The following is a 144,179-nucleotide window of genomic DNA, read 5'->3' on the forward strand; positions in this document are numbered from 1 at the left end:
CTGTATCGCTGAGGCACGCAATCCTCCCCACCAACAGCAAGGTCCATGGTTCATGGGGGACTGTCTACATCCGCTCTCATTTGCAGAGACGACAGTTTAGCATAGCCTTCAGCTACGTCATTTGCTACGACCTAGCAAGGCACGCAATCATCCCCACCAACAGCAAGGTCCATGGTTCATGGGGGACTGTCTACATCCGCTCTCATTTGCAGAGACGACAGTTTAGCATAGCCTTCAGCTACGTCATTTGCTACGACCTAGCAAGGCGCCATGTTCAGTTGCTATGAATGTATTCTGAACAGATAATATTGTGAATCATGTACCATCAAGAGCGACGTTCACCAATAATGGATTAAAGTTAAGTATCAAACTAATTACGTCCGCTTCCTGGATTCTAATTCCTTGTCATGTTACAGACCTCACATCAGTATAGTTCTTCCCTCCTCATGCCAGCCTGCATGAGCTAAAATGGGTGCATTTCAGCCTCCACTAGTAACATGGTGTTGGCCCTTCTGCCAACACAACACCATGTGTAAATTTCGACAGTATCTCTATGGAAGGCCATTCACTGTTGTTACAGACCATCATTCACTTTGTTGGTTGACAGGTCGTAAGGATCCAACAGGACGACTCGACAGGTGAGCACTATGTCATCAAGAGTGTGACATTACCATAGTGTACAAAAGTGGAAGAAGACACAAAGATGCTGATTGTCTCTCAAGAAACCCTGCGCAAGGCCATCAAGGCTTTGATGAAGATAGTGACTGTCTCGATGCACTTCAGGATCTCTCTGCTGAATAGAAGAGGGACGCCAAGATATCTCAAATTATGCTTGCCTTAAATAGGTCAGAGGATGTGGAAGGACAATTTAAGGTAGTTTATGGACTGTTTTGCAACAAAAACTTTGATTCGTTTGGGAAAAGGTGGCTACCAGTGATTCCTAAACACATGTACTTAGATGTTCTACAGAAATTCCATGACACACCAGAGGCTGGACATTTAAGATTTATTAATACGATAGAATCCGCAAGAGATTTCTCTGGTCAGATTCAGTTCCTCATTAACCACCTGGCCGACTCAAACCAATTCCACTAGCCGAAACGCCTTTTCAGTGTATTGACCTTCTCGGACGATTTAGTGGCAATAGATGGATTATTGTTTGCATTGATTATCAGACACGCTATGCCATTACAAAACCCGTGAAAACAGTCGAAGCATCCGAGGTAGCCAAACTCATTGTGGAAGACATTGTATTAAAACACGCTGCCCCAAGGTTGTTCCCATCGGGGGAAAGTTTTTCAATCGAATCTTGTGACAGAGATAACGCACTGGTGCAACATTACTCATGACATGAACACTGCCTACCATCCGCAAACTAACATGCTTACTGAACGCCTTAATAAGACCTTGGCAGACATGCTATCAATGTTCGTCGAGGTTGAGAAGAGCAACTGGGATGAGGTGCTACCTTTCGTGACATTTGCCTACAAAACCGCCATTTTTCCTGGTGCATGAGCGTGAGGCGACTATGACGGTGGACATTGTGTTTCTGTTTTATCCTGATGACGTGGATGGCGACTACATCGGCCAGGTGTTAATCAGGGCTGAGGAAACTTGGCACTTAGCTCGACTCCGCATGCTGCAGACTCAAGGAAATGATCCCCGATGGTATGACGTGAGCCACAGCCCTGTTGTCTACCAGCCTGGTAACCTCATCTGGGTCTTCACTCCTGTTCGGAGTTGGTGTCTCTGAGAAGCTCCTCAGGCGCTACTTTGGACCTTATAAGATTGTAAGACAGTTGTCTGATGTTATGTATGAAGTTGAAGATTTCGACCCTGACACAAGACAATGAAAGATCAGAGATACGGTCCACGTTCTTCGAATGAAGCACTGCAAGGATACTGCAACCCAAGGTAAATTCGAAGCTCCAGCGGTAGGCAACAAGCGGAAAAGTAACGAAGAGCGTAGCGGCAAAGGAAGTTCTAAGAAGATCACCACCAGGGCGAGCATCAGTCATCGGTAGTTGGAGTATGCAGGACAGATGACTTGTTCCCGAACTAGGAGGATGTAACACTGAGACGCTGTTCGCTTAAGGAGGTAGCAAAGTCGCATAAGAAGCAGATTAGTACAATGGTGTAGTTGTTACGATACTAAACTGTTGCATGGAGGGCCGTGAGTTCAAAACTCAACTGGACTGCTGGACTGTGCAATTCTAATTTCTATCTTTGGTTTGAGTACATTCTGGAAGTATCCACAAATGACAAGAAACATTGTACTAGAATGTTCAGGAGCTGTATATATACTGTATGTGTTCTGGTCGGAGGCATTTTGCTCTGTGCTCTTGTACCTGCAAGTGCTGAATAAACCTTTGTTAACTGAAGTTAGTGTTCGTCATTCAGCTATGTACACCTTCTTCTACGTGATACTAAACAGCACCTATTACATTTTTTTCTTTTTTTCTCTACAAAGGTCTTCTAGCATAATTTGCAGCTTAGATAAGAACAGTTCTGTTGTTGAAGTCCCTGGAATTCTGTATGTTGGGATTATTATAACATCTGCTAGTGAGTCCAATATTTCTACACCACAGCTCTCAAACACACATTCTTCATATAAATAATTAAAACAGTTTCTGGTCTTATAATTTATGTCACTATGTAGAAGTATACATGAGCCTTCGCATGATTTGTTTCTTCTGCTAAAGCTACTTGCCAATCTGAAGTTCCCTATTTTGTTTACAATTTTAATGGTGTCCTTAGTAAACCACTGCTCATTTAAACAAACAACTCTAATATTTGCACATTCTGACAGAATGATTTCCAATTCGTCTATTTAGGAGCTTTTATTGTTTGAAGCATCAGTTTTTAAACCATTTATATTCCAGTCGGTAACATATTACCTTTGACTATTAGTTATGGGCTCTAGAACATTTTTTACCAGATAATGGTTTGATTTTGCCTTTCTTAATGCTACACAAGTTTTTCCACCCTATCACTACTTATCAATTTCCCTTATATTTTATGACCTGGCAATTATCTATGAGCGTTTTACACATTTCACAAACACTAAGGTTCATTTTAAATAGAATTTTAATGTTAGACCGTTATATGTAAGGCCGACACTGCCCTTTGTAAAATTATGAAACGCTTTGTATGAAGTGTGAGAGAAAAACAGTACTTGAATAAAAAAAACTATTTCTACGTTTCAGAAACATTAGTTCCTTCCTCCGCGAATATGGATATGCTTTGCAAGATTGGTAATGATGGGATGATCACATAGACCACCCATGTAGAACACTTGTGTGACCCATTCATTAGTACTGCTCCAGTGTTTGAGATTCCCACCAGGTCAGATTAAAGCAACATGTTGAAGCGACTCAGAGGCAGGTTGCTAGACAGGTTACCATTAATTCCTGCAAGGTGTGAGTATTATGAAGATGCCTGGCAAACTCATATGGGAATCCCTGGAGGGAAGACAACATTATTTTTGTGGAACACTATTGAGAAAATTTAGAAGATATGAGAAATCAGGGCTCATATGGAGCTATATAGATAGCCTTTCTTCCCTCAATGTATTTGTGAGTGTAACAGGAAGCAAAATGATTTGTTGTGGTACAAGGTACCCTCCGCCATCCACCATTTGGTTGCTTGTGTAGTATGTCTATATATGAAAAAACGAAAGAAAATTTTGACTGCCTAGTACATAAAAATATATTAGTTGAAACAACCTAAAGCTTCGTGATTTATTTCAAATGTTATGTTGCACATTTATCTGTTCCTGATACACTCTGACAATCAGTGACTTGCATCTATAACAGTCTTACAATTTGGAGATCACAGTATTGCTTAGATCTATTAATAATCCCTCATTCAACTCTCTTTATCAAAAGATCACATAAAAAAGTGGATTTTTGAGAAACTACGTATAGGAAGATGTGATTGACATACAGCTGATCTTTTACAGAACAACAACGATCAAAATTTAAGCATATAGGTAACACAGATTGGGCAAGAGCACATATATGGGCTAAAGTACTACATTGGATTTGGCTCCCCTCATTTTACCTACAAACCTTGGCTGGAGTAACAAGTTTATTTGTAGCATGGTCTGAGATCTACATTAGGTCGAATAGCGATAATTTAGTTGACATTTGTGGAACTCAGCGAATGAGAAACAAAGGTTGTAGTAACAGACAGACTTGTGGCTTTGCCTAAAATTTTGTTTGCCCCATATTTAAATGACTTACCCATAAGTAAAGCATTTTTCATAATAAAAAAATAAAACTGCTAGATCATGCGCAAAAACATATATTAGAAAATGAACAAGCATCCGACGTAGGTTTTGATGCATATTACGTACAGATATTGTACACAAACTGGGAAAGTGCAAGGGACGTTCCACTACTCATCTTTTACAACGTTTGATCCGTTTTTCCGCATTTGCTACTGCTGGTATGATTGCAAAGAAAAATTCGTATTGCAAACGTCTGAGTGGTAGTTACATTAGTAAGCTGCACTTAATACACTGAAAAGCATTTAGTGACGTTGTTCTGAATGAGTAATATATATTATGCTATAAATCACTCTGCCATTCAGCAAATAATTCGTAACCAACTGGCTTCAGTCAATCGCACAAGACCCTAATCTGTAACTCTGACTAAGCTGAGGATTAGTATGTCACAATAATTGAGATTATTCGCATTCGAACCTTGTTTCTACATTTAATTCTCATAACTGAAGCTTACTCAAGCAATCTGTATTGACTTCACGTTCAAAATGACAGCTAGGGGCAAGTCTGTATAAGGCTGTGGCCAACACTTCTCACTTCTGTCAACAGAACCGCGTATAAATCTAGTCACCAGATAGCACTATCGCGCTTTCAGATTTTCTGATGACGTTATGAAGCGATTCCTCGGGGCCTGCGAGACGCACGTTCCAGTTGAAGGCGTTGTGAGTATTAGCTTTGAAAAAGAAACTTTTAGCGTGCAGGAAGATCTGTGTTTGTTACTTTTTGGTAAAGGTAGTAGATGCTGCATTGAACTGTAGTACTAACTCAGCAATAGGCTTTGCGCTATTCTGATTTCTAAGAGACGAAAATCGAAACGCAAAATTGTTGGAGAGATTTTTTTTTTTCTTTATTGTTATTTTAAACCTGTAGAACAGGCAGGCTGTCAGCAGCATTCTACGCCGCTCTTCAGCCAGAGGATACACAAGGAGAAGAAACACTGAGAAGACACATTAGTTACAGAACGGTGGGCAATACAACAGTAGACATAGAAAGACAAACACGGAGTCGTTCACACTCGATGATAATCCACACTGCGAACTGCTGATACGACACACAAACACTGAAGAAGACGATGGCACTGGTGAACGATGGAGTGTGACGGTGAACACTGAACACTAAACATGACGGCACACACGAACCACTGATGGTGGTGATCTCCGGCGCCCGAATGTCCACTTAGCGTGTGCAAGTCCGGGGACCTGCCAAGAGGGGAACAGGGGTGAGGTGGGGGAGAGTGGAGAAGAAGGATGCCAATGGCTGAGGAGACGGGGGCAGGAGGAGAGGGACAGGGGAGGGAAGGCCCGGGGGAGGAGGGGGGAGAAATGGAGGAGGGAGGGATAGGGGAGAGAAGGGAGGGAGGGTGCCCAGAGGAGCAAGCACAGGAGGAGGGCGGGAGGATCAAAGTTGGTAGGAGGGGTAGATGGAGGGGAGGAGGGCATCATCAGGGAGGGGGAGCTGGCGGAAGCCACCTTGGGAGAGGGTAAGGAGGGTGGAGAGATGGAGACCGGGTGGGATGTGCGAATACAGGCGCGGCAGCGGGCGGGGATGGGAGAGGATCGGGGAGACGAGCGGGTGAGGAGGATCGAGTTTGCGGGAGGTGTACAGGATCCGTATCCTTTCAAGGAAAAGGAGGAGGTGGGGGAAGGGGATGAGATCGTACAGGATCCGTGTGGGGGAGGGGAGACGGATGCGATAGGCAAGGCGGAGAGCATGGCGTTCAAGGATTTGGAGGGATTTATAAAAGGTAGGGGGGGCGGAGACCCAAGCCGGATGGGCATAACAAAGGATAGGGCGGATGAGGGATTTATAGGTGTGGAGGATAGTGGAGGGGTCCAGACCCCATGTACGGCCAGAGAGGAGCTTGAGGAGACTGAGTCGGGAGCGTGCCTTGGCTTGGATTGTCCGGAGGTGGGGAGTCCAGGAGAGGCGACGATCGAGGGAGACGCCAATGTACTTAAGTGTGGGAGTGAGGGCGATAGGACGGCCATAGATGGTGAGATAGAAATCAAGGAGGCGGAAGGAAGGGGTGGTTTTGCCTACAATGATCGCCTGGGTTTTGGAGGGATTGACCTTGAGCAACCACTGGTTGCACCAAGCGGTGAACCGGTCAAGATGGGATTGGAGAAGGTGTTGGGAGCGCTGTAGGGTGGGGGCAATGGCAAGGAAGGCAGTGTCATCGGCAAACTGGAGAAGGTGGACAGGGGTTGACGGCGGCGGCATGTCCGCCGTGTACAAAAGGTACAGAAGGGGGGAGGACGGAGCCTTGGGGCACACCGGCAGAGGGGAAAAAGGTGTAGGAATCTGTGTTATGGATGGTGACATAGGAAGGACGGTGGGAGAGAAAGGAGCCGATCAGACAGACGTAGTTAATGGGAAGGGCGAAGGTTTGGAGCTTGAAGATGAGACCGGAATGCCATACGCGGTCATAAGCACATTCAAGGTCCAGGGAGAGGAAGATTGCGGAGCGACGGGAATCAAGCTGTTCGCAAAGGAGATGAGTGAGGTGAAGGAGAAGTTCGTAGGAAGAGAAGGACGGCCGAAAGCCACACTGGGTTATGGGAAGGAGGCGGTGCTGGTGGAGATGCCGGTGGATGCGTCGGGTGAGGATAGATTCCAGAACCTTGCTGAAGACCGAGGTAAGGCTGATGGGACGGTAGGAGGAGACAGCGGACGGCGGTTTGGCAGGTTTAAGGAACATGAGGAAATGGGAGGTTTTCCACAGGTCGGGGTAGTAACCGGTGGACAGGACTAAATTGTAGAGCCTGGCCAGGGTGGAAAGGAAAGAGACAGGAGCTTCACGAAGGTGACGGTAGGTGACACGATCGTTACCAGGAGTGGTGTTGCGTTTCATGCGGAGTGTATCAATGAGATCCTGTGTAGTGATGGGGGCATTGAGTTCCGTGTTTGTAATGTTGTCCAAGTACTGGAAACCAGGAGCGAGGGGAGGGACAGAGGTGTCAGTTCGATCGCGGATATCCGGGAAGAGGGAGTAATCGAACTGGGGATCATCGGGGATGGAAAAAACATCGGAGAGGTAGGAGGCAAAGTGATTGGCCTTACTAAGGGTGTCAGGGAAAGGGTGATCATCATGGAGAAGAGGATAATAGGGGGAGGGTTTAGTTCCGGTAAGGCAACGGAAGGCCGACCAGAACTTGGACGAGTTGATTGGTAGGGTAGCATTTAAACGGGTGCATGTCTGTCGCCATTCCCGGCGTTTCTTAGCCGCGAGCAAATTACGAATATGTTGCTGGAGTTGCTGGTGGCGTCGTAGTGTGTCCGGGTCACGCGTGCGAAGGAAGGCACAGTAGAGACGACGGGATTCACGGAGGAGGAGGATGGCCTGTGGGGGTAAGGTAGGATGGTGGGGATGGACGGCGACAGTAGGGATGTGGGCCTCCACGGCTTCAGACAAGGTCTGCTGGAGAAAGGAGGCGGCATGGGAGACATCGTCAGGGTGGTGGTAGGTGAAGGGGTGGCTATCGACCTGGGTGGAAAGGGTATCCCGGTAGGCATTCCAGTTGGCATGGCAATAGTCACGGACGTACTTAGGGGGAGGGTCATTACGAGGGTCGAGGCGGGGGCGACGACCGCTGAAACAGTGAGGAGGACAGGGAGATGGTCGCTACCAATAGGCTCCAGGACATCCACCGTTATGCGGCCACGGAGGTTGGGGGAGGAGAGGATAACATCAGGAGTGGAGTTGGATTCGGGACGGGTGTGCTGGGGGATGGGGATGAGGTCGCCTTGAAGGGAGGAGAGGAACCGATGCCACCGCCGTAACTGGGCAGCGGAACGACTATGGATGTTGAGGTCGGCGGCGATCACGTAGGAGGAGAAGGTACGGTCGATGTGGGAGAGGAAGTCGAAAGGAATAGGGGCGTTGGGGCGGACATAGATGGTGGCACAGGAAATGGTAAGGCCGGGGAAGAAGAGACTAAGGATCAGGTGTTCGGTGGGGTCGGGAAGGAGAGGTTGGAGCCGAACGGGGATCTGGCGGTGGTGACCAATGGCAACTCCGCCACGCGCAATTGAGAGGGGATTATCGGAGCGGTGGAGGAGATAGAGTGAGGTGTGGATGGAGTGGTGGGGTTGGAGGAAGGTTTCATTGAGGAGGAAGGCATCCACGCGGTGGGTGGCAAGGGTGTGCAGGAAGAGGTTCTTGTTGGCGGGAAGGGAGCGGATATTGTTGAAAAGGATACGTTGCTGTCGCGCCATGACAGGGATTTAGACAAGGGTGTCAAGACGGGAGAAGGTGAAATGGGCCTGGTTGTGGGAGTAGGTGGCGTACATTTTGAGTTGGAAAATGGAATGGGCGGCGAGGGAGATCTGTTGGAGGGTGTGGGGACGCTGAAAGGGATGGACATTCTGAAGGACGATGGTGATGAACCTGATGATGTCCTCAGCGGTGGGGGGGGGGGGGACGAAGGGAATTGCCAGGAGGGGTGGGGGCGTCCAGAAGACGGACAGGGACGGTGAGTTCAGGAGTGGTCGGAGGGGGTCGGGCTTTACACTTTTGGGAGTAGGTGGGATGGGGGAGATTGCAGGTATTGCAGGAGGGAGGGGATTGAAGGTTAGGGCACTGCCGGAGGAAGTGTGCTTGCCTACAATGCGGGCAGGTGGGGGCCTCGCAGCACTCACCTGTTGGGTGTGCATTATAGCGCAGACACCTCTGGCAGCGCAGGGATTGAGGAGGGGAATGGGAGGGGTCGACCTTGTAGCGCTGGTTGAAGAGGAGGGCACCCTCCTTCAGGAGACGGTTAATGGAGGGGGCATCCTTGGAGAAAACCCGCATAAGGCGAGTGGGGCCAGCCGAGTTGAAAATGCGGCAGACAGCCCGTACCTCCAGCGTGGGATGCGCCTTGAGCTCCGCCAACACCTCCTCCTCCGTGATCGACGGACTGAGCCGAGTGATCACGGTGGTGAGGGTCGGTGGGCGACACGGGGGTTGGGGCTGGCGGGTAGGAGACGGAGGAGGAGTAGGTGTGAGGGAGGCGTTGGGGCCAAAACGGGTGATGGGGAGGCGGGAGAGGATGTCAGTATGGAGGGTGGGGCTGGGGGAGGAGCTGAGAACAGAATCCCGTCTGGGAGTGAGGAGAGAGATGGGGGCACCAGGGAAGTGTTGGCGGAGGAGGAGGGAGAGATTCTGGGCCTCGAGAAGGGAAGGATCGGGACAGGAGAGGAGGTATTTGTATAAAGAGGGGGGGAGGAGGAGGAGGAGGAGGAGGAGGAGGAGGAGGAGGAGGAGGAGGAGGAGGAGGAGGAGGAGGAGGCGGAGGGAGCAGGGCCAGGTGGGGAGACATCCATGGCACCCTGGGGGGGGGGGGAAGGAGGACAGGGTGGGGCCTTTTTGGGAGCGGAGGAGGTGGTGGTGCCACTAGGGCGTTTTATGGCGGCAGAAGGGCGGGTGGTGATATGTGGGACGGGTGCGATAGGGAGGTGGTGGGAAGGGACAGGTCCCGGCGTGGACGCAGCAGTCGGATGGTGACGGTGAAGGCGACGGCGACGGTGGTGGCGGTGATGGCGAAGGCGATGGGGAGAGCTGGGCATGGACAGTGGCCCGACGGGCCACCACCCTAGCTGGAGCGGCAGTGACAGGCTGGGGGATTGGGGGGAAAGGATCAGATCGAGAGGAGCGGGAGGAAGAAGCTGGAGAGGGGGCGACAAAGAGCGAGGGTGAAGGGAGAGTAAGAAGAGGTGGGATGGAAGGAGGGGGGTGTGACTGGGCACACCATGTTATAGTGGTGGTGGCGGCGGAAGGGGAAGTATAAACAATGGCTGTGGTGGTAGTGGTGGCGGTGATGGGGGTGGGAGTGGGGGCGCACATGAGGACAGGGAGAAACAAAAACGCACAGGACGAAAAAGAAAGGACACAAACTGGGGACAGACGAAGACGGACGAAGACCAGGGACGGCGACGGCGACGGCGGGTGGCAGGAACGCCGCAGCTGCTGCTGCTGCTGCCGCGGACCGGGCCGGGGCTGCTGCTGCTGCTGCTGGCTGGCTGGCTGGCTGGCTGGCTGGCTGGCTGGCTGGCTGCCTGGACCGCTGCTGCTGCTGCTGCTGCTGCTGTTGGTGCTGCAGGAGGACTGGCTGGCTGCTGCCGGCTGGACTGCCGCTGCAGACCGGGACCGGGACCACTGCCGCTGCTGGCTGGCACCTGCAATACTCCTAACGCTTCGATTAGAACCGAAAGGTCAATCGAAGGGCAGTATCCTTCCGGATTACCGCCGAAGATGTGCATTTTTTGGAGAGAGAATGGGAAACATAATATATTCACAATCTGGAGAGCAACTAATGGTAACAACTTATTCAGCAGTGGATGTCGCGATTGTTATGTTAGACTGTGTTCCCTAACGTTTATCTCACATTATACGGCACTAGAGGTGGCAAAAAATAACGTAACTGATAGAAATAACCGGTTACTGAAAAGTAACGGTTACTGCGATAACCGTTCCTCTGATACAGGCAGTTATTTCAATAATTGTCTAATGTCAACAGTGCCTCGCGCCATCTGTTGATCGAAGATCGTACTACGCTTTCCCGTCAACTCATCCGAGATCTGGCTAGGAACTAAGGAGAGGGTAGACCATTTGGAAGGCGTTCTATAGGCCAACGGAATAACTGTGAGACTGCGCGCCATCTGTTGATAAGAACTGTGTACTATATCGTGCGCCTTCGTTCCCTTAAGCCACCGCCTCATAGGTCAATTTAGCTTGGACAGGTTGTATAAAAAGAGGTACCATAAGGAATTCGAGCGACTATGGAAATAACTGTCAGAGATCGGTATTTTCGTCTGGCAGTTATCGTTATTGGCTCACAGTTCTCGCTCTCTGGCAGTTATCGGGCTACCATTACAGGTAACCTGGAAGTTGGTAACGGAATAACTGTGTGTCGTGTTCCTGATACAGTGACTCCAGTCTTAGACCCCGGTGATATTACAGAAATGATAGCTACTGGAGCAAACAAATATTTACGTACTTCTTCGAAAATAGCCGCTGGCCATCGCGAATGACAAATAGCATGTCAGAAAGTGTAACATAATACAATTGAATATAATAATTATTATCCTCATCATTTGTCAGGAGATTGTCAAAATATGTGAATATATCACAGTAACTGCTAATATTTAGAGAATTGATACACTGTCAGAATAAAACACAGTTACGCACTTTTAATAAATTTATCATACACAGAATACCCGATCTTGACTGTTGCAACCAAGTGCTGTCAAAACTGAAATATAGCAGAATTTTTACCTAAGCTGGTCTATCAGTCTCTGTTACGATATTCATCTACAGAGTAGAAGGAGGGGTCAATGGAAGCGTCTGATTCCACCCGTCTGCTTCAACGTAAAGGTGGTGTTGTGTGTGAATGTCATTACAGCACGGTGTTTATGAGTTGGTTTTTGTGTGTATGTGGGGGGGGGGGGGGGGGGGAGGCTGCCGATCTAGTTTGCAGTGCCGGAATTTGCGGGTGGTAACTATTATTATTATTATTTTCCTAGCTGTGATGTTTTGTGTATTTATGGAGTACTGAATGTGATTTGATTTATGTAGGAATGATTGATTTGTGGACTTTTGGGATTGTGGTTTTATTTTTCGCAGTTGTAGGTGTTGTATTTTTGCATCATTAGCTGTGGTGGACCTATATAGGTCACCGGAAATGACTTATTCCCATTTTCATAGTTGTATGTGTTGATCTTTTAGTATTGTAATCTGTGGTCGACCTATGTAGGTCAAGGGAAATGTCCGATTCCAATTTTCGTACTTTTAGTTGTGGGTATTGGTGTTTTGGTATGGTCACCTATGGTTGACCTATATTGTTCAAGGGAAGTGTCTGATTCATACAGAATTTTGTTGGTGTAGCAGAATACTGCCTTTTTTTTGGGGGATCATGTTTTTTTTTTTTTTTTTACTAGCTTGTCCTCACCCTAAAACCCCCAACTTCCCGCAGTTGTCCCATTGGTTTGATTGTATTTTTGGTGGGAGATGTTATTGTATTATTTATATGTATTTTCGTGTTTGTTGCCATGTGTATGTAGTGACGTCATAGACACACTTAAAATAGCCATTTCCGGCATATTGATGACGGGTGGAATTAGACACTTCTGCATCAAATAGTCTTTCAAACACACTGTAAACCGTGCTTTATCTGAAACCAAGTTTTTAATGGTTGCTGACTTGCTGGCAGTTTATTGAAAATGTATGTTCCTGAATATTGGACCCCTTTTGGACCAAGGTAGTGATTTTAGGTCTTTATCTAGATTGCTGTTCCCATTTCTAGTTCTGATATTATGTATTGAGCTATTGGTTGGAAATACTTGTAACAAATTTCATTAAGGAATAAATATACTAGGTAGCAGTGGTTAGAATACAGAGTTCCTTGAACAGGTTCCTACATGATGTTCTTGAATTTATACCACAAACGATTTTTATTACACGCTTTTACATGCGAAAAACTTTTGCTACGTTTGATAAGTTACCACAGAATATGCTCCCTTATGAAATAATAGAGTGAAAAAATGTGGTATGACCTTCCCAACTGAATTTATTATCGAGTTGTAGTCCCAGAAATGTAACACTGTCAACCTTTTCGATCTGCATGTCTTCATATGTTATAAACATGCTGTAGCTGGAGAAATCGAGCAGTTTCCAAATCTGACATAAAACCTGGATTAGCGTACTCACACTTTCCCCAATAGGACTAGCTTTTACAGCACAGGAGTAAACGAATCTGTCACATTAGGTATATTTTTGTTGTGTTACAAGGCTGTACACTTTATTCTATTATGTGAGTGGCACAAGAAATTAATCTTCGAATTTAACCTACAGTACTCAGTTTACATATTACTTCATACTTAAAAACGCACGTTGTTAACATTTTACTTAAACAGTGCTGTGGCGAAGTTCCGCGTACTTTCTGTCGCAACTGCGAAGATAATATTTCTAATAGCGACCGATAACCTACAAACATATAATATGAAACACTAATAATCGTTCTAACATCAACTGAAATGTACCCGGAGTTAATAAGCTAAGGTTATGACACGATTCATACGACATTCCTGCCATTTCACACTACTCGCAGTTATACTGATAACTAAACTGATGGATTCGAACTATGTCGTTATTTAACTGTAGCCCCTCGGTGTATTCGGTATTCGCTAGCGAAAAATAACTTGGCAGTTATTAATAACCGTTAGCGATAACGGTTATCAAAGGAACTGTGATAACGGTTACTCCAGAATAACCGTTTGGCCCACCTCTATACCGCACAGTGTTCTGTCTTGCTGTAAGAACTTTGGTTCTGCTGATGCTTGATGAGTGATGATAATCTGTCGCCATCGCTGGGTTTTGAGGAAATTGGTGTGCTACAACCTTCAGGTAATAAATAATCGTTTAGAAGTCACAAACATCAATAAATTAAAAATGAAAATTTGTTTGGGGTGTAATTTACCGCAGTATTTCTTTTCTGTTACGATAACAGTTGATTTTGATGGTGTAGTCGCGAATATCTTGTGATGATACTGTGATAACTAATCCTGACACAATTTTTTTTTTTTTTTCAAATTTTTAATAGGCACGCATGAATGAGATTCGTTACGTTTGTCTTCGTAAAAGAAACGTCGAGATTCTGACGTGTTGTCAGAAGTTACTGGGGCAGTTTCTCCACGAAATGATCTCCATAGAAAGTGAATATAAGTTTAGTGTATTAGGTGACATGAGAAATGCGTACAGTGAAGTTTACACGTTCACCATGTTAGTATGATTATGTTGACTTGCTCAGCCGTAATAGTGTTTGCGAAGATAGTTTGCTGTTACCTGATACAGGGATATGGCTGCTCCAGATAGTAGAGCTACCGTTAAAGCAATTTTACAGGTGCCTGCACTTCCAACATTTCATGGTTTATGTTCGCATGAAAGGAAATGATTTAGAAGATATTGTGTTGCATTTTGCCCGCATCTCGTGGTCGTGCGGTAGCGTTCTCGCTTCCCACGCCCCGGTTCCCGGGTTCGATTCCCGGCGGGGTCAGGGATTTTCTCTGCCTCGTGATGGCTGGGTGTTGTGTGCTGTCCTTAGGTTAGTTAGGTTTAAGTAGTTCTAAGTTCTAGGGGACTTATGACCACAGCAGTTGAGTCCCATAGTGCTCAGAGCCATTTGAACCATTTTGTGTTGCATTTTCTGTTAATTTTCAGTGTGTTTTGATTATTTAACTATTTGATTTTTTTTTCTATTGTTTAGTAAATCGCGTGTAAATACTAGTTTTTTGTAGTGTGTTGGTTTTAATGTATTTTTGTGTAAGAATACCGTAACATTATTTAGGAAGTGGCAACAAATTTGGCCAGGACGAGGTACTAATTAACCGAAGTGTAATTTCACTAACAAAAACATTGCACATCATCAGAACTCGACAGAACATTCGTCATTGTTGTGGTTATTAGGAAATGGTTTCACTAAATCAGATTTTTAAGAAAAAACTAAGTGACATCAAAACTTGATGGTAATCAAGAATCAGAAGTTCCACAGTGCAGTGTGTAGATAGCAGTACAGGCATATGTTTTTCTTCAATGATCAGTAAAGATTTCGGAGTATCAGTGCTTACTCCAAATTGAGCGTACAACTGTGAATGAATGTAGATGAAGTAAGTTTCAAAGTAATACCTATGTTAAATATACATATTCAGTTGTTGGCGGACATTGCCTGTGTGTCAGACTGAAATTAAGTAACAACTTGTAGAATGAAATGTTTGGTTTTATTCTATAATTTCACTGTAATGTATGGGGTGCTTTAATTGATCATAATACTGAAGTTAGTGTAAAAAAAATAATAATAAATAAAAAAAGTCTTCCATAATTGTCAGTGGGACAGTATACCATAAGCCAGTGTTACAAAGAAGCAGTAGCGACAATCAATACACTTTCATTTCCTTTGAATGTGATTTTAAGATTGAATGTTGTGTCCCTTCAAAACCTAAGAAATGTAAATGAGTTAAAATCACTGAACAGTCTTTTCCTCATCCACTGTTCAGTGTGTTTCCTGCAACAACATTTTCTGCACCCAGTAGTGGAGTGAAAATGCTGCCTTTGAGTTGTACCGCATGGTAACAGTGGAAATTGAGTAAAACTGTCTTTATCTGATTGCTTGTTTTTCAGGCGTGTAGAACTGCAGCTATGGACCAGAAGCCACGTGTGTGGATGAAAAAAGAGGAAACAGATGAAGTACCAGCTGACTCAGGCTCCATGGTAAGTAGCTTACTTGTATTTCTTATGAAGGTTTCATTAATTTCTTAATTTCTTTGTGCAATGTCGTGTGTGAATAATACATACAGTTCATGTCATACTGATAGAACCATGAGTACTAAAAAAAAAAAAAAAAAATTTCAGTGTTAAATAGCCTGTGACATATTTCACATGTTGAAATGATCCTTGTATCAAATGCCACATGGAACTGAGGCAATGGCTAAAATGTAATGTTCCATAAACACGGAAAAATTTTAAATGCACCACCCAATACACTGGTAAGAGCATTGCTATAAATTGGGTATATTCTGCTCAGATATGCTTCTCGTAAATGACAACCTTAATGTGCACCTTAAGAAGAACTATGACTATAATGAATGTTAGCAGTGCCATTAAATTTAAAAATGGGGCTGGTGCAGTTAGTGCATTATTGGAGCAGACCATAGAATTGGATAAAAAATATAAATTCTTTATTGATGATTCAAAATAAATATTTAGTAAATAATTTTGAAGTGACATTTATGTAGTCACTAGTCTGAGAAGACAGTTTCATAGTTATATTTATGCTAAGTTTTGTTGTTGTGTATGCAAACAAAGTGTAAATAGGACTGACAGCAGTAAAGTTAAATTTCAGTCAGATGTCGTACAGAGACATAAATTGTTAAGCAGCATGCAGCTGCAGAATTGACTTGTATTTATGCAGCAAAGTTTTGACAAAGCCATGGTGTTACACGTGACATATTTCTTCATAACCTATTCCTACAGTCACTGCACATTGTTATACATATTGTTTGTAAAATTGCTAGGATGTTACAGTTACTGGTGTAAATGTTATGTACACATGTCACTTAAAATTTGATATGAAGGTTTGTCAGCTATCAGTAGGCAAACAGTTTCACTGGGCACCAGGAGTATTTTTAATCTGCCAAGTAGCCTTGAGGTTCCTGACCCTACCATACAAACTACTTGTGAAATATCTACACTGAAAAAATCTGTTTGCTCTGACATTCATCTTACGTGCAACTGCAGAAGTATTTTGATAGCATAAATGCAGCATTTTCTTTTGAATATAAATGAGTGCTATCCATCTTGGGCACTGGGCACAATTGCAGAAGTGTTGGATAGCACTGAAGCAGCATTTGCATTTGGATATATGAGAGTGCTTTATTATAGTTTGAACAAATGGATTGAAAAGCTTGTGATTAATTTGACCACCCATATCACAACACTAATCCTAAACCATCTCTGTGGGGAAATTATAGGAAAGTAATTAAGTATACTAAATTTTACTAAACACAGTAACAGGGTGGTTAGAACCAACATATACGGGCTTTGGCTTTGACCCTTGAAGTAATGATGGTTTGTCCAACAACACTTAACATGTTATTTATTTTGCAGTTATGTAACTTTTTGTGAAATGAAAATCATTGTGGTAGAGTGATACCTAGCACAAACCAAGGTGTAGACTGGGTTGTAAGGTGCACATTTTGCTTTTGATTTGGGAAACGTCAACAAATGAGAATAAGAATTCATAGTTGTGGTGACATAGTCATCTGTGGCAGAGCCTGACATGTAGGTTAATGTGAAACATGTCAGTTTATGACTTGTGAGAGCCAGAATCAGAATTACTACGTGTCATCAGAAATACAACAAAACCTGTGGCAGTATCTATTTTAGGCTTGTTTGATTTCTAGTCTGGTGATGATGACAACCATTTTGATAATGTCAGGGGTAAATCCAGATAGATGCTACTGGCAGGTCAAAATTTGCCAGAGTGTAAAGAAATTGTATATTAGAATTTGTCATTTTAAAACTGTAGTGTTTCCAAATTAACAGAGTATTTTAAGGTCTAGAATGAACAAAAATCAATTCAATACTCATTATTCTGGGCCTGAATCTCAAAGCTATTGAAAGGCCACATGAAGGTAAAATTGTGGTGTTAAAATCACCCCCTTGAGACCTATCGTGCAGCTCAAGGGCTGGGTTAGATTGAAAGATGAAAGTGTGGCTGTGACCTGACAAAGCGAACAAATGTGAAGGCTAAATTAAGTTTGGGGGTAACAAGTTGACCAGTAGCAGAGCCTAATATTTACCAAAAAATGTATAGGGGTGTCCAGAAGGTAACTTTCACCTATATGACGTCTTCTTACATTGCATCATGTCATGTTAGTTGATAGACTGAACTTTCCTATTACCTTTAGAGATGCCTGTAGACATAACATGAATTGAAAGCCACCTTCTTGCGAAACTAATTAAAACTTAATTTTCAGATGGTGTATGTTCTGGGAATGAGCACATGACAAAAAGTAATGCCTCAGAACTTTTATGTGAATATTATTAAAGCTTTTTAATTACAACAGACTTCATTACCATTCTACATCTTTATTCTTCATGTTAATATATTTATTTCTCAACATCGTCACCATGGTGACGAACACGTTACTGCCAATGAGATATCAGTTTGTTGGTACCATCACTGTAGAATGTGTGACTTTGTTGGAAGGCCCACCGCTTCTCACACCAATTCATCACTGTCAAAGTGAAGTCCTTGAAGGTGTTTTTTAAGATTTGGAAGCAGATGAAAATAGGTTGGGCTCAGGCTGGGGCTGTCTGCAGGGTGATCGATAATCTGGCATTGACATGTTGAAGAAGAGGGTGCTCCATGTGTGGATGAACTATTGAATTTGTGCTCTGTGTTTACTGAGGGTTTTGTCATGTGCCAACATGGTTAATTCGCACACACACTGCAATTTGGAGACCTCTAGCAGAGGGTTACATAATTTGTCAGTAAAGTGGGAGAGTTGACAGAGTAATGTGCATGACAAGTAATACAAAAACTGATATTGAGAACAGAATAAAAATTTTGGAGGCATTACTTCCCAGTACACCCTTTTAATAAATAGATACCTTTGACCATTCCCTCCAAAGTTGTGGCATGGCTACCTTTGCTTTGGCGGCATTCTTTTGGAAACCATAATACTGAATGCATATTCATTGATCAGCCAGAACATTATGACCACTGACCTAGAGTCAGTGTAAACCTGTCCAATCAATAGCAGCGTCCCCTGATGAGGAATGATTGCTAGTCGCACACACATGTTGCATCTAGTATCAGTGAGCATGTCATCTGTGTGTATAATAGGGAAGGTTCATGATGAATCTGAGTTTGACCTAGGGCAGATTGTGATTGTCTGGAGGCTCGGCATGAATGTTTGAGAAACTGTGCAGCTTGTTGAGTGTTTGAGAAGTGCTGTGGTGAAACTAAGGTGAAACCACATCTAGACATTGTGGGGTTGGGCAGTCACTCCTCATGACAGATATTGGACATTGATGGCTGGGCAGATTGGTGAAATACAATGCATCAAATACTTCTAACGATGTATCTGAGCATCAGTGACACCTGCTTGCACCAGTGTTAATGCCATGACGCCGAGAACTATGACTGAAATAGGCATGTGACTATTGGTACTGGAGGTTGGCACAGTGCCAGAGCATTGCATGGTCTGATGCATGCCGATTCCTTCCTCATCAAATCAGTGAGAGGGTGCATATCCATTATCTTCCAGGGGAACAGCTCCTTGACTCCTGTGCTGCAGTGAGGAGACAAGTTGGTGGCAGCTCTGGGGAACATTGACACGGGCATTCACAAGTCGAGTGGAGCACGTGCAAGGCACTATCAGCCAAGGAGTATTGTAAACTGGCTGCAGACCGTGTACCCTCCTTCATGATGATCCTATTTTCCGATGGCAGTGGCATTTTTCAACAACATAATGCACTGTGTTACAAGGTCAGGAGTGAATAATGGTTCGAGGAACACAGTGGCGATTTGAAATTGATGTACTGGTTCCCCAACACACCAGATCTGGGCTGAATCGATGTGGGATGTCATAGAACATGGCATCAGAGCTCATTGGTGACCTGTTGGTGCAGATGTGGTACCAACTACCCTCCAGTGGCTTACCAAGGCCACATTGCTTCCACACCACAATGTGTTCCCACCATTCTGTGCAAAAGTTGGACATACCGGCTTTTAGGAAGGTGGTCATGATGTTCTAGCAAATCAGAGTTTGGCAGTTCCCATTACTGAAAGAAGAACGTTTTGTGGTTGTGGTGGTGGTGATGATACTATCATTGTTATCATTATTTGTATTAGTATATTCAAATTATTATATGCAGTTAATTAATAGGAAGATCAATTAATGACACCATTTTTGCTGTATTCTTGGCATCTCCTGCCAACCATCTCTCTCCAGTGCATCCTCCTTGCATACACCATGCCGCCTTATTATTTCATTGATACAGTCTTTCCAAAACTTAAGTGGTCTACTGTGTTTCTGTCAGCAAGCTAGTTTCCAATCAAAAACTATTCTTTGGCCACCAATTATCTAATATTTTCAACAAATGTCCATATCAGTTTAATGATTTTCTTTGTATGCTATTGCTGTTTCATTTGTCCTCATTTCAGCACTTACGTCAACATGACTGGCTTTTTTCAGTCTTGATACACTGGTGCTTCTTCATTAATAATACAACCATGACTTCATCTTCTTTTGAGGCCAACGTGTAAAACCCATAGTTCTGGTCGATAGCATAGGACTGGTTTAATCTTTAGCTCCTGCAATCATTTCTTTCTGTTAGAAATGTTTTTGTCCCACCAAAAAGAATTAATGGTGTTGGAATAGTAGTAAATGGTGTGCCAAGGTGTTCATTTTTTAATAATCTTATCAGAAATAAGTGTTCAGTGAAATAAATATTTTGATGTTGCAGTTGTCTTCTAAAAGTTGTATGATTCGAATATTAGAAGTGGTAATGAGTGAAGTGATGCAAGACATTTCAGTAGCATAGATGCCTTATAAATGGCAAAAGTGACAGGATTATGTTGGATGAGGGGGAAAATGCAGGAGAGGCTAAACTGAAGTTGCTTTGTTAAAATTAAGTGACAGGGAAGATTTTATCATTATATTCTGATAGTAAGTTGGCAGAGTACACATTATTGAACGAGTAGGAGCCAGTGTAGTAAAACACATGAACAGACTGAAACTTTAAAGGAACTGTGAGGTGATAAACTGAAATATATTTAAATGTTCAATAATTACAGGTGTCACAAGAACACCGTGGAATCATTTTCAGGATTGCAGAACACAGTAGCTACTCCCCATCAGTTCAAGATAACAAAAGCAATGTTGTAATTTTACTCAGCATTGTTGCAGTAGAATTTTTATGAGTAATATTGTTTTTGATTGAAGTATTGTGTGAAGATTTGAAGTAATGGTGTTGGAAATATATGTTAGTTATTAACTGAAGTTGAGTGATGATTGTTAATCTTGAAATGGGAAAAATAAATTACCAGGATAGTGGCAAAATGAAACAAAGGAACAAATTTGATTTGGGCTTGTGGGGCAGCTGTGAAATTGGAGTGGAAGATATTACATACAGTACTACACCTTGCTCAGGTTTGTGCAAAGTTCATGAAAAGTCAAAAGTGTCTAGTATTAAACTGAAACTATAAAATTAAAATATTATGGCAGGGAATAGAAGATCCAAGGAGAAAGAAGAATTGCAGGTTTATCAGGTAAGAAGATTGAAGATCGCAAGGTACAGTGGCTAAAGGAGAAGGAAGAATGGCAGGCTCATCAGATAAGAGGAAGATTGAAAGGTACAATGGCTAAAGGAGAAGGAAGAACTTTGAGAATTTATGAAAAGCAGACAAGAGAGATTAAGAAAATTGTCAATTGTCGATAAGCCAGAACAATGTGCACCAAAAACGAACAGTGGAACAAACAGCAAGGTAAGAATTTCTGAATTTGGAGCAGCACTACAAAACTACATTGAAACAGTTGGAGATACAATGAGAGAAAGCCAGGTGAGCACATATTTAGGTAAGAAATAAAATGTGCTAGCTGCAGTGCATTGTGATTTCGCCAAAATCAAGAAGACTGTGGTGGAAACACAGGAAATATGATGTAGTCTTTAGAAGTGGAAACTATGAAGTGTGAAATCATAAAGAAAAGAAAGATTGAAGAAATCATACAGGAATGTGTTGAACAGAGAGTTTGACTGCTGTGGAGCAGGCACAGTGGAACTATAGTCATAAGGTATCAGGACTCTCAAGAATGCCAAGTTTTATCCAAAAGACTCAATCCATATTGTCAAACTTTCAGCAAAGTTTAGATGTGGTTAATGGGGTTGATTGAACAGTAGAGGAGCTCAGTTTTGTTACAAGGTAACAGAAGACATGGTTGCAAGGTGCACTCATGTAGGAATGATAGAAGAAAGTTACACAGATTTTGAGATTAGATTCCCAAAACAGTGAAATAATTTTGACTTTAGTGAGTGGACCAAAATACTAGAGATAATGCATGTTGATGAAAGAAGATTGAAACAGGAACAAAATGGGGAAGCAGGTGAAAGAAGATTGAACCAGGAACAAAATTGGGAAGCAGAAAGCAACAAAAGGTCCCTGACCATCTCAAGAACATTAGATGTGTAATGAAGAAGAAAAGATGCAATGGAAAGTGATGCATCAGAAGGAAGAAAAATAATGAACACTTGGTGCAGGTGTGAAACAGGGCTACCCCGTCCTTCAGTGCAACAAGCTGATCTAAGGGTTATACATAAACTCTGTTCGAACATGGGATGAGTCTATTGTTTCCCCACAGATGCCGCAGACTACAAGCAGCACCACCAGACGTGGCTCAACACATGAACGGGGTGAGGTAATCGCACAATAAGCCATGCTGCCAGCACTGGCTGACATATGGGAATGTTGACCTCCATCCACTTGCGGGAAGGCAGCTGGCTATGGATGAAGAAACTTGTCTTCATGCAAATAAACAGAATGATTCTGTGTGTGTGAAGCAAATTTTAAGGTTATTTTCAGATTTTGTTTCATGTTGTATCTGGCCACTCACCTGGGCAATACCGTCATGTCCACCATGTTGCCATTCCCCTAGGCATCATTCGTAAAGTACAGACAAGTGCTTACCAACAGTAGCAGACAACAGCAGTAACATATCATTGTGTGTACATGTCAGACTCCACGTGAGATGCCATTGTCATTCGCCAATATACCATGCACCCAATGATGGTGCCATGAACATGGTGCAACATTTTATCTGCATACCATATGAAACCTGTTCACATGTTACATGACACCTCACAGAAACCCTTTCACCAGATTACGTAAGATACTGCTGACAACTAGCTGATAGTGCTCACACTTTGGGGTCAATGTTAGCCACTCTCTGTAGCTCATCTGTGCCCCGTGCATTTCCTTCCCCCCCCCCCCCCCCCTCCACTTGGATTGTGCCTAAACCACAGATTACCAGGTCACCAGCATTGTGAAGCCTAGTGCAGGGTTGGCTCAGGTGACTGAAAGCATAGGGGAGTTATGTAAGAATTTTACAAACGACGATCAGGTAGTGATAGTGGGTGGAGCAGGGAACAGTCTCTATAGGGATGGGGAATATGTCAGTGGTGACTTGGTTAAGATAGCTACTCAAACTGGTGGCACTAATGTGCATTTCGTGCAACTGTTTCAGCGTCATGATCGGCCTCACCTTAATGCGGCTGTTAGGCGCGTTAACGTGGGGATGGGGAGGGCACTGATGGCGGAGGGCATGGATCACATCTCAGGGGTGCCAGTTGGGTCTATCAGTAGATGGGGTTTCACTAGGCATGGCCTAAGCTTATAGGTCACAGTGTAGTGGATGGTGGTAGTGGTGTCACTCATGGAAAAAATCCTGTAGTAGTTGGTGTTAGAGCTGCACCTTTTTTAGATTGAAGTCAGCTGATAGGTATACCTGCTTAAAGGAAGCCCCTCTAACTAAGGGCTCACCTTCAGAGGATGAAATTTTTCCAAGTAGAGAAGGAATTAGCATATTTCATCAAAATGTAAGAGGTATTAGAGATAAAGTTAGTGAACTGCTAATAGATGTTAACTCTGAAATTATTGGTATATCAGAACACCACTTAAATTATTTGATAATTCAGAGGCTTCCTTTACCAGGCTACAGATTAGCTGGCTGTTTCTCGAGGAGTTCCTTGGCTCTGTACGTAAAAAACAGCATTTCATTTGAGTCCATAGATGTATCACAACACTGCACTGAACAGATATTTGAAAGTGGTGCAGCATTAGTTGAATTTAGTGAAACTAAACTTCTGATTATTGTTGTTTATAGGTCCCCTAACTCAGACTTCAGAGCATTTTTGCTTAAGCTAGAGAGGTTTCTTCATCACTTTGCAGGAAATACCGGAAAGTAGTTATATGTGGTGACTTCAATATTAATTTTGTATATGATTGTGCAAGAAAAAGGTTGTTGGTAGATCTCCTAAATTCATATGATCGGCTGCAAACTGTGTTTTTTTTTTTTTCCAACTAGGGTGCAGGGGAACAGTAGCACAGTCATAGACAATATTTTTATTCATTCTTCATTACTAGATAGTCATTCTGTTAGTAAAAGGGTGAATGGCCTTTCAGACCATGATGCACAAATTTTAACACTAAAAGACTTGTACTCAAACCAATGTCATATTTAATTACAAACTATGTAGGAAAGTTAATCCAACAGCAATAGAAGTTTTTAAAACTTGTCAAGGAACAAGAGTGGCAAGATGTTTATAGTGCCGATAATATAGATGATAAATACAATGCTTTCCATCACACATTTCTCATGCTCTTTGAGAGTTGCTTTCCATTAGAACATTCTAAACGGGGTGCTGGCTGTAATGGACAGCCCGGGTGGCTGACTAGTGGGATAAGGATATCATGTAGAACAAAGTGGGAATTATATCAAAATGTTAGAAGTAGTCACAATCAAGCTACAGTAGCCCATTATAAACAGTATTGTAAGGTGCTTAAAAATGTTATTAGCAAGGCAAAGAGTATGTGGTATGCAAATAGAGTAGCTAATTCACAGGATAAAATTAAAGCCATATGGTCAGTTGTGAAGAAAGTGTCTGGTCAGCAGAACAAGGTCGATGATATAAAGTCAGTTCGCAGTAATAATGTTTCTGTTACTGATAAATCAGATATATGTACGGTATTTAACAATCATTTTCTGAGCATCGCTGGTGAATTAAATAAAAATTTAGTTTCTACAGGAAATCCTATAAATTTCTTAGCAAATGCCTTTCCAAGATTGATGTCTGAAATACTCCTCTGTGATACAGACAAGAGGGAGGTTGAGTCAATAATTAAATTACTGAAGACTAAGGACTCTCATGGTTATGTTGGAGTGTCTAGCAGAATACTAAAGTACTGTGCTGCACATGTTAGCCCTGTATTTAGCCATATTTGTAATTTTTCCTTTAGGAATGTTCAGTTTCCTGAGCGATTAAAGTACTCAGTAGTAAAGCCGCTTCATAAAACGGGAGAAAGGGATAATGTAGATAATTTTAGACCTATTTCTATGTCATCAGTGTTTGCAAAAGTTATCGAAAAGGCTGTGTATGTAAGGTTAATTGATCATTTTATATCACACGATTTGCTATCAAATGTACAGTTCAGCTTTAGAAGTCGTTTATCAACTGAAAATGCTATATTCTCTTTTCTGTGAGGTACTGTAGGTGCTAAACAAAAAGTTTCAAATGCTTGGCATATTTTTTGATTTAACTAAGGCATTGGACTGTGTTGATCACAAAATATAGCTCCAGAAGTTGGACCATTACAGAATAAGGGGAGTAGCTCCCAATTGGTTCACCTATTACTTTAGCAACAGGCAGCGGAAGGTCATTATTCACAATGTTGATAACGGCTGTGATGTGGGATCTGAGTGGGGTAGTGTCGGGGGGGGGGGGGGGGGGGGTCCCCAGGGATCAGTTTTGGGGCCACTCCTGTTCCTCATTTATATAAATGACTTATTTATATAAATGATATGCCCTGTAGTATTATGGGTAACTCTAAAATATTTCTGTTCGCTGATGGCACTAGCTTGGTAGTAAAGGATTTTGTGTGCAACATTGACTCTGTTTCAAATTGTGCAGTACATGACTTCAGTTCATTACTTGTAGAAAATAAACTAACGTTAAATCACAGTAAGACTCAGTTTATGCAGTTTCTTATACACAATTCAACAAGACCTAACGTTTTAATCCCACAGAACGGGCATATGATTAGTGAAATTGAAAAGTTCAAATTTCTAGGTGTTCAGATAGATAGTCAGCTGTCATGGAAAACCCACATTCAGGATCTTGTTCAAAGACTTAATACTGCCATTTTTACTATTCGAACAGTTTCAAAAGTGAGTGATACTTCGACACGTAAATTGGTCTACTTTGCTTATTTTCATTCACTTACGTCGTATGGTATTATATTTTGGGGGTTTCTCTTCCCATTCTAGAAGGATATTTTTGGCTCAGAAACGGGTGGTTCGGGTAATAAGTGGTGTGAGTTCACAAACATCTTGTCCACCTCTTTTCATGAGTCTGGGTATTTTGACATTGGCCTGTCAATAAGTATATTCCTTATTCTCATTTCTTGTTGCCAATATTAGTTTATTCCCAAGAATAAGCAGCTTTCACTCAGTTAATACTCGGCAAAAATCAAACCTCCATGTGGATCGGACTTCCTTAACTCTTGTGTAAAAAGGTGTGTAGTATACGGCTGCATCCATTTTCAATAAGCTGCCACTCGAATTCAAAAATTGTGGCAGTAATCCACGCAGTTTCAAATCAAAACTGAAGAGTTTCCTCATGGGTCCCTCATTATATTCTGTCGAGGAGTTCCTTGAAAAATTTAGCTGATTCTTATTGTATTGCTGATATCGTTTACTTAAACTTATGAACTGACTTTTTTTAGGATCATGAACATTTATTTTTATCTGTTATTACTTTTATGTTGTAAGTTCATGTACTGACATGTTCCATGACCCACTCCACCTCCCCCCTCGCTCCCCCCCGCTCTCCCCCCCGCTCTCCCCCCCCCTCGCTCTCCCCCCCTCGCTCTCCCCCCGCTCTCCCCCCCCGCTCTCCCCCCCGCTCTCCCCCCTCGCTCCCCCCCCGCTCTCCCCCCCCCCCCTCTCCCCCGCTCCCCCCACTCTCCTCTCCGCCCGCGCTCCTCCCACCCACTCTCCCCTCCCCCCACCCACTCTTCTCTCACCCCCGCCCTCCCCCCAGCCCCCGCCGCTCTCCCCCCGCTCTCCCGCCCCGCTCCCCCACCCCCCACCACCCTCTCTCTCTCTCTCTCTCTCTCTCTCTCTCTCTCTCTCTCTCTCTCTCTCTCTCTCCCTCCCCCCCTCTCCCCCCCCCTCTCCCTCCCCCCCCCTCCCCCCCACTCTGCCAAACTTGGTAGCATTAATATTGAGGGCATAGGAAAGATGAAAAGATGAGATAATGGAAAATCAATTCAGTTGAAACACTTTTGATACACTGTTACGGAACATCATGCCATTACATATGAGTACTACCACTAGTACTAAAGTGGAGGATTCATTCTGCACAGCAGAATGAGGCATGTTAGTAGGAATGCTGGCTACCTCTCTTGATATTTTGGGCTTCATTTCATCACATGTGTGAATGTTCTCTTGGCAAACTCTGTTCTTTTAGTAGTCCCACAACCAGAGATTACAGGAAGTGTGCTCAGGCTATGGTTTCAGAGAAGCAGGCGAACTTCACGAGTGATTTGCGTTGGGGCCCCATCTTGCACAAAATCTGTTGAGTTTAATGCATCTCTCCTGTAGGACAGGAATGACATGCTGGCAAAGCACGTCACAGTAATGTAGGCCAGTCCAACTGTACATGTTTACTATGTGGGTGCCAACCTTTATTAAAAAAAAAAGAAAAAAGGGGAGGGAGGGGGAGAGAGAGAGAGAATGGGCCAATGATGATTGTAGCCATGAAGCCATACCATATGGTGACATGTTCATCATACAGAGGAGCTTCTTGCGCAGTGACTGGAGGTGATAATAATCACACTCGGTGGTTATGTGTTCACCTCGCCTGTAAGAGAAAAATCTGTTCATAGCATGGTCCAGGGCCTGACCTCATAAATTTCAATCCTTGTGAGAAAGTGGAGAGTAAAGTCAAGACATTGTTCTGTGTCCTGTGGTGCAAAATGCCTTATGGTAGGGATTTTGTATAGATACCATTTGAGAATGGCTTAAAGCACCTTCTGTACAGTGAACCATGGGATGTCCAACTGTCTGAAGATCAGGAATTGCATGCAGCATTGTCTGCCATAGCAACGGTGATTTGATCAACCCGCTGTAGTGCAGTCAGTCATCAGCCTCTTCCTGGAGTGGTGCCCAGTTTTCTTATTGATTCCAACTGGTACTTCATGCTCTGCACAGCAGGTGGAGAAAGAGGACCCTTCCCAATCCTTTCAGCTGGCAATATGCTCAAAGTGCAGCTGCAGTGTTACTGTTGTTTTGATAATAGAGCTTCACCAATAATTTGCTGCTCCTTTTGTCCAAACTTACGTTAATACATTCTCAAGTGCACATAGGGAGGCTAAGAATCACAATGACTGATCACATCACCTGGTGGCCGTAGTTGGAACTGGATGGTGGTGCTGTGTTGCATGGAAATCATGCACCCCATACTTACAACCTTAATACTACCAAGTTCAGCACTTGTACAGTAATTAGGTCTTGTGTTATAATGTGTTACATAGAGAAAGTTCAATTATAACTACCCAGTACTAATTAGTTGTTAAGAAGGACCATAGCTGGACTTAATGTATGTGATGCATTTATATAATATGTGGGGATTGTGACTGCTTAAATGCACTCATTACAGTTTGTTATTGTTACCACAGGCTCAGGTTTACCATTCCAGCATGACTGTAAAAGAAAAGTTGGAGGAGGGTGTGAATATAGCAGTAATTTTAGAATTTATGTGACTGCATGGAATTAAGCATTGTTGAGTTGCGGTAAAAACAATGAGATGACTGACAAATGTGTGTACTTACATTAGCAGTCATGTTTTTACTTTAAGGTTAACATGGCAGACGCTTAGTACTGTTGTATGCCCATAGTTGGAAATGAGGAAATGCAAAATAGAATATTTTTTTACACTTTCTGCTGTATGGATTTAAGCATTACCTTTCAGCAGGTATAACAATTTAGCATGTATGCTTGTAGAATTGCTTCTTTACATTATAAACATAAATAAGAATTAGATGAGATTTTGTTGATGAAGCGACAAAAATTGGTGCCAAGTGCAAGACTCAGACCATAATGTACCGGGTGATCAAAAAGTCAGTATACATTTGAAAACTTAATAAACCATGGATTAATGTAGATAGAGACGTAAAAATTGACACACATGCTTGGAATGACATGGGGTTTTATTAGAACAACAAAAAACACCCCATATTGGTAGATGTGTGAAAGATCTCTTGCACTCGTCAATTCGTGATGATCGTGTCCTCACCCGCCACTTTCGTCATGCTTGGCCTCCCAGGTCCCCAGACCTCAGTCCGTGCGATTATTGGCTTTGGGGTTACCTGAAGTTGCAAGTGTATCGTGATCGACCGACATCTCTAGGGATGCTGAAAGACATCTGACGCCAATGCCTCACCATAACTCCGGACATGCTTTACAGTTCTGTTCCCAACATTATTCCTCAACTATAGCTATTGTTGAGGAATGATGGACGTATTGAGCATTTCTTGTTCAGAACATCATATTTGCTTTGCCTTACTTTGTTATGCTAATTATTGCTATTCTGATCAGATGAAGTGCCATCTGTCAGACATTTTTGAAAGTTTCTATTTTTTTTTGGTTCTAATAAAAACCCCTGTCATTCCAAGCATGTGTGTCAATTTGTACCTCTCTACATTATTCGGTGATTTATTCAGTTTTCAAATTTATACTGACTTTTTGATCACCCCGTATATTTATGTGAAATCATAAAAAAGGAATCTACACTCAGTGCTGGAATAACAGGTGATCTTAATCTACTGAGAGTAAGATGTCTGTACTTACATTGCATCTGATATTGACAGGCAGTCTTATGATGTTTGTTTGAACAGTTTTCTCACGAGCAGCTAGTTTGATACCCCACAAACAGTTGAAATATTTTAGACCTTGTTGCTATAAACGTGCTTATCTTTATAAATGGTATCAGTATAAAGATGGATTAGTGATCATGTAACACACTGATGATGGTTACTAAAGTTAATGAATCCTTCAAGAAGTTTAGAACAGCTTTGCAAGAAAGAGCAGGTAAACAGTTGTTAGCATCCCACGTAGACGAGTGGATGTGATTTACTTCCAACATGATGTACGTGAGGAATATTGGCAGACGTTGAATGGCTGTAAATCACCCATTGAGTAAGTATGTGCTGAGTAACTGGATTACGGACTGAAAGTATCCACTGTGATTTAATAACAAAATTCGGTAAATTCTGAGGAAGCAGACTGTTGCACTCGGTTTCAAACAGTTTGCACAGTGAAGACAGACAAAAAACCACGACCATCATACTTTAGCCACAGATTTTGCTGAGAACATGAGACATTTCTGGTTCTGCGTAAAATCACTAAGTTGGTGGAAGGCTTCTGTTCAGTCACTCATTGACCAGTCTGGCTGGTGTTGCTTTGGAGGATAGCAAAGGGAAAACCAACATTTGTTTCGCATAGGAGGATTGTGCAAACATATTGTCATTAGACCATTGTACAGACTGCTGTATTAGGGACATAGTAATGGGTTCCCAGATGTAGAGAAGCAACAGCAAGAGTTGAAAACAAAATAGTTGCCATTTCCGAATGGAATCACAAATCGTTTTTCCAGAGAGTACTCTACAGCATTGGCTCTGAACTTAGTTTGTATTTATTGCAAATATCTCACCTAGTGCCAAAGTCCCAAGCAACTGGAAAATGGTGTAGATGACTTCTGTATATAAAAATGGTAAAAGAATGTACCTGCAAAATTAGAGGCCCATATCCTTAACACTCATTTGCTCCAGAGTTCTTCAACATATTCTCAGTTCGAATAGAATAAATTTCTTTGAGACAGAAAAGTTTCTGTCTACAAATCAGCATTGATTTTGAAAGCATCACTTTTGCAATACTCATCTTGACCTTTTGTCACATTATATCCTGCAAAGCATGGATGATGGGGAAACAGGCAGATTTCATATCCCTAGATTTCCAGCAAGCAAAGGACACACTGCCCCACTGTATACTGTTCACTGAGGTACGAGCACGTGAAATGTGAATGGCACGTAGAAGTCTCAAAACAGCAAGTGTTCAGCAGATCATGATGCTGTGACTTACCAAACAAGAAAGCGCTGGTAGATACACAATAAAAAACACACAAACAAATTTCAAGCTTTTGCAACCCGAGGTTGCTTCATCAGGAAAGAGGGAAGGAGAGGGAAAGACGAAAGAATGTGGTTTTTAAGGGAGAGGGTAAGGAGTCATTCCAATCCCGGGAGGGGAAAGACTTACATTCGGGGGAAAAAAGGACAGGTATACTCTCACGCGCGCGCACACACACACACACACATACACACGCACACGCACGTACACAGACACAGGCAGACACATGTAAAGGCAAAGAGGTGTGTGTGTATATAGATCTGATGAACAATAGTCTGTGGCTGTTTGCTGATGATATTGTGGTGTATGAGAAGGTGTCATAATTGAGTGACTGTAGAAGCATCAGAGATGACTTGGACAAAATTTTTCTTTTCTGTGATGAATGGCAGCTGGCTTGAGACGTAGAAAAATGTAAGTGAATAGAGGTATGTAGAAAAAACAATCCTAAAATTTCAGAATACAGTATTGGTAGTGCGCAGATTGACAGTTAGGTCAATTAAATATCTCAGCATCACATTGCAAAGTCATAGTAAAGTGGAACAAGCACATAAGTATGGTAGTAGGAAGGGAAATGATGAACTTTTGTGAGTTGGGAAAACTGCAGTAAAGTGTGATTCATCTGTAAAGGGAACTGTGATAGAGCAGTACAGAAATGACTGGCAGTGGTACAAGGTACCATCCACGATTCACCATTCGACTGCTTGTGTAGTTTGTATGCAGGTGGAGAGGCACAGCACCCAGAAAGAAGCTAATCTTTTGCAGATTCCGTGTGGGATGCATTCTCATATGTTTTAGGTTTGGAAAGCCCCTTTGCAAAGCCAATAAGTAGTGAAATGGCTTATGTGCCAGAGCCAAGGATTGGTCATCTGTGTCACTGAGGGGAATATATATTGTGAAATATCAGCAAAAGTAAACATAAAACTAAACTAGAGGTAAAGCTGTCACCAGTGTGGAGGTTTTTGACACTGCAGTTCCCTACTATGGACAGTCCTACTGGCTGTGGTATGCCATTGTTCTCTTTCCACATGTGAACTGATTTATGCGAGTTACAATGTACTTACAGTTTAATGAATAAAGATCTTCGGATTTGTAATCTCGGACTTACCATTTAGCCACTTAATACTAGAAATGTGCAGAAGCATTTAGCAGTAAGGCCCAAAGTTACTCTCATTAGGTAATAGTAGCATTGGGCACATAATATTTGAAAAAAAGAAACTAGAATAAATTGCTACATAGTTTTAAGTTCCATATGGAATACTCACCAGAAGTAGATGCAGAACAGAGGGGAGGCCACATGATGTAAAAATTTAGCTACCACATTCAATAAAAAATGTTGAACTGACCCCTCTCTGGCACTGGAATTGGTCATTTATTGAACACTGGTTTGTCACGTGTATTGAAAAAGGCTAAGGTCATTCCAGTTCATAAGAAAAGCCAAAGGAAATATGTACAAACCTACACACATATCTAGTAGATGTAAAAATCCTGTTGAATGATTATGTGATTCTGTATGATGGCTCTTCTTGAAATATAAATAAATAAATAAATTCTTTTGCAAAAATAGAACTGGGTCCCATAACCGTTGGTGGTGTGGATTTGTTAACTCTGCTTATTCACAGTGCTGGCACATTGTAGTTAGCCTGTAAAAATCAGGGCATAGTTCTGAAATAGTATCTGTGGGAAGTGTAGGAAAGTTCTGTCTTGTTGATGTGCCATTCAATGACTCATCACCTCTACTATGCAATTGGTTGTTACCTTACACCTTAAATAACATGCAAGCAGTAATTTGTATTAGAACTGAATGAACCAAATGGATAGATGCAAAGTACCTACTATTGCCACAGGCAAGGTAAAGAAATACATTCTTTTGTAATGGGGAAATGTCAGTCACAGCTAGCATGCAAAACATATAGTATCTAAATGAATGTTTCCATAACTGTGTAGTTATAAGTGGCAAAAAGTATTTGAAGCATACTGACATGTTTACAACACAAAAATATTATTTTATCTGAGAATCATACTTCCAGTAGTTTTTGAAGGGGTTTATTACCACCAATAGCATCTGGTTCCATTTATTGCACAAAGTTAATTCATATTCATTCTTTCTCTTCCTCTCCCCCTACACTTTCCTGACACTACCCCTCCAGTGGGTGTCTAATCTGTCTTTTTTAGAATACATTCCATGCCTTGCTAAATATTTTAAGGGTTTCTTCTTTGAGTTGCAGCAGCTTTCAGTTCCAAGAGTAATTTGATCATGACAGCTTTCCTGGAGGTCATTAAATTCAGGAGCTATGAATACTTCAAGAATGTACTATTACAATTTTGGCAGCCAAATTGCCGTTACTTTGTATGCAGTTTGATTTCCGTCTCTTTGCATTACCTGAGTATCTGCATGCACCCCATGTGCGGCACAAGATCCCTTCACCACTTGTGCCAGCTGCCCTTATGAACTGAGGATGGCTGCGAAACCCAGCCAACAGACATCATTGGTGCCAACGTCAGCCAGAACTTGAAGACGGCTACACCCTGTAAGCTTTATAGCCACAGGCAGAGCATGATCTACATCTCTGATGAGGGCTCCCAGTAGACATATTCAGTGCACAATGGATTTATTTCCAGTCCTAGATATCATTTCTGCATGGAGATCCATAATGAATGTAACACTGGAGCTCCCAATTGACTAGCAAACCCCTTTCCCCTTATGCCTGTTTGCTACATGATGGAGCAGCCACCAGTCAACTCACAGGACGCCTGGCTGAGGCCAGCTTCTACATTCATTCTCTGCCTCAAATAGTACTAACAGATACTTCAACTCACTCACCTTCGTTGAGGGCAGCTCAGTCACATTGGGTACACTGTAAGGTGCCTTGACAGCAGAACCAGTGGGCAAAATAAGCAACACCTGAGGTGTCCCATGTGCTAACCCAGATTTTGCGACAAGAGGCAGCAGGCTGGAGACTGCTGAGCATGGCCGGATGCATTTCAGCTGCCTGCACAGCATGCACACATTATATCCATTCTATCACTGTTAATTCAAGAGTTAACCATACAAGTACACAGAGGAAGCAATATATCTAACTTAAATCCTTGTAATGTGTCACCAGTAGAGGCTGATGCATTACTGAACTGTGTCGCTGGTCATTCAAAAGAATTGACACCTTTGCTACTCTCTGCGCGGATATACTGTAAAGTCACAAAAACAGGAGATCACACCTTGAATAAAAACAGAGAAAGCTACAGATGTAATGTGCTGCTGAAACAACCCCGATGAAAGTATGGTATTCCTAGTGCTCAAATAATGTACCAGCTTAATCTCTATTTTAAATGGCTGTTACCTGATGGATAACTGCATGTCAGTTTTGACTGCTGTGGGTGTCGTTTGAATCAGAATCGGGCTGCTTAAGAATGCTACAGTCAAGGAAGAGAGATTTATGCATTAAACAAGGTCACGAAAATTAGCACAAAGTAAAATTATATATTGTCATTAAATGTAAATGGAAACAGTCACTGCCATTGCGAAATCATGTACATTCATGTCTAATCTGGACACAGGTCGAATATGTATGTGGTGACTGTTCTTCTGGATATGTCCAAGAGAAGAGAAACTATTTTGATCCTGCAGCCACAATGAATCTAGACAAAGGAATTTTGGGGCTCTGGAAAGTTTCAAAATCATGAAATGTTCAATTTTTACATTTTTGTATTTTAAAAATCTATCTACTTCCCCATTCAATTAAGATATAATTTATTCAGTTTAAAAGACTGCAACTATTTTAAAATATTTTTGAAATATGTTTTGCATGGGTGTGATCCACTGTGGTGCTGTTAAACTGTTGTCAAGTGTTGTACTAATGACCTGACATTCTCATCATGTACATTTTAGTGATGTGAGAGAAAATGTATTGTGGCTAACCTGTGATAGTTTGATATACACTCCTGGAATTTGAAATAAGAACACCGTGAATTCATTGTCCCAGGAAGGGGAAACTTTATTGACACATTCCTGGGGTCAGATACATCACATGATCACACTGACAGAACCACAGGCACATAGACACAGGCAACAGAGCATGCACAATGTCGGCACTAGTACAGTGTATATCCACCTTTCGCAGCAATGCAGGCTGCTATTCTCCCATGGAGACGATCGTAGAGATGCTGGATGTAGTCCTGTGGAACGGTTTGCCATGCCATTTCCACCTGGAGCCTCAGTTGGACCAGCGTTCGTGCTGGACGTGCAGACCGCGTGAGACGACGCTTCATCCAGTCCCAAACATGCTCAATGGGGGACAGATCCGGAGATCTTGCTGGCCAGGGTAGTTGACTTACACCTTCTAGAGCACGTTGGGTGGCACGGGATACATGCGGACGTGCATTGTCCTGTTGGAACAGCAAGTTCCCTTGCCGGTCTAGGAATGGTAGAACGATGGGTTTGATGACGGTTTGGATGTACCGTGCACTATTCAGTGTCCCCTCGACGTTCACCAGTGGTGTACGGCCAGTGTAGGAGATCGCTCCCCACACCATGATGCCGGGTGTTGGCCCTGTGTGCCTCGGTCGTATGCAGTCCTGATTGTGGCGCTCACCTGCACGGCGCCAAACACGCATACGACCATCATTGGCACCAAGGCAGAAGCGACTCTCATCGCTGAAGACGACACGTCTCCATTCGTCCCTCCATTCACGCCTGTCGCGACACCACTGGAGGCGGGCTGCACGATGTTGGGGCGTGAGCGGAAGACGGCCTGACGGTGTGCGGGACCGTAGCCCAGCTTCATGGAGACGGTTGCGAATGGTCCTCGCCGATACCCCAGGAGCAACAGTGTCCCTAATTTGCTGGGAAGTGGCGATGCGGTCCCCTACGGCACTGCGTAGGATCCTACGGTCTTGGCGTGCATCCGTGCGTCGCTGCGGTCCGGTCCCAGGTCGACGGGCACGTGCACCTTCCGCCGACCACTGGCGACAACATCGATGTACTGTGGAGACCTCACGCCCCAAGTGTTGAGCAATTCGGCGGTACGTCCACCCGGCCTCCCGCATGCCCACTATACGCCCTCGCTCAAAGTCCGTCAACTGCACATACGGTTCACGTCCACGCTGTCGCGGCATGCTACCAGTGTTAAAGACTGCGATGGAGCTCCGTATGTCACGGCAAACTGGCTGACACTGACGGCGGCGGTGCACAAATGCTGCGCAGCTAGTGCCATTCGACGGCCAACACCGCGGTTCCTGCTGTGTCCGCTGTGCCGTGCATGTGATCTTTGCTTGTACAGCCCTCTCGCAGTGTCCGGAGCAAGTATGGTGGGTCTGACACACCGGTGTCAATGTGTTCTTTTTTCCATTTCCAGGAGTGTATATTGCTCACTCAGTTGTTGTGTGTTTCATGTTTATTTAATCTTTTGTAATCCTGAAAATATTCGTAGTGAATTTGGTTCATTTAAGTCTCTGTTTTACTGAAGGATAATCATGGGTAAATGAAAATTGACTAGAAATCCTATGAAGGCTTTTAAGAAAACGAGAAATTTTGGAAAGCCAAAGGTAGATGTTATTACTGTAAACAATAAAGATAATCAAGTGTGTGAACCTAATCTTACTGGTACACCTGCCCATTGCAGTGAAAGTGGGAAAGAAAGTACTTCATAGAGGAAGCTTGGTTCAGTTAGTGAAAAGTATGAATGTTTTATGGGCAAATCAGATATGAATGAAATACTTGACATGTCAGTTCTCTACAGAATTTTTGTGTATTGTGTAAGTGTATTCAGTGTAGTGAAATCGGTCTGTAACTCTCTACAAAAAATCATGTAGGACTTGCCGGTGAAATGTAACAGGCGTGTGGTAAATGCTCATACATAATGATCTTTTGGAACAGTGTTGCAGTAACTCCAATGGTAGCAAAATCTTTTAACAAAAAATTAGTTTCATTTATGCCTTGCATACAGTTGGTAAGAGTGTTACTGCAGGTGCAGTTTTCTATGGCATGATGAATCATCCAAATCCCCAGCCAAGTTTACAACAATAATACATTTATAGGGTCTAAAGTAGAAAATACCTGTAGAGAATCTATGAAGAAAGCTGTGGAAGAGGCAGTAATATAATACAGTGGTAATAGAGACTTGACTGCAGCATTCAATGGTACCTAGCATAAATGGGGACACACATACCTTCATGGTGTAGTATCTGCCATCAGTACCTTTACAGGAAAAGTTAAAGATGTAGCAGTAATATATTTCAAGATTTTGTTGCATGTGGTAAAGTGTGATATGTGGATTACCTTGGCGACAGTGATCCTAAAAGTTTCAAACATATTTAACAACTGAAGCCCTATGGTGGTGATGTTGTTGTGCAGAAATTTGAGACATGTACAGAAACAAATGGGATCAAGACTTTGGTGACTGAAAACTTCCTACAACAAACAGAAACTCAGTGACGGTGAAGGGTTGGTTGGGACAAGAAGGTTAACTGGCAGTGTAATTGATAAAATACAAAACTGTTATGGAATGGCTACTAGTTAACACTAGTTAACTAGTTAACACACAGTGTCAATGAAATGGAGGAGGCTGTTTGGGCTCTTATTTTCATATTTTTTCAACTGATGAAAGTCCCCATTATTACTTGTGTCCCAAAGGAGAAACCAGTTGGTATAAGCACAACAAGGGACTGCTGACTGGTGAAGTGTACACTCATAAACAGTCTCCAGATGCTGTAATGGGCATGATAAAACCCATTTTTCAGAGACTTAGTAGCACCTGAACTTTTGAAAAAGTGTTTTCATGGAAAAACTCAAAACCCCAATGATAGTGTAAATAATATTATATGGTCAAGAATTCCTAAGACTGGGCTTGTTGGAATAGAAACACTTGACTTTGGTGTGTATGATGCTGTTGCTACTTTCAATGATTGCAACGTTGTAAGGTGCAAAGTATTTCGAAATATGGGAATCAAGATAGGTTTCAACATGGGAAGAATGATGCTTGCTTTAGATAAGGAAGTCTTTTGGCTGCTGATATGGCTATAAATCGCCTAGAAATACAAGCCAGAGCAAGCAGGAGGAAGACAAAGAGGATGCTTGGGGAGTATTTCACAGAAGATGGAGATAATCCATTCTATGGCCCTGGAATGCACTAAAAGGTAATCCAAACTTCGTCACTTGATTTCTGAAAGTTTTCTTTTTTCTTGCAAATTTGCAGAAGTTTGAGACATGTACAGAAACAAATGGGATCAAGACTTCCCAGGATCTACCAAACCAATTTGCTTCAAATTTTCAGGAAATGTTGCACAGTACCTTCTGCGTAACTTAACTCAGCCTTTTCGCAAAACTTGTGTATTGTTGAATCTGTGAATAAAAAATAGCACAAAAAGTAGTGAATTTTCATTAAAAAAGGAAACTTTATCTGTAACAACTGAATTGAAATTCCTAAAAATGTCAGTGTTAAGTTGGAGCCAATACTCCTATAATAACCTGTAAAACTTTCAACACCCTAGCTCAAATGCTTTCAGAGAAAACATAACTTATATGCTGTTTTAACATTGGAAGATACGGCCTTCTGGAGCCCCTTAAAGACATTAGCTGCCAGTGCACATTTATTTACGTCAATGAGGAAAGTTGAGAATTTGTGCTGGACCATGATTTGAACCCAGGTCTGTACTTCAGATGCTAAACTGTGTTCAAATTGACCCTGTGTCCATAATCATGTTGTATAAATGGAGATGTTGTCTTAACTGCTGACGACGCCTTTGGCACAATTGTTGTATTAAATTCCATTGCAAGATGTAATTTTAGATATTTTACTTCTGATAAAGGTATATTTATATATACCGAAACCTTGGTCAAGAATTTTAATAAACTTTTATTCTGCAACTGTTTTAGCTATCATCATTTACCGTGTCATCTAATTGAAGAGAAATGGCGATTGTTCTGACTAAGGCAAACTATATCTGCTGATTTCTAGGCACCGTAGTTAACTGGGTTAGCAAATCCGCTTCAGACAGCGAAAAGCGGTTTCCAAAATTAGGTTTTCGTCATGTGTCACATGTAAATGTAGTGATTCGGAACATAGGACACGTGATGTAGTCAGCATATAGCAACATCACTGTTCAGTAGTGCGAACACACAAGTAGGAAAAGTTAATGGTAGAGTTAATGTACATATTGTAGCTACAAGAAAAGTTAAGCTTTCACATATAATATTTGTCTTTTTTGTGCTTAGTACACTTAGATACATGACACAAATGTACCAGTAAAATTTTAAGTAATGACGTAAATGTCTGGTGTTGCTTGGCCCTCAGTTTATTAAGCCTTAAATGAGAATCAAACGCTCCGTGATTTAAGAAATTCAAAGCACATTCACACACGTAACATAATGCATATTGTGTAAAATGAAATGTACTTTGAAAGTAACGCTTTTCAAACCATCAATCGAATTATTTTCCCATGACCTATTAGAATTAGTTTCAGCAGATGTCAGAAAGCACCAGAAAATTGTGTTACTGTGCCTGTGCTGCTATGATGACGCAGGTAGTCCATCTGTTCATACGTATATAGCATTAAGAGACCTTACATTATACCATAAATGAAACAGGACATCAGAGGAACCTGAAGAGTCTCGGAATTTCGTAAACGATAATAAAATGCATAATTTGACATACATAGCACATTCATATGTCCAGATTCACAAAGACGTACGCCTCAAGCTGATGTTAAGCTTTCAGTGTTGTTTCCGTATGCAAATTTTCTTGGAGTACCAGTACCATATTATCTCATGTTTAGTTCTCTATTATATCATAATGCCATGTGTCCCAAAAGATAACAACGTGCACTTGAAATTCCGCAAACATTTTGACCCTAGCCAATAGTCTTTCCAATAAATTGACTGCCTCTGAGGAAAAGATTAATCAAAGCCATTTTTTTTAACAAATGTATAAAAATTACTTAAGTGTTCTGCAAGGGAACTAATGCCCAGTTGCCAAAAACATGGAAATCAAATCAAATCAGAGAACTGAAACTAGTACCATATTTTAGCCTTCCATTATTAAGTGAATGTTTTTTAATTCACTTTATAGCTCCTGCCCACAGAAATGCGTTTTCTTTTCATGTGACTTGAGAACTGTAAACCAAGAAGAAACAGCAAAATCACGAAACGTAAACATGGTTCACGTGGAGCCTACTCCTCATCCCACTACAAGCTCCTGCCCACAGAAATGCGTTTTCTTTTCATGTGACTTGAGAACTGTAAACCAAGAAGAAACAGCAAAATCACGAAACGTAAACATGGTTCACGTGGAGCCTACTCATCCCACTACAACTTGGAGTGCTTTGCGCATGTGCAAATCTGGCAGTTTGGGGTGCAAGAAAACTGTTTCTGGGTAGCATATGGCTGCTTGTTGCTACTGCTGGTACAACAACTCATGTCTAGTTACCTTGGATACAGCTAACAGCCACACTTCAAGTAGCCAGAAGCAGGAGAAGGTACTGCTCATATGCGATTCAACTGCGTATGCGCATAAGCCTGCTGGCAACTACTCAAATGAATCTAATGAAACCATTGTGACGTTATGCCCATTTGGAAGCAATTTGTTATGAATTATTGCATAGCCTTCATCCTAAAGCTTTTGACACATTTTGCTGTTGACAGACGCTTGTTTGTGCATTGTGTTTTGTTGTTTTAAATGGCGCATTTCCTTTGCAACAAATTTTTATTTTTTTCTTGTTTATGTTTTATTGCTGCAACTTTACATTGCAGTAGCAAGCTAAAGTAAAATTCTTTGTTAGAGTATCATTTCTTACCAGTCAAAACAAAAAAAAAGGAACTGAAAACTTTAACAGGGAGAAATTCCCAGAATTCTTAAAAGATCTGGTGTTTTCCCAGTTTTTTCCTGGGTGAAAAAATTCCTTGGTTTTTCCCAGATTTCCCTGTTGTCTTGGAGCATATACACCTTGTCTTAGTGGTCCAGCCTGATCTTCACCCTACCTGTTTTTTTTTTGTTTTTTTCACCCTCTCACATAGCCTGTGCGACTTGTTAATCTTTTCTCTCTCTGTGCTTATCTTCCTCTGTCCACGTTGATAGTCTGTCCTAGGCAGTTCCTAAGTGGAGTGCCTATGGTAAGTGGCAGGGGTTGGGGGATGAATGTTCCCACATTGCATCTGCTCTCAGGGGGCTTCTGGCTGCTCCCTTGATGGAGAACCTTGCCTGCCTTTCTACCTCTGTTGCTCTTCTTCTTTTTGTCCCTTAAGTCACTTTCATTGATGTTTTGTAGACCTTGGGGGATTTCTTTCTCTGGGTTTTGTGCAGTAGGGTCTCTTATCTTCAGTCATTTAGACCTGTGTGTTCAAGGAAAAAGGCACTGTTGGCGTGTCAGTCTGTTCAGTCAACCAACCAATCACTGAACCATCTCTGTCCATCTGCTACACTCTCACTGTCCATCTGTTCCAGTCCCCCTTCTCACTGTCTTTGTACCTCCCCCTCCTCTCTTCACATTCACACACCCATCTCCATAGGAGGTTGGTATTACTTACCTTTTTAGTATTTTTGTCTAGATAGTAAGTTACATGTATACCTAGCCTGATTGAAGTCGATCCAGTGGTATGGGACGAAATGTGGAACATATATCCACTTTAATAATATTTATGGATACTGCGTATACTGGTTGCTGCTTGGTGTGTGAGAATAATTTTGATTGATATTTGGTGAACAATCTCTTGCTTATGTGCCTGGCTTTCAGGGTAAACAAAGCTTTGATTTCAAATATTTGAATTGTAGCATCCACATTTTCTGGCTGCCTGGTGGTAACTGATGAATATGCATGATTATTAGTGTTTTGGGCTTGTCATCTTATACACAAGATCTGTTTGAGAGTATTCTCTCTCTCTCTCTCTCTCTCTCTCTCTCTCTCTCTCTCTCTGTGCTTCCGTACCCTCCTCTAAGAGAGGGCCATGTGTAAGGAAAGGGCATGAAAGCCTTAAATGCACTTTTTTTCCTTTTTTCAGTTTCCTGAAGACCCACTAAAGAATGAAGAGCCTAGTGTTCCGGTAAAGCAAGATTCAGAACTGAAACATCATGTGGATGGCTCTGATCTTAATGTAAGTTTCCACAGAAGCACCGTATTATCCGTTAAGTGTAGTAAAACTCATGAAATTAATATGGGACATTCAGATTAAATTGTCATGGATTGTGAGCAGCTGTAACCTATCGTACCAGCTCAAGTTAGCTGTGTTACATGTTGGTTATTGCCAATAGTATTCATATTTTTACTAACTATTACTTTTGTATTAATGTTTCATCATGCCCTTATGTAATGAATGCCTTAAATACATATTTGGTACCAATATAGCAAGGAAGACTTCCTCTTCAAAGTAATTGCTAATCTAGTTAACTGCCTCTGTGTCACAGTGCTATAATGGAAGACTTGCAAGTAACATATGTGGTGGGTGTATGTTTTAGACTTTGCAGTCACAATTCACTAAAGCATTTACATCATCATTGAAATCCTGCATTGACTGTGTGTAATTCCTTATAATTTTTCTCCAGAACATGACAGACATGTGCATTGTTTCCTAATAAGCACACTGGACTCGCATTCAGGAAGACGACGGTTCAATCCCGTCTTCGGCCATCCTGATTTAGGTTTTCCATGCTTTCCCTAAATCGCTTCAGGCAAATGCCGGGATGGTTCCTTTGAAAGGGCACGGCTGATTTCCTTCCCCATCCTTCCCTCACCCGAGCTTGCACTCCGCCTCTAATGACCTCGTTGTCGATGGGACGTTAAACACTAATCTCCTCCTCCTCCTCCTCCTCCTCCTCCTAATAAGCAGACAATGAAAATACATGGTGTCAGAGGAGGAAGCTATGTAAATATCATTAAATTTGGTAAATGTTGGATGTAATCTATGGAATGCCAAATTAATTTGATTAATAACCAAAAAGCATCCTTTTTTATGAATTAGCTGGCAGATTATTTCCATCTCTTGTATATGGGAGTGTGTGATCACCCAAGAGAGCAGACCCTAGTACCACTGAAATCAGAGTAGATTATATGACAGGAAAAGAAAGTGAAAGTATGCCAATATAACTCTTACACAATAGCAGATAGGAAAATCAGAGACATTAGAACCGATTTTGAACCATCCTGACACTCATTCTTCTGAAGCCATATGAATCTCTGTAAAGGTGAATGATACTAATAAAAAAGAATAATGATAGTTATGTCGTACATACAGAAGTTATTAAGCAGTTATAATTCTGAGGTTTGTTTACTTCTTTCAGTTTGTCGAATATCCATTGGGAATCTCTTGGTCCACTGATTTTATCAAGGAGGACCCTGAACTAAATGTGGAAGTCAGTGTAAGTGAGAATATTGTAAGTATTCACACCTCTGACACTGCATGCAGAGTCAGAAAAAAAGTCTTCTATTAATTGTGTAAAGTAAAGGATGCATTGCAGTGGATATGGCCCAGATTGTGAATTTCCTGGAGCCTATTTCCTTTCATAATTCTAGAGCATTCTTATTCTCTTCCAATTGACTTGCATATCACTTATCATTTGTTGAGTGTTGTGAACGGAAGCGGAAGAGCACTGGTGACTGGTATAATCCTATTTTCTGTAGCCGTTGTTGATAGCAAATGTGTTTTTTGATGGCTATGTGTGACGGATACATTAGATTCACATTTAGACAAAGTGTAAATTCTAATAGTGTAAGTCATTTGAGAAATATTCCTCTTTCCAAGAACTTCTTTGTAAACAATTCAAAAGAATATCAGTCTTTCTTATCTTACGTGTGAATCGTTGCTATTCATTAGTTAGTACCAAAAATTTTCAGGGTTTTGAAAAAAGAGAAAATTTGTACGTGTGAGATCACCCCCTGATACCTTGGCCACAACCTATACGTATTGTGGCTACTTCTATGGTACCTCTTGTATTAGTAATTATTCAGTCTTTTTAATGTAAAATGCTGGAGCTTAATAATGCAGAAAAATAGGGCTGGCCCTTTTGATACTGGCAGATGGACAGCAAGATTCTGTATCATTTGTGGAATTAGTAATTTTACTAGCTAATTGCACAAGAAGCTAGATCAATAAATTTAAAGTCATTGTTAATTGAACTCCTGGAGTGTGTGATTTTCTAAAAACCAGCGGAACTGGTTCCTACCTCAGATTTGCTCCTTCTGCATTAGACATTTGTTTGCCAGGCTTAATTTTGATGTGCATTCATGACATAGTCTCATTTGCCTGTGTGTTATGGTTTTCTAGATTGTATTTGCTGTTGTATGTGAAGGTGGCATTAGTGAAGAAGATAATAACCAAAGACACGCATCATCTAGGAAATGAAGTCAAGGGATTAGATGTTGGGATCAAGAAGTTGTATTAATTTTTGTCACTTACATGCTGTTGAACAGTAATTCTCAGTTGTTTTAGTTTTTCTGAGGTTTTGGTGATCTTGCAGACCAATACACATGTACTACTAGCTGAAAGCCCTTGTTCTGCAATAAGATTCCAGCAGCTAGATGTGATTATAGGCTGATGTGGCATTGCTTGAAAGATTGAACATGGAGGCTAATTTGTAATGGCATGGTTTAAGAAATGTAAGGCATTGTCTCATAAATATTTCGTATTTTGCAATGCTGGTTGTAGCTTCCCAAGTCTGTGCCATGCACTAGGTGCATGGTATGTTTAAGGCACTAGACTGCTGATGGTTGATATTTCTCATGTAGAAATCTTTTTAATCTATAGTGAAGATATGGAAAATTGAGGTTCCCAAATGGGTTTAATGAGATTGGGAAAATCATCTTTTGCAACCATCAAGTACCATAAGGGAAAATGAGTGGCAGAAATTTGTGTTGGAAGCAGCTATTTCTGGGAAAGAATTCAGTGAGTGGATTATGAATGCATTGGAGAAAAACAGTGCAAGGACTCTGCAGTGACTAATGAGACAACAAGTAAAGCGTCAGACTGTTGTATGTTCAGATTCATGGGAGAGTTAAGACCTACAGCCACTTCGTGTAGAACACAACTAATTTCACAATGAAGTGTAACACAGTGGAGTGATATTGGAAAGAAATAGTGGGTTAGGGGTGAGGTAAGAGAGAGCACAATGTTCTGCAGAGTCATCAGGATGGTTTCATATGGAATAAGCATGTAGTTAAGCATGGGTGTATTTTTCATTCTTTTATTCAGTGAGGTGGGTCCCTTCATGTTATATATGTAGAGTAGCATCGTGTGTCTTTGCTATTTTGATTGATTGTTGAGTGGCTGAACAGAAAAATTTAGTTTCCAGTAGATATAGTGTGTCCAAAACCATAGTTCAGTAGTACATTATTAGCCATATTTTGACTCTGGGGTGAAAGTTCCACTTTACTTTTTTGTTTATGTTGAATGGGTTTCAACTTTGGCAATAAGCAGACAGCTGATACAATTTCTGTGTAAAGGTGTATTAATCCTTTGTTGGAGAAGCAGTTCAGAGGCAGGTTGCTAGATTTGTTACTGGTAGATCTGAACTAAACACAAGTGTTATGGAGATGCTTCGGGAACTCTGATAGGAATCCCTGGAGGGGAGGCAATGTTTTTTTTTTTCAAGGAATGCTATTGAGAAGATTTAGATTAGTGGCATCTGAAGCTGACTGCCAAATGTTCTATTGGTGGCAACATACATTTCTCAAAAGGAGCACTAAGATAAAATATGAGATCAGGGTGCATATGCCGTCACTTTTCCCCTCTGTCTGTTTGTGAGTGGAATGGGAAAGGAAATGGATATTAGTGGTACGAGATATCCTCTGCCACATGCCATAAGGGGAATTGCAAAGTATCGCTGCAGATGCAGATGCTAGGTAAAATAAGTAGATGAGTGATGCTGCAGGAGCAACAGTGATATTTTTCACAGGAGATAATGTACATACACACATACATACGTACATACAAAATAATCTATTAGCAGTTCCCATAATGAGCATTGTGAGTAGATGAGCACTCGGCACAATTCCTGGTTGTCAGTATACTTCACAGGAGTAAATTGCTGTGGCAGCTTCTCCTTTAAATGTGTGTTGTGGCTCATTGTACATCCAACCACATCACCATTTAAGGAATCCAATGTGTAAATCAAAGAATGGACAAATGAGTAACCTTCACACACCATCGTTAGCAAGGTATAGGTTACAGTGTTGAAAGAAAATTTAATATTATGAAAAAAATTCTAAAATGTATAATAATAAATGCAACACATCAATACAAATTAAGGTTTTTGCATTTTACCAAAAGAAATTATACTTATATAAACAATTCCTCAGGATGTTTAAAATCATCAAATTTCACAAGACTATAACTGTGGCATAAATGAACATACAGGCTTGGGGCAGAGTTTTACTTTCACACATGCCTTATTTACAAAAGAACTATATGATTTTCCAGTTGTATGTGATTTACATGATACAACATTAAGGTACTTTCCATAAATGTGTTTACTGTTGTATCCGCGGGCCCAACCAAATAGCGCGCGCGCCCTGCCATCGCATCACTTGCCACAGTCTCCCATTGCGACCGCTGGCGGCGCATGGCGTTGCAGCCGACTGAAGATGTCGCACGATTGCTGAACTGGGGCCTACAGCACCGTCTTGCTACACCATATAACAGGAGTGCTGGCCCCGAGTCAGGCAGTCTTGCAGACAGCTTGTTGCAGTCATCAGTGCCATCGTTTGTTGTCTTGTTAACTAGCTCGCGATGTGATTCAGTATTGTATAACAACATAGGCCATGAATCAGGAATATTCTGTGGACACTAATTGGAACTGATCTACGGTACACTCTTCACTGTCAATAAAGCTAAGTAACTGTTTTATTCCAGCTGGCACTTATTTGTCACTAATCATTTTCCTGCCACCAGATTTTAGTCACAACCTGGTCACGTCCTACTCCATATCCAAATTATGGTTGCCACGCCCAGGCAGCCGTAAAATTTATGATCAAACTCTCCATTTACTGATCATGAATATTAATATTTTTTAACACACTTAATCATCAAGACAATAGCCTTGACCCATGCATTTGCAAGTGTGTCAAGAGTTCCTACAGTCACAGCTGTTACCATGTAGCATCAAAGTTCACCCAAAGTTGTTTGAAGGGAAGCACATATGAGATCTGTTAAAAATTCGGGAACTTTGTCCACAAAATATACCTTTTACTTATTGTTCATGGTCTCCTCCACAAATGATACACCACACTCAATGCCATTTACACTTCCAGAAGTAGTCATGGTATGCTTCTTGCTGGATTGCGTGAAGTACCATCTGTGAATATTTAGTTTGTTAAGTTTAACAAATCTTCGTCTTTTCAATGGGATTTACAACTTTTGAAATAAAAAGAAGTCCGCATGGGGTATGTGTGGAGAGTACAAAGGATGAGGCAGCACAGTGATTCAGTTTTTTGTGTAGTTGTTATGCATCAACAGGGATGAATGTGCTGGTGTATTATCATGATACAAGAGCCATGAATTATCTCACCACATTTCAGGCCGCTCTCACATTTTCTCGCAGGTGTCACAACATGTCCTGATAGTACCATTGATTAACAGTTTGTCCCTATGGCACAAATTCATGAAGAACTAATCCTTCAAAGTCAAAGAAAAGTGTCAGCATGGCTTTGACATTTGATCTGACCTGACGAGTCTTTTTGGTCATGGAGAACCTTTCCCAATCCACTGTGTAGAATGAACCTTGGTCTCAACATCACAACCATAGACCCACGTGTCATCACCAGCTAAGATTCTCTTAAGAAACATCTCATTGTCATTTTGTGATCCAAAAGCTCTTCACGGATTGCAAGTCTAAGATCTTTCTGGTCATGACTCATGAGCCGTGGGATGAACTTGGCCACAACATGATGTATTCCAAGATGCTGTGTCAGGATTTCATGACACAATCCAACTGAAATGTTACATTCTTCTGCAACCTCCGACACCCTGTTTTTTTTTTTTTCATGCACAGTTTCTTCGACATATCTGACATGAGCATCATGGTTAGATGTTGAAGAGGCCCTGAGTAAGTGCCATCTTTACATCTGTCCAGCCATTTTTAAACTGTTAAACCGTTTCTAACACTGAGTACAGGTTAAGCACTCGCCACCATAGGATTCCTGCATCATTTGGTGTGTCTCTGTAAAGGTTTTCTTCAGTTTCACACAAAATTTAATGCAAGCTCATTTCTCCTCTAACTCTGGCATCTCGAAATTCACAAAATATATGACACAATATTCTACTCAATACAACACAGAACAATAACTGACAGATGTATGACAATGAAGCTTCTGGCAATTACACTTTAAGCATAGGCATGTGCAGGGGTGCCAACTACTTTCCTGTCCAACACACCAATGACGGAAAACTGCGAATGTTCCAGAATTTTTTGAACAGACCTTGTGGATGACGCCTTTCAGAAACTCCCACAAATAAAGAAGATACTGTAATGTGAGGTCAAGCCTGGATTTGCAGCCCTGTACAGGCAATTGATCTACCTGTCAGCTCACAACTAAGAAGTGCTCTTTTATGCATGTTTCAAAGCAGTGGTACTACGTCCAGTTGAAAAATTATATTTCTGATAATTTTCCATTCCATCTATTTTCAGTTTGTTTGTGCTTTCCAATTTGTCCACATTCTGTAATTTGTTGCATAATTCCCTACTCTTCAGAGATTCAATTCACTGTTTATCTCACTAACTGTTCCTTCATAAAATTACGAAGTTGAATAAAAAAATCATGAAAATCACCAACAAACTTCGTGTTGCCTGCTTCACAGCATGTTAGCCTTACTGCTGTTACATGTTTTGAGAACAGCAGTTAAAAAGTAACAAAAATAACATTTATTTGTATGTTAAATCCAGCTGCTCTCATAGTTACATGCTGTTAATGCCTGGTGGTTGTTTACATCAGACAAGTTTCTCATTGGCTGATCACCTCCTGGCATACTGATTGAATTTCTTCATTCTCATTCATCTTAATGGTTCTCTGCAAGGCAGCAGTTAAAGACTCATTTTACTGCCATTGCAGTAGTCCTCTTCCTGGCTTCTTCTCCAATTATGCTCTTTGTGTAGTGGCTGTTCATATAATTTGTCACTGGGATATTTCAGAAATATTACTAATTTCCCATAAAGTTCTTTTACATACTATAGTTTTCTTTTAACATAGGCATATCAATCAAATGCCTATCCTCAACCTAAAAAGACACACCTTAGATGACAGCTGATCATGCGTACAACTGGTTTACAGGTACCAGTTTGTCTTAATCCCACAAGAATTCATTTTATATGATTTCAAGCAATGAAAAATGACCTGCTACTATCCCGTATCTGCTTGGATTTCAAGTTGAAATGGTCAACAAATCGATAAACTTACCAAGTTGATGCACTCAGTGTCACTCGCGTACAGACAACAATGGCAACTTCTTTTGGATTTTTCATTTGTTCTTGGAATTACCTTGTGGGGCAGCCCACCACAAATAAATAAAATATCTATATGGTTTTTTAACATAAAAACCAATGTTGAGTTATGTACTGGCATGTATTTGCATGATTCCCTGGGTCTTCAAAGAGGTTCATGCAATTTTCAGTTGTCAACATCACATCACTTTTGTGCTGCATGCTTCTATAAGATAAATACTTATACCATGCCATGCAATATAAGATCATCCTATAGGACAGTACTAAGTGAAACTGTACAAAGTGCTAGGAAGCATTTTGGCAGGTTTTCACATTCGAGGAACGTTTATAATTTCAAGGCCCAGAAAGCTTTCTGTTGACTCATTTTCATGCTGGTGTCTCTGTACTCTATTAACTGTCTGCACACCCAGGAACTTTGCACGTGGATTGTGATCCCGTATCTGTCATTGATACCTCTTCCTTGTATCTGTAGCTCATTTTGATTTGTGTGGAATTTCATGATGTTGTTTTTGTATGTATAAATGTTGAATTTTTCTTTCACTGCCTGTAAACCAGTTGTGACCAGGACCATTATTCTCCTGGCTGTTCCTGGTATGAATGTGTTTCACTCAGTTAACAGTATACGTGTGTTATCAGCAAATGTTACAGTTTTGAAGGTTCCTCCAGTGGCTTCAACACAACATTTATCTAGTCAAGACAAGTCAAATGCTGAAACCTATATAACATTGGACATAATGTTTCCCCATTCTGAATTCAATTTTCCTCCAAAAGTATCATTTGTTACTATGACCCAGTTTTTGGTTGCTAAACTATGATTCAGTTATTGTAACTGTAATTCTCTTAACACCATAAAATTATGGCTTCCCAAGTAAAGAGAAGATCAAAATTGTAATAAGTGTTTCTACTGCAATTATAAATCTTGCTGCAAAATCAGCACAACATTTTAGTAATTAGGTTGTTACGATCATAACAAGAAGAGTTCCTGCTTCTGTCACCAGATGATTCCTGTGATCTATTTGACAGATCACCGGATCAAACTGATGTCTGCTGGTCTAGTATACACTTCCCGACTGAGTGTAATGGGTCTAATTTCAATTGTCACTTTTTCTCACCAGTAATTTCAGCTACTGTTACGAAATTATTGTTTTCATGCAACATTTTTTTTCAATTTTTTTTTCTAGGTATTAGGCTGGTACATAAGTTTGTAGCACATTTGTTTTGCATGTTGGTATTCCAGTTGCTGTGAGTTTATTTATCAATTGTCATTTTTATTTGTTGTTCACTGTTGCTGTTGGAGTATAAATGTTGTCATTTGGTCATTTGGGGAGTGCCAAGTGGAGAAATAAGGACATTGCTGACATATTCTTCAGTTTTAGTTCTGTACAGGAGTAACTGTTGTGGAGGCAGCGAGAAACATTTGTGCCATGTACGTACGCAATACCATTGGACATAGCTCAGCAAGAAAATGATTTTCTCATCTTAAGAACTGTTTTGACATTAGTGACCCTCCATGTTCAGGAAGACCTTGGGGGTTTGAAGAAGATCATCTAAAAGTATTGATCCATAATGATTCAATTCAGTGTACTCAAGAACTGGCAAGCGTGAGAACTGTGATCATTCCAGCACTGTGACATGCAGTGGAGGGGGGTTTAAAAATCAGGAATATGGATACCACATGCTGTAAACCAAAATCACAAAAATCAGTGGATGGCCATATGCACATCTCTGATTGCTTGTCGTCAGTTTGCTTGTGAAAGACACCAAACATTCCGGTCTGTGCCATTATGGTGACAAGAAATGGTGTCTTTATGATGAAATAAGGAAAAGAAAGGAATAGTTGAGCCCAAAGAAAGCAGTAACAAGAGGTATCCACAAAAGGTAATGTTATACGTGTGGTGGAATAGCGATGGTGTGGTGTACTATGCATTGCATCCATGTAGAGTAACCACTTGCTGTTGCTGACATTTACTGTCAAAAACGCACACATCTTGTGGACACAGTCCAAGAAAGATGTCAAAGAAGATTGTCTTAAGTGATGCCACTCCATGATAACCCCCACCCAAATTGTGCTTGACTGACAAAAAACTATGCACAGGACTTGAGTTTTGAAGCAAACCCACACCCACCTTATTCATCTGATCTTGCACCCTCAGATTTTTCCCTTTTCTGCTCAGTGTCAAATAGCCTTCAAGGAACTTCCTTTCTAGATGAAAATGCACTCTGAACATGGCTTGACGAGTTTTTCACCTCAAAACCATGTGACATCTACAGTCACAGAAACAAAAAGTGACCCCGCATGGGAAGGCAGCTGTAAATAGTATAGGAGAATGTATCATTGCTGACTAAAGTCACTGTTATGGGTATCTGTTGTGTGTATTAAACTTATGGTAAAATGCCAAGAACTTACACACCAACTGAATACTTCGTGCAAATCGACACATCTACATAACCTTTTTTCTTTGTACTAATAAACTGTGTTTCCTTTCATCTCTATGTAACAGGTATCTCTAATGTTTAAAATAACGCTTGGTCTGTCAAGCCTAATATCTGGAAATAGGTATTGTGAACACAGATATTGTACATACCTTTCACAATGAATTTAACTCGGTGCATCTGTGCTAAGTGTTTGATGATGAGGCTTTAGTTGTCAAGTTTACAAAGCATTTAGTATTTCCTTAAAATAATTTTGACCCGTAAGTTAGTCATTGAGAGGTTAATGGATTCTGGCACCATTGATTCTTACAAAATTTGAGGAGTGTGTGGGTCAGTTGTGTGTTTTGACCATTGCACAACATAAAGGGTAATACTCCTATTCTGAAATGGAAAGTTTCTTTCTATTCTGTTCACATGATTGTAATGAATGATGCAGTAAAATATTTTGTAGGTTATCAAAAATGAGCAGAGCTTCTGTAACTAGTTTCATACGAAGAAAATGCAATAAAGAATTAACAGAAGCTCTAAATTAGTTAATAAATTTATTTGATTCATTTTGGAAATGACTGAAACACTCAATATTCACCAATTAATGATTGAAATAATTTGGATTTGTGGCATGATCAATTCACCTGGTAGTTTAGTAGACAGATATAAATGGAGTTCGTAATGGAATAAAACTGTAGACTTATTCATTAAAGGTCAGTTACATCAAAAGTAAAATTCGACTGGGTAAAGAGCAATTCAAAGTTCCCTATTGGGCAACCAGGCTTTTGAAAAATAAGGTCCATTACTTGTTATAGTAATACACTCCTGGAAATTGAAATAAGAACACCGTGAATTCATTGTCCCAGGAAGGGGAAACTTTATTGACACATTCCTGGGGTCAGATACATCACATGATCACACTGACAGAACCACAGGCACATAGACACACGCAACAGAGCATGCACAATGTCGGCACTAGTACAGTGTATACCCACCTTTCGCAGCAATGCAGGCTGCTATTCTCCCATGGAGACGATCGTAGAGATGCTGGATGTAGTCCTGTGGAACGGCTTGCCATGCCATTTCCACCTGGCGCCTCAGTTGGACCAGCGATCGTGCTGGACGTGCAGACCGCGTGAGACGACGCTTCATCCAGTCCCAAACATGCTCAATGGGGGACAGATCCGGAGATCTTGCTGGCCAGGGTAGTTGACTTACACCTTCTAGAGCACGTTGGGTGGCACGGGATCCATGCGGACGTGCATTGTCCTGTTGGAACAGCAAGTTCCCTTGCCGGTCTAGGAATGGTAGAACGATGGGTTCGATGACGGTTTGGATGTACCGTGCACTATTCAGTGTCCCCTCGACGATCACCAGTGGTGTACGGCCAGTGTAGGAGATCGCTCCCCACACCATGATGCCGGGTGTTGGCCCTGTGTGCCTCGGTCGTATGCAGTCCTGATTGTGGCGCTCACCTGCACGGCGCCAAACACGCATATGACCATCATTGGCACCAAGGCAGAAGCGACTCTCATCGCTGAAGATGACACGTCTCCATTCGTCCCTCCATTCACGCCTGTCGCGACACCACTGGAGGCGGGCTGCACGATGTTGGGGCGTGAGCGGAAGACGGCCTAACGGTGTGCGGGACCGTAACCCAGCTTCATGGAGACGGTTGCGAATGGTCCTCGCCAATACCCCAGGAGCAACAGTGTCCCTAATTTGCTGGGAAGTGGCGGTGCGGTCCCCTACGGCACTGTGTAGGATCCTACGGTCTTGGCGTGCATCCATGCGTCGCTGCGGTTCGGTCCCAGGTCGACGGGCACGTGCACCTTCCGCCGACCACTGGCGACAACATCGATGTACTGTGGAGACCTCACGCCCCAAGTGTTGAGCAATTCGGCGGTACGTCCACCCGGCCCCCCGCATGCCCACTATACGCCCTCGCTCAAAGTCTGTCAACTGCACATACGGTTCACGTCCACACTGTCGCGGCATGCTACCAGTGTTAAAGACTGCGATGGAGCTCCGTATGCCACGGCAAACTGGCTGACACTGACGGCGGCGGTGCACAAATGCTGCGCAGCTAGCGCCATTCGACGGCCAACACCGCGGTTCCTGGTGTGTCCGCTGTGCCGTGCGTGTGATCATTGCTTGTACAGCCCTCTCGCAGTGTCCGGAGCAAGTATGGTGGGTCTGACACACCGGTGTCAATGTGTTCTTTTTTCCATTTCCAGGAGTGTAGTTCCTTTCCTAAATAATTCATAATACATTCAGACAACTGGTTGTGCAAAATGAAAGATAAATTATGAAAGAATTCTTAAATATTATGTTTAAAGCATAAAATGAAATGTTTCACACAGGACATGAAATGTACCTAGTACCACACATGAATATACAGATTCTAGAAATTATTTGAGTTACAACCATCCTTTAAAATATGATTACATTAAGAATGAAATACTTTAGGTATGCCATAATTGTACCTAAGCATCAAACTCTTGGAAACAAGTATTAAAAACTGGTCCCATTTGGAACTCCCTTGGTTCCACAAAGGACTCATGGAAACTGCACCATTCTTATTGCAACTTCTCGCACTCTACAAAACTTAAGGTATACATAAATTGTACAATTTAAATACAGGTTTATCTTTCTATACGGTCATAGGACCCAATTCCAAAGATGTAAGTAATGACATAAATTGCTCTTTTGAGTAATAATTGTATAATTTATTCAGGTCTAACAAAAGGGGTGTTATCACTTTTGAGTTGTGTGAATAAATTCCAGTCTTTTGAAATGGATTTATAAAACATTACCTTAACTTCTCCGTTTTCAGAGATGCCATAGAAATCATTTTATACCTTTCTCATTTAAAATTTCTGCAGTGACAAGCACTCCAGGATTATTAGATCAACATACACATCTATGCCAGCACCTGTGCCAGTGTGTCTTCATCTGCAGCATCTGATTCCACAAAAAAGAAAAGAAAAAAAACATTTTACACTTCTGAATAGCGAGCACATCTTTGATGGGTTACATCCTCAGTTACAACAAGATGTTTGGTTATTTCCAACTTCAGGGTGGTTGTGACAAGAATATTATGATTTCTTAAGATAGAAAATAAAGATAGTTTGGAACAACAGTAATAAGCTTGAGCTGAATGCAAGTCTTTTTGGTGTCAATTTCTTCCAGCACTACTTCAGACATTAGCTGAGTCCATCCCATGTTGTATTGCAGCACTTCTGCATGTTCCAGGGACTGTACACGATATTAGGCAGGTGTACCAGTTTCTTTGGCTCTTCCATGTAGTTCTGTATTAAAAAAAAATAAAAAATAAAAGCGGCATCATATGATGCCGGCTATAAATTGAAAGTAATAGCATATGCAAAACAACATGGAAAAAGAGCAGGTATGTAACATTTTGGGCCCCCACCAACAGAAAAAGCCATTTGCATTTGGCGGGCTAGTAAAAAAGAACTGTAAAAAAATGGAGAAGGCTAAATATGCTAATAGAGGACTGAATTTAAAACAACCAAAACTAGATGCTGACCTACTGAAGTGGATTCAAGGACAGCATCAAAATTCATTGGCATTAATACAGAAATAATTCAAATGCATGCTTGTAAGCTAGTACTAAAGTGGATCTTGACATACTTTAAGGGTGAAATTGGTTGGGGGCTACAGGTTTATGAAGCATCATGGATGTTGCATGTGACCCAAAGTATCTCAGAAAAAGCCACAAGAAAGGGAAGAGGAAAATATGGACGAAACTCTTCTGACATTTGATGTGCTGAGTAACAGAACTGTTGCCATTGAAGGTGCTAAAAGTGTAACTCTAAAAACAAGTAGACATCCAAAAAATGGAGTACAATGTTGTCCTTTCATGTTGTGCTGATTGAACTAAGCTTAATCCAGTGGTAATTTTAAAGCACAAAACAGTGCCAAAACCCCACTGAAATACCACCAGCTTTTATTGTTCATGTATACGACAAGGGTTGGATGGACAAGGCTGTTATGAAATTATGGATTAATAGTGTGTGAGAGAGAAGGAAAGCTGCTTTATTGAAGAATTATTCTCTTCTTGTGCTAGATCAGTCTTGTAGTCATTTGATAAATTCTGTGAAAGAGAAATTGCAGCAGGGAAATCCAGAGCTTGCAGTTATTCTGGGAGGACTCAATTCACAGTTGCAACCTGTTGATGGTTGGAGAAATAAATGATTTAAAGTGTGTGTGAGAGGGGAATGGAACAAATGGATGATGGATGTGTTAAATGTCCCCTTGGTTGTCACCTGTGGAGATGAAGTGAAACATTAGGACAACAGTAGATTTGTTCAATTAATTTCTTTATTCTGGCCCACAGTCGTAGTACATAAGGGACAACTTGGTGGAGGTGTCCAGTTGCCTCTCGTGTGAAACAATAGATATCCAACATTGCTGACAGCACAAAAAGAATGGCATCACACAAATACTGCTGTCAGTGACGTATCCAGCTGCAGTCATGATGACAGTGCAGTGGCATAGCTGATGATGGCCGTGAACTTGCTCCAGCAACCAGGCAGCTCCCTCTTGACACATCTTATGGTCGAACAGCGGACCCTGTATTGCATTCTGGAATGTTGCTCCAGGTGTCACAGGCCAATGGCATAGGCAGTGATGCTGAGACAGGAATCATTTACCACTTAATCTTGCACATTTCCACAGGGTCCCTTACCATGCTCCTTTACGCAGACACCATGGAACTTATTTCATTACTAGGCTTGTTGAACAATCACATCTCTATGCCCATCTTCAAAGTGAAAATGAATCAGTTATTCTTATTGGTACCCATTTGTTCATTTGGCTTCCTTCTGCTGCTTTTAATGCTCAGGACATCCAGTCCATTGGAACCTCAACTACGGCTGGGTCCAAGTTCAGTCCTGTGCTTCATCTTGTATGTACTAAAACAAGGACTACACTCAGCAGAACATTTGCCAATGCAGTGGCTGTCTGTATTGTCTACCAGTAAGGGTTTTCCCTATATATGAATTTAAATGCTGCAGTAAGGTTTTCTGAGAGACTCATCCTTCCTGCTGGTTCAGAAGCATCTGTATAGACAGCATTAATTCTGGCACTAGATTCTGGCACTTGGTTTAAGCTGGTTAGATTTGTAGACGGTAGCACTTCCAAGGGCTCCTGTGGCCAGTACAAATGCAGCTGCATAATATACTGGTGAACTGTCCCTGGAATCATGGTGGGCAGACAAAAGTCAGCCCCATTCCATTTAATAACAAACCACTCCCTTTAGATTCTAGCCACCTTGCTGACATAAGCTTCCCCTGCTCAAAACAAGTGGCCACTACCACCATATTGTCAGAGCTAGAGTACAACCAATGCACCTCGTCCAGCTGAAAGTGCAACTGTGGCTCAATCACTTCTTCATTGCATTCTCTTACATCTTTTGTTCCATTAACAATTTTACTGTGCAGAAATCCTGCCCCTCTCTTATTACCATATTTGGACAGACTGTGTCATCCACATGGTGGCAGTCTAGTAACTTTGCTTCCTTCATTTGTACATACCTTTACCTGTCATTTGCAGTTAATGACAGTCACTGCATTTTTACTCTTACAGATTTCTTCAGCATTTGCCACCTGACGGGCTATGCATGAACTGTGTAACAATTATGATGCGCTTATTTACCTGCTACTGGTGTAGAAATTAAAGTAGAAACTTTTTCTCGGTCAATTCTCACTTATACTACTCTGAAACAAAAGAGCGAGATTTGTGCTTGGGTTTTAAAGCCAACCTCATCTCCAGTGGTATTTGCTTTGGTATTGTACTTAGACCCTCTGAATACAGCTCTGGCAGCAACAATCTTACTGCTAGCTAACCTCGTACAGACTACCACATAGCCTCCTGTAGCTCTACTACTTTCCCTCATGCTTACCAAACACTTATCTTCCATGGACTGCAACCATTTTGTCAGTACTACTTCCCTATTGAAGACTTTTGCTTCGGGTTGTACTTCCCTGCTATTTTGATTAATATGTAATATTGCTACTTTACTACTTAAGCAGTCTGAATTTATGTGCTTTTTTCCAGGTTTATGTGTAACTTCCAAATCAAATTCACTGGGTCATACTGCCCATCGTGTCAATCTACCGGAAGGATCCTATAACCCCAACAACCATTTTGATGCCACATTAGCTCTTATTACTCTAATCTTTTTACTGTACAGTTAACATTTGATATATGTGATTCCATAAATAAGGCTTACCATATCTTTCTCTGTTGCAGAATAATTTCTTTCTGCAGAATTTAATTGCACTGAAGTGTAAGCTACTGGATGTTCTATGCCTTCTACCTCTTGTGACAATGTACGGTCAAGTGCATTGTTTGATGCATTGCATGATAAAACAAATTATGTTTTAAAATGCAGAATATCAATATTGGACTAGATGTTAAAGCTTCTTTTAGCTTCTCAGAAGCATGCTGGCATTCTTATGACCATTCAGATATAGTATCCTTTCTTAACAATTGTTTCAAACATGTGCAATCCTTTTATGAACTGGCAGTAATAGTTCTCAAGTCTCAAGAATAATTGCAACTCCCTTACATATTCTGGTACAGGAAATTCATGTACAGCTTTAATCAATCTTTCGTTTGTCTTAACACCATCTTTACTTGTGGTTAGACCTAGGTATGCTATCTCTTCCATCCCAAAATTACAGTTTTCCATACTCAATTTCGTTGATTTTTGGCTTTGGTATACTTCTCTTAATTGCTGCGTATACTGTTCCATGTCCCTCCCATAGATGATTACATCACCGAAGTACACTAAGCATTGCAGTGATTTCAAACATCTGAGTACTCCATTCAGCAATCAATTTCAGGTGCATTTTTTAATCTGAATCTCATCCTTATAAATTGGTATTGTCCCCAGGGTGCCAAAAAAATTGTTGTGTGTTGATCCTGTGGTGCAACCTCTATCTGGTGATAACCACTCTTTAAATCCATTGTTGAAAAATATTTGCATTGCCCTGAACTATCCAAGGCTTCTGTGATGTTTGGCAAGGGGTAGGCATCCATTATGGTATTCTCATACAGGCGTGTATAATAAAAGCAAAACCTTTCTTTTCGTATGTTATCCAGTGACTTTTTGTACAGTGGCTATTCCTCTCCCAAGGACTATTACATTCTTCAGTTATTCCATCTTTCAGCTATTGACCATTAAATTGGTCCAAAATTGGCTGCAAGTACTTGGGTATTTTGTATGGTGGTCCATTTCCCGTCGGTATGTGGTGCTGTGTAATATGCATAGATGGTAGTGGCCCTTTTGTAAAAAATAAATCTTTATATTCCAAAAGTGATTTTTTTCATCTGTTGCTTGTAGCTTCCTTCTAGGTGCTTCAGTTTTCTCATAATGCTGTTTCAATGGTGTCTGACAATTATCCATGGCTGATACCCCACATGTCCCATTCTTCCTCAAAGTTGTCCATCTTAGCGATTAACAACCTCTTCATTAATCCAATGTCGTCTACGCTATCGATAGGAGCAGATACCTTTTTTCACTCCTTATCTGTTTCATTGTTTTCTAATGGTTCCACCACTCACAAAATTCCTACTGGCAAGCTACACTCAACACTGACCCAAAGGGATTTTGCCGGCCGAAGTGGCCGTGCGGTTAAAGGCGCTGCAGTCTGGAACCGCAAGACCGCTACGGTCGCAGGTTCGAATCCTGCCTCGGGCATGGATGTTTGTGATGTCCTTAGGTTAGTTAGGTTTAACTAGTTCTAAGTTCTAGGGGACTAATGACCTCAGTAGTTGAGTCCCATAGTGCTCAGAGCCAAAGGGATTTTCCAGTACCCTTACATACACAATAGTGCAAATCAAACCTTAGTGTAGTTCATGGTTTAATTGGTTCATCTTAAGAAATCTGATCCCAGAATCATGTTGTAGCCATCACTCATGAGTGGCACAATTTCTACTCATTGTTTAAATTGAACCATATCCAGGCAAAAGTCTACATTCACTGATGCTAATAGTGTGACATCTTTATCCCCAACTCCATGCCATTTGTACCGTAGTGGGTCCCATTGCTTATATTTCACCAGATCACTACTGGTGACTGATATATACACCCCTGTGTCCAGTAATATCATGCAACCCTTTGTTCCCACTATTCCTTTTATTGCACAATCCTCCTCTGCATATGATTTCATAGCATCCAGTCTTACTGGAAAGGACCGTACATGGACCTGGAGTTCGCATTGGTATTTAGCACCTTATTTCTGCCCAGTTCTGTATTTCTAAAATTATTACTTCCTCTTACTTTATTCACATTACCCTGAGGCGGACGACAGTGCCTCCTTACATGCCTTGTTCATTGACGCCTGAAACATTGTATATAATCTGCAAATGCTGTCCATTCATCATGCATTCCCACCAACTAGTCGATATCCTCACACACTATAGCTAACTGCACTGTTGTGCGCAAATCTTTTGGACCCGTTTCCACACACATTTTGACATTTCTGCAAGCAACCATCTTAAAAAAAGCATTGGGGACCATCTGGTCAGCTTCTTGCAAATTAATATTATTGACTGCAACATCCTGCCCTATTTTGTAGGTATGTCCATTAATTTTCTGTATCCTATCTGCAAATTGTTTCTTACTTTCTGTATTTTTCTAAGTTATTATCCCAAATTGTTCCGTTTAGCAAAATGATACGTCAGGATGACAGATTTGTTCAGTTGATTCCATTATTCCAGCCCTCAGCCATAGTACATAAGGAACAGCTTGGTGGAGGCATCCATTAGCCTCTCATGTGAAACAATAGACATCCAGCATTTCCAGCAGTGCAAGGAGAGGGCTGAGTGTGATGTCACTCGAATGTTGCTGTCAGTGACATCTCCAGCTGTGACTGTGATGATAGCGCAGTGATGCAGCTGATGGTGGCTGTCAGTTTTCTCCAGCTAGAAGGCAGCTCCCTCTTGACTCAGGTTGGGCTGTCCTGTCTTGTGGTCAAACAGCTAGTTGACCGTGTTTTGCTTTGCAGTGCATAACACTGTCCACTGCCTGTGGCTGGCTCTGTTGCAACTCACTTCTGCTCTGGCATATTTTTGACCGAATACAGTTAATATGTTACAGATGAAACCCAACACGAATTCAAACCAAAGGCAGCTGTAAAATGACTTACAATCAAAGAAGTGTGTCAGTGAATAAAACAGTTGTTGCATAGTCAGAGGAGACGTTGTTAAATCTTTCAGGAAGCTTGCCATAAGTAATGCTGTCGATGGTAGTGAAGAACATCTTAGGCATTATGAGGACAATGATGATGATGAACAAGGAGAAGTATGATTTTCAGGGGTTTTAAATGTCAGTTTGGTGTCATAAACAAAGGACTTCTTTAGTCTGTATTTGCAGTCTGGTAAATATGGTAATTTTTAAAAAAATTCTTAAGAACTGATGTGCATCTTATAGTTGATACTGTCTTACAATCTGTGAAACATGGTACTTACAAGATATCAACCCTGAAACTGATCCAGCTTGGAAATTTTGGCCATAATTCTGATAATTTGTGTTTACAACCAACTCATAGTACAGCTTTTAAACATGCACATGCACATGCACAAATTCTCTCACTTTTCTCCAGTGGGTCTGCATAATGCTTGAGCATCAGTTACTATACTGATGACGGAGTAAAAGGTTTGTGAAATGCTGTTTTTTCATTGCTTTTATGTTTTATTCACTGTGTAAAAGGGTGTGGCCTCTAATCTGTAACTGGTGGCAGAGATATATTTGCTTGAAACATTCTAATGCTGCAATTCACAAATGCAATGTAATTGAATGAATGTGATGTTAAAGTACTAGTATAGCACTATTTAGCTATTAACATTGCCATTGGGTGTTAGTTTCCTTAGAATTTATAGCTGGCACTGTTAAAGTGAAGTACATTTTGCAGGAGATGAACTGTTCTTAACGTGATTGGCACGATTAAAATAAAGATCAAAATTAGGTAACTTCATTTCATAATAATTCTGAATTTGGTTAGGTTATTCATTTAGGTTTTGTGTGTGTGTGTGTGTGTGTGTGTGTGTGTGTGTGTAGCTTCAGAGTATATATACAATAGTGCTGTTAAAATAGTACATTATTCGTTTTGTAAACTAAGCCACTCAGAAGCAGTTGTGTGCAGCATGCCACAATAAGATGACTGCAAAACTGTGGAACCATAGTAAGTGATTTAAATCGCAGAGAGGTGGCATGAATGTAGGCCCAGTATCGCCCTTTTTTGTGTGACGAGACAGGTCAGTATGATGCAATGGGTCAAACACTGTTGCAGAAACAATGAAAAAAGCATGCCAAATTTAAATGAATGCAAAAGCTAAAAGACTGGCAATCTTTTACAGAAGCTTGAAATTGAGCACAGGCTTCAGTGTGATGTTCTTATAATAATTTCCACAACAGAATGTTGTCTTCAAACATGGCAGATATTCCAGAGAGAGTTTCTTCATATCTAAAGTATGCTAATGACAAGACACAGTCAATGCCTTCTCTGCATGATAGTAATGGGATTACTATCAGTGTTTGTGCTCCTAAAGCAGAGTTATTGAACATAGCCTTCTGAAATTCTTTCACCAAAGACGTGAAGTAAATATTCCATAATTAGAGTCAAGTAGTGAAGTAACTTAAATCATTTAATAAAAGCAAGTCGTATTATCCTGACACTATACCCTTTCAGGGCATGCTGATGCAGTATCTCCATACTTAACAATCATATACAGCCACTCACTTTATGAAAGATCCAGACCCAATGACTGTAAAGTTGCACAGGTTACACCAATGCTCAATAAAGAAAGTAAGAGTGGTCCACTAAATTACAGGCCTATATCATTAACATTGATACACAGTAGGTTTTTGGAACATATTATGTTTGAACACAATGAATTACCTCAGAGAGAATGGTCTATTGGCATAGTGTCAACACAGATTCAGAAAACATTGTTCTTGTGAAACACAACTAGCTCTTTACTCACACAGTGTTGAGTGCTGTAGAGAAAGTATTTCAAATTGGTATTGTGTTTTTAGATATCCAGAAATCTTTTGACATGGTACCTAACAAGCAGATTGTAGTCACATTGCGTGCTTGTGGAATATCATATCTGTTATGCAACTGGATTTGTGATTTCCCATCAGAGGGGTCACAGTTCATAGTAATTGATAGAAAGTCATCGAGTAAAGCAGTTGCAGTTGCTGGCGTTTTCCAGGGTAGTGTTACATGCCCTTTGCTGTTCCTTATCTACACTCCTGGAAATTGAAATAAGAACACCGTGAATTCATTGTCCCAGGAAGGGGAAACTTTATTGACACATTCCTGGGGTCAGCTACATCACATGATCACACTGACAGAACCACAGGCACATAGACACAGGCAACAGAGCATGCACAATGTCGGCACTAGTACAGTGTATATCCACCTTTCGCAGCAATGCAGGCTGCTATTCTCCCATGGAGACGATCGTAGAGATGCTGGATGTAGTCCTGTGGAACGGCTTGCCATGCCATTTCCACCTGGTGCCTCAGTTGGACCAGCGTTCGTGCTGGACGTGCAGACCGCGTGAGACGACGCTTCATCCAGTACCAAACATGCTCAATGGGGGACAGATCCGGAGATCTTGCTGGCCAGGGTGGTTGACTTACACCTTCTAGAGCACGTTGGGTGGCACGGGATACATGCGGACGTGCATTGTCCTGTTGGAACAACAAGTTCCCTTGCCGGTCTAGGAATGGTAGAACGATGGGTTCGATGACGGTTTGGATGTACCGTGCACTATTCAGTGTCCCCTCGACGATCACCAGTGGTGTACGGCCAGTGTAGGAGATCGCTCCCCACACCATGATGCCGGGTGTTGGCCCTGTGTGCCTCGGTCGTATGCAGTCCTGATTGTGGCGCTCACCTGCACGGCGCCAAACACGCATACGACCATCATTGGCACCTAGGTAGAAGCGACTCTCATCGCTGAAGACAACACGTCTCCATTCGTCCCTTCATTCACACCTGTCGCGACACCACTGGAGGCGGGCTGCACGATGTTGGGGCGTGAGCGGAAGACGGCCTAATGGTGTGCGGGACCGTAGCCCAGCTTCATGGAGACGGTTGCGAATGGTCCTCGCCGATACCCCAGGAGCAACAGTGTCCCTAATTTGCTGGGAAGTGGCGGTGCGGTCCCCCACGGCACTGCGTAGGATCCTACGGTCTTGGCGTGCATCCGTGCGTCGCTGCGGTCCGGTCCCAGGTCTACGGGCACGTGCACCTTCCGCCGACCACTGGCGACAACATCGATGTACTGTGGAGACCTCACGCCCCACGTGTTGAGCAATTCGGCGATACGTCCACCCGGCCTCCCGCATGCCCACTATACGCCCTCGCTCAAAGTCCGTCAACTGCACATACGGTTCACGTCCACGCTGTCGCGGCATGCTACCAGTGTTAAAGGCTGCGATGGAGCTCCATATGCCACGGCAAACTGGCTGACACTGACGGCGGCGGTGCAAAAATGCTGCGCAGCTAGCGCCATTCGACGGCCAACACCGCGGTTCCTGGTGTGTCCGCTGTGCCGTGCGTGTGATCATTGCTTGTACAGCCCTCTTGCAGTGTCCGGAGCAAGTATGGTGGGTCTGACACACCGGTGTCAATGTGTTCTTTTTTCCATTTCCAGGAGTGTATGTCAACAATTTAGGAGACAATCTGAGTAGCAGTCATAGGTTTTTTGCAGATGATGCTGTCATTTATCGTCTAGTAAAGTCATCAGAAGATCAAAACAAATTGCAAAACAATATGGGAAAGTTCACTGTATGGTGCGAAAATGAGCAGTTGACCCTAAATAGTGAAAAGTGTGAGCTCATCCACATGAGTACTTAAAAGAATCCATTAAACTTTGGATACATGATAAATCACTCAAATCTAAAGGCTATAAATGGAATTAGATATCCGGTTGCAGAAGAGAACAATAGAGACAAGAAGAGAGTATCAAGCAAGAAAGAAGCAGAAAGTGTGGTAGCAGAGGAGAGAAGTGGATGGAACAATGAACAGAATGATGGAGGAGGATAGTGAAGGTTCAAAAAAGGTCGTATGAGATGGTTAAAAGTAAACAGAAGAACTGTATGATAGATTATGCCCAAATTGTGAACAAAAGTGGCCAAGATGTAGAGAATAAGGAGGAACTCAAGACAATTTGGAAGGAGTATTTTGAAGAACTCCTGAACCCAAATGGAGAACTGGAAGAGGAGCAACAAGCTGAAGAAAAAAAGAGGAGGAACAGCAAATAGAAAAAGACCTTACATGGGCAGAAGTGGAAGAGGCATAGGGCAAGATGGAGGGAGGGAAGTGACCAGGTCTGGATGAGCTAACTCTAGAGATGGTGAGAGCAGCAGGAGAGGTGGGGATACAATGGCTATCTCGAGTAATGAAAATTGTGTGGAGACAGATGATGACCCAGAAGACTGGAAGTAAGTAATTGCTCCAATCTGTAAGAAGGAAAATAGAAAAAAAAACGCAATAATTATTTGGGGATAACATTGATGAGCCATAGTGCAAATTTTTTTTGGAAATTTTGGGAACACGAATTCAGGCAAGATTAGAAGGAAGGATGAGAGAACCACAACATGGCTTCAGAACAGGAAGGTCTACTGTGGATCAAATTTATGCTGTAAGACAACTGGAGGAAGAGCATTATGAATATGGAATAGATCTACTAATGATCTTCCTGAACATTGAAAAACAGAGGAGTAGCTATAGAGATTATTTGGAGGATAAGAGAAATGTACCATGGAAGCATGAGCTGTGTGAAAGCAAGAGGAGAGAGATCAGCTTGGATCAAACAGAAGAATGGCTTGAGGCAGGGAAGTGCACCTTCACCATTACTCTTCATTGTAGTGATGTATGATATAATGAGTACAGTAGCACAAGTAATTGGTGAAGGAGAAAAGAAAGCTATGGTGTTTGCAGGTGATATGATGATTTAGGGGAATAAGGAGGAGGAAGTAAAAGAGCAGTTGGATGTATGGGAACGAACAGTACAAGGATATGGGATGAAATTTAGTATAAGTAAGAGTGAGGTGATTACCACAACATGAATGTAGGAGAGAGGACCAACTGGAAATACAATTGGTGGGGAACGATTGAAGAGAGTGAACAGTTTCAAGTTCCTAGGAAGCCTGATACAGTAATATGGACAAAACAACAAAGAAATAGAGTGGGGGAGAAAAGCAGAAGCTTTTGGGAAGAGTGCCAGAAGCCTGAAATGGAGCAAGGATGTACCCTAAATTAGTAAAAAGGTTCTATACCAGTCATACTATGTCCTGATCCTGACAGATACATCTGATACAGCCGACTGGTGTGCTGAGCTGTTCCGTGCGCTTCAGTCTGGAACAGTGTGACAGCTTCGCTCGCAGGTTCGAATCCTGCCTCGAGCATGGATGTATGTGACGTCCTTAGGTTAGTTAGGCTTAAGTAGTTCTAAGTTCTAGGGGACTGATGACCTCAGATGTTAAGTCCCATGGTGCTCAGAGCCATTTGAACCATTTTTTGAGTATCTGATACATGGGTTACGTAAGGCAGAGAGAAAAGCAGAGTACAAGATAGTGAGATGAAATTCTTCAGGAACAGTATTGGAGCGACAAAGATAGACAGGTTAAGAAATGAGGTGATTAGAGGGTTAATGAAGGTGGAACCATTACAGGAGAGGATAGAGAAATCAAGGCTGATATGGTATGGGCATGTTAAGTGAATGGAGGAGAAGAGGATACCCAGGAGGATACACAAGATGAAACTGGAAGGAAAGAGAGCAAGAGGACACCCAAGAGACAGATGGCTGAAAGGAGTGGAGAAATGCGTCCAGAAGAAAGGAGGAGACTGAACAGCCTTCACATTGTTGAAGAAACTCACTGTTCATCTTTTGGACAATCACATCTGAAAACTGCGGTTTTCCACTCTGTTATTCATCGTGAACTTCCATGCGACCCTCAGCAGAAGCCCAGCACCATTTGCGGGCATGATGAATGGACACGCACTCTTCACCATAACCGTCAGTCAGTTCCCGATAAATCTGTGTGGGTGGTAACTTCCTTGTGTGGAAAAACCGGAGTACTGCTCGAACCTCACACTTGGCGGGAGCGGTGATCACCACTACCATCTCTGATGGTTGCCAAGCCAGCACTGAGGGATGTAGGCTGGCCACTGTGGCCGAACAGTTCTATGCACTTCAGTCCAGAACCACGCTGCTGCTACGGTTGCGGGTTCGAATCCTGCCTCAGGTGTGAATGTGTGTGATGTCCTTAGGTTGGTTAGGTTTATGTAGTTCTAAGTCTAGGGGACTGATGACCTTAGATGTTAAGTCCTATAGTGCTTAGAGCCAATTGAACCATTTTTTGTGACATAGCGAATCGCAGACAGGCTCAAGAGTGGGGGAATCACTGCACATGGCACTGTTGTTGGATTTTGCCTGGCACCTTCTCTCAAGGTTGTAGCTCATTGGGAACCTTACTTTTCATACAACCCTCGTAGATGACTATTGCAGAATGGCCACAACTAGATAATGATATTTTGAAATTGATTCAAGGACACCAGCAACATCACATTGGAATTAATACAAAAATGATTGAAATATATTGTTGTATGGTAGTGCTAAAGTGGTATTTAACAGACTTAAAGGGTGGAGTTTGTTGGCATTACAGGTTTATGAAGCATCATGGACTTTGCATGCAAACAAAAACCCAATCACCTCGGAGAATGCCACAAGAGTATGAAGAGAAAATTCTGTCTTTACATTGCTTTATTATTCAACGCCAAAAGGAAATCACTGTGGAACTGTGTCAAATAGCAAATACAGACGAAACTTCTCAGACATTTGATGTGCTGATTAACAGAACTGTTGCCAGGGAAGGTGCTAAAAATGTAACTATTAAAACAAGTGGACACGAAAAAATGCACTACACTGTTGTCTTTTCATGCTGTGCTAATGGTACTAAACTTAATTCATTGATCATTTTTGTGCACAAATAATGCCAAAACCTTTTGAAATACTGCCAGGAGTTGTTCACGTACATGACGGGGGTTGGATGGACAAGGCTGGTATGAAATTTAGGATTAACATTTTGAGAGAGAAGAAAATGTGCTTTATTGAAGAAGAGTACTGTTCTTGTGCTAGATCAGTTTAGCAGTCATTTGAAAAATTCTGCATGAAAGAGAAATTGAGACAGAGAAATACAGAGCTTTCAGTTATGATAGGAGGATTTACTTCACAATTACAATTTCTTGGTGTCTCAATAAATAAACTATTTAAAGTGTATTTGCGAACAGAATGGAACAGATGGCTGATGGATGAAACCAAACATGAATTTACGCTGGAGGCAGCTTTAAAATGGCTGCCAATCAAGCAAGTGTCAGTGGGTAAAATGGCCGTGGTCTAGAGTAAGGGAAGAGATAATTGTCAAATCTTTCAGGAAATGTGGTACAAATAATGCTCTTAATTGCAGCAAAGATCATCTTAAAGATGAAAAGTACAACAATAATGTAGAGTGGGGAGGGGAGGAAGAGGAGAAAATTCAGATGACAATTTTCAGGAATTTTAAAGGTTAATTCAGTTTCATAAACTAAGAATTTTTTTGGTCTGGCTTTGCAATATAACAATAGAAATGGTAAAAACGTCTTTTTTTTTAATATTGCTTGAAAATTGTGTATCTTATATTCCATAGCATTTTATAGTCCATAAAATATGGTAGTTCTCTTCTTTGAATGAGTTATGATTTGATTGGAAGAGCTCACATCACACACTGTAGATAAGGATTCCTGCTGCCATCCAGAGGAGCATCAGATTACCTATAGCAATCTGAATAACAAGACAGTGGTTGTATGCTGATATTGTTGTTCATTATCTGCTTTGTTCATCTCGCTGTGGGTAGATACAGTCCTACTACAGTAGCACTCGAAAGTATTTTGTAAAAAGCATTAGTTATGATTACATCAAGATAAGTGTGTAATATAGAAATAACTGCCAGTGGATTATTAAAAATTATGTAATTGTAATCCATTTACTACAAATCTACGTATAGTTTAAACTAAGTTACATTACATCAAAACAGAAATAACAATTCTGATGACCCAAAAGTAATTTGTAGGTCTTATACACACACAAAACTATTTTGGAATCTCGAGAACAATTCAACAAATCAGTGTTTTGTTACATAGCCATAGGCTTTGATCACAGTTAGTAGTGCCTCGAGAATTTCGGTGCATGATCTAGAGACACTCAGCTTTCCACAATCTCAAACACCCGATATTTTAAGTACGAGAACGAGAGACTGGAGATGTTTCCACCTCACCACCGCTTTCTGTGTGTGCAGGATGGACGTGTATCGGGAGAATACTGCAATAGTAACGGTCGATCAGCTCGGACAAGTGTTTGCAGCGTGTGCTGTGGAAACTGTGTGTCCAGTACAAGGAGCAAGCACGCTCTATTCCTTGATGGTGTAACGACTGTATTGTTGTGAACAAATGAATTATGTGTTGAACTAAATAGAAGCAAGAACTGGTTCTATAGTGGTTATTAAACCAAACATATTGTAATTTTATCTGTTAGTATCTTATGGTCCAAGACAGGTTTGACTTGCGAGAGTTGGATGCTTGTGTGAAACTTGGGTTGTTTTACTGTGGAGACGAAAATATAACAGAGTTGAATAAAAAGTATCCTGAAACTTCAGAATTATTTCAAGAGTAGAAAAGGAGTCTATTTTGAAATTCCTTTAACCAACTATAGTCTTCGGAGAAGAAGGGTTTTTGAAAATGGATGCAGCCGTTTGACCCAAGAAGAAGACTGGCTGCACATAATACGTGAGTCAACTGTGAGAAATGTGAGAGTCTTGCACCCCAGTACCACACTGTCTCCTGTCGTCCGAAAACTGTTAGAAGTTGTACAGCTAATTGTCATTGAACGCAAAAACTTTTGTAAAGGGTCAACTGGGAGTTTCAACTGTGTGTCCAGTAAGGCACCAGGAGATTGATCCTTTGCTGAGTAACTTCTACTATGAACACTTCAATTCCGTGCATACTGGAGGTGTTTGATTTGATTTACATCCACGCTTTGGCTTAGGCAGCCCGAAAGTTTGGTGTTTTGATCTGAATTGGATTTTTTAAATGGAGGGGGGGGGGGGTGCATTTTGAATCGTCCTGCTGGTATATCCAATTATGTGACATATTCCTTCTCCCACATGGAACCATATTCTTTTTTAAATGTCACTGCACAGGAAACGAGCAATTTGGCCTTCTATTTGGCCTAGAGGACCAACACCTTTCCTAGAATAACAGCTTCCCCACCTTGCTTAATGATTCATGCCTGATACATTTTTGTTCCTGTAGCTTTTTGGTCAGCGTATATACTGCACACCATCTGAAGAAAGTACATTAAAGTTGCTTCTTTCATGCCATAAAATCTTAGGCCAATCTGTAGCATTCCAAGTTCGGTGTTATTTACATGTTACTGGGTGAATTGTTATGGTAGACACTTGCAAGTTCACTCCATTATGCTGCTTCAGAGCATCCGTACTTTTTTGAGCTGTTCCTCTTGGAACAGCAGCTGGTTGCTTACAAATGTTTCTATTCTTCCTCCTTGCTCTTTTTCAAGGATGACCCAAGCTTGGCTGGCTAGTGTTACTTCATGTTTTTACCACTGACTGTGCACACTTTTTAGTTGTAATGTGCCATAGACTCTAGCAGTGCTAGACTGCTACCATCCAATCTTAAAAATATGCAAAACAGCTTGTCTCACATCAAGTGAGTGTTCTGTTTTGGTGTACTTCTAGTTGTCTCTACAAGTAAACAAGTACTGAGTGAATGCCCAAGTAACAATAATTAATTAATACTGTACCATTGAATCAAATTGCATAATAATTTTGAGCTAAAGGAATATTTACTTATCTTGTTATTGTATGACCTTGTTTGTTCACCAGATATGTAACTGCAGTAGTATGAAGCTCCTGGTGGAGTATCAGTTACATGCATTGCCCTATTGTGACTGCATGCAAGCAATCATGGTAGCATAACACCACAACTATAAAATACTTATGAGCATTGCTGTAACCTAACAAAACACTCTGAATACTTATTTTCCTGCATGTTTCCTTTCTTTAAAATAAGAGATTTTGAACTGCTTGCAGTCGTTTGTTTGCATTACATCATCATCATTACAGGCCAGCTAAGGTTCTACATTTCCTTATGCTACCCCTTAATCTGTTCACTTTTTTTCCACTCTTCTGATTTCCAATTTATACCTTGTATTTTTGGAACTGTTTTGTCTTGGGAGACTTTTATCACTTCTCACTTCTGTTTCTGTATTTAGTTTGATCCTCAATTTGATGCATGCATACACCAGTTTCTTCTAGGTCTTGTATACTTTCCTAACCCAGTGAGTTCTTTTAAGCTTTAGTAATTCTGCACAGTTTTTCTTGACAGTGTGCTAGGACTCATTAGTATTCTATTCATAACTTTATCTGCAATTTTATAGTACATATTTTTGTATACTTTTGTATTGTTTCTAAATTTAAATTGTTGTACTGTTCTGTTTTCTAATATATTTATTTTTTTCTGATTTTTTGCCATCTGGCAATGATGCTGAAAGTAGTGTTTTTGAAGCAGATGTGCATTCTGGCAAAATTAGAAGTAGGAGGTTTTGCAATTTTGTGGACTGAATTTTTATTATAAACATCTTTAGTTAAGTGGGCTGCAAAGTCCATCTTTCATAGTCTTGCTCTTACGGCTTCTTTTTCCCCACCAATGGCTCGTTGACTTCTCATAGATACCTACTTTCTGTTTTCCCTGATACTCACTCACTTTGTATCTGATTTGGATGTTGCAGTCTTGTTCTTAGTCATTACTGCTTGTTATCAGCAGAGATTTGTAGTTGTGCTTTTCCTGCTGTTTTTCTTTGTCTCTTTTTGTGGTTCCTCTACACTGTCAACAGTGTTAAATCATCTACAAAAGTTGCAGTCGACTTTGATGTTATCCATTTTCCACTAAATATTATTCCACTTTTTATATTAGAGTCTGACAACTGAGGCTGTTCAGTGATTTCTATTTCAAGTACGGACCGAAACAAGAATGGAGATAGTCCATTGACTTGGCTGAAGTATGTTCTTGTCCCAAATGAGGCTGAAGATCATTTGAGAGGACTTGTGTTGCCTTCTGTGTTTCAGAATTTTCAATAAATTTGATCCTTATTTATTGTCACAGCCTTCTCAAAATTTACAAATATATTCGAATAGCATTTTGCTCTTTCACTTCTTTCTTACTCATTTGTCTTTCACAGGGCCTACCTGTCCTATGCCATGCCCGATATTTCTTGTGTTTTAGAATTTGTGCTGTTATGTTATTTTCTCCTTGCACGTCTCCAGGAATTTTTTTGAATCTTGTGAGAATATGGTTTAGATTAAATTTATTATCTTTTTTGAATTACACTTACTTGCAGATGAGCCATCTGATATTCTCAAATCATATTATTGTTGGCCTCATGTCTTTTTTGCGATATGTGTGTGCATGGGGGGGGGGGGGGGAGGGGGGGTTAGCTGGCAATAACTTTTCTAAATTTTCTGAAGTCTTTCTTACCATTTTTTCCTTTTTTAGATAGTAAATGAAAACATTTTCTCCCTGGACTGTTATACAATGTATTTATTCAAAATTGTTATCTTGGCAGTTGTACCATTCTCAAGTCATAACGCATTGTGGTGTGAGAATGCTTCATAATTCCTTTTCAGACAACTTTTTCCTTTTGTTAACCATGTTTACAACTTCCATATTCATAATAAGACAGCAGTCTTTGTCATCTATATGCCTACAAAATGACAGTATTTCATATAATAATATCTGTCAAAGTTCTGTCCTATTGTTCTTTCTAATTTGTACTCCCCAAACACTAGGTGTGACATTTGGTAACTTGACTTACTTCAAAGTGAGGTGTCTTTTGAGAATGACACAATAGTCAAAATTCCAGTAGTGAATTTTTAATAGCAGTTTAGACAGAAAATGTTTTAATCTCCATTGTCTACCAGTTTGAGGATTAAAATGTGATTAAATTTTTATACTTTTTCTCTGGTACTTCATCAGATTCAACTCAACATTGTTTTCAAACTGTTTTTCTTTCTCTCCATTGTTCTTGTTATCCTGATTTATTGGTGTATGTCCATTAAGTATTGTCTGTCATTTACATGTTGAAATGTTACAGGGGGAGAGTTGTTCTGAAGACACTGAAAATTTTGTAACTGATTATAATACAGATTTTCTATTTATGAATGCAGTACATAGTTTTGGCATAGTTTTATGAATTTCTTCTTTGTTTTCCCTGTGAAAAATCTACAGTTACCAGAAAGTGGGAGTTCTTCATGGGTGTATCAGATATTTTGTAATGCTAATGTTTTAATTTGTAGTAAATTTACAATATCCAACAGTATTTTCACTTTGCCAACATTTATTAGTATTTGTATATTTAATGTTCCAAGCCCGTACTTTATTTTGGGTTTCAATTTTAAAGCTGGGTTTAGTAGACACTCCTCACCTCTGCATGTTGTTTTTGAGTTGCCATGGACACGAGGGTCCAAATGAATGACTTGTTATGATGAAGTCACCTCTTTGTGAATAACAGTTTTCATAATGAAATGAGGAAATGAAAATTTTCTGCAAGGTGTAAGTGCATGACAGATGAAAAAGTCTTTGGCCACTTTTCCTTTGAATCATCTAGTGGGAAGTATGGTAAAACTGAACCACTGGCTTGAATAGTTATTTACAGGACCAAAACCAAAGGGTGGAAATGAAGTGTGAATTCTTACTGACACTCTGTTTCAATAACTGCAACAGTTTGTTTTCCATGTCATTTTAATGCTATTTTCAAGCCTCACATACAGCATCTGATGGACCAAACAGATGTTGGTGGGTGTTAATAGAATTATATTTATTTACTCTCATCACTTGTGAATCACTGGATATTTCTTGAAATATTTCAGGTGGCAACCTCAACAAGGTATGCATCAAATAGTTCAAGGTAAGTTTTTATTATATACTGTGGAACTTTTTTAGTAACATAAATTTTTACTTACTGTATGTGGAAGTAATTCAGATATGAAATGCACTTCTGTAATTATTTAGTGTTACAGATAAGCTACAATGTAACAAGGCAGTATGGTCAGTAATGCTATTCTCTACAAGAGCCATTATGTGATCGTTTCTAAATAAGGAAAACCAGATTATAATATGCATGCAGGAAAATGAAAGTTCAGGTGGAAGCCAGCTGCTGTAGCGTGCTTAATGAAGAAAAGCACATGAAAACAAATGAAATTCAATAGATTTATCTTGATGGACACAAGCTAATGTTGTACTTCTGTAGAACAAGACTGGAGTTAATTCACTGCCATGGTATATTAGAGAATATAGTGTTGAACAGCTCTTTCAATGTGCTGCAGTCATGCTCAGGAAACACAAAAGCTTGTAGTATTTACAGTTGACAGCCCATCATCAAGAAGTACCTTAAATAGGTGGAGACAGTTTCAGTAAGGTTGTGAAGATGTAAGTGATGAATCCTCATTGATTCTAGAGACAGTAATATTGTATCTCTGTCACATAGTCTTGAGGGCACCTGTATGATGTCACTTTCGAAAATCTGCTAGAGAGAAATTCCCTAAAAAGCCTAAAAGACCTACTTCAAGAGCCATTGCCTATTTGTTTTGAGACCCAATGACCATTAGTGTTTCAGAAACAAAATGAAAGGCCAGTGTTTCACCCGACCATGCTGACCAAATTTATACTGATCGTTAGGTGCAGGTCATAGGAGGAAAGTATGTTTTCATAGAATCTAAATAAAAATCCCCCCCTCTCCCTGGGGGCTCACTATACTTAGCTTCTCCCTCTCCCTCCTTCCTCCACTTTGTCGTTTGAAGTTTCTTTGTTTCTTCTTCCTCCCCGTGCATTCCTCAAGACCAACCCATCTATTTGATGCATAATAGGCAACTGGGTAGTGCATAATTGCCAGACCCAGGTCAACAGATAGGTTGGTTGATCTAGGAGGAGGGGACCAAACAATGAGGTCATCCGTCCCATCAGATTAGAGTTGGATGGGGATGGAAGTTAGCTGTCCCCTATCAAAGGAACCATTCTGCCATTTGCCTGAAGCAATTTATGGAAGATCACAGAAAACTTTGCTTCTGGAGACCAGTTGTGAGTTTAAGCCCAACTGCTAACAGCATCACTCTGCCATGGTTATCCTGTTCATGTTGAGGTCCATTGTATGCGGAATTCTTCATGTGCTGTTACTTGCACTCAGCTCTTTGAAGGTCTGATCAAGGGAAAAAATCCACACTTATGTGATCAGTGTGTCACTGCAGTCCATTGGGTAATGAAATAGGTTGATGCAAACTTAGTGCCCACATGCACTCTTTTTTTCTGTCATATGATTGAGTAGTGCTTCCCTCAAAGATTTATGAAGAAAGGATCGGTTGATAGGACACGTTCTGAGGCATCAAGGGATCATCAATTGGAGGGAAGTGTGGAGGGTAAAAATCATAGAGGGAGACCAAGGCATGAATAAACTAAACAGATTCAGAAGGATGTAGGTTGCAGAAGTTACTTGGATATGATGAATCTTGCACAGGATAGAGTAGCATAGAGAGCTGCATAAACCAGTCTCTGAATTGAACACAACAATGACAACAACAACATGCAGTCATCACAGTCTGACCATTCGTCCAAACTAGATGTTTCCTAACAGTGTCAACATTAACATTATAGCCACACGTGCATGCCCTGTCAAGACATGGTTAAATGTGTTACTTGTGGTATAGATGCTCATGAGGGTGATTTCTCACCTCCTTCTCTCCACTGTATCAATTCTAATGGCGACATGCCACCTCATCCCATGAATGGCCCATGTACCTAAATGAGTAGGCCATTTGGAAGATAAAGGTGAAGGAGAAACTACCATACCCTGTCTCTTGCACGTTGTTAGCTAGTCAAGAGCCCTGCATTTTAGTACCATTCTTGCTATGCATTGTTGCTTCACAAAGGATGTAGCCATGTAGACTTTTGACCTCCATTTCAGAACTGCAGTTGTGAAATGGCCCAGTATCGCATTAGTATCACAGTCTTCTTTTCCTGCAGGTGCCCAACAAGCTGCCAGATTATCGCCCTGGCAGCAGAATCACCTGCTACACAATTGGCAGGCCAGAAAGGAGAAAAGGAATACTCCTGCGAAGACTTTCTACATTCCTCCAGCCAACAAACATCAGAGTCTTCAACTGTCAGCTGTAAAGGCTCTAATAAATTCAAAGAAAGGCAAATTGTTTTGTCCTTCGCTGACTCAGTGATCCTCTTCAACGGCCTCATCACGTGATACCCTTATACGGCTGACCTCTCTTTGGTTGGTGCACACCACCCAAGAATTTTCTCCCCTGGAATCTGCAGGGTGACCCAGGGAGAATGCCGATGCTTCCAGCCTGTGCACAGTGTAGCAGTGTGTCTTTGAAGGCTGGCACTCGGCAGCCACGGAGGTGACTACCATTCGTTTGTTCCCTCCTCCCCAATCCCTGTTATGACTCTTCCCCAACGGAACATAGGAAGCATTATATCGAATAATGAGGAACTACAGTTGCTCATGGAATCGCAAGGCACTTGTCTTCTGCTTCCAAGAAACAAAAATGTGTCCTGGTGACCTCCCACGTTTCCTTTCAGTCCACTTTGACCTTCCCCATCCCAAGGACGGCATTCAGTCTCATGGCGGAGACCTACTGATCTTCTGGGATGATGGTCATATCTGAAGCATCTCATCGAACACCCGACTGCGAACTGTTGCGGTCTGCATTTTCCTTAATCGTTTCACGTATCTCTCTTTAATGTCTGCAGCTGTCACCAGGGAAGACTTCATCCAGCACATTTGTCAGCTCCCCCACCCAATTTTGGTGCTTAGCGACTGTAATGCCCACTGTCACCCTTCAGGCCTTTTGAGAACATGTCCAAGAGGTTCGCTCTTGGCAGACCTTCTCAGTTAACGTGGAACACCCACATTTCTTTTGGACGTAACGTGCTCCTATTCCCATCTGGACCTATTGTTCTGCACTACACAGTTTGCCCGTCATCTCAAGTGGTCTTTTCTGTTTGACACAAGCTTGATCGACCATTTCCCAATGGCAAACCATTTGCTGACTCCTACCCCAAGTGATTGTAAACGCAGTTGGCAGCTTTCTAAGGCTGAACCAACAACAGCTGTGATGACCAGGTAAAGTATCTTACAAACGTTATCCTTATTATCGCCACAGAATGTTCCATACCTTTCACTTCATATTACCTCAATGTGTGCCATTCCTTAGGTGGACTGAGATGTACAATGATGTGATCCGCATGCAGAGACATGCTCTCCGCATTTTTAACAATCATCCTGTGATGGCGAACTGTATTCATTATAAACAGTTATCATCGCACCAAAAAAGCTAGCTGGATTTCATTTACCCTTTCTTTTAACAGTTTCACTCCCTCTTCAATCGTGTGGGGCAACATTCATTCGCTCTCTGTGATCGACCTCCATTATTCGATTTCTGGCATGACCGTGATGGATGATGTCATTATGGACCCAACTGCTATCTCCATCACTTTGGGCCACTGCTTTGTGGGGATTTATAGCTCTACCCACTATCACCCCACCTTCCTCCCTCAGCAACAAGTGAAGGAGGGTTAGTTGACATTTTCTCCTCTCAGAATCGTGAATGCTACAGTCTCACCTTTACCATGAAACAGCTAGACCATGCTCTTAAATCATCCCAATCTTCTGCCCCAGTACTGGATGATGATCACATTTAGATGTTGCAGCACCTTTCTCTTGTGGGAAATCATTTTCTCCTTTGTAGGTACAGTCACATTTGGGCAGAGAGCGCATTACCCAGATGCTGGTGTGAAGCCGCTGTTATTCCCATACATAAGTCCAGTATGGACATGACAAACCCCTCTCTTCTAGCTACAGCCTGTTCCTCTCATCAGCTGTGCTTGCAATGTGATGGAATATATGATTATTGGACGGCTGGTTTGGTGGCCAAAGTCTTGCTATCTCCTGACCACTGCACAGTGAGAATTTGGAATGCACTGTTTGGCAGTCGTCCGTATCGTCAGTTTGTCAATGAATGTCATATGTGGTTTCCTGCAGGAAAACGAGACTGTGGTTGTGTTCTTTGATTTGGAGAAAGCCCAAGACATCAGCTGGAGGACTGGTATCCTCTGTACTGTACACATGTGGGCTTCTGAAGCTGCCTGCCCCATTTCCTTAATGAATTTTTAAAGGACCAAAGTTCACAGTACAAGTGGGTTCAGCCCTGTCAGACACCCTTATCCAGGGGAAAGTGGTACCTCAGGAATCTGCCTGAGCTTAGTGATCTTCGCAATAGCCATAAACCCTGTTATTACTGGGTAGTGGAGCGGACTACCTTCGTCTGTTTGTACTGATACCTTGTCTGTTCAAAACCAGACTATGGGTGTTTCATGTATTCATCTGCATGTCTGCCTATCTTACAGTTTCTTAACAAACTAGTTAAACTAAGAAAACACACACACACACACACACACACACACACACACACACACACACACACGAGGGAGGACTCAAACCTCTGGCGGGAGGGGTCGCACAATCCCTGACATAGCGCCTGGTGCCTCAAACGGTGCGGCCCCACTTTTTCAATGACAGCCTTGCCCGCCATATGGGGCATGCCCTTCTTGTGTTACCTCCCAAAGTTCACTTTCAGCTATGGCTTGACAGCTAAACTTTGCAGTACCTGCTACTGTCCCAATGGGTTCGAAACCTTCATCACCTTGGCTTTGAGTGGTGGTCTCTGTTCATCTTGAACTTCATTGACTTCAATTTTATAAGCAGGACCTACTGTAGGAAAAAATACATATATAATATATACTAATATGTCATCAAGGTAAAAAATTCATTGTGATATTACACTCTACATAATTTGTACTGACTGGCAGTATGTCCACTGGTTGATATGACTCCTAAATTTTATCAGTATTTTGCACCATCTCTTGTCCCTTCAAGAAACCTACAAGCCATGCTATTGAACATTTATTACTAAAGTCCACAATATTTCCTGTTTTTAACTGATGAGAACATATTAACATTTGCATGTAGCTCAAATCCTTAAACAAATTGTTTTTCTGTATACATATAAATCGTAAATCTCGCAGGACCAAAGAGGTATTGCTGCAACTCCCCTGCTCCCTATTTATTATTAATTCAGTGACATTAGGTATGCTTTTTATATTCCTAGACCAATCAGTGATATGATGCACTACCCTCTGCTGAGGTCTGTTGGAGGAAAGTACTTTTCTTTTAATTTAGACCAATGTTCTTTCAGTGTGAATAACATTACATCACAACTTTAAATGATGCAGAGACTTGAATACTGCTTGTTTTTATTCAGTTTTCAGGATAACTATCAGGCAGAAATTTCCTCAGAGGTATGACTTGATGTCTCGGTAGTGTCGAAAATTGTACAGCTGGTTTCTGTCACTGAGGTAACGTAACAATTCTCAATCAGCCTTAAATTGCTGAGAGTCCCATACCCCCCACAACATCTGAATTGATAGTCCCACATTTCTTCATTTCCACATTCTCTCAGGCAATTTATCCTACATGAACATGCTGCGAAATCTCGTGATTTAAGTTTTTTGGTCAGTGTAGGCAGATCTATGTTTCTAAGCAGTCTCATTGGTAGCATTGTTATAGACTTGTTTTTTAATGTACAACCCAAGCCTTTTTCCTGTATGGTTTTAAATATAGGCCTTTACCAATAGCTTCCATGGTTGTATTATGCTTTTCAGTTTCTTGTAGTTGCTTTTCAGCAGTTTGGGAATTCTTTACTGCTTGAGATATGGCAGTGGCTTCCCCCCCCCCCCTCCCCCCCACCCCAAGTAGTCAACCAGTGGCTGTAAGCCCAGCAAATTGAGGGATTAGAAGCAGAACTCTTCAGCCAGACATCTTGGGTATTGTTAAGACCCTGGGCATTTTGACACATTGTTTCCTTCCTCCTTTCTGGTTCAAAGCACCTTTTTCCACTGTCACCACTGATTCAATTGTAGGTTTTTTCTTCTTCTTTAGTGTGTGACAAGCTGCTTTCATTATTCGTTTGAAAGTTATTCCAGTACCCAACTTACATTTGACAAAAATTGCCTTATCAACTACTAATGCAGTGATAAATTGTCCTATACCAGTATCCTTTCCTTGTCTTACCTGTCTAACCTTATCAGTGCATATTTATTATGTCAATTATATATATAGTGATGGGGTATGCCCTTCTTATGTTACCTCCCGAAGTTCACTTTCGACTATGGCTCAACAGCTAAACTTCGCAGTACACAAATCTCTGCATCATTTAAAGTTGTGATGTAATGTCATTCACACTGAAAGAACATTGGTCTAAATTAAAAGAAAAGTACTTCGCTCCAGCAGATCTCTGCGGGGTATAGTGAAGTATATCATTTATAGACGCTTTCGATATGATAAATAAATAAAAGCGAATATTTTGTCTGCAGTATGATAATCTTTATTTGTAGTGTAAACAATGTTGTGTTCTTTGCATGTATTGTCCAATATTTCAAATCCCTTCTCACCGTAAGCTAGGCACTCTTTCAGTTCTGTTCCAGGTCCACGGAAATTGTATCCAGAGATACAAAGTTGGAATGGAAGATTCTTGAGAATAACACCTTCACTTATCTTGACATGTTTCCTTGCACACACGTCACACTACTGCATGGTTTGAGGTTTACTTTTCTGATTGCATAGAAAAGTGTGTGTGTGTTCACCCAATAATTGGGCTTTGTTGAGAAACTGAGCCATTTCAACAATGTCCTATTCTCTCAATGTCTTAGGACTTGCTCTATGAGGAACACCTTCAGTTCAGAGCTTTTCTGTAATTCCTCTATGTTCCTCTGTGACATCAATAGATTTCTTCTTAATTGTACGCTGAGTAATGTGATTATACTTGTCAATGATTTGTGGTAGTATGTTCAGCCATTTGTACATATGTTGAAAACTAAATTGCACCCACATTCAGTTTTTATCATCGTGTTCAATAGTCTTGGCCTTCAAACAGGAGATGGCTGAATAATCATTAATCCCATATTGTTCCATTTGTGCTTTTAAATGCCTATTATAAAATTCACCTCTATAATAGGTTTGAAGGTTGTTGGGGAACCAGTTTGTTCCAGTCTGCAACAATTTTTCAGAAATCCTGAAACCACCTTCCCTGTCTTTGCCTTCACAGGTAAGGTCCAAACAAATTTGGAATATGTGTCTATGACCATTAGAATGTACTTGAAACCACTGTTGGATTGTGAGTAGTCTTCCATATCTTAGAGATCAGTCTGCCATAAATTGTCCATTCCTGATATCACATGTTTGTACAGAAATATTCTGTATACTGGTCTTTGAAGCTCATTGACAACTGTCTCCATAATTAATCGATGATGTGTCTTTCTCAAAGCTTAGATGTGATCAATAATATTTCGTTCGTGTGACCTGCATTCCCTGCAGCTGCTGAAGCTGTTTGCAGTCATAATTTATCAATGGTTGAATTCAGATCATCATAATTTATATACTCTAGGGGTTGATTGTTCAGTCTTTCATGCATAATTTCTAGCAGTTTACCTGCACTATATGCAGCTGCTAGTGTTGGTTTAATTGCAGTCTGGTATTTGTCATTTTTTTTTATTTTTTCATTAATCCTTTTGGGGTCTTATGTGCATTGGTTATGTGTAATATTTGAATATACATTTGTATAATTTCAGGGTGTATTTTTTGATGTTTTCAATTTCTGAGAATATTGACTGTAATAGATATACATTCTTTCAAATTCCTTATCCCCATATCTTACTGCATTCTAAGTAAACATATTGAGTGCTTACCTAACATCTGTGGTTTTGTCCTGATGACCCCACATGTTCTGTTGTAAATCAGTATTCCTGTAATCAGTAACAGTCTTTACTGTGACTTCTTCTTTTCCTCCTCCTCCTTTTCTGCTTCTGTCAATAGTGTGTTACAGCACTTTGGGCCTTTCCTATTCCATTAATTTAGTGTTGATTATCTCAATTTTTCTGTCAAATAAATGAATGAATGTGCTTTGTGCCCTGTGAATGTGCAACATGTGTGCAGCTTTGTCTCTAGTCTACAGTATGCTGATAGTTACTTTTTGATAGACTGGGTTTCATGATGAATGTCATTGAAGTTTTATCTCTATTGACCCTTTTTCAATTTCCTAGTTTTATCTATAACCAGAAAGCCTGTGCTTGGTAAATATGCTTTAAATTCGGATTGCCCTTTTTGAAAGCAATAATAAGGTTTGTGTTATCCTGGGGCATCTGGTTTGAGATCCTTAAGGAAGTATGTTTCCCTGAAATAAAATATGTAAAATTGCACGTGGTGACCAAAGCAGAAATATCTGCAGAAATACCCGATTTTCCACAAAGACGTCACCAAATACAAATTTGCTGTTTGGCATTTTTCTGGTGTTGGAATATCACTGCTTCTGCTGAATGTCTGATATGTTACTCCCTTAATTCCATGCAAAATCTTCTGCAGGAGCTGATACTCTTACTGAAACAGTTCTTGAAAAAAATATGTACATGTCGAAGCAGACTCCCTCAGGATATGTAAACAGCATAAGAAGTAGATTATTTTCGCCTAGCACAAAGCGCCAATAACAGAAACCTGTAATATCAGGAAGTATGATCCATTCATGTTGTTATTCTGGTTTCCACGATCATTGTGGGAACAGTCAGTTACAACAAGACCCTTGTAGTGAGACTGTTTCGTCCACTTGGTTATGGTGGTATCTATTTGTTAACATTGGAATGTAGAGGGTTTTATAAACTGTTACTTATAGCTGGATATGTTAAACTTGAACAAGATTCTAATTCAGAGCCCACACCTGCTAGTTTTGAATCATATGTTTCTACCACTGTCAATCCACACAATGTGTCATGGAGCTGAGCTATGGTTTTTTCCAATGTGTGTAGAGCTTTGGTGATCTAACTAAAGTAGATTACTGCACAGTGTGCAATAGAATCGGTAGATATGTGACTGCAATCTTTTCCAGCACTTAAGATCATGCTGTATTGAATAGCTGGCATTCATTACTCATGTAAGTCTGCTCCCATAGATGAGTGCACTCTCTGTTGTTAAATATATTAGCTGTACCAGGAAGGTCCCCTCCAGTGATTGTGTGTTCACCTGGTATCGTGGGTTGAGATCAAACATTCCTGTGGAACAAAGCTGAAATCTGCATTGACTCACCACGTAGTTAGCATTATTCATCCATGGATAACATAACATTGACATAACTAAATAGATAGTTTTCGAATATTACCACTGAGTAGAACTTCCCATTTCATATCATACTGACACTGATGTGCTTGCAGCCACTGGTATTCAGACAGTAGGTTTGGTTGTACAGTGTTATGTTGACATCAAGTGGCGGCTGCTGCTGCTGCTGCTGCTGCTGCTGCAACCACTTCACCTCACCTATAAGGAAAGCACGCACTGTTAGTTAAGCTTATTTGCTTTTTTTCTCTGTTTATTGGCATCAGCTGCAGGGACTGTTGATACATGACTTGACATCCTTACCATTTGATGTTTTTCTCACAAACAAGTGATCTATCTATCAACTACTCGAAATATATTTTTCTAATTACCACTACTACTACCTATACTGCTATTGTTGTTGTTATTATTATTATTATTATTATTATTATTATTATTATGTAGCTTCAGCTCCCATGTTTTGTGCACACCTGTGTATTTATCAGGCATGGCTGTACACTTTATTAACTGTGTGGTGCATAGAAGAGCTGTTTGCATTACACCACCCTTTTTTGTGTGTGTGTTTCGAGAATAACTTGAAATAGTTAGCTACCCCAGTCAAATGGTAGCACTCATAACAGCAGCAGTGTATCAGAGTACTGTGAGCTGACACATTATCACAAGAACAATTTATTTTAAATTTCGTCAGTGTTTCTTTGTTTCAACTTCTATACATCACGTGTGTCTGTGTATTTGTCATGCCAGCTTTATGGATAGAAACATTAATGCTGGGTTCAGGTTCAAGCTGAGTTGGTGACTCTTAGCTCACAGCTCCTGGCAGTGTTGTATTCAGTCACAGGACATCGAGCATGACCCATATGGTGCCCGATCAGTCTACTACTGTGGCCACATCAGTCACAGCACACAATGATGTTGACCTCTCACTTGTGGTTGTGTGGGGAGTCATTCCAGTGTGTGGCTGGCAGCAAAAGACTTTCCGAGGGGCCAATCAGAGAACTTCCCAAGTTCATCTGATGAACAGATTTCAAGTGATGTCTGTGGCTGATTAAGTCCATGAGCCAGATGAAGTCGCTTGCACTGTTTCAGAGGAAGCCTCTCGACCTGCAAGATCTGGGTATTCATGGAGGGTGGTATTACTCATATCTGGGAGATCCAATGTTAGGTGCATAATGGCACTTCTTTAGGATATGACTTCAAAGGAGAGGAAGGAATCCAGTGTTCATTGCTGTTTGTAGTTGTTTACCTTGGAGTGAAATTGAAGTAGATAGTTCCTGTGAGTTAGTACAGACAGAGGTTATACTTATCATCATCATCATCATCATCATCATCATCATCATTTAAGACTGATTATGCCTTTCAGCGTTCAGTCTGGAGCATAGCCCCCCTTATACAGTTCCTCCATGATCCCCTATTCAGTGCTAACATTGGTGCCTCTTCTGATGTTAAACCTATTACTTCAAAGTCATTCTCAATCGAATCCAGGTACCTTCTCCTCGGTCTGCCCCGACTCCTCCTACCCTCTACTGCTGAATCCATGAGTCTCTTGGGTAACCTTGCTTCTCCCATGCGTGTAACATGACCCCACCATCTAAGCCTGTTCGCCCTGACTGCTACATCTATAGAGTTCATTCCCAGTTTTTCTTTGATTTCCTCATTGTGGACACCCTCCTGCCATTGTTCCCATCTACTAGTACCTGCAATCATCCTAGCTACTTTCATATCTGTAACCTCAACCTTGTTGATAAGGTAACCTGAATCCACCCAGCTTTCACTCCCATACAACAAAGTTGGTCGAAAGATTGAACGGTGCACAGATAACTTAGTCTTGGTACTGACTTTCTTCTTGCAGAAGAGAGTAGATAGTAGCTGAGCGCTCACTGCATTAGCTTTGCTACACCTCGCTTCCAGTTCTTTCACTATGTTGCCATCCTGTGAGAATATGCATCCTAAGTACTTGAAACCGTCCACCTGTTCTAACTTTGTTCCTCCTATTTGGCACTCAATCCGTTTATATTTCTTTCCCACTGACATTACTTTCGTTTTGGAGATGCTAATCTTCATACCGTAGTCCTTACATTTCTGATCTAGCTCTGAAATATTACTTTGCAAACTTTCAATCGAGTCTGCCATCACAACTAAGTCATCCGCATATGCAGGACTGCTTATTTTGTGTTCACATATCTTAATCCCACCAAGCCAGTCTATTGTTTTCAACATATGATCCATAAATAATATGAACAACAGTGGAGACAGGTTGCAGCCTTGTCTTACCCCTGAAACTACTCTGAACCATGAACTCAATTTACTGTCAACTCTAACTGCTGCCTGACTATCCATGTAAAGACCTTTAATTGCTTGCAAAAGTTTGCCTCCTATTCCATAATCTTGTAGAACAGACAATAACTTCCTCCTAGGAACCCGGTCGTATGCCTTTTCTAGATCTATAAAGCATAGATACAATTCCCTGTTACACTCATAACACTTCTCCATTATTTGCCGTAAGCTAAAGATCTGGTCCTGACAACCTCTAAGAGGCCTAAACCCACACTGATTTTCATCCAATTGGTCCTCAACTAATACTCGCACTTTCCTTTCAACAATACCTGAGAAGATTTTACCCACAACACTGATTAAAGAGATACCTCTGTAGTTGTTACAATCTTTTCTGTTTCCATGTTTAAAGATTGGTGTGATTACTGCTTTTGTCCAGTCTGATGGAACCTGTCCCAACTCCCAGGCCATTTCAATTATCCTGTGTAGCCATTTAAGACCTGACATTCCACTGTATTTGATGAGTCCCGACTTAATTTCATCCACCCCAGCCGCTTTATTGCACTGCAATCTATTGACCATTTTTTCCACTTCCTCAAATGTGATCCTATTTCCATCATCATTCCTATCCCATTCTACCTTGAAATCTGAAACATCACTGATCTCATTTTCACCTACATTGAGCAACTTTTCAAAATATTCCCTCCATCTGCCCAAGGCATCCACAGGATTCACCAGCAGTTTTCCTGACCTGTCCAAAATACTTGTCATTTCCTTCTTACCTCCCTTTCAAAGACTACTAAATACACTCCAGAATGGTTTTCCAGCAGCTTGACCCATAGTCTCCAACCTGTTTCCAAAGTCTTCCCACGATTTCTTCTTGGATGCTGCAATTATCTGTTTGGCTTTGTTTCTTTCTTCAACATAACTTTCTCTGTCTACCTGAGTTCTGGTATGTAGCCATTTTTGATAGGCCTTCTTTTTCCTTTTACAGGCTGCCTTGACTGTATCATTCCACCAAGCTGTTTGCTTCATCCTACTTTTACACACTACTGTTCCAAGACATTCTTTAGCCACTTCTAGTACTGTGTCCCTGTACCTTGTCCATTCCTTTTCCAATGACTGTAATTGACTACATTCAACTAACTGGTACCTTTCTGAGATCGCTGTTATGTACTTGTGCCTGATTTCCTTATCCTGAAGTTTCTCCACTCTTATCCTCCTACATATGGACCTGACCTCCTGCACTTTCGGCCTCACAATCCCAATTTCACTGCAGATTAAATAATGATCAGTGTCATCAAAGAATCGCCTGAATACACTTGTGTCCCTCACAGCCTTCCTGAATTCCTGATCTGTTATTATATAGTCAATGACAGATCTGGTTCCCCTGCCTTCCCAAGTATACCAGTGAATGTTCTTATGTTTAAAAAAGGAGTTTGTGATTACTAAGCCCATACTGGCACAGAAATCCAAGAGTTGTTTCCCGTTCCTGTTGGTCTCGATATCCTCTCCAAATTTACCCATAACCTTTTCATACCCTTCTGTTCGATTTCCAATCCTGGCGTTAAAATCACCCATGAGCAGAACACTGTCCTTGTCCTTTACTCTAACTACTACATCACTGAGTGCCTCATAAAAACTATCCATCTTATCTTGATCTGTCCCTTCACAATGCGAATATACTGACACAATCCTAATTTTCTTGCTAGACACTGTCAAATCTATCCACATCAGTCGTTCATTTACATACCTTATTGCAACTACGCTGGGTTCCATTTCTTTCCTGATGTAAAGCCCTACACCCCATTGTGCTATTCCTGCTTTGACTCCTGACAGGTAGACCTTGTATTCTCCCACTTGCTCTTCTTTCTCACCCCTTACCCGAATGTCACTAACAGCTAAAACGTCCAGCCCCATCTTACTTGCAGCCTCTGCCAGCTCTACCTTCTTCCCAGAGTAGCCCCCATTGATATTAATAGCTCCCCATCTCATTACCATTTGTTTGCCAAGTCATATCTTAGGAGTCCCTGGTTTGTCAGTTAGAGGTGGGACTCCGTCACCTCGAAAGGTCCGAGGCATTTTGCTATGATTGTTGCCAGCATCATATTTAAAGTACCAGGGAAGCAGGTTGCTAGCCTTACTTGCCCCGAGTCCCATTGGGTTTTACCCCTAACGGCTGAGGGACTAACCGGTGGATTTGGTAGTCTTTGCTGTATGAGCACAAAGGTGACCACGACTCAGAATATGTCCGAGATGCCCAGCCTTATTCCAAAGTAACTGGTATCCCGACTGTCGGGACCACTTACTTGGCCACTCATACGTTGCCCATGGTTCATGAACTAGGACATGACTACAGGAACCCACACCATGAACCACGTTATACTTGACAACCAGAATAAATTAATAATCGATTCATTTTGCAAATATTCTGACTTGTACGATACAGTTGCTGAATAGTTGAAAGAAAACTTGTCATTTCAAATAGGTACCCCATCCATACAACTATTGTTGGTGATGACTTCAATCTACTTTCGATATGTTGGTGAAAATACACGAATGCTGATGCTAGTCATAAAATGACATCAGAATAACTGAGAAGGCAGTCAGGACGTTTTTGGAACAATTAGTTCAGGAGCCCACTCACTGTGTAAATGGTGGCGAAAACACAGCCTGCTTTAGGTCTTTGTGATTTCCCTAAATCGCTCCAGGCAAATGCTGGGATGGTTCCTTTGAAAGGGCACAGCCGACTTACTTCCCTAATCCGATGAGACTGATGACCTCGCTGTTTGATCTCCTCCCCAAACAACCCAACCCAACAGAGCCTGACCGCCTAATATTCCTGACCAAACAGGGAACAACGTGGCAGATACAGGCATTAGTGACTACAAGGTTGTTGTAACGAGAACGAGTACTGAAACATCCAACTTGTCAAAAATAATACAAGATATAAGTTCTTAAAAAAGTGGATAAAAATTCGCTTGACAACTTTATAAGAGACACTCTCCACTCCTTCAGATCTGCCTTTGTAATCTTAGGCCAGATGTGATTTAAATTCAGAGAAATAATGTCGATTGTAACTGTGAGACATGAACCAAATAAATTAATAAGAGGTGGTACTGATCACCCAAGATACACAGAGCAGGCCGCAAGACTTGCAGAAAAACGCATACCAAGTTTAAAAGAACGCTAAATCCCCAAGATTTGCAATGTTTTACAGAAGCTCGAAATTAAGCGCAAACTTGAGTGAAAGAGAGGGTTTTAATAGTTTCCAAAGCGAAACCGTCTCGAAATCTGGCACAAAAGCGAAATAAATTCTAATTGGACGTAAAGTATACAAGTGACAAATTGCAGTCAATACCTTCACTGCATGATAACTATGGTGGTGTTATTGATGACAGTGCTACTGGAGTTATTATAGGTTTTCATAAATCCCTTCACAAAAAGACAAAGTAAATATTCCTGAATTCTTATTGAGAACAACTGCTTATATTAGTAACCTAGATCTGGATTCCCTCAGTGTATCGAAGCACCTTAATACACTTCAGAAATGCAAGGCCTCGGTCCAGATTGTATACCAGTCAGGTTCTGTTCAGAGTATGCCGGTATAGTACTGCCATACTTAGCAGCCGTATACAACTGCTCAACTGTAGAAAGATCCGTTCCCAAAGACAGGAATCTTGCACAGATCACACCAGCACCCAAGAAAGAAAAAGAATAATGTGCTGAAATATAGACCCCTATCACTAACGTCAATTTTTAGCAGGATTTTGGAACATTCTATGGGTGAACATCATGCGTTACCTCTAGGAACACGATTTATTGATAAATAGCCAACATGGATTCAGGAAACATGATGCTTGTCAAACATGACTAGCTCTTTATTCTTATAGAGTAAATAGTGATACAGACAGATGATACCATACGAATCCATTAATCTAAAAACTGTAAAGTCAACTAAATACGTAAGGATAACAGTTATGAATAACTTAAATTGTAACAGTCACATAGAAAATGCGCTGGGGAAAGCAAAGCAAAGACTACGATTTATTGGCAGAACACTTAGGTTATGTAACCCATCTACTGAAAAGACTGCTTACATTACCCTTGTCAACACAGTTCTGGAGTATTGCAGTGCGGTGTGGGTCATGGAAAAAGTTCAAAGAAGGGTAGCTCGTTTTGTATTTTCATGAAATAAGAGATTGTGCCACCATTAAAATGCACGAATTGCGGTGGCTGTCATAAAAAAAGTGGTTTTTGCAGTGACAAGCATCCTCATGAAATTTCAGTCATTAATTGTGTCATCAGAATGTGAACATGTTTTGTTGAGCCTATCTGCATAGGGAGAAATGATCATCATAATAAAATGAAACATAACTTGCATGGGAAGATGTGTTCTTTTTCCGCACACACAGTTGGAGAGTGGAGCAGCAGAGAAGCAGACTGAAGGTTTCTCGATGAGCCTCAGCCAGGCTCGTAATTAACAGTTGCAGAGGAATTGTGTAGATGTAGGCGACTATTATTAATATAAGTATCATCATCGCCATATGTTTTCTATACTCATTGGATTAGGATCTCCATGTGGTGTGGCTGACAATTGTCTCAGATCCAGAGGTGGCATGCCAACAGCTGCTTACATAATTTCCGACAACATTCTCACTAAATTTTCAAGAATGCCACAGCAACAACAGCAAGTTCCAACCACCCATTACATCGTCCTGTGAACAAAAACTAAATTCAATATAGAAAATCGAATGCTTAGCACAAAGATGTAAGAATACCAGACAATTGATTTTGATTCTAAGTACTTAACATTCGATGCATTCATCAGTCTTCATCAGGATGCAATCACTGTGAAGGAGTGCTGTGCACAGATATTAAAAAAGAAAAGGAAAGAAAGAAAACCTACAACCTCTTGCTGACATAATAACAACAAACCCTAATGACAGATACAGGTAGACCAATATTTGAACATTCCTTTCATGGGCAGGCATTTTAAACAATTCCCTACATATGCAACACTTCATACATGTTAGTTGTAGCATCCAATGGGTGCAGAAACATAAGGTGCATGGATGAGGGGTGTTTCATACAAATTGCTGGAGCACGGCAGAGAGTGCAGATGCTCGTGCCCTGTTTGTAGGTGCTCATATGAATGAAATATAACGTGCATATGAACTGTGGCTGAATGCAGATAGGAAGGCTGCTCAGAATGGAAGGTGCACCATGCATAATTAATAGTATTGCAGTGAGGGGGCAGAAGGATCTACCTACTTTTTGCAGCATTTTCCCCTCTTGCCCAATCCCCACCCCTCTTGCCCAATCCCCACCCCTCTTGCCCAATCCCCACCCCTCTTGCCCAATCCCCACCCCTCTTGCCCAATCCCCACCCCTCTTGCCCAATCCCCACCCCTCTTGCCCAATCCCCACCCCTCTTGGCCAATCCCCCGTCTTACCTAATCCCCCCCGCGCTTATCCAATCTCCCCCCCTCTTACCCAATCCCCCCCCGCGCTTATCCAATCTCCCGCCCTCATCCAATCTCCCGCCCTCATCCAATCTCCCGCCCTCATCCAATCTCCCGCCCTCATCCAATCTCCCGCCCTCATCCAATCTCCCGCCCTCATCCAATCTCCCGCCCTCATCCAATCTCCCGCCCTCATCCAATCTCCCGCCCTCATCCAATCTCCCGCCCTCATCCAATCTCCCGCCCTCATCCAATCTCCCGCCCTCATCCAATCTCCCGCCCTCATCCAATCTCCCGCCCTCATCCAATCTCCCGCCCTCATCCAATCTCCCGCCCTCATCCAATCTCCCGCCCTCATCCAGTCTCCCGCCCTCATCCAGTCTCCCGCCCTCATCCAGTCTCCCGCCCTCATCCAATCTCCCGCCCTCATCCAATCTCCCGCCCTCTTACCTAATCCCCCCCCCCTGTGCTTATCCAATCTCCCCCCCTCTTGACCAGTTTCCCCCTGCCCCCTCTTGGCCAGTTTCCTCCTGCCCACCCCCCCTCTCCCTGGGCCACAGCAGGAGTCTTGCATACAGCTTGGTGTCAGTTGTAATTTTGGTAATTAGTGGATAATGTTGTGCTACTAGAGTTCTTGAAAACATTTGTACAATGAAGAACTTTTTACATATTTTATCAGTTGTTCACCAAAGTCTATACCAGTATAAGAAGCAACCAGCATGGTGTATTAATACCATGATGGGTCACAGAAGTTACTCTAAGGCAGAGATCGCCATAAACATGGGGGCTTAGCCCAAACAATGGGAAAAGGTGCCAGCAAAAAACATAGATATATCTTATGGTTGTCAAGTAGTGATAATTAAGACATTTGTTGCAAACCTGTTATGTACATAATTGTCATTTCTCCATGTCGAATCTTATTTCTGTAATCTCAGAATTCTGCTATGCCAGTGTTAACACCTGTTGGGTTTGGCTAGTAGTTCGATGGATGATAATCTGGTTCTGCCAAGTGCTATTGGCATGTGGTGTATATCATCACTCTTGAGTCCAATTGAGAAGCAACTTGACGTAGAGGGGTGGTTCTGGGCATGAAAACTGGCTACAGCTCAGAGAGTGCTAGATGCCCCACCATAACTGCATCCAGTTACACCTATTGCCTGAAGGTGATGTGGCAGTTTGTTGGTAATGTTAGGCCTTTCAAGGCCAGTTCAGAGTATTCACAGAAGTCACATAAATCCCATCATCCCTAGAAATGACTTCATCCAGATATAATGTTGCAGAAACTAAATGTCAAATTAGATACTTGTGTTTTTTTTTATCAAAAGTAGACTAACTGTGTTACGAGCAGTGAAAATGGTGACTAGAGGGATAAGTGTAAACGGCACCCTGTCTACCCTTTCTTCACTTCCCTAAACCATGTGCTTGCTGCACAGCGTAGTCGCCATTCATTGGAAGACTTTGGCCCACCTGTCGAGCCGATTGCAGCAAACTATACAATCAGACCATGGTGTCCACCATATTAAATGACACTCATTTGAAAACTGTAATTCCCAAAACTGGCAAGAAGGACATTACAGTAAGGATAATAGACTCAGATAATGACTTACTTCAAACTATTTATTATAGCTCCAAAACTTTGCATCCAGAAAATGCTAAGAAATTGTGAAATGCAACCTCTCCCTACTAATGTATTCTTCTTTGTTTTAGAAGATATAATACAGCTAAATACTTTATTACTGCTCATCTATTTAAGTTTAAGCCATTTCAGTTTTGGTTACCTGAATATCAAATCAGTTAGTCTTGATCTTAATAGAAACCAGAAAAGGTGGATCTTATGCTCCTCACAAATGACACCAACAAACAAACCAGCACAGGCAGTGTATGCCTGGTGGTTGTTGTGCCCCACATTTATAAATTTTACACAGTTAATCCAGTGTTTCATTATATCAGTTGCTTCCTCCAATAAATTCTGAACATTGTTCATTCTGACTGTGCAACTTCTGGAAACGTCCTTCCATTTCACTAGGGCGTACATATTCTATTTCGGGTTGTATTGGCAGTGGTAAGGGACAGTCTCACAATCGCATGGTCCATTTCTGCTGCTGAAATATCAGTTTCTTTCTATTGTTTATAAGGATGCCAATGACACCTGACTTTATCCAATATCTCCACTTTGCTATAGCAACATTAAATTGAGTTACTTTCCTCTTCCTGCTACTGTGGAATTTCGCTCTTCCTTTTCTTGAACTGAGAACTTTCTCCATTATGCTTGAATGAAAACTGGCATTATCCATGATGATCACACAACTCTATTTGAAAAGACAGTACAGGTAATAAGAAGTGTTTAAGTACATCACTGTTGATTTCTTCATGATTATCATTGGATTTACAGGACATAAATAATAACTTCTGGTAGAGCCATATGCAGATCATCCTGCATGACTTAGTAGGTGTGTTTCCTTTGCCAATTAGTACTTTCAACCCACCATTGCCGAATGAATCATGTCAGATGTGGTTCATGGCATATTATTTATTGAGCCAGATCTGACCAAAATAAACAATAGGGCAACAGTGATATCCTTTCCTGATGCCATGAATTTTTCTCGGAGAACTATAACAGGATACTAAAGTATCAGATTCTCCAACAGACTGCATCTTTCATCAGTTCATTTTCCGTATGTGTATCCGAAAGATTTTAGAATTCTTCTTCTGAATTGGTGGCCCCCTGTGAAAGCAATCTTGCAGTTTATAGCATCATCTATATTTTGCCTTGTAGGATTCTTCCCATGGTCATATAATTCCGATATAGGACAACAAATGACAACTTTCTGGAAATTATGGAAATTAGTTAGTTCTTCATCCACTAATATTTTCCCATGAAGCTTGTTACTTGGTTTCTTGGACACATGTTTCCTTTGACCGTGCTTGGGCAAATATTCTTGGTACAGTTCATAGTCGAACACCAGATGCCTTTGCTTTTGAAGTCTGCAGTGCTGATAAGTTTTTCTCTCTTTTGGCATTGTTTTTAAGGTGATAATGATATTCGTTAACCTTGTATATAACACCCTCTGCTGGCACTGTGTCCTGAAACGCAGTCATCTTAACTTGGAAAAAAAATAGCAGTAATAACCAATGAAAATCCCTGCTCTCTTTGCAAACACATACTTCCATCCTGCATGCACAAGTGAATGTATCAAAAAAGCTGCAAAGCCATGCCAACAGCAGCATGAATTAAGCACAGCATTACCACATGACCTTGTCAGCGTTCAGTGTCTGTGTGTTAGTCATTGCTTCTTATGATGCTACTCTGAAAGCACCTTTGGTGGAAATGACAGTGTCGAAAGTGCAAGCTTAGAGCCACAGTCACAGTCCAAGCCACAATAGGCCAAAGGCTTCTCATTGTTACCCCAAAAAATGGAGGGGAGGCGAAGAGTATGAAAGCTGACATTCTGCAGGCAACACTTGTTGCTCCTTGATGTACAGAAGCACAAATTTTGTGCAAGCAAGCACTCTTGTTTCCTGTCACATGTCATATATTACAAGTTTTTTCAAGCCCAATGTGTGCCTTAGTCAAGTGAAAGAGGGTGTAGGATCTTGTGCAAGGGTTTTACAAAGTATGGTCATATGTGAAGCAGGAAACAATATTGATAGGGATCAGGGCCACAATGTTGAGTGCGACCTAGAAAAAGCAGCATCTCCAGTGAACCATAGAAATGTGGGCTTAGTGGCTGCTTTCATGCAGTTAGGTTTGCCCCAATTGAAGAGCTTTGCCAGGAGTGTCAATATTTAGTTAGATCAGCTGCTTTGGGTGCCTACTTTGTCGGCCATGGGTTGTGTTCATGTTGATAATATTGATAGGTGCGACTTCACAAGGCATGGCCTGCATCTCAGTAGGAGAAGGAAGGGTAAATGGGTTGGGTGGTAGCAAAATCTTTGAGGGGGTCACAGGAACTCATGGGAGTACGCCCTCTCCAGGCTAAGAACGGTGTCCAATGATTCAGCGTTGAATGATACTAAGCTTAATGAGCTCTGGCACGCGGGTATTACAGATGTTAAGATTCACAAGTGTCTCATAAAAGTACGGTGAAGAATGTTAGTGTATCACAAAATTCTCATAAAAGTACAGCAAAAAATTATGTTTTTGTCTTGCATCATAATATCAGGGAATTAAAAAACAAAGTAGATGAGCTTCTTGTTTGTTCAGCTATTAGGAAACTGAGGGTGAGATACATGTACTATGCCTGTGTGAACATCATATCGGCATAGATGTGACAAGGTATATATGTAGGTGGATATGAGCTTTCAGCACATGTAAGTAGAGACTTGGTGGAGAGGGGAGGAGTTGCCATACATGTTGAAATTTATCATGGTGTGAAAAATTTATAAACTAAAAACCTTTGTGTGGAGCAACATAAAAAGCATGTGCCAGTGAGTGTAAACTAAATTATGGTACTTTTGTAATTCTAATGGTGTATAGGTCCCCTTTGGGCAATTTTCAGTTATTTCTGAAAAACTTGGATAATTTGTTGTGCTGTCTGTCAGACAGAAGGAAGCAAATTATCGTTTGTGGGATTTCAGTGGAGATTTTCTGAAGGAGTCCGATAGAAAGAACGACTTTCAAGTGTTATGTGGTTCTTTCAATTGGACATCAAATATTTTCCTACTCGTGTAGGATAGGAAAGCAGTACGCTGGTAGTTTTGTTATAGACCCAAGATAAATTTAATCAAATAAAAACTTTTCCTGTTAAGAATGGCCTTTCTGGTAACGATGCTCAGCTATTTACAGTATAGCTCCACACAGTTACACAAACAGTCCTCCAAAACAGCACATTGAATTAACGATTTAACAATTGCAAATGTTAGGGAAGCTTGCAACGGAGTGGGATGAGGTGTATGGGGAAGCTGATTTTAATTTAAAATTGAACCTGTTTTATGATACCTTTATGAATATATGTGAAAGCGGTTTCCCTAAGAAAACAGAAACATAATTGTTAGATATCATCTATAATGCTGTGGCTTACTAAAGAGATAAAAATACATTGTAAACAGAAAAGGGGAATGAACACTGAAGAGCCAAAGAAACTGTATATGCATGCATATTCAAATACAGAGATATTTAAGCAGGCAGAACAACTCACTGCAGTCGGCAGCTCCTATATACGTGCGTAAGTCAATTATTATCTGCAGTGTAGTTATTTATTTTGGTAGTACTGTCGTTGATGATGCATGCTTTGATTATTTGTTGTTATATAGTTGAACATTTTAAGCTTCTAGGTTAGTTTCATTATTGCTGCCATGCTGTTTATCATGGTTACTCCGCTGTCTATTTGAACCAGAGAAGAGCAACGTTCAGTGATCAGTTTCTTGTGGTTGGGAGGCGTATCAGGAGCTGAAATTCATCGAAGACTTAAAATACAGTACGGGAACAGCCACAATGGAGTGTCTACGAATGGATTAAAAAATTCCTAAATGGTCGCACAAGTGTTAATTGTGATGAAGGAACTGGACGACCGTTTACCGCCACAAATGAAAAAAACCATTGAGCGTTCACGTGAGATTATTTTCTTAGACGATTAATTATTGATGAAGATACATCGTCTGCAAATTAGTCACAGTTCTGCTTACGAAGTCATCCAGAGTAGACTTGGGTTTCATAAAGTTTGTGCAAGATGAATCCCAAAACAACTCACAAAGTTGCATAAACAAACATGCTTGGACATGCAAAAAACATTTGGATCGTTATGGTAACAAAGGGGACAATTTCTTAGACAGGATCATTACTGATGACGAAGCATGGATTCATCATTACGAGACGGGGAGTAAATGGCAGAGTATGGAATGGAAACATCGAAATTCGCCATGCAAGAAAAAGTTCAAGATCCATCCATCTGCAGGAAAACGGATGCTCACGGTTTTTTGGGATGCACAAGGTCCACTACTGGAGCATTATGGGGAAAGGGGCACAACAGTAAACAGTTTGTTACAGTGAGATGCTTACCGACAGGCTAAAGCCTGCAATTCGAAGGAAATACCGAGGATTGCTGTCAATAGGTCTTGTGTTGTTGCACGACACTGCCCATTCACATACTGCTGCCCACACTGCTGAAACATTGCAGAAACTCAAATTTGAAGTACTGGATCGTCCTCCATATAGTCCCGATCCGGCCCCTTTATCACTTGATTGGTCCACTCAAACCATGCGTTAAGGGGCCGTCGATTTGCCTCTAATGAAGCAGTGAAAGAAGCAGTGCATTTTTGGATCGCAGTTCAACTGAGAACCTTGTTTTATGAGGGCATCAGGAAGCTTGTACAACGCTGGACCAAGTGTGTTGAAACGCAAGGAGACTGTCAAAAAATGTTCTTCTAAGTGTCTAGGACGGTTGTTAGATTGGTTACTGCTGTTGGAATGGCAAGTTATCAAGATTTAAGTGAGTTTGAATGTAGCACTGTAGTTGTTGCGCAAACGATGGGACACAGCATCTCTGAGGTAGCGATGAAGTGGGGATTTTCCTGTATGACCATATCAAAAGTGTACTGTAAATATCAGGAATCAGGTAAATATCAAATCTCCAACATTGATATGGCTGGGAAAAGATCCTGCAAGGACAGCACCAACCACGACTGAATAGATTCGTTCAACATGACAGAAGTGTAACCCTTCAACAAATTTCTGCAGATTTCAGAGGTGGGCCATCAGCAAATGTCAGTGTGTGAACCAATCAACGAAACATCAATATGACCCATTTGTGCCCCCATTATGACTGTGTGACACAAAGCTTTATGCCTCGCCAGGACATGTCAACACCAACATTGTACTCTTGATGACAGTAAACGTGTTCCCTGGTCAGACAAGTCTTGCTTCAAATTGTATCAAGTAGATGGATATGTATGGGTGTGGAGACAACCTCATAAATTCATGGACCCTGCGTCTCAGCAGGGGACTGCTGAAGCTGGTGTAGGCTCTGTAATGGCGTGGGGTGTGTGTAGTTTGTCATATGGGACCACTGAGATGTCGAGATAAAACTGACAGGTAACATGTTAGCATCCTGTCTGATCACATGCATCCATTCACCATGTCCATTGTGCATTTAGACGGACTTGAGCAATTCCAGCTGGGCAATGTGTCACCCCACATGTCCAGAACTGCCACAGGGTGGGGTGACTTAAAACACATTCTCTGACCAACAAACTCCTCAGACATGAACATTATTGAGAACATACGGGATGCCTTAGAACGTGCTGTTGAAAAGGGATCTCCACCTCCTTGTAATCTTATGGATTTATGGACAGCCCTACAGTATTCGTGGTGTCAGTTCTTCCAGCACTACATCAGATATTAGTTCAGGCCACGCCACGCCACGTCGTTTTTGGAGCACTTCTGAATGCTTGCAGGGAATCTACATGATGTTAGGCAAGTGTACCAGTTTGTTTGGTTTTTCAGCTCATCTTATAGCTAGGAGTAATGATCCAGAGACAAACATTACAAAGACCGTTTCATTCTATTAAGAAAAGTTATTAAATAGTCCAGAAGGATGTGCATTATGTCTGCGATTAACTGTGATAGCAAAATTAAAAAAGTTTAGATTATTTTTAAGAGAAACGTGAACAGTGAGACTACAGGAAGCCTTTATTTCTATCAGACTCAATGAAAAAATTGTTAACAAAAGTCAGAAGGTAACAATATTTTGTTTAATGACTTTTTAAATGTTGTAGAGAAAATAGGATCCAGGCTCTATATGGAAGAGCCAATACCTATGCAATTTGATAAAGTAGAAATTCAACCCACCTTTCTTACTGAAATTAATATGGTAATAAATCCACTCAAAAGTAAAAGCTGCCATGGATTTGATGACATTTCCAACAAAGTACTAAAAGCTGTTTCTGACATATAATTAGCATTCCCAGTCATATGTATTAGCTCACTGAAACAGGACATTTTTCCAGATATACTGAAATGTTATTTTTAAACCATTCTGTAAAAACGGGGATAGGTCTGATGCTAATGACTACTGCTCAGCATCCTATTCTGACAGCATTTTGCAAAATTCTGGAGAAAGTAACGTATTAAAGATTAATTTCACATATTTGTGAAAATTAAGTATTAACAAAAGACTGTGATTTTCAGAAAGGCTTTTCAACAGAAAAGGCTATATATGCCCTCACTGATCAGGCATTAAAAGAACATCACCCACTGGGATTTCTTGTGATCTCTCAAAGGCTTTTGACTGTGTGAATCATGAAATAACTTACATGCACTCCAGTATTGTGATACGAGTAGGACAGTGCACAAATGGCTTCGTTAATATTTAACTGAAAGAACACAGAACGTTGAAATTAACAGTACAGTAGTCTGCAAAAATCAGCCATCTTGTAACTGAAGAGGTGTCCCATAGGCTTCATTCTTGGGTCATTCATTGTTCTTCAAATATATTAATGACTTCCCACTTTAAATTAATGAAGATACAAAGTAGTTCTTTTTGCCAATGATGCTAGTGTAGTAATAATGCACTGAATAAACAATTTTCTCAGGAAATTATAAATGTCTCTCAGGAGACTATTATATCGTTTTCTGCAAATGGACTCACTAAATTTCGAGAAAACGCAGCATATAAAATTCTGTATGGCAAATGGCATAACACCATTGATCAGTATAGACTTTGAACAAAAGACTGTTGATAAGGCAGGATATTCAAAATTTCTGGGTGTGTGTGCATTGATGAGGAATTGAACTGGAAGAAACTCATTGATGATCTGATGAAACATTTGAGTTCAGCTACTAATGCTATTTGGGTTATTGCAGATGTTGGTAATAAACCAATCAGTAAATTAGCCAACTATGCCTATTCATTGCTTTAATATGGCTTCATATTTTGGGGTAATTCATCATTAAGGGAGAATGTATTCATTGCACAACATTGTGTCATGAGAATAATAGTTTGAGCCCACCTAAGATTACCTCGTAGACGTTTGTTTAAGGAACTATGGATATTCACAGTACCGTCAAACTACATATATTCACTTACGAAATTGGTTGTTAATCATGGATCCCAATTCAAAAATAATATCCAAGTGCCTTTTACAACACTAGAGGAAAGCATGATCTTCGCTAGTCTGAGCTAAATCTGACTGGCACAGAAAGAGGTGACTTATGCCACCACGGAAGTCTTTGTTCATTTATTAAATAGCATTTAAAGTCTGACAGATAGCCAACCAGCATTTAAAAATGAATTAAAAGATTTGAACTGTTCTCGGGTATCCGACCGGGTAGCATCGTAATTTTCCACAATATTTCAGCAGACATACACACTACCATCTTCAGGTTGTTACTGACGAATGCTGTGCTGTTCTTCTCGCCGCCCTATATATATATTAGCTGTTACTCCCTCCACCGTTCCTCTCCTGGTGTCTTTGGTGCGGCTGGCGCGGTGGCTACTGGAGGTGGTGGGGGAAGCGGCGCCTGGGTCTGAACTAGGGGCTGCAGTCTCCCTGCTGCCACCGGCAGGGGCGGTCCTCTTTCTCTCCAGGCTGAGTGCAGGGTTCCAAGCCTGACTAAGTTGAAGGCCGCTGTCTTTATTAGTTAGATCGTCCTGTAGTCGGATTTCGATGGCGTCTTTAGTAACAAAGTCCCAGAAGTAGGAGGATTGACAGAGTATTTTTGTTTCATCATAGTCCATAGTATGGCCACTCTCTAAACAATGGTCAGCCACGGCTGATGTGGGGGCCTGGCATAATCCGGTATTGCGCTTGTGTTCACGGCATACCTCTTCTACAGTGCAGACTGTCTCCCCAATGTATGATTATCTGCACTGACAGGAAATTTGGTTTTTGAAGGCCTAGGTCATCTTTCACTGAACCCAGTAGAGTCAACGTTCTTGCAGGTGGTCGTAATACACATTTCACATTGTGTTTCCCCAGGATTCTACCGATTTCTCTTGAGGTGTTTCCGACAAACGGAATGCACGCCAATGATTTGTGTTCTTCTGTTTCTTCTTCTTGTTCTCTTGGCGCAGACAAGCGCTTTTGGTTGTACCATTTTTCCGAAATGTTGTCTCGAGGTGCTGCAGTTCTGCTGGAAGGCTCTCCTGATCGCGGATCAATCGTGCCTTGTGAACAAGTGTGTGCAAAATGCCTTCATGCTGGGAGTTGTGTTTGAAACTGAAGGCATTTAGGTACAAATCAGTGCGTGTAGGTTTTGTGTACACACTGTGTCCCAGCTTGCTGTCAGGTTTCAGTTTCACCAGAACATCAAGAAACGGTAGGGCACCATCCTGCTCCACCTCCATCGTGAACTGTATGTTGGGGTGCAGCGAGTAGAGGTGTTTGAGAAATTCATTTAAGCTGTCCCGTCCATGTGGCCAAGGATGGGACACCTATGCATCCAACTGTCAGCAACATAGGAACAGCATAAGTGATTGATAATGATCTAGATTACAGTCATATTCATGAAGACTACGTGATAGAAACTGGTGGTGATACAAATTCAGAACCCAAACTGGATGATAATGACGACGAAGACAACAGAGAACATAGTCATATCACCATGATTCCAGGTTTTATGGTCAGGGAAACTCTTTGAAATGGAGAAATGTACGGCTACCAACCAATGTTGGTAGGAGACAGTATAACATTGCTCCTGTGAATTCCTGGCCTGTGAATTAGTGGTAAAGTATTGGGTAGGACTCCAGAAGTTCAACAAGTAAACAGGTGTACTTTCGGCTAAATATATTTTAGATGAGATTTAACAATGATCAAACAAAATTTTAATGATATAAAAACATGTTTAAAAGAATAGATCTTTTGAACATGATATCGATGTTTCTGATATAAAAGCTTTTAGAAGCTTCTTGTATTCACAGCAGTCTCCAAATCTATTATCAAATACATTGATGATCCATTCTTAGGTGGAATTAGATGTAATATTTTTCACAGTACTGTAAGAAACTGTTTTTGTTCAAAACTGCAGCTCCTTAGTTTGCGAATCGAGAGAAGGAAAGAAAGAAAAAAGGATAGAAAGGAATGAAATAAAGCCAACTGCCAAAGTGTCAAACTTTTTGACAGATGTACTGTAAACCATCAACAGTGTTACTCTCCAGGCTGTACTACATGTGTTGATAAAATGGTTGTGCATTTCCATGATCACTGTATGATTAGTTTATGGGTGTACCTGCCAAGAAAGCTGCTGAAGTGTGGGGTAAAAATTTAGTGTATTACAGACACCAGGACCCAGTACTTACATGTCTACTTTCTGACCTGTAAAAAATTGGTAATTAAGATCAAAATTTACTTATCCTTCAGGTTTTTTCAGAAATTCTGTTTCTTATTTTTGGTTGTTTAAGAAAGAATGGCACAGTGTAACAATGATAATAAAAAGTTTTATTTCTCGAATCGTAAGAAGCATAGGGAAGTACTTATTTGGAACCTTATTTGCATTTGTTCCCTTGTTCCTTTTTAATATTTAGTTGCTTCGTTACCATGTGTAAGAAAATACATTTTGTAACTAGTTGAATGGAAACAATCCAAAAATTTAAGACAATATTTAGTGATTCTTTTGTTAACTTCTGGAATCTGCTAAACACAACGATGCCAATTAAGTTAAAAATCGTATGATACCAGTCAATTTTTGAAAAAAACACTCGAAATTTGCTATATACCATGCCAAACAAAACTATATATATCCAAGATCATGCAGGAAGTCAGAAGCTACAATCAGAATAAATGGAAAAACACTGGAACATACATGGCCTCACAAGTTAATTCTGTGCTGCAGCCCAGACTCGAACTTGGGTCTTCTTACTTGCTAGCCAGAAATGCTAACTGTTACACCACCACAGCAGTATGGTTAACATTGCTGCATGAACTACTCAAGTTTAGTGCCCTCCCCAACACAAACATCAAATCATATTTTTCTCTTACAGTCACTATTGCCAGGTAGATAATGAAGAGACTCGAATATCTCAGGGGAAAATTTAATTATAAGATGTACATATGTTCCAAAATGGCTATCTGTAAGATTTGTTAACCACTGCATCACCACTGTTTTGACTTCATCATCGTCTTGAAGATGCTGACCACCTAGGTGTTTCTTCAAGTGCAGAAACAATGGTGGTCACTGCGCGCCAGATCGAGGATGTACAGAGGATGATCTAGAGTTTCCCATCAAAAAGATGTGATGAGATCCTTGGTTTGATTCGCCACATGCGGACGGGCATTGTCTTGCAGCAAAACGATGCCCTTGCTCAACTTCTATGGACTGTTGCTTTGATTCTGGTGTGATATAGGCCACCTATGTTTCATCGCCTGTAACAATTTGCGTGAAGAAATCATCACCGTCGTTGTGGTACTGCTCAAGGAAAGTCAATACACTGTCTAAACGTTTGGTTTTGTGCACTCATGATTATCGGAGGCATCTCAAACACTTAGTACACAATGTAAACAATGAATAATCAGACTGTAATGACGTCAGTGCGTAGTTAAGGTACAGGCTTTGTCGTAAAAATAAAATTATTGAAATATCTTAGCACATCTTTTTTAATTTCAAAACGGTACTTACTTAAAACACACCTCATACCCAGTAAAAATAATGGAGCTTGCACTACTTCTTGACCCACTAGGAGTCAAACGGCAAAAATTGTTTTATTTGTAGAAATAAATTAACGGTTGGTGGTTGTACTAATTTCTTTCCAAAGGTGTTTCCAAAACAAAGGTACATGCAGAGCTATTACAATGGAAGAGGAACACTAAAAGAATTGTAACAATTGAAAGTTAAATCTTTTAATTCTTATGTGAAAATTCCAAATTAAAACATCAGTGACTCAGCTTGATTATTATTGAATTTCCTCTTGTTATTTTCTTTTTAAACCACCTTTACTTCATCAGTTCTTTCTTTCTGGTCGAATATTATAATTTTAAAATCGCTAACATTTACTGAATATGTAATTTTGTATGCACCTATGTCTGTTACTTGTGTTCTATAGTGCTGGATGTCTGGACGCTGAAATATATAGTTTCTGTGCCTTTTATATATCAATATTTAACATTCTTTTAACATTCTCCTCCTCACTCCTCAGATTGATTCAAAGTACTGGTGGGAGCTGTGGCATTTCGTTTGAAGAAACTGTTCATCATGGACTGGTCAAGAATGAGCTGGAGAGAGGCAGAGAGAAGACAGAACATGAGTGTGGTACTCATACACAAGAATTAACTATGGACGATGATAGCTCACTTAGCACCACATATGAATGTAGTATGAGGCAAAAGGAATTCAATGTATTTAGTTGTAATTTCTGCCTACAGAGCTTTCCTTCAAAATACAGACTCATAATGCATGTGTTCATGCACATTGATGGCGTGCAACCTCCTATGTATGTTTGCAAATGGTGTGGTGATGTATTTCAGAGTAATGTTAACTTGAAAAAACATTTGAGAATGGGAGAGAATTGTCGATTACTAACTGCTGGCAATCATGAGAGTGGCTGTAGTGGTGAACACTCAAACAGTGTCCTCTTAGGTAGTGAACCAGAAGATTCTCCCACAGAACACACTGAGCAATCTTCACATAAGGAATCTTTGAAGGCTACAAAAACGTTCTTAAATGACACATTTAACGCGCGCATGACGCATGATTCGGTGAAACCGAGTGGTCATAGAACTTTATCTGCAGCTGGTGCCCACGCTTTTCTGCTTGCCGCAAACAGACCCCATGAATGTAATATTTGTGGCAAATCGTTTGCTGTACGAGGTAATCTCAAGAATCATAAATTAATTCACACAGCAGAGAAACCTTACAAATGTGATATTTGTGGCATTTCTTTTGCAAGGACAGGTTACCTCAAGCGACATATTTTGTTACACACTGGGGAGAGACCCCATGAATGTACAATTTGTGGCAAATCATTTGCTAGGTCATGTCTTCTCAAGCGACACACTATGCTACACACTGGGGAGAGACCCCATGAATGTTCAATTTGTGGCAAATCATTTTCTAGGTCATGTCTTCTCAAGCGACACACTATGTTACACACTGGGGAGAGACCCCATGAATGTTCTATTTGTGGCAAATTTTTTGCTAGTTCACATTATCTCCAGAAACATTCACTAATTCACACTGGAAAGAAACATTACAAATGTAATATTTGTGGCAAATCGTTTTCTGCGGTGGGTAAGGTCAAGAGACACGCATTAATTCACACTGGAGAGAAACGATACAAATGCGATATTTGTGGCAAGTTTTTTGCTAGGTCAGGTTATCTTAAGCAACACACATTCATACACACTGGGAAGAGACCTCACAAATGTAATATTTGTGGCAAATCTTTTGCTTGGTCAATTTGTCTCAAGAGACATGCATTAATTCACACTGGAAAGAAATCTTACAGGTGTAATATTTGTGGGAAATTTTTCGCTATTTCAAGTTATCTCCAGAAACATTTATTCATTCACACAGGACAGAAACGTCACAAATGTAATACTTGTGGCAAATCGTTTGCTGAGTTGGGAAAGCTCAAGAGACATGCATTACTTCACATCAGAAAGAAGCCACAATGAAGTATAACCTCAAACTGATAGTTTTCTCTGGTTGGTGCCCTGAATGCCTATAGAATAAAGGATATTGCAGACACACATTAAATTTGTGATGCCTGTAAAATAACATTAAAATGTGCTAGCACTGTGAAAGTTATGCAACAATGTCTACTATACAGGGGTCACAGATAGTGTGACAATAAAAAATCCTTAACATGAAATGTGATGAATTTGGAGTACCAAACTGTAGACAGAAATGCCATTTATGCTGCTGTTTTTCCTATTGGATAAATCCTTAAGCTATGTCAGTAATTATAAGCACCACAAAGTATTCACTGTAACCCAAAGGAATTGTGATGCATTTCCTTGTTGATCGAAATATAGTTATTATATGACAGATGCAGCTCTACATTATATGTTCAGTGACAGCAAAATATATTCACAGCACATCCTTCATTCAGTATAGTAAACTAAACTGGAGATTATTGGGGATGATGACCCGACAGCTTGGTCCCTTCACTCCCCAAACCAGCCAACCAGAAATGATTATGGCAATTACGTTATTCAGGTATGCTTTGTCAAGAGATGTGCATTGTATGCAATTAATAGTTTGTACCAACTATGTTATTTAAATACTAATTCTCCATTAATAAATATTTTATAATGACATATAAATGCATGTAAGCTAAAATATTATGATCACTTGCTTAATAGCTTGTTGGTCCACCTTTGGAATAAATAACATCGAAAATTTTGCATTGCATAGACTTCATCTGAGTGCACATCTTCCATGAAGGAAAATAGGGAGTTGCAATAACAGTCATCTACTCTACAGCTGTTATGATGCATTTGATTACTAACATGTGTCCCATGGGGGGCCAAGTGAATTACTCTTATGTGCTGCCATGTAATAGCATATCTTCCTGTGTAACAGGAAATGTCACTCATCCTGGCAGGTGACATTTACCTTGACCTACATTCCAGTGTTAATGATCCTTTGCCCACTGCAATTGTGATTTAAAATTTTTTATTGAAACACACACTGGCCATATGTTGTGGAACCTCATGTTGTTGAACAATGTGCTCTGCATGGTGTGTTGCAAAATGTGTGTGCGTACACCACCATTGCTTTTTGTCATTATATATGCTACTTATTGCCATCTTTACAGAGGAAGCAAGCCAGTGATCTCCATGTTTTGTGATGAGATGTTGATGTTCTACACCTTTTCATCAGGTTGTGGATTTATGAGCTTTCAGCAAGTTTTTGCAGATGTTCACAGCGGTAGCATACAACCACCCCAGAACAGTTTGATCTTTGTTAAAGTCACTTAGGTCATTAGATTTACATGTTTGTTACTCATATCACTGCTAGAATAATTCCGTGTTGCTCTCTGATCTGCTTATATACTCATACTCTCCTTACTGTGACATGTGCCTGCAACATATGGCATTCAGTCTCCTGGTGGACAGTGTTCATAAACTTCCTGCTCATCAGTGCATAGTCACACAAATGAGTCAGTAGGTAAAGTGTGTAGTCTAACAAGTTCGTCATGCTTGGTTTCCCATCACACCAATGCACAATAGCTATATTTTTTGTGAAATTATTTTTAGGTTTCGCAAAGCTCTGTCCATGATTCAGATATAAGGTTGATAAGTGTTATGCACCAAAGCTCTTAATTATTTATTCAGCATTTAGCACTACAGTAAGTTTGATTCCATGTATTGGAATACACAAGAACAACACTTGGGAAAGCTCAGAATGTGTTTACTAGTTACACGAATTTAATTCAATTGCTTCTGTGAAGTGTTGCATCTTAACATTCTCACTGTGGAAATGGTATGCATGTGAACAAGGCATGGGCTGCTGACAATGTACAACAGTAAATGGTGCAGAACCAACCTCTGCCTAGCCATGGCTCTACAGTGAAACACAGTACAGCTATATAAAGAGTGAACCTTTGAAAAATTAGAATTCTGAGTAAAATAAAGCTTTTCACTTAGTCAGTCAGTCCACCACACACACTTAATTCCCCCTCTGTAGCAGCAGGTTACTGACTGAAAATTTCAAACATATTTGGTGAATGATTGAAAATACTTCTTCGGATAACTGGCATTTGCTAAGGGATGCTTTGTTCTAATAGCAGTAACAGAAAAATTGCTGAACATAGTAAAACAGTGGACAATGATACAAAGCTTGAAAGAATTTTGGCATTATTAAAAGTAGTCCAGTAATTTAGATTTCGAATTAGCCAATTTTGGTTCTTGTAGAAAAAAAGTGGCCAACTGAAATGATACAGTGGTGTGGTGGTGCAGTGACAGAAGTTGTACTAACAGTGTATTGAGGCAGCAGGGACAGCAAGAGGGGTGCCAAGATGTGTCAGCTGAGCAGTGGTGAGGCTGGTGCAATGGTGATGCCTGAGCACAGTGATGGAGTATTGTGGTCAGGAATGACAACATTGAGACACCAAAGATTGTTACAAATTGTGGAGGTATAACACTCCATCAGAGGGATGTGTCAGCAAATGCTGGTGGGGTATTTCGATACAAAGAAGGTTTCTCAATAATATTGCTAACATTCATCTTTTTTGCTGATAAACAATGTAGTTTTTGGTATAAAAGTTAATGTCAAAATTATTGAAAGATACATTACAAACTGATTAAATATCCTTAATAAACAGATCTCACGAAGATTACAGTAACATTATAATTGTTTTATTAAATCTTGATTCATAATACTTCTCAGTGAGACTAATATTGATAGATAAATAGTAAGTCACTGGTTTGGTCCTTAACCAAGTAGAACATAATGCTCTTTAATATTACAAAATACACAGAAAGGCAAAATTATACAACAAAAACAAACTGATATATATTAGCATCTCATCTGCTAATGGTCATAAGGTAGGGCCATGACTGAATTGCACCAGGTTTCAAATTGCCTGTAAGTTTGATGATCCCAACAGCTGCTGCTCAAGCATAGCTGCATTTGGTGATCTGAATAGTTTACATTTTCCTCGATTAAATATGAGTCATATAATGATTCTGAGGACAGCTACAGTTACTGGAAGAGATAAGACACGGGATATGTAGGTATTCTAGCTTATTCCATTCAGTGATGTGTGCTGTGGAGTGGTCAAGGGTCACTTGCCATGTTCCCAAGCTAATAATTCATCAATGGTTTACAGAAGGCGAGCCTTCGATTTATGTGGCAGTGTACAGAAAAAGGTTAAAAGCGATTATGCTTGTAAGCTAAATGAGCTGATAACCTAATGGTGGATATGATACATCATAATAAGAAATGTTGAATAAAAGCCCACATTTAGAGAAACCCAATAAGTTAGAAGCATAAACGCATGGTCATAACAGAGGAAAGCTACCACATTTCGCTGTTTGAGAGCAACACAATGCCCTAGTTTCCTTAAAAAAAAAAAAAAAAAAAAAAAAAAAAAGCACAGTTTCACTATTCACGACACTAGTGCAGAGCAATAAGGTAGGACAATATACTAATTAGTGGATTGTGCAATTGAAACTCGAGCTATATGACAGATTCTGTTTCATTATCGTTGCTAATAATCCGGATGTCCTATGTTTGCCAAACACATTCATAAGCAGCCGCTGAGGCGACTGTCAAAGGGAAAGTGGCAATACTCAACCTTGCAACTGGTGCAATTTATGGATGGAGATATCTGTACATTTAATAGTTCTACAGATCATGCCAGTTGTACCTTAGCTGTAGTGTAATATATAGCGAGGTTGATTCCCATATGATGTAAATCATTTACTTGGGTGCTGATACATGAACTGAATTATTAGTCAAGGTTTTCAAGAAGATTTTGGGTGGCAGTAAGTTAGGGCTCAGCTTCTAATGTAATCCTATCTGAATGATAGCGTGGAAGGTGTTAACATGCAGCTGTGTTGCATGTGTGCTATACAAAAACAGCTGTAAAGTTTTGGTTACTTCCAAAGTAGTAGTCAGTTTTCACAATTCCCTGTGTACCGTTATTAAGTCACGACGAATTGAGGTTTGAAGTTACTAATATTGCAGTTCTAGCTCAGTGGCTATACTATGCATTTGTCACTTGGTAGACAAAAGGTGGTCATCAGTGTGAGTGAACTGCACGTGCTGGCATACTAGTATTTTGGGCTCTGAGTAACAAAGAATGTAGTCTTTTGGAGAGCTTGATCCCAGTGGGCTGCATCAGCCTGATCAGCGTTACCAATTTTGTCTTCAACACAGCCACACCCATATTAAACCAAACTCTCACACCACAGCAGAGCATTGTTGGGACAGGATGAACCATGTATCCAGTGCAGTGAAGGAGAACTTAAGTCAACGTTAAAAGGTAGAGGAGGTGGGAAACATGGACCGGTCGTTTCTGCTTGCAGCTTGCAAGTGTCATCAATCACGTGGAGGCAACTGCAACAGGTTAGCAAGGTTCAATTTCTTCGCAATGAAGATGTTGATCATCAGTATTTATAGTGTGTTGGCCGATGCTAATTGTTTTGAACTTTTGCATAAGTTTACAAGTTCATTATTCTTTCGAAAGTGAGTATTTGTAATAAGTAGAGCACTAAATTCCCAGCTAATGGCGAAGCTGGTGAAGGTGGTAGTGATAGACATTTAGCATACTTTTAGAAAGAATAGAACAACTAGTTGCCAGACTTACGGCAGAATTAACTCGACAGTCAACAATTGTGAATGATTTACCATGTTTCTGCTAATTCTATACTTATGGAGAAACCCAGAGTGGGTTTCTATTCCAATTTTTAGGGAAATGTAATGGAACTGAAACCACATTTTGGTAGTAGCCATGATATAATCTAGCATGAATATGGAGATGTTAAATTTAGGAGAACGATTACACAATAGGAGCCAGAAGGCTCACCCAATAATGATAGTCATCTCAGTGTACCATAGGAATGAATAGAGGGCTTAGCTGTCGCGAAAATGGAAGAACCAGCTTCAATTGTGTGTAACAAAGATAAAGTTGAGGCTACTGGTTAATTGTATGTAATGTGTTAAAATATATAGTAAGGTGCAATAAGAAAGGATGTGAGCTAGGAAGGCAGTCGTGATCAACTGTCGAAGCTCATAACTTCCCAAGCAAACTGGCGTGTGGTGCACCACATAGGGTAGCCTTCTACGTGATGAGCTAAAAACAGGTATTCACAATAGTCACTTTTTGAAAAAGACTTGAATTATAGCTACTCAGCGACCTAACTGATCCATGCCAGTACTAATTAGATTAGACGAAAAGACGAGTTGGCACAACATGACAATATCAAGTGAAAAATAGAAATACAGACACAGGAAATAGGTGACATAATGCACACAATTATGGCAGCTTACATTTAATCATAAAGGGATGTAAAAGGAATGACTGGGGCTTGTTGCTAGACGAATCCAGCGTTTTTCATCATGTCATCAGCATGTCAAAGTGTAATCAATTCTACAAGTGGTAGGAATCGAAGTGTGTGTGTGCTGCTGCCATACAAGATTTGTGTTGTGAACCGTAGATATTTATTCTGTTGCTATAAAAGTACGTAACAGCTAAAGCAATGTGAAACCAAGTGGAAATGCCCATGAATAAGTGAGTTAAGAAAATGCCTTAAAAGAGGCAAAACATTTAAAGTTATCCTCAGTGATGCAGTGCTGGTAAGCAGTACATTAATTTTGAATGTGTACAAGACATAGGGTTGTGTTCAGCTGCATAACTGTTTATAGTTTGCGGTGTGTGAACGTAAAACGCTCTTATGTATCAGTGGAAATGAAAGGGACGCAGAAGTAACTTGTATCAGTAGTGTCTGCTTAGTGACAGATGGGGAAGCACAGAGCAATGGAACAGATTACATGAAGCATGCTACATGTTTCCATGAACAAGAACGGTCATCATTAGACGAGTTTGCATTCACATAATCAAAATAGCAGTGCATAATTGGCAGGTAAAACACGTTACTGGAGGGACAAGTGCACAAAATTACGGGTTGGTGAGTATATGAGCATAACTCATAACATTGGTGGCGGACAAATTGGAAAGAGACTTCATTATTCATATTTTTTTTTTTTTTTTTAGTTTTTTTTTTTTTTTTTTTTTTTTTTGAAGGAGAGGGCGAGACTGAAACTGATGCAGTGCTGGTGCATTAGCTGGGATCTGTTTCATAAAAGTGATTTTGTACTGCTAGGTGCCACATTCGATTCAGTGGGCGATGTAGATAATGTCAAAGGTCCCCTTTTGCACAACAAATGCAAGGCGATGAGTAGTTTAGGACAAGTAGGCTCCAGTATTATTGTAAAAACATCCTAAACAGACAGATACCCACAGGTAGACCAGTTTTCACAGTTGAAACGATGTGGAACATTATTGCCCATGTACACATAGTGTTCAAGGCAGTGTCAGTGGTAGGTAAAACATAATGAGTCAAACAACACAGTGGTGCTGGAATGAGAGAGAGAGAGTAACCCACTCGGTCCACACACCATTCAAGTGTCGAATAGCGAACATTGTGTTTCATGGTGTTTGTCTTGTGTGTGAGAGGAGGCACTACAACCATAATTGAAGCACTGTAGTTCTCAGTGCGCAAGTGAGGCATGTATGTTATTGTATGACAGCAAGATCAAAGATGGCAGAAACACCATAGTCCAAAGACGATTCAGAAGTAAGTGCTATGACCAGATTGGTCATGTGAATCAGAGGAACAACAGTTGTTTGCACTGTTGTTGGATCATTCGCTGCAACACAGCACAACTTTATTATTATGCTTGTGATTTCAGTGGAAGGCTAAATACTGTTGTCAATGTGTGTGCTTGTAACCGAGCCATCCAGAACGTTCCTACAGTCAGTGCTGACAGATCCTCAGAATATAAATTTGTATGCTAGAAAAACAGCCAACATGTCGAAAGCAGACCTCAAACGGTTGTATTGTGATGTATTTTGGCTAGGCCTGCCTACTGACAGGACGAAAATTCACTTTTTAGTGGATTGATGGTGTTCTAACGAAGATCTTGTGTCTACTTGCAAAGTACCTGATGGTGAAGTTGTACAAAAAGAACTGTTACCTGAAAGATGTCCAGAAAATATCCAGACTCTGGATATTTATTTTTCTACAAATCTTATGTTTGTTACGTAACAGACACAATCATTATCGAGACACAGGAGTACATTTGGCATCGTTATAGTTTTCTGGCGCTGCAGGCCTTTTCCCTGTCAGTTCAGCACTCCTCATTTCAAGAACTTCATTAAGTATTCTTTTTGTAAGGGTGAATACCTGAATGACAAACCAGGAATGTATATTGCATCAATGGATTGCTGCTGCTATTCATTGATAAACGATGAGTGTGCAAAGTATGAGGCCATCGCTTTTGTAAAATGTGCCAATTGTGAGCAATGTTTCTGCCTGTATGTTTATTTGATGAATTGCACATTGATTGTCTTTTGTAATAGATTTTGTTTGAAGTCAGTACCAAGTCACACACATTTTACATCCCATTGTATATTGTTTCTTTTCAGTGAATTGTTCCCTCCTTTATATGGAGATATCCAAGTTCTTACCGTGTATTGATTCGTGTAAATTCTTGAAAAGGGGCATTTTAGCGACTTTTGGTGTCATGTTTCCAACGCTTTACTGATACTTTGTGGGACCTATAGCTCCTAACCGCTTGTTGTTCTGCTCCTAATGCTTCACGGGACCTATAGCTCCTAACCGCTTGTTGTTCTGCTCCTAATGCTTCACAGATTTTGTACTTGTGACACAAGCTTTCAGAAAATACACGAGTTTCTGGCGAACTGGCGTCAAAGGAGAGAAGATTTACGTGTCAGATGCCTCCTTTTTCAGGCAGAGGTGAATTACACTGCAATCTGCAAACAACCGTAAGTGACTGTAGCACATCAGCTATCTAAAGCCCCAAGGGGTTCAGCATTTAGTTTCTGGGTACGGGCTTGGCGACCCCAGGGTCCCTGAGCTGGGGACTGGGAAGCGCCACCAGTCCTCAGTACCATAAGCTCTGAGCGTGCTTCAACGACCACTGTAAGGCACAACAGTGGAACATTGTACGGTACAGAGCTCGGGGATCTTGGCTTAACTGCCTGGGTTGCGAGGACGGTATAAACCTCTATAAAAAAAAAACTCAATCTCAAGGTGTGCTGTGCGCCGAGGAGACGCATGGCTGTTGAGGTAGAACAGTTGCTAGTGGGCGACCTCTGGGGAACCTGCCGCCCCCCAGTTGTATTAAGCCTACCCAGGCAAGCGGGGCTCTGTCTGGGTGGACATTCCTTCCCCTAGCTGCTCGTGGGACCACCATGAAACGAAATACAAATAGTGCACAAGCACAAGTCTCTAAGAAAGGAAAGTTCAATGCTTTACAGTATGACCCCCAATCATTCCCTTCCCTGTCCACACCATGGGAGGAACGGCGGCCTAAATTACCTCATGAGATGTATTCTCCTCGATTTCTGGTTTGCAGCCGAACAGATGGGGACTCATTTCTGACCACAAAGCCTCAGTTTTTTGTGGAAAATTTAGAGGACAAGTTCGGAGAAGTTGAGGGCCTGTCAAAACTGAGGTCTGGAGCAGTCTTCATACAGACAGCATCCCCAGCACAGTCACGGGCATTGCATTGATGCTGCAGTCTCCATTATGCCTCATAAGAGCCTCAATACGGTTCAGGGACTTATTTTCCATCGTGACCTGTTGTTGCAGTCTGACAACAAGCTTCGTGCAAATCTTGAACGCCGCAGTGTCCACTTTGTACGATGTGTCTTCAGGTGACTTAAAGATAGTAGGGTCGCCACCGGCGCCTTCATCTTGGCTTTCAAGGGAGACACCCTGCCCGAGAAGGTCAAGGTGATGATATATCGATGTGATGTTAAACCTTACGTCCCTCCTCCCATGTGCTGCTTTAAGTGCTGGAGGTTTGGGCATATGTCATCGAGATGTGACGCCAGCCCTACCTGTCGGGATTGTGCACATACTTCTCACCCCACGTTCCGTGTTCGCTGCCCCCTGTTTGTGTCAACTGCAGACAGAAACATTCACCTTGCTCATCAGATTGCACGGTTTATCACAAAGAACGGAAGATTATGGAGTATAAGACCTTGGACAGGCTCACTTACACAGAGGCTAAACGCAAGTATGACCGACTTCACCCTGTACGCATTTCATCGACGTTTGCTGCAGCAGTTCAATGTCGCCGTCCCTGGTGACAAGTCCCCGAGCTCATCCGCTTTTTGTGGGCCCTCCAGCCCGGCTGTCTATTCCTGCCCCCCAGGTGGTTGGGGCAACACCCTCTTCTGTTGCTCCCCTGTTATCAACATCGGGAGTAACAACCCCTCCTTCTTTGGGGACTTCAGTCCCCACCTCTGCACCGGAGAAGTGCCCACCTCCTATGGCTCCCCTCGCGCGGAAGGGATCGCTTGGTGACCTCCCTTCGACGGTTACTGCCCTCCAGATGTCAGCCAGTGGCTGAAAAAGCCATAGGGCTTCCAGGTCTTCCTCAGTCCATGAGACTGGGTCGGGAAAGCCCACCCAGCCTGATAAACTGAAGGACAAACAGGACCCTACCACAAAGAAGAAAAAGCAAAAGGAGAAGGCCATAGAGACAGAAAAGGAGTTCACCATTGCACCTGAAGATGATATGGAGCATCTAGTGTCCCCTCAGGAGCTAGATGTTGCTCGACCCACAGCTCCTATGGAGCTGATCAGGCTACTTCGCAATCGGTGGCGGCAAGCGCTTCTAAGGCGTAACCTTACCCCCCCCCCCCCCCCCCCCCCCCCAGGTTCTTTCATGTCATTACAGTCGAATGCCATTATCCTTCAATGAAATTGCTGTGGTTTTTTCCACCACCTTGATGAGTTGAAACAGCTTTTGTGCTGCTTCCCTGCCACTTGTCTGGCCCTACAGGAAACCTGGTTTCCTGTTCGGCGGAGGCGGACCCCTCCCTCTGTGGCTACCAGGTTTACTATAAGAACCACGTAGAATACGACAGGGTGTCTGGCAGTGTCTGTGTTTATGTTCTTGCCACTGTTCCTAGTGTCCCAGTGCCACTTCACACAGCTCACGAGGTTGTGGCTGTTAGAATTCGGGCAGGAACTGAGCTTACCATCTGTTCCTTCTACCTTCCCCTAGATGAGGTTGTCCCTCTTGCCGACTTAGCTGCCTTGTTTGCCCAGCTCCCCTGCCATTCCTTCTTTTGGGCGACTTTAATGCCCACCACCCTTCATGGGGTGGGGCCCAGATCTTGGGCCAGGGTAGGAACGTTGGCTCTCTTGGCACAGCAGGACATATGCCTCCTTAACACTGGTGCTCCCACATATTTTAGCTTGACTCATGGCACATACTCGGCCATTGACCTCTCTCTTAGTAGCCCAGGTCTTCTTCCATACCTCAGTTGGAGGGTTCACGACAACCTCTGTGGTAGTGCCCGCTTTCCTATCCTGGTTTCTCTTCTTCAATCCCAACCCCCTGACCAGTTGCCACGATGGTCTCTTCATGGAGCTGATTGGGCAGCCTACACACTGCTACTACGGCCATTGCTCTGATTCCTGGTGACATTGATTTGGCAGTGACGAGGTCACTATGGCCATTGTTTCTGCTGCCGAGGCAACTGTCCCCTGCTCTTCAAGTACCCTAAGGAGTAAGTCAGTCCCTTGGTGGACACCAGAGATTGCAGAAGCTATGCGGGACCGCTGGCAAGCCCTGCAACGACACCGTTCTCCTGCAGGAGAACGGTGTCTCGCAGGACTTGGTTCTCAGTGTTTTTTGGTGGCGATTAATGGTCTTGTGGCTGTGGTGGGCTCATCGGCCTGTTCCTCTCTATATTCCAATGACTTTTGTCTTTATTACAGTTCCCCAAGCATCAGTGTCCCTGAACGGGGGCTGCAGGGAGCTATCTGTAAGGCACGTTTTTGGGCATCCAACCATGGTTTTCAGTTCTCAGCCTCCAAGATCCGAGTGATGCATTTCTGTCATCATCACATGGTCCACCTCCATCCAGAGCTCTACCTTGCCAATGAACTCCTTCGTATTGAGGAGAAGCATTGCTTCCTTGGCGTGCTGTTTGATACTTAGCTCAATTGGACACCTCATCTTCGCGAGCTTAAACAACGGTGCTGGCGGCACCTCAACATCATTCGCTGCCTCAGTCACACCATTTGGGGGACTGCACGAACAACCCTCCTACAGCTCTATAAGGCCTTAGTCCAGTCCTGTCTCGACTACGGGAGTGTGGTGTAGGACTCAGTGGCACCTTCAACATTGCAGATCCTCGACCCGATTCTCCATTGTGGCGTCAGACTGGCGACAGGTGTCTTCTGCACTAGTCTGGTGACTAGCCTTCTTGTAGAAGCTTGAATCCCTCCCCTACGATTCTGCTGACTACAGCTGCTTGCGTCATACATCACCCGCATCCATGCCTTGCCCGACCACCCAAACAACAGGCTTCTTTTTCCATCGTCTGCGCTCCCCTCCCCATGACTGCGGCCTAGGTCAGGTCTCGCGATCGCAGTCCGTGTTCGTTCCCTTTTCTCGTCACTTGAGTCCTTTCCCCTTCCTCCATCCTTCCGACCCTCTTGTTCTACCCCTCCTTGGTCCCTCTCTCTCTTTCGGCTTTGCTTGGATTTGTCCTGTGACTCCAAGTCCTCTGTTCCACCTGCCAGTCTTTGTCAACAATTTGTGGCTCTTCTTGCCTCGTTTCGCGATGCAGATGTAGTCTACACCGATGGTTCTGTGGCCGATGGATGCACTGGGTTTGCTTTCATCCACGGCGACTACGTTGAACAGCATTCCCTGCCTTGGAGCAGTGTTTTCACTGCGGAGCTGGTTGCTCTTTATCGTGCACTCACTCACCTTTCCTCCTGCCCTGGGGAGTCATTTGTCATATGCAGTGACCCCCTCAGTGGATTGCAAGCACTCAACCAGTGTTTTTCTCGGGACTTTTTGGTGCGCGGTATTCAAGATGCTGTTTTTGCTCTCGCCGAGTATGGTCGTTCAGTGACGTTTGTGTGGAGCCCGGGCCACATCGGCATTCCAGGAAACGAACGTGTAGATCGGTTGGCCAAGCAGGCCACCACTTCGTCACCCCTGGAGCTTGGTCTCATGTACAGAGACCTCCGGTCAGCCCTACATCGCAAGGTCCACGATGTCTGGAGCTCTGAATTGTCTGTCTTGAACACGCCAAATAAGCTCCGCATGCTCAAGTCATCCATGGCCGTATGGAACTCATCCTTGAGGGGCATGCGTAGGGACTCAGTTTTTCTCTGCTGTCTCCAAATTGGACAAATGTGGTCGACCCACAGCTATCTCCCTCGTCGTGAGAACCCGCCCAAGTGTCACTGTGATGCAGGGCTGACTGTGGTACCATCTTCTGATGGACTGCCGCCCCCTTTTAGCCCCCTTGCGGCAGCCCTTTAATTTACCAGCTGCACTTCCTTTAATTCTTGGTGACGATGCCTCTATAGCTAACTCAGTTTTACGTTTTATCCGTGCAGCTGGGTTTTATCACTTGCTCTAGTGTGGGTGCTCTCGCATGATTTCTCAGGCTATACCAGTGACTTTTCATTGTGACGTGGATACCAAACTAGTGTCTTTTATGGTAACAAGTTGTGTTGGTACCTCTATCATCGCTTTCCAGCTAGAGGTTCTTCATTTGTAGTTGAGGGGTTGACCTTTTACCTGATCCATCAACCACTGTACTCTGTTTTACTCTAGTCAACTATTTGCTCTGCCCTTTTAAGTGTCCTCTATTTTGTGTTACTGCGATGTTCATTTTAGCTCTGTAGCCCTTGGTGTTCCCTGCCTCTGGGTGCAGAGGTTACACTTTTACTGTATAGGCCTTTTACAAGTATGTCTGTTTGGAACTGGGGACTGATGACCTCGATGTTTAGCCCCCATCAAACCCCAAAACCTACCATATCTAAAAGGCAAGTGCTTAACTTTCAGTCTGTAATATCAAGTACACACTCTGAGTATCAAAATAATACAACAGGTCACAAGAATCCATTCCTCAGTCATAGATAATGATAGTCAAATATACATTTAATTAAGAGAAACCTCAAATATGTATAAGAAAGAAAAAAAGAAACATTGCTATGATCAGCTCCACTAATGTGTGTTGACTTGAGAATTGCCAAAGCATGTACATACCAGTGTGGGTGATGTAGAATAGTGTAGCAACAATAGGTTAGGAGTAGGTGCAGTTGGCGGTAGATGGCAAACAATGGGTTCTTCGAAGGCTGCCAGTAACATATCTAGTAATGTAAGATGAAAGTTACACACTTGGAACTTGAAGTAATTTAACTCATTTTACGATATTTTATAAATTCCTTCTTAGTTTTCAAATGTTATATTTTATTTCTGCATTAATATTACGTATGATTGCTGTTAATATGATTTATTACTACATGCATAAATGAAACATTGTATGTCAGTATGGTTAGCAAATATGTACAACCTGTTTTGACTTTTAGGATAAGAGATCTAAAATTCGTTGCAATAAATTTAATTTAATTTAATTGCTTGAAATATTACTGCATCTTGTAATGCATCAACATATTCGACATACTTACATTTGTCACCTAACAGCTTTAACCTCCCTACTTAGCAGAATTCCGTGTGGCCAACTGCAAGCATGCCGCATATCGATAACATGCTGTAAGAAAGTGGTAACATTTCCATTCATTTTTCCTGAAAAAGTAGGTATAAAGGAGGCTGCAGAGAAGCTGCTTGCAGTGGTTGCTTCAGATGCTGCAGAAGTAGCTGTAAGGTATCCCAAAAACATTTTGCAGTCTTACAGGCTTTGTGCTCAGTTTCTTGCCTTCGCACATATTCTTCACAGTGTTCCTGTACATCTAATTTCAAGATAAGTGTATTATCTTCTCCACCTGTCATTCCCAGCAGCGGCTACTTCGGTCACTCTTGCACTCGAATCGCTCCAGAATGAGTATAGGGGTTGGTTATAAAATACGAAAGAACAGTTACTTAAAAACCACGTAACTTTGACAAAAAAGGTGACGAAATATCCTCGCAGAGAAACAGCGAAGCAGCGGCAGAGTGTAAGTATGCGTGTCTAGTGGGACTTAACTTAAGTTTTCGACAGGGAAGTGTGTACCGGTGGTTACGATGACTACGGCGACATCGACGTCAATAACGGCACGTCGACGGCAGGGACGATGAGCAGGACTCTTGGAAACGTGCAACGACCCACGGTGTTCGAGGAACACTCGTTAAATGAAGGGGTAACCTTGGCAACGGTGGGTCGGGCGGGACTAGCATCCACATTGATGTGGCGGCAGTGCGGCCTAGAGAATGTGTCCTCGTGGAAAAGGTGCCGTTAGTGGCTGGAACGTTGGGGAGTAGCGGCAGACACAAGTTCTCACTCTGAGTGGCATATGTAGACATATCTGAACGACTAGAAAGGTTAGGAGAACGACTTACTGTGTAGTCTGGCTGAGCCTACCACGTGTCTATGACAGTGTAGCGTTGTTATGGGCTAACGATGTGCAGCATGCAGGAGGCTCCGTAACATGGACATAAAGAAGCGGCATCCGTTAGTTCGAATCCCATGGCTTACACCCATATACAGGAATTGGTGATGGCAAGGCAATTTTAGGATGTGGGTGTGAGGGAATGACGAAAATTGAGGGAACTGTTCCGAAGAGACCAATGCAGCGTGATTCAAAACAACTGTCTGGTGTTTATTTCTGAAATTTACCTCTAACGGATACAAGTGGTACAGAGGAGGCCGTTAACAAACTGACAGGCTTATGGTCAAAGACAAGGACGAGTGATCCAGACAAAGGCTAGCTGCCAAGAGCGAGTCAGATCAGCCCCCACGTGACCATTCACACAACTCTCTGTTTGGTTGCTGGAGGGTTTTCTAGAAGAGTTCCCATGTCAGTAATGCTTCAACTAAGCACCGTCTCGTCAGCATCCTCAGTGTCAGAATGATATGCATGTGGACCAAGTATGGGCTTGTGATGATATCCAGTGATATTTGGTACCAAACCAGCAGCCCCTGCCTAAGCAGTCTCTGCAGTGAAACACATTTTGGCTGCATAAAGAACGAAACTTCGAAATATTTTATTTTTATTAAAATAAATTCTTTCCCACTCAATTCATCTGTCCACTAAGTACACCATAAACAAACTTCCAGTGGTCACAGCTTAAAGTTGTCATGAACATGTGCCCATATAATGTGAAGTAACCAAACTTTGACACGCTGACGTTAGAAAAAGAGTTGGTACAAAATCTCCTGCACCCACAGCCATCAGACCATCCATGATGTGTCCCCTTTATGTAAAGATTCTGACTTATGAATGCTGGATAGACGCTCATCCAGAACACCATACCAGCCACAAACAAATGTTGAAATGCAATATGATGGGCTGAAATGTTGTGTAAGTGAGTCAACAGTTGGCGCCATCGCGTGGGTAAACTCAACACTATGGGAAAAGCATTCTGACTATGTATTATAGACACAGTATAAAATTCCAATGCTTTCTCATCACGTGTATTATCCCACACCAATACAGAGCAGAGCCCCAGGGACACAACAGATGGCAGAAGCAAGTGTAAAAATATGGTAATATAAATCTGAATGCTGAATAATGGCACTTCTTATCCTGTATAGGCAGTGTGGGTTTATCCACTGGGATGCAATAGTCTAAAAACAGGGTATTCAATATTATACATGCTATAATGCCTTAATTTAGTTTGTTTGTCAAGGGCTTTCTTCAGTTTCTCTCAAGACGTTAAGCATTAGACCTTTAGGCTGCATATGTATGTTTTCTTTCCTAATGTCCTGAAAGCTTTGATTGTTAAATGCTAAATACGGAGATAGAACTGAAAAGATTATTCACTGCAGTGTGCTCCATATATATGATATGGAAGCTTCTTCCTATTTGGCCCACATATTTGCAATCACACTATAGGCAATCAATCTGGTAAACACCTATATTACCATAGGCTGAACTGCTCAGTCTTCGTGTATGAACTGTTGTCCATTGTTCTTGGGGATAAAACATGAAGGAATGACATTTAAGGCTTTGTCACCTATGTATCTTACACAAGATTGGTCCATAATACGTTAGTCTACAATGTTTTTTCTTATTACACTAACGATAACCAAAAGATAGTTAAAATTATAAACAAGAAGTTGGATGGGGGTGGGACCCTCTGCATTCGGGCAGATAGGGGTATAACCACTATTGTGCTGTCTGAAATTGAGTATAAACAGAAAGTGAAAGCTATTATTGTGGGTAATGATATACGCCTGGGGGGTGAAGCTGACTCCTGCACGTGGTGCCCCTGCATAGGTACTGGACTAGATTCTCCAGTACTGAACTGAACGTCAGCATTCCAAAAGCATTGCATTATAGGTTTCACTATGAATGGAAACCAAAGGTCTTTATCAAGACCTCACCTTGTGATTGTATCAATCAACATAGAAGGATTGTCTGTTGCCAAAGAAGAACTCCTGCAACATATTGCCAAGGAACCTAGGTGTGATATTTTATGTATACAAGAAACCCATCGAGATGACACCATGAGAAGACCAAAAATCCTTGGGATGAAACTGGCAGTTGAGCGACCCCATAGACAATATGGCAGTGCTATCTTTGTGAGGAACGATATAGCTGTTCTCTCTACCTCACTTACAGAATTCAACAATATTGAAATACTGTCTGTAGAACTGAATGGTTGTATTGTGTCGTCAATTTACAAACCCCCAGGAGCAGATTTCCAATTTTCACCTACAGACAACTACACCAATCAACAAGCTCACTTTATTGTGGGAGATTTCAATAGTCATAGCAGTGTTTGGGGTTATGCTGAGGACGACAGTAATGGTGAAGCAGTTTTGACTTGGGCTGATACCAACCATCTTAATCTTGTCCATGATAATAAACTCCCACCATCTTTTAACAGTGGGCGTTGGAAACGTGGGTATAACCCCGACTTAATTTTTGTTAGCGAGAACATAGCTCACCAATGCAGAAAAACTGTTCTAAATCCGATACCAAATACTCAACACCGCCCCATAGGCTGCCAAGTGTTTGCAGCCATTACTCCTAGAATCACATCATTCCGAAGGCGATACAATTTCAAGAAAGCAGACTGGCAGAAGTTTGCTGATCTCCTTGACTCAGAAGTTTCACGCATAGAACCCTCAGTTTCCAACTATGATGAGTTTGTAGAAGCCGTGAAAAGATGCTCAAGACTCTCAACTCCCAGAGGCTGTCGAGTTAACTACATACCTGGCTTGACAGAAGAATCCGTGAAGCATCTACATAACTATATCCAACTTTTCAATGATAATCCTTACAGCATTGAAACCTTAACTGCTGGCCAAAATTTATCCTCAGCCTTAGCCAAATCCAAAAAAGAACGATGGATAGAGCTACTCGAGAACCTTGATATGTCTAAAAGCAGTCAGAAAGCCTGGCAGTTGCTGCGACGCCTGAACAACGACCCTGTCCACAATCATGGCCATGCAAACATTGCACCAGATCAAATTGCTCATCATCTAGTTCAGAATGGAAGGGTCAATTGTTCTAAAGATAGAACAAAACTCAAAAGAGAACCTGAACGTGAAAACAACCATATATCAAATGACTTCATCTTACAAGAACTCAGAACCGCAATTCAGAAATGCAAAAATGGTAAAGCGCCTGGTCTAGACGACCTAATGATTGAGCAAATTAAACATTTTGGTCCCATCACGGAAAGATGGCTTCTGCAATTCTATAATGGTTGTCTGAAGCGGAAACAGATCCCTGCCATCTGGAGGAAAACTAAAGTTATTCCCTTACTAAAACCTGGAAAGGGTGCAGCTGATCCCAAGAACTACCGACCGATTTCGCTCCTTTGCCATTTGTATAAAATCTATGAAAGAATGTTGCTAAATAGACTCACTCCCATTGTTGAAAAACAACTCATACCTCAACAAGCAGGTTTCCGACCTGGAAAGAATTGTACAGCTTAAGTCCTTAATCTGACTGAACATATTGAAGAGGGATATGAAAAAGGATACATTTCCGGGGCTGTCTTCGTGGATCTCACAGCAGCATATGACACCATTCAACATCGACAATTATTGCACAAAGTCTACTACATCACTAGAGACATTAATTTCACCAGAACTGTGCAGACACTTTTGGAAAACCGGCGATTCTATGTGGAGTTCCAAGGAAGAAAGAGTAGATGGAGAAGTCAAAGGAATGGCTTGCCTCAGGGTAGTGTCCTTTCCCCCATATTGTTCAACATATTTACAAATGACCAGCCTCAACCTTCTCTTACAAAGAGTTTCATCTATGCAGATGATCTTGCCTTAGTCACACAAGCCAGAGATTTTGACACAGTAGAAAACCAGCTTACTGTTGCTCTCAAGGACCTATCTGAGTACTACAGAGTCAATAACTTAAGACCGAACCCTGCTAAAACTCAAGTTTGTGCTTTCCACCTACGCAATCGAGAGGCCTATAGAAAACTTACAGTGTTTTGGGAAGATCAAGAGCTTGAACATTGTTCCTACCCCAAATATCTGGGTGTCACCTTAGATCGAACGTTGACCTACAGAAAACACTGCACTAACACCAAGCAGAAAGTTGCTGCTCGTAACAACATCCTGCGGAAGCTCACTGGCAGCGTTTGGGGTGCAGATCCCAAACTACTAAGAACATCAGCCTTGGCCTTGTGTTATTCCGCAGCTGAATACGCATGTCCTGTATGGTACAAGTCATCTCATGCAAAGCAGGTTGATGTGGCCCTGAACGAAACCTGCAGGACAGTAACGGGATGCCTCAAAGCTACACCTATTGATAAACTCCATAAACTAGCAGGTATTGCTCCTCCAGACATAAGGCGTGAAGTCGCAGCCAAACTTGAGAGACATAAAGCAGATCATAACACCGATCACCTGCTACATGGATACCAGCTACCAATTAGTAGACTCAAATCTAGGAGGAGCTTCATGAGAACTACTACATCCCTCACCGGTCGGACTGGAGCAGCCAGACTATCTCAGTGGACAGCAAAATCTGACAGTAACGATTGGATGACTCCTTCTGAGACCCTTCCTCCTGGTGGAAATCAAGTCTGGACAGTGTGGAAGTCTCTAAATCGGCTCAGGAGTGGCGTCGGACGAACTAAGGACAATCTGTTTAAATGGGGCTTCATGAAGGAATCTTCCACCTTGTGTGACTGCGGAGAAGAACAGACAACCAAACATTTAATTAACTGTCCTAGATGTCCTGTATCATGTTCCACACAAGAGCTTGTTGATGTTTCAGACAATGCTGCTGCCGTTGCACAATTTTGGGCTAATACCGTTTAGTTTGTTCTTTTATGATTTGACCTGATTTGTTATATTGTATATATTGTAAATATTGTTGTAATGTTTTTGACTCGAAATAAATAAAATAAAATATACGCCTGGTTAAATGTGGTCTTATTGGCAGATACACAGAGCAAATCAAAAAAGTACTTAAACACACCCAACTGGTATTTGATCTGTGCCACCACCCTAAGGGAGATATTCAAGATGCTTAAACAGTAACCCCTTCAAGAGCTATTATTAACACCACTGAGAGTCTGGCATGTCAGTTGGCTAGGTATCTGAAAGATATCCTTAAATGAGGACTTTTTTTCGGAATCGAATATAGTTACAGACCAGAAGCAAGTTATTGAGCATCTGCAGATACTGAACGTACCAAAAGGAGCGGTACTAGCGTACTTTGATATGGGAAGTATGTATTTCAACACCCCAACTCATGGAGTTCTTGACATCATAGATAACCTCCAGTCTTGAGTAATCTCAAGTATAGCTAAAAGATTGTGCTGTTAAATATTGCCTCAGAATTATTTATGTGAAAACTCTTAAAGCTTTTTAAGTAAAACAAACTGTGTTAACATTCTACATCTTTATCATTCATGTCTACATATTTATTTCTGGACCTAGTCACCCTGGTGATAAACACATATCTCTCACAAGAGACCAATATGTTGATGTCATCAGCGCAGTATGTTATACTTCGTTGACAGATACATGGACCCACCTCTGCTTGCACCCCTTCATCACTAACAAACTGACGCCCTCGAAGGCTTGTTTTCAGTTTTGGAAACCGATGAAAATCATATGGGGCTAAGTCGGTACTGTGTGGAGGATGACTAATGATAGTGATCGTGAGGCGTCGGATTGTTCTAGATGCCACAGAGCTTGTGTGTGGTCTGGTATTGTCACGCAGAAGGAGAGGGTGCCCAATGCATGGGAAAACTCTTGGAATTTGTGCTATTTGTTTTCTGAGGGATTCTCACGCCCTAACTAACTTATATTACACATTTTCACGTTACACATTGCAATTAGAAACCCCATAGTTACAGAGGGTTGCAACTTGCGTCAGGAAAGCAGGAAGTGGACCGAGTACTATGCATGACATGTAAAATTTCATCTGATATTGAGAACAGAATAAGAAATTTGAAGGCATTACTTTTCAAGGCACCCCATGCATTACTGAACTAATGAAACTATAACTGGCAGGCCTGAAGTTTAATTATTTCTAATTGGAGAACATGTTTACGCTAGTAAGTTAGTACACTGAGTGCACTAGGCATGTTTTTAATATGCAACCTTTTTTTACAAATTTTATACACTGTTTTTTATGAAATTTGTAAAAAAACATCTGCCAGTTAAAAATATGCCCAGCTCACTCAACATACCCACTTACTGGTATATATAAAAATCCAAGCCTATTCTGAGTGCACTAGAATTGAAATAAAATTAAGCTCAATATAATGAGCTTTTTACTTTTTTTTTTCTGATCGTCACTGTTGGACTGTGATTTGGATGGTGTCATCCACCCATCTTCTGTCAGCAGATGTTCTCATTTTCATCCAGATGGGTTTGAGTGATGGATGGTGATAGCAAATACCAATAGTATAGGCCAGCTGAACCAATCCTATAGCTGTTCAGCTATGGAAGGAAAAAATGTTCCCACATAATATATATCGTTGGAATTTGAGGAATGAAGTTGACTTCAGAACAAAGATGAGACATCTATTAGTGGTTTGCTGAACCAGCTCCATCTACTAAAGCCATCCAGGAAACTTATTTGATAGTACAGTTCAACTTCATACTACGCCAGATAGCGATAAGAACTTCGATCAGCTGCGAGGCACTTTAGAGGCATGATCTATGCAATATCTCCCACCAGCTGACCTGCTGAATAGATCGATTTTTGTCAATTCCTCAGTCAAATACTAACCGATTTTCAAAATTAAAAAAACCTAACATAATATATATGGAAAGGGCTATCCAGAAAAATAATAATGACTAAAATTCAATATCATTAGATATGCAAATTTCAGTTTAAAAGTTTTCAGCAGTTATTCTGTGTTGAGAATTTCATGTCAAATTTTTCTTACATACACGAGTATATACAGAAGTGTCTTTGGTACCTTATCATTAAAGGTACCCACCTATTTCGTCGTTGTGTTTCGACTTGCAACGATATTTTTTCTGTGTGTCATGTTATTCATATATACAGAATAATTTTTTATGATATAATAGGGATTTACATCAACATTTTCTTTCAAATGAGAAACTCGTTAAAAATCGAGAAAAGCATCATAAGCTTCCAAATATTTAATATAGATTACTCAGCTTTACGTGATCATATTGAGATGAATCAGTCACCTGGTTATTTTTTCGATTAGGTTGATAAAACAACAAAAATAAATTTAATATATCAGATTATAGTTGTACCGATTCGTGAGATACAGCTCGAAATATATCTTCCCACTTAATCCTTCTACCTAGTCTGAGTAGTTCATAGAAAGAAATTGGAATTTTTAGGATTCTTCAGACTATTTTTTCGTTGTTCAAGCTCATAATTTGTTTCATATTTAGCAACAGGTACACAGATGTTCTCATTTTCATCCAGATGGGCTTGAGTGGTGGATGGCGATAACAAATACCGATAGTACAGGCCAGCTGAACCAATCCTATAGCTGTTCAACTATGCAAGGAAAAAATGCTTCCAAATCATATATATATCGTTAGATATACCTTCTTTTGGAAGTGTCTCTTTTATTTCTACTTCAGCATCATTGTAACTGAGAAGAGAAAGTTCAGCAGTGGAACTACACATAAAAGTTACAGTAAGATCCCTTCCCAAAAAAATTATTTATAGTCCCTTAGGAAACCACCAAGCATATTCAGTGGATAAAGCACTTCATTTTTCTTACACTTTACTTTATGTGGCGCGTGCCCCCAGACTCCAACCACGTGCTGATGTAGTCGACCCCGTAGAGCTCCTACTGCCGCAGCTCTCGCGGCAGAGTAGACACACGATGCGATATAACGTCAGTCCCCGTAGATTAACGGGAGAAAAAAACCTGAAAAACTTCCGAAAAGGCGTTCCTCGCGTAGTCGTATCTCAATTACAAGTTCGCAGCGTTTCCACTTATGTGAACTCATATAATTGATGCTTTTTGTTATTAATATTGTATTGTTAATTGCCCGGATTTGCAGTAGTTATTAATTCTCCTCTCGTTCGCATAGCACACACCACTGATGGCGAGGAAATATTTTAGTTAACAGTTTTTTCTTACGCTGTTGTCTCGTTGCTATGGAATTGTTGTGCTGGCATGCAGCGAGATCCAGAGATACTCTTTGATTCAGTCCTTGTAAGATTGCGTCGTAATAAGAAAATATTTTAAAGTTCACTTCTCAACTAATGACGTGAATATTTGCACTTCAATGAAATAGTCTTTCATGAATAGTCGTTGATTTAGTCATTTATCAGACTATTTAATGATATAGTCCAAACCGGGTATTTAACTGGTAATGAACAGTTTATTGTTATTTTGTCACTAAATACTTATAACTCCCGCTCCACACGCACACAGAATACTTTAGTTAAGTCAGTCCGATTGAGTTATAGTTTCTTGGCAATTTCCACAACTCAACACTTCAGAGTAATTGTTTTATCTTCATGATGTCGTGTACTTGGGTCCTACTCAAGACTAATTGCGTGTATTCTTTCATAGAATGTTCACTTCTCCTTAAGTCCAACTAATTTAAAGTCAAGTCCAATGTTCACTAATTCCGTTATTAGATTTCAAATAACACATAGTGCATGGTTTAATTAGTCTATCTGTTCCTGTCTCAGTTCATAAAATCAATTTCTTAAGTCGTGAATCCCGTCATGCAACAAACACTTCTACACTCGAAAACAATCTCGTCATGATTCGCAGTCTCAATAATTCAGATCAGAACTGCTCTTGTATGTCCGCACTGGATGATTTCTAGCAAACGACTTCTTCTGTGGAAGAGCATTGTAGGTGCTTTGAATTTCTTCGTTGCACTTACAACTCTGAGCTCTGAGCACTATGGGACTTAACATCTATGGTCATCAATCCTTACAACTCGCTTCCCCATAAAACTTATGTCTGATGACATTACTTTGGACTTAACTTTTGAGATATTAATTTCACATTTGTCACATGGATATTTGTCCATTGCTGAAACACGATGTTTCTTCTCTCTTTCGCTAACAAATATGCTCATTGGTGTACAATGTAGTCGTTGACAAAACTCTTTCATGTTAGCTCATCGACAAAGATGTCGTAACTGCCAAGATAATTTTCCCTACTTCATGTTCCTTCTTAATTGACTTTAAGGCGATCGTTGGGGCGTTACATTTACCATTATTAAGTGTATATCCTTCCATACTTATTTTATCATTAAGAGATGAAGTCAAATTCAATAAAACTGATGATTCAATAAAAGGATGCTCTGTTTAGACATCACATTATTTCCTTTCTTTATGGCTATAAAATCAGATAGCTTTGTCACATAATTATCGATTAATTTTTTATGTTTGTCATCTTAAGTTGGGTAACCCATACCAGCAGCTTCAGTAACACTGAAACCTAGGTACATCTGTGTATGATTAGGCTGAATCCATGAATCTCTTATATTTATAATAATTTATCTAACCTTGTTTTGAATATTTAGATTATTTTTTGATTTACCATTCACAGTGAATTTTGTTTGTTATTTGTTAAAGATAAAAATTTATTATGCCATTTCTACAATAGCTATCATAGTAACACTAGTGAACTCAATCAGTATGTCATTTTTATTAGTTACAATTACTTCTAATTCCTGTGTGCACTCAAAAATTGGAATATTTATTTATTTATTTATTTATTTATTTATTGTTCCGTGGGACCACATTTAGGAGAAGACTCCATGGTCATGGAACGAGTCAATACATGAAATTATAACACGATATTAGAAACACATAAAATGAAACAAGTCGTTAGTTTAAATAAAGAAAATCAAGAATGTAACACTGGAATTTGCTTAATTTTTTATCTCTTCCAGGAGCTCCTCGACAGAATAGAAGGAGTGAGCCATGAGGAAACTCTTCAGTTTAGACTTAAAAGTGTTTGGGCTACTGCTAAGATTTTTGAGTTCTTGTGGTAGCTTATTGAAAATGGATGCAGCAGAATACTGCACTCCTTTCTGCACAAGAGTCAAGGAAGTGCATTCCACATGCAGATTTGATTTCTGCCTAGTATTAACTGAGTGAAAGCTGCTAACTCTTGGGAATAAGCTAATATTGCTAACAACAAACGACATTAAAGAAAATACATACTGTGAGGGCAATGTCAAAATTCCCAGACTATTGAATAGGGGTCGACAAGAGGTTTTCGAACTTACACCACACATAGCTCGAACAGCCCGTTTTTGAGCCAAAAATACCCTTTTTGAATCAGAAGAATTACCCCAAAAAATAATACCGTATGACATAAGCGTATGAAAATATGCGAAGTATACTACTTTTCGTGTTGAAATGTCACTTATTTCAGATACTGTTCTAATGGTAAATAAAGCGGCATTTAGTTTCTGAACAAGATCCTGAACATGGGCTTTCCACAACAGCTTACTATCTATCCGTACGCCTAGGAACTTGAACTGTTCCGTCTCGCTTATAACATGCCCATTCTGTCTGATTAAAATGTCAGTTCTTGTTGAATTGTGGGTTAGAAACTGTAAAAACTGAGTCTTACTGTGATTTAGCATCAAATTATTTTCCACAAGCCACGAACTTACTTCATGAACTACATTATTTGATAATGTTTCAATATTACACACAAGATCCTTCACTACCAAGGTGGTGTCATCAGCAAACAGAAATATTTTTGAATCACCTGTAATACTAGAAGGCATATCATTTACATAAATAAGGAACAGCAGTGGCCCCAGCACCGACCCTTGGGGAACGCCCCATTTAACAGTGCCCCATTGGGACTGAACATCATTACCACTCTCAATATTGCGGAGGATTACCTTCTGCTTTCTGTTCTTAAAGTAGGAGGCGAACCAATTGTAAGCTACTCCCCTTACTCCATAATGTTCCAACTTCTGCAGTAATATTTTGTGGTCAACACAGTCAAAAGCCTTCGTTAAATCAAAGAAAACACCTAACGTTCTCAACCTTTTATTTAATCCGTCCAAAACCTCACAGAGAAAAGAGAATATAGCATTTTCAGTTGTTAAGCCATTTCTAAAACCAAACTGTACATTTGACAGCAAATTATGTGAATTTAAATGCTGCAGTAACCTTGTATATACAAGCTTCTCGATAACTTTAGCAAACACCGATGGCATAGAAACAGGTCTATAATTGTCAACATTATCCCTGTCTCCCTTTTTATAAAGTGGCTTCACTACCGAGTACTTTAATCGGTCAGGAAACCGACCACTGCTAAAGGAAAAGTTACAGATATGGCTAAGTACTGAGCTAATATACGTGGAACAATACTTCAGTATTCTGCTAGATACCCCGTCATATCCATGAGAGTTCTTGGTCTTTAGTGATTTAATTATTAACTCAATCTCCCTCTTGTCAGTATCATGGAGGAGCATTTCAGGTAACAGTCTCGGAACACTTTTTTCTAAGAGCGCTATATGATTCCCTGTTGGCACTAGGTTTCTATTTAGTTCACCTGCTATATTCAGAAAGTGATTATTAAGTACTGTACATATATGCGACTTATCAGCAACACGGACATCCCCACTACGCACTGATTCTATATCCTCGACCTGTCTCTGCAGACCAGCCACTTCCTTTACGACTGACCATATGGTTTTAATTTTATCCTGAGACTTAGCTATTCTATCTGCATACCACATACTTTTTGCCTTCCTAATAACTTTTTTAAGCACCTTACAATACTGTTTGTAATGGGCTGCTGCATTTAGATTTTGACTGTTTCTAACGTTTTGATATAATTGCCACTTTGTTCTACAAGATATTCTTATCCCATTAGTCAGCCACCCAGGCTGCCTGTTTGTGCTAGTACCCTGTTTTAAACGTTCTAACGGAAAGCAACTTTCAAAGAGCACGAGAAAAGTCTTGAGGAAAGCATTATATTTATCGTCTACTGTATCAGCACTATAAACATCTTGCCAATCTTGTTCCTTGATAAGGTTTACAAAAGTCTGTACAGCAACTGGATCAGCTTTCCTAAAAAGTTGGTAACTATATTTAACATGTGTTGAAGCACAAAAATCTTTTAGACTTAAAATTTGTGCATCATGATCTGAAAGGCCATTCACCTTTTTGCTAACAGAATGCCCTTCTAATAATGACGAATGAACAAAAATATTGTCTATGGTTGTTCTACTGTTCCCTTGCACTCTCGTTGGAAAGAATACGGTTTGCATAAGATTATATGAATTAAGGAGGTCTACCAGCATCCTTTTCCTTGCACAATCACTTATACAATTAATATTGAAGTCACCACATATAACTAACTTTTTGTATTTCCTATAAAGTGAACCAAGAACCTCCTCTAGCTTTAGCAAAAATGTTGTGAAATCGGAGTCTGGGGATCTATAAATAACAACAGTAAGAAGTTTAGCTCCACTAAATTTAGCCACACCTGCACAACATTCAAACACCTTTTCAGTGCAGTACTTTGAAACATCAATTGACTCAAATGGGATACCGTTTTTCACATACATGGCTACTCCCCCACACCGCAAAGAGCTCCTAGAAAAGCTGCCAGCCAACCTGTATCCTGGTAAAGGAAGCCTCTGAATTATCTCCTTATTTAAGAAGTGTTCAGATATACCAATAATTTCAGAGTCAACATCTATAAGCAGTTCACTAACTTTATCTATATCTTTATCACTAACTTTATCTATATATATAGTATAATGTGGTTCTTGAATTACACGTCCACTAAAGTCGGCATTAGGCTTGAATGAAGCAATAATATAAGTTTCTTAGTGAAAATGATCAGTATGATTCACAAACAATCCATCAGCTAGTTAAAATTTATGTTGATTAACTCAAATGGAATAAATTTACGAACATCATTAGAAACAGCTTTGCATTAGCTTCCTTAATCGGTTGCTAAATCCAAGCACATTTCTAATACTATCATTTATATCTATATATAATTTAACATCACTCTCAATAATAATTCTGTTTAAAATTTCATCTGCTTTAATTTGAGTATTTGGCCTTCTGAAATGAATAAATTTTCCCAAGCTTTCAATCTACACTGACCAACAAGAATTTCTATCGTTTCCCCCTCATAATATAAATTATTACTTTTTGTGTTATATTTGGAGTTAAAAATGTTGTATAAAATCCAACTAGTGCAACACAGCTATGACTTTCTGTTATAGGTACAGTGAATCTTTTTTCAAGAGCAGATGATTTTCCAAAATGGTTCAAATGGCTCTGAGCACTATGGGACTTAACATCTGATGTCACCAGTCCCCTAGAACTTAGAACTACTTAAACCTAACTAACCTAAGGACATCACACAAATCCATGCCCAGGGCAGGATTCGAACCTGTGACTATAGCAATTGCATAGTTCCGGACTGAAGCACCTTGAACCTTTGGCAACCTCAGCCGGTGGTTTTTCACTCAACTGAAATAGGTGACTTATTTAATAGTAATAAAAATTCATTTAGTTAAATGAAATTAGATTGGAAACCCAAAATAAGAATTCCAGAGAAGAAATCAAAAAATAAAATAGTAAGCTTTAACCTAATTCTGTTTGATGTGCTATAATAGGTCCAAGGGGTTGTGGAAAAATAACATTAATGGTTAACAGTTATATTCTAGCCCCAGCGTGGTTAAACTGAAATAAGATAAATCACTTGTATGTTTATTCAAGAACTTTAGATGAACCAAAGTATTAAGAATTTATAAGAATATGTAAGCAGGTTGAAGATAAAAATAATGAGAAGATTACTACGTTTATTGAAAACAATGATGAAATTGTACCACTTGATAGATGCCAAGTTAATTCACATGTCGTATTGGGTAATTTCATTCTTGAAGATTAAAACGTAGTTAGAGAATATTTTCTTAGAGGAAGTCATAAACGAATAGATTTTTTTCCATTTAGCTCAGACATATTCAAAAATGTCACCACAGTCAGTATGAGGTAACAATAATTTTTTTAAAATATGTTGGACAAGGTGATACATATTTAAACCATATCTACCACGAGTTTGTTGGTGGTGATTTAAAATTTGATAATTTAAAAAGTTGTTGTAAATGTTTTGTATCTTTTTTTATGAATGATGTGTGCTGGGGAACATAATGAAGGGAAATATAGGTATTGTATATAAGTTTTCCTAACCTAGATTTTTCATCCAACTTTAATGAGTTCTTTAAATATAATATTGCGCATCTGTTTGGCTATAGTGATGGTATTTTACTTTAACATATATATGAATTTAATGAAGCTCTTGGTTATTGAAGAAAAATTAGAAAAAGTTGGTCAACATTATACTAATTGTTCATGGACTAGTAAAGAAGCTAAATGTGGACCGAGATACTGTGGTTGCTGTAAAAGCAGACTGAATTATCTCATCAATTTTTATGAATCCATACACGAAAATTCATTAAACTTTTTTATCATTAGTAAATGTTTTCTAAGAATGACCCAGAGCTTGTTAAAAATCTAAATGAAGCAGAAAAAATTGATGAATTGATAGAAGCGTTCAAGTTTTCACAAAACGAACCAACAACAAACAACAACAATATAAAAACTGGTATTGATGGAATCGAAAAAGTTAAAGAAGGACTTAAATGATTAGGCTATTGAAGACAATATTGAGGTTGAGAAAAAAAGGTTCCATATCATCATACACATTTAGAAGAATATGAAACTCTAAAGTAAGTGCATAGTATGAATGGTATGATGATCATCCTAATAAGTATTTATTGACATAATATTGAGAAGAGCTTTAAGATAGATAAAAAATAGCTCAAATTGAAGATGAAATTAAAAAAATAATTTATAAGCAAAATTTGAGGGAGATAAGTTAATGACCAATGGAAAGGAATATGAAGATACAGATGGATTAATCGATCTGTTGACTAAGGAACACATTACTATAGAATTTGGTGAAAAATTTGATGGTGATGATTTGTCAAATTATAGCGATATATTATATAACTCAAATGCATTGTATTCTGAAAAGAATCTCAATAAAATAAAATCAACTAGTGGTATTAAACACAATAGATCGATAAAACAAATTGTACTTGAATCCTTCCAAATATTAAGATGATTCCAATCAAATGCAGACTATTCAGAACCAGAAGCTTTTCCCAGAACAGAAGTAAATTTAAACTCGAGTGAAGATGAAAAACTAGATGAAGGTTTAGTAAAATAAAGGTTTAATAAAGGAATATGCAGAAGAACCAATATTTGGATCAACGTTGTTAGAGATTTATTCGATAGCTTAGCAGTTATTTATGGAGAAGAATTAGCTGGAAATAAAAATTATGATAATGAAAAAGTGGAAATAACACAAATGTTAACAAACAAATTTAGTGTTTTTATTGTCAACAGTCCAAAAGGAATTCTATATTTGATTAGATTTTTGAATAACTTGCCACACACGTTTTGGAAAAATGAAAAATATGGAAATGTTTTAGTTAACACAGTAATTAATTGATTACCTTTTGAAATGCACCTACCTGGCTGCTATTTTTTTGATACAGTGACCAAATCAGTTGACAGACTAGCTAGAGCAGATCAGGGAATAAATCTACTATAGCTTGCAAACCAGATGATACTGTATCTAGACATTATAAAGATTTATAAAAAAGACACAAAGCAGATAAAGAACTTTAACCAGCTGTGAAAGCGGAAATGCATGCTTCTGATGCAACAACTGCAGAAAAATTAGCCATTGCACTAGTTAGAAGAATAATGTTTGGGAAGAGAAAAGTGGGTATGGTTTTAGATATGATGCCAGTTGTAGCAGTGTTTAGACTGTGCCTCGATGATAATGGTTGGTTACTGTAAAAATTGTTAATCTTCATAATAAATTATATTAATGAATAACTTCACCATCCTTTTACTTTACCAACTTATAGCAAAAGCAAACCAAAATCGATTAAAATTAAACTCAATAGTTAAAAATTAATTAGTATTGATAATTTTTTAGCTGATACACAAAAGGCAATAAGAGGTAAAAACTAGTGGTATTTTACTCATAACATTGGGTATTGTGAAAAATTATTGAATACACAACAAAAAGGAAAGACGTTTTAGTAGTAACAAAACAGGAAGGAGGATTTCTTCCTTTATTTTGGCAGCATTACCATATCTAGCAATTATTGATTCACTAGCAGGTGGGCAGCTGGTATTGCAAAAGCAAATTATGGACATGGAGAAATGTGATGCAGAATTAAAAGAACCTAAAAGACATAATTTAGCAATGAGGAAGAAAGCTGGCACTAGAATAAAAGAACAAAACATAATTCATATGCATCTTGATGTATTAAGTAATTCTGATACAGAAAAACTTAATAAACGATTAAAAATCTAATACTTTCATGGTGTTTTATGATTGATGAATTACGTAATCATCTTAGAAAATATGAAGCCAGAATATTTGAATTACATATGTCATATCACGCTGGCTCACAATGGACCTGATTAAAAAATTTGTGTTTGATTCATTTGGATGAAATATTCTATAGAAGTTCTTGAATGTCTTGGCTCAAGTGAGTTGTACGATAATAAACAACGAATACATACTTTTAATTAAGTAATTTGTGGCCATATGCGTATATTTATTATAAAATTGATGTCAGATAATTATAAGTTTAATGAAATTTTGAAATTAGTAATTTGACATTTTTGGAAATAAGCTAAACATGTAGAGTACTGTAAAAAATAAACTCAAATATCAATGTAAAATCTGAGTAACTCGAATCTTATGAATCAAAAATAGAAAAAAATACTTAATGAATTAACTAATGTTGGTCCAAAATAGATAACTTAATTAAACAGTTTCAGAAAGAATTAATGAAAGTCTATAAATCTACTAAAAGTTATATTGATTTTGAAGGTAGAAGATTAGTAAACTTAGAAAGATCCTGCATATTTTTTATAGTGCAGTTACTAAAGAATACTTAGAAAATGAACTAGTCAATCTTGTTAGCAATGCTCATCACTCATGTATTTTAACACAATTCAGTAATTATGTCACTACAGAATGTCTTAATAAAAAGTTATGCAGATTCATACCACTGTAACATATCTCGACAAAAAGGTGAAAAGCATGTGATAGCTCTTACATTTGCTTTCGATAGGTTCAATAAAAATATATTAGTCAACATACTACAAAATACATCAGATAATAAACAAGTAATTGGATTTACTTTTATGACTGGGGATGAACAAGAAATCTCCGATTTCGAATATGATTTCATGCTTTAAAGTATTACTGTGTTGGTAAGAATATAAACAACAGTGTGAAATTTGATCATTTTGATGTTACAGTAAATGTAGCTGATTATCTAATGAAGTAAATAATAGTAATTAATCAGCAAATTTCTAACTGTAATGATAAAAGATATAGTTGCAACTGTACCAGTAGATGTAAAGTTAATTATATTTGGTGAAATAATTTAAAATCTACAAACTCTTTATTTATGTAAATGGATAACCAAATCTGGTGCTTAAAGTACAGAAAATTTAGTGAAACACGTAATCCTCACAGAGTAATGTCAAAAAATGTAAGACAAACAATTGTACGTCTTCGCACAGTATATAAAACCAAAGAGTATATTTGTTAAAAAAATTTGTAAGTGAAGGGATGGGTGGATCACCTGGACCTGAGATTATTAATGAATTACATAAACTGATGAGAAAAAAATTTAAAAGGGGACATGTGGTTCTTTTGGCATAGATGACTTATTATTTCAAGTTAATACAGTAGAAATCGATTACGCTAAATTGAAAAAATTTCAAAAATAACTGAATGATATAAACGTTTTTTGACATTTTCAAATTAGCCTAGGGCTATTCCAGTGACAGATAAAACTAGTAAAAATGTTGCTGATGCTTTCGAAAAAAATATTTAGAGAGAAAAGTCCTAGAAAGTTACAAACAGATTGTAGCAAGAAATTGTGTAATAAAGACTTTCTACACCTTGTGAAAAAATATAATATTAATCATTAGTCAACTTTTAGTGAATTAAAATGTCTGTAATAGAAAGATTTAATAGAATGCTTAAAGGAAAGATGTGGAACAATTTCACTTACAAGGAAATTAATTATAAATGGAAGAACTAGTTGAAAATTTGGTTGATGACAACAATAATACAAAACATTCAACATTGAAAATGAAGCCAATACAAGTTAATAATCAAAATTATAAGTCAGCTGTCATTGTATCTATAGCTAAACCTAAATATAAAGTTGGCAATAAATTAGTACACTTAAAGGAAAAAATGGAAATGTCATCATTGGCCAGGAGGTCCCATCCAGGGAAGTTCAGCTGCCAAGTGCAAGTCTTATTTTAGTTGACATGACATTGGGCAACTTGTGCTTCGGTGATGAGAATGAAATTATGATGAGGAAAACACAAGATCCAGTCCCTGAGAAGGGAAAATCTCAGCCCTGGGCGGAAATTGAACCCATACCCATTTGCATGGGAGGCGAGCACATTACCACCCAGCTAAGCAGGAGGATCCATGAAAAGAAATTTTTGAAAGAATGTTGTACAGCTGGTTGGTGAACAGAACTTTGTGAATTTGAAGATTTTATTCATTCTAATCCAGCCACATATAAATTAAATGCTTTGGCTGGTGAAAAAGTAAACAGATATTTTTACAAGGATGAACTACAGAAGAAAAAATATCCAGACGTTTATCTAGTTTTAAGAAAGAAAGAAGATAAAGTGCATGTTAAATGGTTAGTATTTAACAATTCACATAATAGGTGGATAAATAAAGAGTCTTACATATTGTAACTGTTGTTGCTCAGTGTATCCTTTAATTAATGAAAAATAATTTCTGAAAAAATTAATATTCTGGTTCAGTTCCTCTTTCATTTTATTGTGAAAGTTCATTGAGTCTGGATTATATTCTATTCTTACTATTGCTTCACAATTTGGATGCGTGTCTGCAAGTACATTTAATCAAGTTGGAGGTTTTCTCCTTTTGCATGTAATCACACAGTAATCATATGAAAATTAATTTTAAAATTATCATAGAATAAGAAACATATTTCTGAAATCAGTATTTTCAGTTGGTACAATGACATGTGGTTGCAATACATTTATTTCTTCAACAAACATGAATTCTCATCTTCTTAAGTTTTGAATTTCTTTTCCTCTTTTCTTCACACACACATAGTACTTCCTTATCAATTTCTAAATCTTCAGTTCGCTCTTGAAAATTTTCGTCTGTTGATAAAAAAAATAACTGTTGTTAGACTTTTATTTTTATTAATAAAATTTTTATAATGTTTTAAGTCTATAGAATGAAGCTACTTCTGCTATTGTTTCTGGAAGCTGTAGCTTTCCATAATTCGAATGAAGGTAAAAAATATTTGAATGATTTTGGATATTTATATATTCAAGATCATACAAAATTTACACAACTGAATGATGTTGTATTTAGAAAATCATTAATGACATTTCATGATACACATCGTCTTTAAATAAATGATGAGTTAAGTGAAGAAACTTTAAATTTTAGGAATAATGGTAGATGTGGTGTAAAAGATATAAATACTGGCTGTAGAACTAGAATGTATAAATCAATTAAGTAAAATAAAAATGGTATTATAATACTACAACTGAAAAGGAATTACAAGTAACAAAGACTGCATTTCATTTACTGATGTTCAGTTTTATCAACATCAGAATAATATTGATATTTTAATTACAAGTAAACGATGTGTGTGTAGTAACAAAATATATGTTCACTATTGTCCAAAGGATCTTGATGGAAATGGTAATGTTTTGGGTCATGCATTTTTTCCAGCTATGAATAATGATGCAGTGGATATGTACAGGGTGTTACAAAAAGGTACGGCCAAACTTTCAGGAAACATTCCTTACACACAAATAAAGAAAAGATGTTATGTGGAGATGTGGCCGGAAACGCATAATTTCCATGTTTGAGCTCATTTTAGTTTCGTCAGTATGTACTGTACTTCCTCGATTCACCGCCATGATTTCATGCGGGATATTCTACCTGTGCTGCTAGAACATGTGCCTTTACAAATACGACACAACATGTGGTTCATGCACGATGGAGCTCATGCACATTTCAGTCAAAGTGTTCATATGCTTCTCAACAACAGATTTGGTGACCGATGGATTGGTAGAGGCGGACCAATTCCATGGCCTCCACGCTCTCCTGACCTCAACCCTCTTGACTTTCATTTATGGGGGCATTTGAAAGCTCTTGTCTACGCAACCCCGGTACCAAATGTAGAGACTCTTCGTGCTCGTATTATGGATGGCTGTGATACAATACGCCATTCTCCAGGGCTCCATCAGCGCATCAGGGATTCCATGCAACAGAGGGTGGATGCATGTATCCTCGCTAACGGAGGACATTTTGAACATTTCCTGTAACAAAGTGTTTGAAGTCACGCTGGTACGTTCTGTTGCTGTGTGTTTCCATTCCATGATTAATGTGATTTGAAGAAAAGTAATAAAATGAGCTCTAACATTGAAAGTAAGCGTTTCTGGACACATGTCCACATAACATATTTTCTTTATTTGTGTGTGAGGAATGTTTCCTGAAAGTTTGGCCATACCTTTTTGTAACACCCTGTATATATACAGGGTGTCTCACCTAACTCTACCACCTCAAATGTCTCTGGAACGACAATAGATATTCAAAAACGGTTTTCACCAGCATGAACGTACGGCAGGGGCTTCGGAAATCAAATACTAAGCGAAATTTTAACACGTAAATAAATATCATTTTCATCACAAACTTGTGTATTTTTAAATGTACACCCCCTATTATGCAGTCAATAACATGAAAAATCGCAAAAATAATGGTGTTGGTGGCATCACAATACGTCAATTACATCCCTAAAAATTGCAAAGCCCTGAGACTCAAGCGTGCACCTCATGCTGCCGCTAAGCATGATGAGAATGATGTACTACGTCAGTGGAATGTTAATGTATGGTGTGGTATTTTATGACAACACATCATTGGCCCATATTTCACTGATTGGCACACCTAAAGTGGGATGGTTCAGCCTTGAGCTGTACCTTACTTGAACCAGTCCACCTCTTATAATGTGCCAAATAATATGGTATCAGAATGATGAATGTCCTGCGCATAATGTTTATTGTTGCGAAATGACAACTAGAGGTATAATTAGTGGTTTCACGTTTCTAAACCTCGTAAGTTCTGAAATATGTGGCTTGTAAGGGATAGCAACGGCCTCACAGTTTCAGACGTAATGCATCACATGTAGTACTGTGCTCAGGGGTTACTCGCACTGGCGCCTGTATCCTGTCATAAACATGCGAATATCACCACGGAATGGTCTACCTTCGGTTTACAAGTGTCTCCTAATTTGGTCTGCTGAACTGCTCTCAAACTGTAACGTAATTTACATACGTTGCCACATTAAAGCCTTTTTTTGTGGCTTGTTACATTTTCCGCCATCTAGTCGATATGCTAGCCTTCAGTAATGAATTTTAATTTATGGTGAATGTCACAGAAATGCAACTGCAGCTGTGACACTTTATGCTGAACGCTCCGCAGATCGGCGGTGCCTGTTACGTCGAACCACTAGCAACATCTGCAAGACACTCACTGAAACAGGAAGCTGGCCTCCCACATAACGTCGACGTACAACGGCAGCGACTGGCAATGGAAACGATATTGCTGTTATGGCTCCTGTAGCACACAATCCTCAGGTGGATGTACGAGAAATGGCATGAGATGTAGGAATAAGCCACAGTACTGGTCCGTGTAAAATCCCCACTGGATTCGCAAAGTTGCTCATCAACGGCAGTGGAGTGTCAATGTTTGGTGTGGTATCATTGTTATCTGTATTATAGGTCCCTATTTTCAGCATGGAACGTTGAACGGACAGCGATATACATAATTTCCTCAACACACACCAGCGCTCCTCATGGAGGATCTAGGATTGGAAACTCGTCTGTCAATGTGTTTCCAACATGATGTATGTCCGGCACACAATGCAAAAGTTGCCAGAGACGTTCTAGATGCGACATTTCCAGATAGGTGGATGAGACGGGGAGGTACTGTGCGATAGCCAGTTCTTTACTTAACTTGACGCCATTAGACTTCTTTCTCTGGGGCGCAGTGAGAGACAGAGTGTATCAAGAACCCCCCAACGACAATAGAGGATATGCAACATCGTATTACTCTGGCTGGTGCAGCAATGTCTGTAGTAATTCTACTATCTGTGCAACACTCTTTCGTTGCCCTTCTGCAAACGTGTATTGATGCAAACGGGGGCGCTTTGAACATATGTTGACGTGACATAGTTTCATTGGTCAAGATGTGGGTCTATTTTCTATGCTGGATGACATGCACAACAATACAGTGTCTGTGGGCTACAGGGCGCTAGTAAACGTGTTTAGCGAAGTGAATTCAAGTGTGTTATCTGTGATTGTAGCTCTAGTTGTTTCGCAAGAATAAACATACATTTACAATTTGAAAAACGTAACTTTGCGCTGGACGTGTTACTCGTTTATTTTTGTGGATTGTGCATACGTTCCCATTGTGTGAGCCCCAGACACAGGCAGCGTGAGGTGCACGCTTGAGTCTCAGGATGTTTGCTAGCTGTGCCCTTTATTTATTTCAAGCATCACCTTCGCTTTGCAATTTCTCGGGATGTAATTGACGGATTGCGATGCAACCACCAACATTATTTTTGTGATTTTTCATGCTATTGATTTCATACGAAATAATAGGGGATATCCATTTAAAAAAAAAACGAGTTAATGTTGAAAATAGTATTTGTTTACGTTTTAAAATTTCGCACAGTATTTGGTTTCCTAAGACGCTGCCATACATTCATGCTCGTGGCTGGTGAAAACCGGGGTTGAAAATCTATTATTGTTCCAGAGATATTTCAGATATATGTTGTTAGACCGGATCCAGAATACCTTACTTTAAACCAGTCACGAATAGTAGACAAAAGTAAAATGCTGAAAACGACAAACTGGACACAACTTTCAGGAACAATCCGAGAGGCCAGGAAACTAGCACAAACACCACGCACAAGGAAACACTATTGGTGGAACCACGCATGTGGCCAAGCTACTGACCAACGAATCAGTGCATGGAAAAAATGTGGTAGCCATAAATCCCCAGAGAACTGGATGAACTTCCTGAAAACACAGAAACAATCAAGCAAAATCATTTGCAGTGACAAACGGCAGTATGATAAACAGTGACTGACGGAGATCGAATTGGACTTCACGAAAAACAATACAAGAAAATTCTACAGAACGTTCAGAGAAAATATGACTGGATATCAACCACCCAACTAGTGCTTCAAAAGAGCAGAAGGAACCCTAGAAACCAAAACCAAAAACGATTGTGACATTCTGCTAAAGTACTTTCAAAAACTCCTCGATACGAACCCCCCCCCCCCCCCCCCCCATGGAAGAACTGGTAACAGGAACGAGCACATACAATCCAGGTAGTGAACCTCCAACTCTAGAAGACGTTAAAGAAATAATCAAGTAACTCAAGAAACTTAGAGCACCAGGAGAAGACGGCATTATCACGGAAATCTGGAAGTTACAAGACCCAGAACTCACCAAAGACATCCACAGGATCTTGGAAGACCATAAAATTTCCTGACGACTGGAAAACTGCCTTGATACATCCCATGCACAAAGAAGGTGACAGGACTGATCCAAACAACTACAGAAGAATATCCCTACTACCAGTCACATGCAAGATCCTCTCTAAAGCTTTTCTAAACAGACTAGAATGCCAGACCGACCACTTGATTGGAGAATACAAAGGGCGGTCTTGTGTGGAACAAATTTGGAACCTGAAAACGATTTTACAACACAAAGAGAACCTGATCATTACCTTTGTCGACTTCAGAAAGGCGTACGACTCTATCGAGCGGAAAACTCTCTTCAAAATTCTAGCTGAATACAAAGTAGACAACAAAACACGGACTATCGTAGAGCAAACCTTGACCAACACGATCTCCAAAGTAAAGTTCTGTGGGGAACTATCAGAGCCCTTTGAAATTCGCACATGTGTCCGACAAGGCGATGGCCTCTCACCTTTCCTTTTCAATCTAGTGTTAGGTATGCTAATAAAAGGATGGGAAATATCACAACAGGGGATAACCTTAGGAAACCTACAGATTAAAGGCCTGGCTTTTGCTGACTATTTGGCGATTGTCACGAAAGGTATAAACGAAACAAAAGAAGCTATTGAAAAACTACATGAAATCGCTTGCAAAACTGGACTACAGATCTCTTACGAAAAGACACAGTTTATGAGCACAAAGAATCATCTCGGAACACAAATGGCAAACTTCAAATACCTCGGTGAAACACTAAAAATGAGCGGGCATAACAGAGACTCAAACGAAGAAAGAAGAACTG

The 144,179-nt window shown here is 40.5% G+C and overlaps 1 protein-coding gene across 9 annotated transcripts; it reads left to right on the forward strand.

Annotated features, from left to right (window-relative positions):
- The first annotated feature begins 13,607 nt into the window (after positions 1-13,607).
- Positions 13,608-105,624, forward strand: LOC124553966 (zinc finger protein 99-like). Of its 9 annotated transcripts, none has more exons than XM_047127984.1 (6): positions 13,608-13,667; positions 15,438-15,527; positions 41,769-41,861; positions 43,045-43,137; positions 73,643-73,680; positions 103,799-105,624. In XM_047127984.1, the coding sequence occupies exons 1-6, from the start codon at positions 13,611-13,613 to the stop codon at positions 105,273-105,275; spliced, it is 1,848 nt and encodes a 615-aa protein (XP_046983940.1). In that variant the 5' UTR covers positions 13,608-13,610; the 3' UTR covers positions 105,276-105,624. The 9 variants fall into 9 exon arrangements, with proteins under 9 accessions (XP_046983940.1, XP_046983942.1, XP_046983941.1 ...); XM_047127986.1 differs by having other exon boundaries at positions 73,643-73,659; XM_047127985.1 differs by having other exon boundaries at positions 43,045-43,122.
- Positions 105,625-144,179: the final 38,555 nt, after the last annotated feature.

The sequence above is a fragment of the Schistocerca americana genome, chromosome 11, assembly GCF_021461395.2.
Source record: "Schistocerca americana isolate TAMUIC-IGC-003095 chromosome 11, iqSchAmer2.1, whole genome shotgun sequence".
Lineage (NCBI taxonomy): Eukaryota > Metazoa > Arthropoda > Insecta > Orthoptera > Acrididae > Schistocerca > Schistocerca americana.

Bases quoted from the DNA above. Each gene is read 5' to 3' on its own strand.
- LOC124553966 (XM_047127984.1), top strand. From the start codon at position 13,611: ATGATAATCTGTCGCCATCGCTGGGTTTTGAGGAAATTGGTGTGCTAC. The intron at 13,668-15,437 runs GTAATAAATAAT...CTTGTTTTTCAG, and splicing joins TGGTGTGCTACAACCTTCAG to GCGTGTAGAACTGCAGCTAT. The intron at 41,862-43,044 runs GTAAGTTTCCAC...TACTTCTTTCAG, and splicing joins TGGATGGCTCTGATCTTAAT to TTTGTCGAATATCCATTGGG.